The sequence below is a fragment of the Psittacula echo genome (genome assembly GCF_963264785.1).
Source record: "Psittacula echo genome assembly, chromosome: 3".
Taxonomy (NCBI): Eukaryota; Metazoa; Chordata; class Aves; order Psittaciformes; family Psittacidae; genus Psittacula; species Psittacula echo.
Window position 1 is genome coordinate 105,932,149 of NC_137736.1, and position 140,237 is coordinate 106,072,385.

At 42.7% G+C, this 140,237-nt stretch overlaps 1 protein-coding gene across 1 annotated transcript; it reads left to right on the top strand.

The window, feature by feature from the left end:
• Positions 1–43,236: 43,236 nt before the first annotated feature.
• On the top strand, positions 43,237–101,101 carry UBL3 (ubiquitin like 3). The gene is made up of 5 exons (XM_080612371.1): positions 43,237–44,205; positions 91,724–91,832; positions 95,382–95,468; positions 98,843–98,920; positions 99,327–101,101. Exons 1-5 carry the CDS (start codon positions 44,179–44,181, stop codon positions 99,377–99,379), a joined length of 354 nt encoding a protein of 117 aa, XP_080468497.1. The 5' UTR covers positions 43,237–44,178; the 3' UTR covers positions 99,380–101,101.
• Positions 101,102–140,237: the final 39,136 nt, after the last annotated feature.

Consider the following 140,237-nt stretch of genomic DNA (forward strand, 5'->3'; position numbering starts at 1 on the left):
GGAGAGATGTAAGTTGTGTTCCCTTGGTCCTGGCTTTGTTCTTATGAAACCGTATAAAAGAAAGAAAGAGAGCATGCGGGAACAGCCTCCTTTTCACAGCACATCCCTCTCAGCACAGAGGCTGGAGTCAAAGCCCCACCATTCTGAAGAGCCCAGGACCAGGGGTCACTTCTGAGGTGAGCCTTTTCCCACAAGGCGCTGGCATGGAGGATGTTCTAGGGTCTTGGAGCTGAAGGCAGTGGTGCCTCACATGCCTCCCACCAACCAGGGTTGTCGGGTGAGGAGCAGAAACACTTCGCTCCCCAGTAACTCATGGGGTGTCTTCTCTGTCTGAGCTTTCTTGACACACACTGCTGTCTCACCCATTCCTCAGGCAGGCATCCCCTTGGTAGGTCTCTGGTGCTCCACCGTCCCTTGCAGAGTGCCCTGCCCAGCATGGAACAGCCGCATGTGGACCACTGCAATGCTCCTTCTAATGCCCTGTAAAAGCCTTGACCTGAGCTCCATGAGGATGCTCTCTGGCTGGCTGTGAGAGCTGGCACCACTGATGCAGCACAGAAACAGAGCAAGGGTGTTGCAGAGATACCTCCTTAACTGCCCTGAAAACTACCCACAAATACATGACCATTCACAATGCTATTTTTGCCTTAACTGTGCTGCAGGATGTCATATGAATATGGCTTGTCACTGTGATAACGCTCTTCCTTCCTAATCTCTCATCACCGTTGATGGTCACATGCAAAAGAGTGACTCTCTTCCTGTGACAGAGAAGTACCATACCTAAAGGATTAATTTCAGGCAATCCACGGGAGATTCATCCTGACAGTGAGTTATTCCCTGTTACACTCTGGTCTGGAAACCCACTGTTTTGGCTCTCTGATCACACAGAAGAGACTTCCAGGCTCTTCCTTAGCTTTCTCTGCTACCATTCATTTTCTCTTCTACCATTCAGAAGGTTTGGTGCCCAAAATCACATGGGAGTTTGCAGGAGATGAGCACTGCTTTGGAGAAACAGAGGGAAGCTCCTGGCAGTGGATACCAGTCACGGGGAACCACCATGAGAGCTGTTCAGGCTTTCACAGGAATTGTAGGAGCCAAGAAGAGTGTATCTGAGTGTCCATGGCTTCAGCTGCTACCTAAGGTGGTCTCTGGGCTGCCATAAAGAGAGAGCATTATCAGCCTTAAACCAGGCAGCTCCAGCTCTCTGCTTTCACATGGCAAAGCAAACCTATATTTGCTACGTGTGCACTCAGGGGGCAGAAGTGTCCTGTGTGAATGTGAAAGCTCATAAGTGGAGAAAACAAGAGGAAAATCCTGTGTTAGGTTTAGAATAAGCAGTGTTTAGCTGTATTTTGCAGTTTGTGTTATTCTTGGGCACAACCAGAGGCAGACGCATCAGACTGAATAATTTCAGAGCTGTGCTCAAGACTGCTGCTTTCTTTTGTTGTTTATTGCCATCTGATTTAAAACAGAAACAGCACATTTACTCTTCCTCTTACATTTTTTCATACTTTTTTAATGTGAAAAATAGAATTTCAGAGTCACAGAACAACTACAGTGGGAAGGAGCTCAACGCAGGGGTAGCTCCCAAGCTGGACCAGGTCCTCAGGCCTTCGGTTCTGAGTTTCTCCAGGGATGGAGATCCCACCTCCTCTCTGGGCAGCCTGTGCCGGTGTTTGACCACCTTCATGATGAAACACTTTCCTGATATCAAACCAGAATGTTCCTTGTTGAGGTTTGTGACCACTGCCCTGGTCATTTCAGTGTGCATCTCTGGGGAAAGCCTGCCTCTGTCCTCCCTGTAATCCCCTTTAGGCAATGGACGACAGCACTAGGTGCCCCCACAGGCAGCACTAGAAGCCCCTCCTTTTTCCCCCACTCCTCAAATATCTGTGACTCTGTCATACTGGGGAGCCAAAAACTTGACACAGCACCCCAGATGCAGCCTTATGGGTACCAAGTAGATGGGAACTATCATTTCTCTCAATGTGCTGGGTATGCTCTTGCTGATGTGGCCCCATGGGTGGCCAGCCCTCACCCCCTACTTAGCAGAGTGCTAAACAAGCAATGTTGTGCTAGTCACAGAGTTTGGAGGGAAAATGCCATCACTGACACTGTTCCTTAAATATCTGGCTTCTCAAGAAGCCTAAAAACTGTATTTGCTTAGAATAAGTCTTAGAATAAGAGGATGGGTTAAGAAATGAGAAAGAAAGAACGGGACATAATCTGGTAAATCTATTCAGCCTCAGTGAAAAGTATAGACAAATATTCATTGCAGGTATTAAACAAGTTTAGTTTCTTTCAAGCCAAGGATTACCTAAGGCTGTAGTGGGAAAAAACTAGCCAAGCCATCAGGATGGGCAATGTTAGACCTGTATGCTTTTGTCTCAAAGTCCAGCTGCTGCCCACCAGAGCATCAGAGGATCCAGCCTGGGAGGTGGTGAAGCTCATGTGCCTTCCCTTCCCCTCCTGCCTTTACAAGCAGTTGGTGGATATCCCGACCAGCCAGTTTTGAAACATGTCCTTTGCTTCTTTCTCAATCTACAACAAGCCCATGACCACCCATGTGGCTTCCTGGGGATAGCTGATGCCCCATGCACGCTCCTCTTCCATCACAGCTTGGACCAAAACTGAGGAGAGGGAGTCAGAGGAGGTCGGGCATATTTTGATACTGCTTGGTTACATGAAAGCATCAGCACCTTCCCTTCCTCACTGGATCCTCCATATCACCCCAAAGCTGCTGCATGCTCCCCGACTGCTTCCTAAGTCACTTGAAAGCCTTCTGACAACATATGCTCATTCACCTAATGGAGGATGTGGCTGTCTTGCTGTGTGTGCTGTGGGCTGCACATGGTGGCTCATGCCTGGCTGCTCTCTAGTAAAGGCATCAAAATGCCTTGGGTGGGGGTTCTGTGCGGACCCTCTATGCCCATGCCTTGCTCTTGGGGTGTCTGGGCAGATTTCCAGCATTGTTTGCACGCTGCTGGTTCAAGGTGGATGTTGTTAAGAGGGTGTCTGGATGTACCAGTGTTTTTGCTGAACTGTATACGGTTGCCATAGAAATCTAGGATACATAAACCTGACTGATAATCATCTTTTTCCCTTTCTTTTTGCATTAAGTGAAGTTAAAAAGGAAACTGCACAGCTAGACCTGCTTTTCTGAGGAGCTGGACTGGGAAATCTTGGCTGTCAAGTGGTGGTTTCAGATGACGCTGCAAGTAGCCATGTGTGTGCTGACAGATGAGGATAATGCTCAGGGAACAGACCTGCTCCAGAATGGGTACGGACAGAAGCTGAAGAAAGCTTCTGCTCAGCTGTGACCTTATACTGCTGCTGTTGACACAAGGTGGAAGTGACCCCGGTTTTCTGTTCATCATCTCTCCACCCCCAAAATCACAGAATCACAGAATGGTTTGCGTTGGAAAGTACCTTAAGATCATCTAGTTCCAAACCCCTGCCATGAGCAGGGACACCTCACACTAAATCAGATCACCCAAGGCTCTGTCCAACCTGGTCTTGAATGCTGCCAGAGATGGGGCGTTTACAACTTCCTTGGGCAACCCATTCCAAGTGCCTCACCACCCTCACAGTAAAGAACTTCTTCCTCATATCTAACCTGAACTTCCCCTGTTTCAGTTTCAACCCATTACCCTTTGTCCTACCACTACAGTCCCTGATGGAGAGTCCCTCTCCAGCATCCTGGTCTCATATGTGATCTCATAAGAGAACAAGTATTCTTTCCCAATTGATGATCCATCTTGGTGTTCACGAAGTTCTGCCAGGTATTTCACAACAAATACTGTTTGCAATTTATAGCATGCTATGATATGATCTTTATATAAATTTGATTTCCTCCTCTAGATCCTGGATAAAAGCAATATAAGGCCTCATTCACCTTCAGAAAAAGCATCTGTGTGGCTGTGCCCTGGCGCTACTGATTTTTAAGCAATCACTCTAGTATTACTCTGGTTGCAGTTGTGTTTATAACATGCCTTCTTGTTTTGCTTTGAAAGAGCAAAATCAGGGCACAAATAACTATACATCAAAGAAATAACTGTTCAAACATTTTACCAAAGACCAGAATGCAAGCACTTAAGTAAGTATTGAAGTGTTAAGAGTTAAAAGAAATGGTACTTCCTGTGCCTTTTTGTTGCATGATGTCCTCCCAAAGCGGAGCCCTGACCAGACTTGGTGGTGGCTGCAATGTGAGCTGCAGCCAAAACATCCAAGACAAGGGAGCCCTTTGCTTTTCTGAAACCTTTGGTTTTTCTCACACTAGCTCAGAAGCCGCCCTCTGCTCACTTTAGCAAGTCCTCCCTCATGTGAGCACTGATATTAATGTCAGAGGAAATGAGTACATGCCCAGCAGCGTGGGAAAGCCTTGCACAACCAGGCTCAAATACAAACTGAACATGAGAGATAAAATAAATATAATTGTGATAGCTCGGGGGCCCAGCCAGCTAGTGTTGATGTCAGGGGGTGCTGGCTCCCTGGCCATCTCCTGGCTTCCCCTCAAATCAAGCAGCAGCATCAAATTCAGCCCATGGCTCAACACTAGGGTTTTCCTGAATTAAAAGCATTCTTAAGATAGGCCCTATTAATGGTGTTTCAAAAGTGCCATGTCATAAGATGATGAGCAGTGTGGCTCCTCCTTGTACTCTGCAGCCAGAGCTGCTCCTCCCTCCATAGCATTTAGGACTTCCGTAGCAGCAGCCCACGGTGCTGGCCTGCCTGATGTCTGCCAGCTGCAGTGGGATGCTCATGGACACCAGAGCTTGTACCCATGTCACGTACACCCAGTGTGCCGGGACCCATCAGAGGGAGGAAATTCGGGTAATTGCCTCCCTGAAAGCCAGACTTCCAGAGCGTATAATTGAGCTCAAATTAAATTGCTCATCAACAGGTAATCAGCCAGGCCACTTGATTTGCTAAGAGTCATAGCTGACGCTTTCCTGCACCTGTGTTTTGTTCTTCGACACGTTCCAGAATTTAAGGTCAAGGCGGGGAGCAATGATCAGTCTGTGTTGCATGACAAAGCCTGGCTTCAGACTCCAGCCTCATAATATTTTTAAAGGGCTTTGAGCTAGAGGGTTCAAGTGCACACCATGGGTAAGATTGCTGTGGCACATCCTATTTCTGTGTTGTGGTTTAACTCCAACTGGCAACTAAGCCCCACACAGTCACTCATTTCCCCAGCTTAAGGTGGGGGAGAGAGTCAGAAGAGTAAAAGTGAGAAAACTCATGGGTTGAGATAAAGATAGTTTAACAGGCAAAGCAGAAGCAATGCTCAAGCAAAGCAAACTAGGGAATTCATTCCCCGCTTCACATGGTCAGGCAGGTGTTCAGCCATCTCCAGGACAGCAGGGCTCCATCACACATAATGGTTACTTAGGAAGAAAAACGCCAACATTCCAAATGTCCCTCCTTTCCTTCTTCACAGTTTCACATGTTGAGCATGACACCATATAGTCTGGGATATCCCTTTGATCAGTTGGGGTCAGCTCTCCTGGCTGTGTCCCCTTCCAACACCTTGTGCACTCCAGCTCACTCACTGGTGGCGAAGTGTGAGGAGCAGAAAAGGCATTGGCTCTGTGTAAGCACTGCTCAGCAATGCTGAAAACAGCCCTGAATTATCAACACTGTTTCCAGCACAAACCTAAAACATAGCCTGTACCAGCTATTGTGAAGGAAATTAACTATGACAGCCAAACCCAGCACATTCTTACACTCCTCCAGTAGGAAACATTGCTTCCCAGACAGCTTTCTGGGCAACCCAGCTGGTGATCACAGCAATATGCTGAAATGTCTGCAGTGATGATGCTTTCTTGCATGGGACTTGAAGGGTATAAACCTACAGCAGCAACAGATGGGTCTAATTCTGTGATATGCTATGGGCCTCTGTGGATGTGCTGATGCTCTCACTTGCTGCAGGTGACTTCAGGAGATGCTCCACACCTTGTGAGACATAGGTAGGATCTTAAAAATAACCCAAACAACAAAACAAACATTAAAACAGTACATCAGTTCGTGGGCTGAATTTTAGAGGGTTTATAAGACCTTTTGCACCAGTTCCAGATAGAGAAACATCATCCCACACGGTGGTAGTTTGCAGGAGAAGCAGCATGGCTTGTCTGTGCATCCAGGCAGAGTTTCAAAAGCAATAGAGATCAAAGGAAAAGGCTTCAGATAAAGCCACAGCACCGGGCGCTGGCCACGTTAATAATTCAGAAACAGCCAAATGTGAGAACAGTCAAATGCAGGCGCTGGAGGAGTCACAGGGCTTTCGAGGTCAGCACACCCCAGGGCAGGAGATGGGCATCGGCGCAGGGTGAAGGGCTCTCGCTGCCTGGCTTTCCCTGCCCACTTGTCAAGGCAGCCGACTGATGGTCCTCCCTCTCTGAAAGGGCCTGGAAGCATGACACATATGGATGAGCATGTCTTTGGGAATAAAACCCTCTGATTTTTGCTGGGTGTGTATGCAGAGCCTTTGGAAATCATGAGTGCATAGACTACAGCCTGCTACCATTCATTTTGTGCATGCGTGTGACCTGACACTGAGTGCGCTGAGCATGCCCAGCTAATAAAAACCGTTTTTTTGGGTGATGGTTAAAGATTGCTAATAAGTATTATTAGAGGGCTGAAAGGTTTCTTGGGAAATAAAGGATTTTTAATTGAGCTTTAATTACCGTGTGCCACCTATCTTCCTTAAACCGAAAATAATGAATTTCAGTGCGAATTGCGTTCTTAGGTGACTAATGGAATATTGGAAAAACTCACTTGGTGGTTTTTAGGGATGAGTGAGAGAGGGTGTAAACAAAGAGCCTGTCAGAAAAGTGCTTATAATCAGCACTGGCTGCATGAAGAGATGAAAATGGGAATCTGAAATGGACTTCTTTCATAAACCCCTCTCACACTATTAAGGTATAAATTCTAGAGGCAGCCCACATAATAGCTGTAAGTTTTGAGTCACATATATGATATATTTTTAATGGTTCTATTTTTGCTGTGGCACTTTTGACAAATGGTCAGAGAAATATCAGTCTCGACAGTCCATAAAATTAGCAAAACCCCCCTAATAAAGCTAGAAACAGGAGTCACTTTCCAAATCTGCAAGGACCAGAGCAGCCCTGGGTGTGCAACAGGGCTCAGGCTCCCCAGTGCTGTGGCGATGGCTCTCAGTGGCACCAGGAGAGGGTCTCCAGGTCCTTGTGCCACAGCCCTTGCTCTTCCCAGGTGTGTACATCCACAGGTTCTCTGGGCAATCTGTGTCAGTGTCTCACCACTCACATTGTAAAGAATTTCTTCCTCATGTCCGATCTAGAACAACACCATTTCAGTTTAAAACCATTACTCCTCGTCTTGTCCCTGGTAAAAAGGCTCCCTCTTTCTTGCAGGCCCTCTTTAGGCACTGGAAGCTGCTCTAAGGTCTCCCAGGAGCCTTCTCTTCTCAAGGCTGAAAAAGCCCAACTCTTTCAGCCTGTCTGCTTAGCAGAGGTGCTCAAGCCCTCTGATCGTTCTTCACGGCCCTCGTCTGGACCCACTCAAATAAGACCATGTATTTGTTATGTTGAGGACACCAGAACTGCACACAATACTCCAAGTGAGGTCTCACGAGAGCAGAGTAGAGGGGCAGGATCACCTCCTTCGACCTGCTGGTCATGCTCCTTTTGATGCAGCCCAGGACATGGTTGGTTTCCGGGCTGCGAGCGCACACTGAAGCCAGCTCATGTTCAGTTTTTGTCCACCAGTATCCCCAAGTCCTTCTTCTCAGGGGTACTCTCGTTCCCCCCATACCCCAGCCTGTGTTGATACTGGGGGTTGCCCCAACCCAGGAGCAGGACCTTGCACTTGACCTTGTTGAATCTTATGAGATTCATATGACCCACTTCTTAATCCTGTCAAGGTCCCTCTGGATGGCACCCCGCTCCTCAGGTGTGTCAACCACACCACTCAGCCTATCATAAAATCATAGATCTATGATACGGTTTGGGTTGGAAGGGACCTTCAAAGGTCATCTAGTACCAACCCCCCTGCAATGAGCAGCTTCTTATCTGTAAATTCACTGAGGGTGCATTCAATCCTATTGTCTATGTCACTGATGAAGATAGTATTGATCCCAGGACAGACCTTGGAGGGACACTACTCATTACTGGTTTCCATTCAGACATTCAGCCATTGACTGTAATTCACTGGACAGGGCCATCCAGCAAATTCCTTATCCATTTAACAGTCGATTCATCAAACCTGTATCTTTCCAATACAGTGCAAAGAATGTTGTGGGGGACTGTATCAAAGGCCTTACAGAATTCTAGGTAGATGACATGTATAGCTCTTCCCTTGACCACTGATGCAGCCACTCCAGAAGGCCACCAGGTTTGCCAGACATGGTTTGCTCTTGGTGAAGCCACAGAAGGTGTTTGGGCCCACAGTGCCTGGTCAGTGCTTTTGAGGTGAGGGTTTTCCTTAGAATAGCTGGGAAGGGCACACAATGGCTGGGGGTGAGGTGTTGAAGAGTCTCAGAGCTGGTGGATCAGTGAGGCAGTGAATGTTGCAGATTTCTGATGCAACTTGGCTGCTCCAGGCCACGGAGGTCCCTCATGGCCTCCTTGGACATGGGCTGAGACTCACTTTGCCCATGCAGTCTTGTAACCCCTGAGTTCCTAATTTTTCTCTCAAGCACCAAGAGGATGCAGCATCTCTGAAACATCCTGGTTGCCCTTGCTGCAAGGTGTGCACAGTGGAAACGTGCCATTGAGCCTGCACAAGGTGATGTGCATTGCCATGCTGTGTCCAGAGTCAGACCCTGGGGAGGAGGACCACACTGGGGGCTATGGAGAGAAGTGCTTACTCAGCATGTAGCTTTAGTTTACGAGTTCCTCAAGATACATGCCTACACCCACACTTTCTTATATATAGACATAAAGATTTCAAATGTGATGTGCAAAGGCTTTTGAAAGCTTTAAAGGTTTTACAGACTCCCAGTAGAAGCAATGCTGATGTGGAAGGAAAATAAAGGTTTGCTGTGGCTGGGGAAGCAAAAATGCAGAATGTCCGTCATGGAGAAACCTGGTGTCAGCTTCTTGTCCTTTCCCAGACTTCCTGTCTGCACACCAGTCGTGATCAGTGTCTGTGCAATGGTGCACAGCACAATGGCAATCCTGCTGCCTCATGCTGTTGCAATAAAAACAACATGAAATAACAGGAAATGAAGCTTGGGTCAATAGCTACTGATTAGAAGTGGATGGAAGGGGAGCCAGTTCGGAGAGGGCTGGTATTGGTAATACAGCCAAGAGCTGATGCTTCAGGAAGTATTCACCAAGAAATGTGGTATTTTTACTCTCTTCTTTTCTTTTTCTCTACATCTTTTTTATTGATTTGTGAGAAGAGAATGCTCTGTAGCTGTGACATCTGAGAGCTGGTGGTATCTCATGTCTTTACCTGCAGCCCCTGTCTCTAATTGTTTCTGGCTTCCTACATACTGCATCTTTGGCTTTTGTGGGAGGCCTTTCACCTGCTTGGAATTAAAGGTTCTTCTCCATCAGCCTCACTCAAGCTCCTTGCTTCCACTACTAACCAGCACTTTCTCAGCATCCTAAATCGATTCAGTATTTCCATTGGAGGTCAGGTGTTTCAGACGGAAAAAGCTGCTGGTGGTGAAGACATCCATCTCTTTCTTTGGCCCCAGCCCTCCTCCGCCTCACTCAGCACATGGGAGCCTGGTTCAGTTCTCCCATGTCCTCCACCAGCACAAGGAGCTGGAGCAATGCTACAGCCTGCATTTCGTTCATTTCAGTGGTGGTTTAGAGCCAGGAAAGCAGCTCAGTCTCCTTATATTTTCATTTTTCTGGGAAGTGGGTGGGTGTTTCCATGTAAGTATCTGTGTGCTTAGAACCAAAGGATGTGAAAGTGTTACCCTGCTCCTCGCACCTTCTCCCCTCCTCTCTGACCTTCATGTCTGGCCAGTATGGGCCTGTGACAGATGGCTGCTCAGTTTGTGTCAGCGTTCAAGCCCAGACACACCGGTATTTCCCAGGCAGAGCAGTAACTGGACACAGAGATTAGCTCTGGCACACCTCCATGTTCAAATGAACTTCCCTAGTTAGGGAAATTCCCTGTGATAACCCTTCAGACAGATCCATCCTGGAAATATATTCATAAACTTCTCATGCACTGCATCACAAATGGAGCCACGAGTTCAGTGTGAGGTGATGCTCACCCCTGAGCCCCTGCCTGCTCCCACCTCTGCTGTGGTGGCCGTGACGGTGCCCAGGGTTTACATCCTTTCACCCTGTCTTTGCACACCGGATGATGCTCACCTTTTTGGCTGGAGATGTGCAGGTTCCTCTTCCCCCCACTTCCAGTGGTTACCCTAATGCCATCAGAACCATGGCCACACAACCTCAACACCACCCCCTGCTCAAATCCCACTGAAATCTCTACCATGTTAACTCACATTGAAACTTTTCCTACCTCCCTTTGCTAAACGTGCATGATTTTGAGGAGACCCTAATGGAAGAACAAAAGGTGGTTGTGGTACATATTATATTGCCACATTTTTGCTCAAAACAGACTCTTCTGGGATATGGTGAAGACTGTGTTCCCTGAGATGAATAAAGCCTGGGAAAAACAGGAAGGAAACCAATCAAATTAAGCTGGCTAAGTTTTACAGTAAAGCGCTGCAAGTCTGAGGCATGACCTAAAAGCTGGGGCTTTCCCTGAGGGAAGGAGACCTGGGGCTGACACTGAATTTAGTTTGCTCTATGGTGAAAGAGGCAGCTTTGGAGAAATGCCCACATTCATGCTGATCCCTCAAACAGCCCTTTTACCAGGTTTAGCACAAATTATGTGCTCCAGAGTGTCCAGGGTGTCCTCACGCTGGATGAAAAGCAGCACCCAGAGAAGGGATCTCTCCACCGTGGTGCATGGTGGGGACTCCATAAGCACCACAGCTTATCTTCTAATAGAGGTATCGCTTTCTCTCAGGAGATAGAATAGGAATTTCTCAGCGTATGAAGACAAGAGAAAACATTTTCAGAACAGAACCCTCCACCCAACACTCAACAAATTGCAGATGAAATCTTCTTAAGAACAGGAAATGAATTTTCTGTTAATAATCCTTAAGGTTAAAACAGCCAAGAGCCAGAGGGTGAGAACGCTGCCCAGCTCTGACATCTGCCCTCCAAACGGCTTTCTATTTTATGCAATATTTAATTGAATGGATTTCTCTTCCTCTGTTCTTTGAATTGCGGGTGATGCTTTGGATGGCATGAAGAGGCATGGAGCTAAAGGGAGCTGGAATTGAAAGAGAACTGAGAGAAAAGCAGAGCTTTCCTGCCTTGAGAATATTTCTTTTTAATGTGGGAAGAGGCAAACCAAATGGGCGGAGCTCCCTCCAAAGGGAAAAACACCAAAATGTAATTGAAGCCCTGGCTTCAAAGCCTGGTTCCTTATCTAAGTGGCAGGATTTGTCATCGCAAGTACAGTCACACAGAGAGTAATAGAATAATAAGAGTGAAAATGTATTTAGTGCTTTTAATACAATATCATCCATCTGAATTATTTCAACTTGAATTCCAGTGTCTGAAGCTTTTGTTAAGGACCAAGATGCTGCAGTGGTACAGCTTTAGCAGCACTGCAATTTTTCATTCCAGCTTCTTCTTTGTCTCCTAGGTGTGAGAGAAGGAATCTTGAAACCCTAAGTCCTGGAGAGCCGGCTCCAAAAAGCTTGTGAAAGATCTCTAACTGCTGTGGTTTTAGATCCTCTGTGTTTTCCAGCAGGATGAAGATTTTGGTGAGCATCTGGAGCTGGCCATCATGTGACATGAAGCAGCATCCAGGAGAGGTGAAGCATTTTATTCCCCCTTAGAATGGAGGAGAGACAGAGCAGCCACACAGACATGCTGCAGCTTGGATACCACAGTGCTGTCCTCAGGGTGCATGTCCTCCCTTATGGCCTTGCTGGCTCCATCTGCAGCAGCCACTGCCTGTTTTCTCTGCCTTTGAGGAGCAAAGCCAGCACCGTCCCTTCTCCAGGGATTTCACCCTAGGTTCCTGCCCGAGTGTTGGGGCAGGGCAGGGAGGGCATGCATACTGCAGCAAGGGGATGCAGGGCTGGGGAGGGCGCCCAGACTGCCTGTGTCTAAAGAAATCTGGAGTTTTGTATTGGCACATTAGAAAAGCCAATGTGTTGTCACAGTGTGCTGGAGCTCAGAAGGTGAGCCAGTGAGCCTGGCCTGGCTTTGGGTTTTGCTGTGCCTCCACACAGGTCCCTTGCCCAGAGACCAGCCAAGCATCTCAGTTTCACTCCAGCTTTTGACTTCTTGGTTTCAAGAAAGGAGTGGGATCATGCACTGCAATCAGAAAGCAAAATAAAGAGACTGCCATGTACATGAGGTTTTTTTTCGAATAGCAGGATTTTCTGTCAGTTTCATGAGGGGAAGGAAATGGCTGGATGTTGGCAGTTGGCAATCCTGCCTTTACTTAGATTTGTCCCAAAAGCAGGAAGACATGAATGTGCTGGAGGGAACTCTTAAACCACGCAGGAAGGGAAGGAATAGGGTATCTGTCCTGCCTCGGGCAGACAGACATCCAGATGCTGTTTTGGCGGCTGTGTACCAATGACAGTGTTTCTGTCAGGTAGTGATGTCTCTCCGCAACCAGGCAGGGCTGGTGAGATGTCACACAAGGTCCTTGTCTCCTCCTGAGTGCTTTTGCCTGGATTTGCTTTGTGATTAGATCTTTGATTGGTAGCAGAACTTAATTTCATTCTAAATTTGCCTGGAAATCAATCCGGTTCCTCTGAGCACCAGCTATTCTGCAAAAAAAGTGACGATGTCCTGGGTTAGAGTCACTCTGGGACCAGGCAGAGATTAGATGACCAGCCCTACCTCTTGCTTTGCATGACACAGAATGAACACAGCATTATAATGTCAATAGGCTCAGTACACTTTTCAAACCCACTGAGTAAACACTCACTGAGAGAGTGTTGCAGGTAGGCTTGCTTGCCAAGGGCTGTTGCCTCTTTCCTTAGCTGTGTTTAGTGAGTACATGGTTTTGTTTAAACAGGAAAACACATTAAGAAGCACTTCATCTTCGAGTGCTCCTCACTATGCTGCCTGCATTCCTGGCTAGGGTGTTTAATATACATCAAGTGCAATGTGCTCATGGGACCCCCTGGTTAAAACACCAGCAGGTCAACAGCTCTGCATTGGAGTTATTGTGGTGACTACTTAAGTAAGACGAGGGCAGCTAGGTCTAGGTTTTTATCACATTTCTTTTTGCTTAGGTTTCATGTCCATTGACAGTCCCTACAATTCCTATATAGCCTCCGGTGGCCACAGCAAACGAACCTGGGTTAAAAGACACAGTCCTGATTTTTAAGTGTGACTTCTAGGACTGGGGTTTGGTTCTTTTAGTATGTGAAAGCTTACTTTAGCCTCAGCTGAACATTTGGGTTCTTCGTGCAGCCAGGGTCAGTGCCTGGTCAGTGAGCCAATGCCCTCCCTGTACCCATTTTAATGTGCTGACCATGGACAGACACAGGATGGCTTACTGAGGAGGGATGATTCTGCATGCTGCTCTGTTCTCAGATGCTGAAGCTGAGAAGGGCCAAGGTGCCCAGGCCTTGCAGGAGAGCTCAGCACCAAACCTGGTGCCCTTAAGGTATGTTGAGTTGAGCAAAGATTCAGTGGGGTGATACAGATTTACAGCAGTGTAAAACTTGCCCAAATGTGAAAATTTATAGATGCAGCATTCCACAGGTATTACAGCAAAACCAGTCTTGACTACAACTCCAAACCCAAAACCGCATTCCTCCATGATGTCCTGAAACAGACATTGTGAATGTAAGAAGCCGTCTCCTTGCATTATTGAATTTGAGTTCCCAACCTTCATATCCACAGCCCCACAAACACCTTGGTTAAGAAAGGTGACAGCAGAGCTGGTTTCTTTCACTTGCTGAGCATGTCCTGGAAAGGGTGTCTGTCTGTGCCATCTTCACCCCCAGCAGATCCCCTGCCCTGGGCCTAGTGATCACTGATGGTCCTGGACTCACTTGGCACCACTGTGAAAGGTATGGAAAAGGTCTTACACAATTCCCTCTGAGTTTAGCTATTGGGGATGAGATGCAGATCATACCTATAAAAAAAAAACACCCCAAAACCCAATAATAAAACCAGAAAAAAGAAATCACAGCCACTGATTCCTTTCCTGTTATTCTTATGAGTGTATCCTGGGATAATTCTCTCAATCAGCTTTTCCCATCTCCATCCGATGTTATTCCACTCAGTCCAAGACACTTCTCACCTGCAATCATGTTTTCTTTCAATAATGAAAAAAAAAAAATCCCTACAGTACAAAAGGGAGGTTATTTTGCCTCCTTCTCAGCAGATGAGGTTGTCAAAGTGGGTTTCCATTAGAGGAACTGTACCTAGAGCTAAAATTAACAACTGCTGTTCTTGATCCTGTAGCTGCTTCCCAGCAGGCTGGGTTGCAGGTGCCAGCAACCTCCTCTCTCAGTCCAAGGCTGACCTGGTTCCTCATGGGACACCAGGGACACAGCAATTTAAGAGACTTGCCAGGAATCTAAGCTGTTCCTCAGTACTTTCTGTAAATGATCGCCATTAGGGTGACTAAACTAGTGGGAGGAAAGGGCACCAGACCCAAAGATAAGCATGCCTGTATTTATACCAAGATAAATGCTTCAAGTAAGAATGCCAGGTACGTTTCCAGGAGGAGACAAACCAGGCCTACAAAACCATTCTTACATGTTTTTAGAAGTGTAAGGAAATACTTTGGAAAAGAGGAAAGATCTATTTACTTGTCCTGGAAAGATTTTGGGGTTAGTGGTTGTAAGCACCTCACCTGAAAGACTGCACAAGGACCTATTTGCCAATAATAATGATCAAGTTACAGGATTATGAGTCCCTACTCATGAGAAAACCAAGCGAGGAAGGCAATACTGTACAGAAGCTGCCTATGTGCCTGCACAGATCCAGGCAGTGCTCTAATGCTACACAAACGTTATTGTTAGTTAGAAAAGCAAAGCGCCCCAAGAAGAACCAGTACTGGCCAAACCAGTTGACCAAGGAAATGGAGGCTATTGAAAGGAGAAACTTGGAGTTTGTGGTGTACCCAAAGGAAAGCCAAGAGGAGCAGTCACTGCCCTCTGCGAATGCCTGAGAGAGGAGGAAAAGATTCTTAAGGTAAATGCTGGCATTAGAAAAACAATTATAATCTGTCTCCACAGCAGCTCATACTGCAGAGTGAAGATCTCTTACTATCAGAGTGTGATGTCTTGTGAAACCTCTTGTGAGGCAGTCGTGGAGGCTGGGAACCCTTCAGTGAGCATAAGCCTGGAGATGCTGGTACATGACGGTCACTGCTGGGCGGAGACCGGAGTGTTATCACAGTGCTCCCTCCAATGCAGGAATTGTGGAGCAGAGCAATGTCTCCTTACAGCATCGGACAATCATCCATTGTTCTGGGGCTGGCAGCCTGCAGGGATCCCCGAGATAAGCGGCTGGCTGAAATCAGATCCTGGACACTGATGGCGCTCACAGCAACCATCAGACAATAAAATCAATTGACCTCCTTATCATGGAGGGGAGCAAACCAGGAGGATTAGGCCTGGGAACTGCACCCCAGTCACATCAGAAGACAGTCTCATGAATGCAAATAATGTAGTACAGCCAGGGCTGGCCACTTTGTGATGCTGGAAGCCATGCTGGTCTTATTAACAAGGAGGAGCAAGTGGGGACAAGGCCCAGAAGAAGCAGTGACCAGAGACATTGCATCTGGCAAACCCCAATGAGCCATGCAACTGCTGGAGGAGCTGAAGGATGGAGAAACATCTGTGGGTGATGCAGCATGGGTCACCCCCAGAGACCATCACGTGCCCCATGGCAGCCCTGTCTGGGGCTGGTCACCACCTCCTGGCCAGCAGCCTTCTGGGGAGAGGAGACCCCTGCCCACCCACAGCATCTTCCCTCAGGGTAAATCTGGTTTTATACTGACAACTGCTATGAACAGGTCTGGTAGCCAGCAGTCAGACCCTGGCCCTAGGATTTCTGGTGGCCCAGATACAGCTGCCAGAGGAGATTGCAGTGACCCTGTTTATTCCCTGGTTAGCAGTAGCAAGAGTGGTATGTCCATGTTAGCTCAGCTATATCCATCTCTGCTGATAATTCTCTCTGGAGGAATCTAAATATCCATCTCCCCTTCCCACTCATGAGGGGTTGCTCAGAGCTGGGATAGCCTCACTGACACCCATGGAGTGATTGATGGGTTACAAAGGAGAGTCACACCAGGTTGGAGATTGGACACACCAGGGTTTTCCACATCCTCCACCTGGTTTGCATGACAGGGTTTGGGGCTCTTTCTGATTGTACAGCAGTGCTGGGTTTTGTTCAGGCCTTTGAGGGCTGCTCTGTCAGACAGGGAACATGGCAGCACCAGCTACAAGACAGGCAGAGCTTTGCTGGGAAAGATCCCACCAGAGCTGCAGAAGCTCATCTGCTGCAGCCCACCAGGCTCTGCCCAGTGGAAGAAGCTGCCATATCCTCCTCCAAGCCAGTGTCAGTACACCAGGGCCTGGGTTAGGCTGGGTAATACCTTTTAAGCACTAGCAGAGATGCTTCACCAGTCCACAAAGTGCCCAATGCATTTTCTGTCCACTCACCCTCACACCAATATTGTATAGCCCAAGAGGGAGGGAGGCAGGATCATTCCTATAGTCACAGTCAAGGGCCTGAATGGGGATTGAACATGTTCAAAAAAGTGATGTAAAAGTCCTAATTTGCATCCAGAGTGACTGTATACAGAACCAATAGATATGTTTATGAACTGATGGGTTGGGTTTGCACGGCAAGGCTTTGCTAGCAGGGGGCTACAGGAGTGGCTTCTGCGAGAAGCTGCTGGAAGCTTCCCCTATATCTGACAGAGCCAATGTCAGCCAGCTCCAAGATGGATCCACCACTGGCCAAGGCCATGACCACCAGTGACAATGCTAGAGCCTCTGGGATAACATAGTTAAGAAGGGGGAAAAATCTGTGCAGTAGAAACTGCAGAAGTGAGAACATGTGAGAGCAGCAGCTCTGCAGACAGCAAGGTCACTGCAGAAGGAGAGGAGGAGGTGCTCCAGGCACTGGAGCGGAGATTCATTCCCCTGCAGCCCTTGGTGCAGCCCACAGTGAGGCAGCTTTGCCCCTGCAGCACACGGAGGTCCATGGTGGAGCAGATTCCCATTCACGGAGGATCCCATGCTAGAGCAGGGAATGCCTGAAGGAGGCTGTGACCCTATGGGAAGACTGTGCTGGAGCAGGCTCCCGGCAGGACCTATGGCCCCATGGAGAGTGGAGCCCGAACTGGAGCAGGTTTGCAGCAGGACTTGTTACCCCAGGGAGGACCCTCACTGGAGCAGTCTGTTCCTTAAGGACTGCACTGATGGAGGGGCCTCAAACTGGAGCAGACCATGGAGGACTGAATCCTGTTGGAGGGACTCCACTCTGGAGCAGGGGCAGAGTGTGAGGAGTCCTCCCCTGAGAAGGAAGAAGCAGCAGAAGCAACGTGTGATGAACTGTCCACAATCACCATTCCCTATCTCCTATGGGATATCTATGGGAGGAGGTAGAGAAATTGGCAGTAAAGTTAAGCCTGGGAAGAAGGGAGGGATGGGGGGGAAAGTGTTACAAGATTTGGCTTTTATTTCTCATTACCTTACTCTGATTTGATTGATAATAAATCAAACTGATTTCCCCAGATTGTGTCTGTTTGCAGTCATGACAGTAATTGCTGGGTGATCTCTCCCTATCCCTTTCTCAATCCAGGAGCTGTTCGTTATATTTTCTCTCCCCTGTCCAGCTGAGGAGGGCAGTGATAGAGCACTTTGGTGGGCACCTGGCATCCAGCCAGGGTCAAGCCAGCACGGCTGAGTGAGATATTGTATTTTCTTATAAATTAACTCAGACGTGGTTAGAGAGTGGGAGGGATGGGGGGTAGTTAACATTAATAAAAAGGGAGCAAGAGTCTTTCCAGACATTCATTTAAACACACTAAGAGGAGGATGATGAAGGAGACAGTAACTGATAAAACACTGGGGAACTGAATTAGTGGGAGCTAAATAATAACAGATCTTTTTTCAACAGCCAACTTCCCTCTAGCAAAGAAGCATGGCCTGGCCTCCCAGCCATGCTGAAGTGGATCATCAGGATTTGAGGGATTGTGTTTCTGGTGCTCCTGAATTCAGAGTCAGATTTTCTAGGTCTCTGATGCCACAATGAGGAGTTACTTGACAGAAGGAGCTGTACAAACCAAGACAGTTCAAGGAGAGAGAGGTTATAAGGGGCTTGCCTTGCTCAGTTGGGGCTGATGGACATTGCAAAAGACCTTACCACCAGTTTATCAATGGGACAGCAGCAGTCCAGCGCCATGTCAAATGCTTGGGGAGAGCCTGGGGGTTTTCAAATCTGAGCAGGCCAATGTGAAGCACAGAGGTGAAGGGATTTGCCAAGTGTCAGAGTGCGGGTTAGAAGGGAACTTTGGCAATGAGCTGAGATCCCCTCGGCACTGCATGTTCCTGTTGTGTGTACAGTCAGGCAGGGCTGCTTGAAGGCTTTTACATACTGTGTACCTCGTTGGCCTGGTTACCACCGACTTCAGCTTTGACTTCTAACAGCACCATGTCTCCCAAGCAGGAGGTTCTTCCTTTCACTTCTTCTTTCCCTGGCTGCACACAGCCCTGCACACAGCAAACTGCCAAGAACGGCAAGTTCTTCTTTGCAGCTTCCTCAGCTGAGTTATGCAAGCAATTAAATGGTTTATGGCCCCCCTCCTGCCCCCATTTGCTATCTCTTTGCAGGGTATCCTTCCATCAAATTAACAGCAGCTATATTGATAGCTGTCTCTGAAGCTGCTGACCTGCCCTCCTAGCTGCAGTGCTGCACACACTGCTGGGGCAGCCTGGCTGTCTACCCTCCAGCCCTCAGCATAGCTCTTCACACAAGTCCCAGCTGAGGTGCCTGTGTTTCACGGAAAGCTGAAGTGGTTGCTTCACTGAGCGCACAGACCATCCAGCAGCCCTGGAGGAAGCTGTCTCTGCCGGACACACTCTCTGTTTCGAGCAGCTATTCCAGTTGCCAGGCAGGAGCCTGTTGTCATTAATCAAAGCCATACACCTAAGAAAGGGCAGTAAGAAATTGTTCAAAGATATTTTAAGCCAGAAACTATTTTTTATGCTTCCTTTTGAGATCAGCCAGTCTCTGCTCAGGCACAAAGCATTTCTGTTCTCTTGCCTTTCCCCTCTGCCACCCTGGTCCCAGGAGAGTGCTGGTGAGAGCAGAGCCAGGGACTCAACTCCCAGGGCTTCAGGAGCTCAGGATACTCAGCTCTTTCAACACCCCTGTGAATAGCATCAGGGTGGTGGGCAAGGGCACCCACCATCCTGCTGTGAGTGTTCAGGCACAGTATGTGGGAGTCACTCTGAGGGTGCCTGCCCTCCCTCCCATGCCCCTGTCCTGTGGTGATGCCCTGTGCTCCCTGCATTACATGAAGCTGGTTTACAACCGACTGGGAGACCATGCAGCCACCAGCTGCACAGAGTGTCTCCTCCCCTGGCTCTGCTGCCCCTCTCTCTTCCTCCCTCCGTTTCGTGCAGCTCTGTGGATTCAACCCAAACTACCCCTTCAAACTGAAGATCATTTCCAAAAAGCCTGGAAGAATGACCCAGGATTCTTTCAGCATCCACCATAGATGAAGGCCTCTGTATAACCCTCTTGAGACTTCCTAACCTTGCTGACAGCTTGGATACAGGAGATTTCCTGTATGCATTTTACCATCTAATATTTTTTCAGAACTGTTTGCTCTGAATAAGAAGCTTCAATGTGTTTACTGTGCCAGAGTGTGCCTCCCTGACCAGCTACAGCTCACAGTGCACCACATAGTCTTTGGGAAGGTTGTAGGTGCTAAGGTGCATTGCAAATTTGGTAGGGTCAAACCTTCCCTAACTCTGGAATTACTGTATTTGCCTCTCCAAGCCCACCTTGTCCACCTCCTCCCTGATTTTAGCAACATCATCTCAGCAAAGCATTTGGGAGGGAGTTGCAACCAAGCCCTCCAAGGGCAAGATGAGAGAATATGCAGGCGAACATTCAGTCCCAGCTCTGCCCCTGACTCCATGTGTGGGTTTGGGCAAGTCAAACACAGGTAGATAGATATACATGAAGTCCTACGCAGCACTTGTTGCCTCTGGCCAAAAGGATCTGGTGGCCAGAAGTGCATTGTGTGGTCACTGGGTGTCTGGAGGAGGAGGTGTGCCCATCATGTCTGTGGGACAGAAGTGACTCCAGCATCCCCTTCTCTTCCCAGCCAGGCTGGTGCATCTGGGAAAAGAGGGTTTACAGCTCTTGGGAGCATCTCAAAGACATTCCCCATCTGCTCAGACATGTCCTGCAAGGCATAAGTGAGCCTGGAAGGGACTGTGTGGCTGCTGAAATTGCTTCTCTCTGCTGAGACAGCCAGACACAGGAGGGAGAAGTGGAGCCTGGCTGTGCTGCTGGGCAGGCAGCGGACCTGGCAAGGCAGGAGGACCACAATTTCCAGTCCCTGCTTCTGGGCTTGTTTCTGAGTTTCATTTTGTATCGTTCTTTGTGAGCTCCTGTGTTACCAAAAGGGACCTCAGCTACGATGGATGTGAAGCCGTGTGTTAGGGGCTCACAGAGCACCTGTGGCAGAGGGAGAAACTGGAAACAGGTCCCCAGAGTGCCGGTGGAGCCCTCTGAGCAGAGAGAGCATCCTCCCACCTAGCATTCCCGCCTTCCTACCCCAATCCCTATGACAGGAAGTGTACGGATCTCTGCTTCCCAAAGGTTTAGTCATTCCCATAGGGATTACCCATGACACAGTCGGCTGCGCCTCAGCTCCCACCCTCACAACCCACTCAGGGCACCGTCCGCGCACCTCCGTGTTAAAAACTGTGCTAGTGAAACCAAGCGTGTGCGGGGCAGGGCGCGCAGGATGGAGGCAGGGAGGGGACCCGGCTGCTGTCGCCAGCAGGTGGCATCGCCACTCACAGCCCCGGCCGCGACATCGAGCGCAACTTCTCCTTTTCCGTTCCTTATTGTTTAATACATCTTTTCGCCAAGTGCAGGTGGGCCAGAGCTGCAAATCATTTCATGAATAAATTCATCAAATACGTTTATAAAACGCGATTTTCTCTGAATGGTCAGTTCATGCAGAACCTAATGAAGGAATGCTGCCCTATTTATTCCCAGAAAACAAAGGGCTGGGTGTGCAGTGTGCCAAGCATCCTGACACCCTCCTCCCAGAGGAGCTGAGGGTACTAGGTGCCTTGGGTGCCCAAGAGGAGCAGCACCACACCTCTCATGCAGCATCTCTGCGTGCTTGTGAGATGACAGAGCTGGATGCTGCTCGCGGGCTCACCTGCCAGCTCCTGCATTTCACCCTGTGCTGCGCCAGCCTTGCCTGAGCAAAGCACTGCCCAGGGAAGACAAGCTGTGCCTCCAAAAGCAAAGGCAGTGAATCAGCAAAATAAGGATGACTAGGCACTTCCCTGCTACATGCTGGCCATCAAGAACAGAGCACCAATGACTTTGCATTTATTAGGCAGAGTTACTGAAGCGACTACAAGCTAGCAGCCTTAAAGTACCAAATTATCCTCTTTCAAATGCATCACCCTTACTAAGCTCAGGCGATAAAGACTTTAATTCCTCACTTCCCACAGTGAGGCAAATTTGTCCGGGAGACACGTAAGCCAATATATCCTGCTATCTCCACTTACATGCTTCTTCCACCACTTCAAAGGGTCAAGTATGTTATGTTTTGCACATACCATTAATGATTAACTGTAGACTGTAGAAGAATTAGTTTTTTGCTTGGCTTTTAAAAAAAAGATCTTGAAAGATGAAATGGAAAACCAGCCTGAGGTTGGCTCCAGTGGGTATTTATGACTATTGATGGTACAGAAGATTAGAAAGCATTTGGAATCTGAGGCATTCATTTCAATTTTTGCTGATCTGTTCCTTGTAGGTTTAAAATGGTTAGAAAAATATGAGAGAAGAAACAAGGCTTGAAGACGGGACACATAATTTCCTGGTGTGGTTGCCAACTCGGTGTGACCTTGAATAGGTCACTTGGAGAGGAGAGTGAGAACAGAGTATCCATCACTTTTGTTTCTAGGCTTTTACCAGTCCAAGTCCTAGTGAAAGTAAACACTGAGTCAGGGTTATCCCCTGAGCTTTGGGCCAGGCCCCCCAAATACCACAGACGTCCCTGAAGATAGTTGTGTAGGCTCTCCTTACAGCTGATGGAGGGCAAATTGTCCTGCCTATTTTGGGGGGGAATGAAGTGGTCTCTGACAGAACCTACTAAAAAGAATATTTTAAAAGAAAGGTTGTTGCTTTGGTTTTACTGCCTAAGTCTGAGATGGCTGAATATGGCTAGGACTCATCCTAGCGTTAACCTCCTCAGGACCTTGCCTTTGAATTGGGAGTAACTACCTTTATCCCTTTCTATGTTAAGATATTCATGGAAAGGAACAGTTCCTACAGCACAGTATCAGGGACCTTGTTTTCAGGTAGATGCCAGATCAGGGAGGACCAGCCTGACCCAGGGGAGCTGGAGGAGCTCCTGACACTGGGATATCGTGGTGCTCAGACATACTCCAGCACATCTGTGTGCCCACTCATGCACACACATGAAGAGTTCCCCAGCATCTCTGGTGGCTCTTGGCTGTGTGAAGCCTTTCAGATGTACCTTGTGGGCTTGCAAAGGTTTGGCCAACCCAGCTTCAGGAACTGCATGAATGTGATAACAGGTCATTATATTGCAGGTAGGAGAGCAGCTACACTGGCTTGTAGGTATGTACCTCAGCTGGATGAGATCAGATAGCTTATCGTTGACTTCTATCTCGGTGGCAAGGGTTAGGCAGTATGTTCAGCAGCAGCCCATGAGCTCTGTGATAAGGCTGAGGTGCCTGTGCAGGAGGCTGGCTGCTGTGCACAGCTCTGCCATGGCCATGGAAGCCCCCTCCCAATGGACACCGAAAGGACCACAGAGATAACCACTTCCCAAGAGAATCATAGAATAGTTTGAGGTGGAAGGGTCCTTTCAAGGTCGTCTACTCTGAACCCCTGCAATCAGCAGGCATATCCTCCACTTTATCTCATTGCTCATATAATTTACCACATTTCTGGGCAAAAGGTCCCACCTCTCCACAGCTCAGCTTTCAAATAGTAAGTATCCCCTGATGATCATAGAATCACTGAATCAGCTAAGTTGGAAAAGATCATCAAGTCCAACCTTTAGAAAAGGAGGAAAATAAAACTAGTTATGACCAAATTATTCTTTCAAAGATACTGTGGTGATTGCGGGAGAGATGGAAGCACAAATACAGAGTCACAGATCAGTCAGTTGCTGCACACAGAGACTGTATTGATGGACAAGTTAAAAATACCCAGATGACTGTAAGCCAGAAACCATTTTATATCTAAAACAGGATTTCATTTCCTTTTCCTTTCTTTTGTTTTTGTTCCACTTTTTCTGAAGGACTCTTTCCATGATTCACTACATTGGCATTTACGATTCAGCTGTTGTGAGGCAGGGAGGAGTTTTTATCCGCTAAGGTGCTTATAGCAATGTTTTTCATGGCACTATACGGACAGACTCACAGGTGCAATTCTTGTTCACTGCTGCAGAAAGAGCAGAAATCTCAGTGCAACACTTCTCCCTCCATCTCTGCAGGGAGCTGGTCTATCCTGGGAAAGAACAAAGGGTTGAAAATCATATCATCCTAGAAAGGTCAGGTTGGAATGAGCTGCTGGAAATTACCTGGTGTGACTTCCCCTTTGAAGCAGGGCCTTATACTGAGTTTTCCAACTTGTTAAGCATCACGGTAAGCATCCACAGAATGGTCTCCCATTTTCCAATGTCTCTTTTGATCTGGGGACACCAAAACTGGATGAGGCCCATGAACTGTGTAGAAGAGTGCAAGAACCCATTCCCTGCTCTGCCAGCTGTGCCCTCACTGTTCCAGCCCAGGAAAGGACTTGCTTTTCCTGCTGCAGGAGCACACTGCTGACTCAAATTTGGGAAGCTGCATTTTTGCTGCTCAAAGACAGTTTGGGAGGCTAATTTGAGGGACAGGTACATAGTAATACGCATGGATCTGCTTAGGAGCAAACATGTACTGAATCATAGACATATACCCAGTACAGCACTATAGTATAATCTATACTGATGCAACAACAGTATTGCAAAAGAAGCAGAGGAATATAGAGGCCTTTTGTGCAGCAGCTACAAGTATTTAAAATCATCATCCAGTGAGTTAAAGCCTTCCCTCAAAGCAGCCAGTTGTATTTCAGCCTATAAATACACTGCATTCCTCAAAATGAATATAATAATTGGAAAGCTTTTACCAAAGGTCCTCAACTAGCTTTTGGATATAATTTGACATTGTGGAATTTCATGACTTGGTGTGCAGAGAGCAGGTAGCTCTTCCCTGGCATGATGGTGGTCCTGTGAGAGACATGACAGCTGACTCCCTAATTAATCTTTGAAATGTCAGAGCCTGCTGGCAGTAATTGGGCCTGACAGTTCAAGGGCTAATTAACTTTAAACCTTATATTTTCTCTTGCTTCCTCCACAGTTCTAGGTCACTTATTTACTTTATTTTTACATGATTTTCAATGTTCTGGACTGTGTCTGTTCATATCTGCTTTTCTGGACATGTAGGGCAAGACTGAAGGCATTAACTTGGGCGTGTTGCACCTTGTGAATCAGCCTGGAGTACCTTGACTTCACAGGAGAAGAAAGCTGTTGTAAGCAGAGGGCTGGTCCATGGGGAGCAGCTTTTCTGTGGGGGGTGCTGGCTGCAGCCTCCCAGGGTCTCCTGTTTGCTAGGAAGTACCAGCAATATCCCGGAGCAGGGAGCAGGTGGTGTTCCTGAGGCTGGGTATCCTGCAGAGTGGACTCAGTGTCATTCATCATCATCACCATCCCAGTGAGGCAGCAGGGAGCAGTTTTATGGGCCCCATAGCACTGCAGTTTCAACTGCTCAGCCTTATGTGAGCAGTGTTACATGTGCTACAACCTGCTGCCTCAGCAAACCTCTGCTGACATCCTGTTTCAGGTCTTCTGGGGCTCGTGTCCCATTTGTCTTTCTCTCTCTGCAGCCTTGTTTGACCCTTGGCTGAAAAAAGATGAAGGACTTCTGCAGCAGAGGCTCCAAGTCCCATCCCCTTCTGCCTGTACCCACGTTGAATGACCTTGTGGCTATTACTAGAAATGCATTAAAAGCCTTTTCTCTGGTTGACAGGCTCAGTCTCTGGTCATGCATGGATATACAGCACATCTTTGTGAGAGCAGTGTGCATGTACACTCCTGAGCTGACCCCTGCGTCTCTTTGGTTTCCACATGGCCAATTTACAAGGATGAGTGAGGCAAAGCGCTATTTGGGAGGCACTCCCCGCAGGCACACCTGCACCAGGAGCCACAGGGCTGCCTGCAGGCTCTCTAGCAGCAGGAGCCTGGTGATGTGAGCACGGTCCTGTACCAGCCCCTGACCTCTGTCAGCACTGAACAAGACCCCACAGGCACAAGGATAGGGCAGCAGCATCTCTCCTCTAACTCCCGCTGCTGGTGATGGAAGTCACAAGTGCCAAATCATTTCAGTTTCTTTCTGCCTCAGGCATAGCTGTGCTGATTACATTTGTGTAAGAGAGTATAAAGAATGGAAAGGTAAACCTATTAAATTGCAAACTATTTTGGGGGAAGAAAGGGTTTCCATCTGCTCAGGTCTGTGCACAACAAAGCTGTGATTCTGGGTGACTGAAATTAAACCACAGCAGCAGCCATCTCCCATTCAGCCATTAGCTTCAGACACACATAGCTCATACCTGAGCAGAAGGATCATCTGCGCCAGAGACCAAGGTCTGGAAAAGCTGAATCTGATTTCTTTGCTCTGTTTTTCTAATCCTCATTTCCTCTCAGCTAGAGCTTTCTTACAGCTGCCATGTAACCCTCTCCAGACAATATCTAATCTGTCTGTCACAGACGTATCAAGATGTCCCTTGAGTATGGTACCTAGTGATAACTGACAACTGTCATTAAGCGCTGCTCCTCAAACGACAAGGCTCATTTTGTTAACCCGATTGCATAGATTCAGCCTGCAATCTCAGAAGGGGAAAAAAAATGCCATATGTTCACACAGGATTTATATAATGTCTTCTTCTATGATCCCTGTCATTTAGTAGCCCAGCAAAATAAAGACCATATGATGATACTAACCATGTATTTCTCATATTTTTTGTTGGCTTTCTTTTAAGTGTCTGTGAAAGAAAAGAATGTTTGATCTTATTCAGCTTGTCTTCTTTGTCTAAATGTTATCCAAGTCACTTGTTGTCTGAGTGAGTGAAATAGGTGTGGAATATAAATGAAGAGGTTTATGAAAAGTTACTATCTTACAGTAAAGGGGGGTGGTGGTGGAAAGCAAATATAATGAACTAGAGAGTAAATGGACGCATGAATCCTTTCCATACAGACACTGCAGTATTTCCTCTGCAGTTATGCCTCTCTTTGTTCACACTCTTCTATGAAAGCCATATGAAAGCACTATTAATTTCTGGTTTCCCTGGTCACCTTCCTATCCTGTGCTGACTGACTCCATGCTGACAACACTTCAACACCACCAACTGAAATCAGCTCTGCTATGAATTAAACTACTTATTCAAGTTGGAGAAGTCAGGGGTTCATCAGACACAGGAATTCAATGTCAGAAGTAATAAGTCTTTTGTTCAGGCTAGAAAGGTTCCAGAAGCGTAAGGAAATCACCTCCACCAGCTTTCCTTCCTCAGTGTTGCAAAGAAGGTGCATGGTGACATGAGAAGACATCAATACTGAAGGAGGGGGAATACCTTTGATCAAAGAGCCTAGAGTTTCTTGCCTTTATTTGCATTGCTGAAGCTTACATTTGTCCTTGCTTCATTCCCCATTGCCCTGGCTACCTGGCCAGCTCTGGCAGTCAGGACAGCCTTTTGTGAGTAATGGAGTAACCTCACACTGAATGCTCTTATGCAGCGCCTCCGTAGGCTGATGTTCTTCTGCCTTATGGCTTTATTCTTTCCCTCTGTGAACACGTTGTACCACACACAAAGATGAAAATCAAGTGAGGACCATTTCTCTGTGAAGATGTTGGTATTGGGGCAGGATGCTTCTGTGGCAAAGAAGTAATATATTTTCCTTCCTTCCTGCTCTGAAAAAGGCAGAGAGTCACTCCAAAACATGTACACATGGACACTCCAAAACATGTACACTCCAAAACATGGACACATTCCTGTGTAACCTCATCTAGGTGTTCCTACTCCAGCAGGGGGATTGGACTAGATGATCTTTTGAGGTCCCTTCCAATCTCTAGCATACTGTGATACTGTGATGTAGGTGCTTCCAGCAGCTGATACTACTGCCCCAGGAATTTTGCAGGCTTTTCGAATTGTTTTCTTCCTGACTCTGTGTGAAATACTTCTCACATTAAACCAGCATTCACCTTTGGGTTTAGCCCAACTCCTTTTCTGAAAGCAGTTTGTCTCCTCCCTGTCACTGATGTACTGTGACAAATTAGGAGGAAGATGAGGGTACTGGGGCTCTCGGCTACAAGTGTGAAGCCTGGCGTATCAGTAAGTCCATTCAGAAACAGATAACCTTGGTTTGTACTGACTGTCAACAAATCAAACAAACCAGTGGCATTTTCACATGAAAAAAAGTTCATGTGCTCTGGAAATAACCAGGAAGGGGAGCAGCTACTTGAGTCACATCTCTAGCAAGCATTGTGCCTGCAGGGATCTGTATCTGGGTACTGCTACTTTTTCTTTCTTCACTCTCCATCAAATTCGTGACTTTTGTTGCATCTGCAAGCAGAACCAGACAATTTTCATTGTGCTTTAAAAGCTAGAGCAGTAGCATGCAGCACTGAGCAGGACTGTTAATATTTACTCTGACTGCTGCTGTCTTCTCTGTTTTATAGAGCACCTCTGAAGGAGCATAGGAATAGCAATGGACCTTCTGCTGCTGTCTCCAGAGAGCAAATGGTTTTGCAGGCACTTACATTTTGGTAAATGGAAACCCTAGCATCACCTGTAGTGCTGTGAGCTCACTTTCTAGCAAGGAGCTCAGACACTGGTCTTTTCCTGATGCTGATGCGGATTTGTCCTTTCCCTATCCTCCTGCACTCCAAGGACAAGCCTGAAGGTAACCAGAGAAGGCTTTCTCCTCTCCAAGCCGGAAGGCATTCAGGGATGGTGCTGGGAGCCAAAGCCAGTGTGTAGTTTCTCTGGGTGTGAAATGTGGAGTTGAACATGGGGGAGAAAATCCTCGTGGGTTCTTGCTTCTGGGTCTCATTACAGAATTAACTAATTAAATTTTCTGCTTTGCGTATGCTTAGATTTTTAAAAGGCAGAAGCACTTTCAGGTATCAAAGTGAGAACCAGTAAATACACTGGCACCAGAAGTGGCTTTCAACTGTTTTTTATTGTCTTTATTTTTGAGCAGAGTATTTTAGCTCCTGTAAAAGGAGACACTGCCAGCTTTCACTATACAGCATACACAAGCTACCCAGGGCTCTGTGCCATTGCCTTTCCCCTAACTTCATGTGTATAGATGAGACCATTATTTCCATAACGTACAAGTAAAAGCACATTGGTGGCGTGGGTGTTTCCAGTGATTAATGCTGGAAAGGTTAGGCATGGATCCCTTGTTGAGATACCACTGCATTCTAGCGAGGATTACTTTGCTACTATGCATAAAGTGGTTTGTTCTAAGAGCAGTAAAGTGTTTTGTTGTTCTAATATTACGAAGGTTATTTTATTCAGATGTACTAGCCAAAATCACTTGAGCATTCTGTTGTTCTCAGCCTGAGGCTTCTCACTGCTCAGCATGCAGCTGAGGAGGTATTTTTCTGTGTATCAGCAGAGCAGGAATGCTCTGGCAGCAGGAATACTCCAGTGCTACATCTCAGCTGAGAGGCAACCACTTCTAAAATTCATCTGGCATAAAGTGCTTGTTTTCTTGGAAAAGGGACAATAGTCTGTGTTGGCAGACCCAGAGGCACACAGTTTGTCTTAAGATTAAAATGTTAAGGTTGGGATTCCTATTACCTAATTTTAGCTTTTCAGGAGTCCAGCATCTAATCTAATCTAAGCTAGCCATGTTGGCTGCCTGTCTGGTCAGAGAAGAGGTGGGTTGCCAAAATGGGGTTCATCAATCCAAAGACAGCTGCCAGAGTAGATGAAATGACTTGACCTCTGCTCTTGCCTTTCTTTGTAGTTCATTTGAATTTTAAGGTAAACACCAACCTTTCAGGTGGCTTCTGAGGGGAATCCACTTCTAAGTGTTCAAAGCTGCTGTAGAAGACTTCTCTCTGAATTGAGGAACTGATACTTTCTACATGAGATTATGTTGTTGGGTAGGTTTTTTCAATCATCATGCTTGCAACAAATGTGAAACCTGTTAAGAAATTAACAGATGGGTTTTTCTTCTGGCTTGGTTTATTGGTTTGGTTTTGTTTTGTTTTTAATACATGTCAGTATTTTCCAAGGGAGGTGTTTGGTCTGCAACAGTCTCTTATCTCATAAAATGTTTATAAATGACCCCTCAGAAAAAGAATTCTGGTTCCCCTTTTGGGGAGAGAGGTTGGTCACAGAGCTGAGAGCAGGAGGGTAAAAGAACACGGCTCTCGGATTCTCATCTCCCATTTGGTAATGAAACAAGTCTACCCAATATTTAATTTGGTAGATTAACAAAAGAAGCTATCCCTGCAGAATTGGAAGCAAGCCTCATTTTGCCACGTCTTTAAAATTGCCAACAAGTCTCTACAGGACCTAATTTAACACATTCATTTGCTCACAAAAGTGCTTGAACAACAACAAACCCGTTCTGTACAAGGACAAAGAAACTCTCTATTCTATTCTGAACCAATCATAAAAGCAACTGTATCCTTCTCTTTTATTTGGACACATATCTGATTCTGTACAGCAAGTGAGAGTACCCATAAAAATTCTCTGAGGCCTCAAAGTGTTTTGGACTCTTAACTAAAACACCCCAAATGCCCTTCACTACAAGATCCCACCAAACAAGCCAATTACTTCTCCAACAACCTGAACTGCATAGAGGGCCAGGCACCAGGCAGGGAAATTGGGGAAAAAGAAACAACTGCCTTTACTCATGTACACACACACATATGGTTTTATAAATATAATTTTGATATCTATATTTTTTTTCTATGTTCATCTGTCTGATCAGCCCTTTTCTTTGGCCTCTCTAGGAGATGCTGCTCCCCAGTAGAGAAAAGTGGAAGCCCAGACTGCTGTAAGCATAATCTGATCAATATGAGACAAGAGCATCCATCACACATTGCTCCACCTTACACAAACTCTGTGACAATGAGAAAAGGTTACAAGCAGTAAGAGACTGTCCCCATGGGACTTCTGACTTCTGGTCATCTACTGTGTGAGAACAGGGCAAGGAGTAATTCAGAGTCCCTGATATCCACAGCTTCAAAGCCAGGACTCAGTAAAAATGCGAGAGAAACAAACGCTGCCCCAGACTGCCACATTAGGGATCTTACAAGCAGAAACTATGCTGAAACATCTGAGATGGACTTAAGCCAACCACTTGAGCTTGACATTTATATCAGACCACCTGAATAGCTCACTGATCTCTGGAATTTAGTTGCCAGAGCAGGTGCTTAAGCCTGGTCTCCAAGGTCACGGCATGCACAACCTGAGGGCTGCCCCATGCTCACAGGGAAGGAATGTCTTCTCCCCATCCTTGGGCAGTGGAATTCATTCCCATGCACAATGCATATGGTATTACTTTCCCAGGAGACAATGGATCATCTCATCATCTCAGCACAGGCCGATAAAGCACTGCAGGCTGGGCTTAGTTTCCACACATAAACAGCCCAGGATTAGTGATGTTCGTGGGATTAAGCATGTGAAAAAATACTTTGCCAGAAGAAGAAAAGAAAGAGTATGAGAATGGATGCTGGTGATGAGGAGACAGACACACACTCTGCTAGTTGTTTAACGCAAACAAAAATGTTCAGGACCGGATTAAACACATGCTGTCCAAACTATTCAGCTACTTGTTCATCAACCTGTAAAACATCACATCAAATCCTATTAAACTAATTGGAAATATTTTTGAAGTGGGAAAACCAGTCTCATCTTATTCATTTTTTCGATTAATTTCTGAGTCTATAGAGATCTTGTCTCTGCCATCAGTTAAGTGCTTGTTCATATTATCTAGCATGTAAACCCTTTTTGAGAAATCACCTGTCTCTAGATTAGAGGGTTGAATGAAATGCCTAAATGCTGCAGAAATCAGCACATTCATTTATTTGTCAACATTGCCTGATACAGAGATCCTGTGATGCATCACTCAGATGCTCATTACCGAGAAGGAATGGCACTGCAGTCAGTGAAATGAAACTGAACCTAATGATGCATGCCAGCAGCAAAATTAATTGCTTTGCAAGAATTTATAAGCAAACTGTTTAAGTTGTTTCCCCAAATGAGTACAGTGTCCAGTGTAACTCACCTTTCCTTCTTGTTACTCTTGATACAAGTTGCTACAGGCTGTTGTTTAAGGGTTCATCTGCAAAAAAGGACAAAAAACATGTAAAGGAAAAAAATTACCTCTTTGCATAGAAAAATTCAAATGCTACAAAATATTGCCAATGGCTTAGAAAATACAAAAAATGCAATGGTTGCTCTCATGGGTTCTTCTGTAATCTCAGGAGGGCGCACACTGCTGTCACAGCTCACCAGGCAGGGAAGGAATGGTTCAGAGCTTGTCAGACTACAGTGAACACAAGATGCTCAGCTCTGCACTCATCTTGCAACTCTGTACCTGTATTAGTACCTGGACAGTGCATGAGGACTATGCCAAAACGAGATGTAAGAATGGGCAGGGTAGTGTTGGTAAATGGCTGTGGTTTAACGAGAATCCTGAATTAGTCCCTGAGTTTAGAAATTGCTTAGCTATGTGTTCCTCTTTATTGTTCTTCTCCATCCTACAGGCAGCAAGATACACTAACTTAATAGTCTTGCATTTGCTTGCTCACACTATTTTTCTCATGTCTTTTTTAACCTGACTCATATTTGCAACATTTTAGGCTCATATGTGATTAGGAGTCACTGGATGGTACTACTGGAGATGGTTTTGCTGATCTTATTTAGACTGACTTACTTAAGACCAATTCCTTCCTGAATAAATGTTTATGGCCAAACACGACAGATTGCCAGTCCCTGTTGTGGAGAGGCTAATGAGTAAAATCTATTTTTCTAAATGAGGTGTTTTTTCAAGACTGATGTGTGGATATGGCCTGTAGGTTACATCTATGCAAGCAAGCAGCCAGGAGCCTTGTAAATCCAAAATCAATCTATGGAGAAGTCTGCCTATATGATTAAGTTTGCTGGGATCCTAGAAAGAATTGTAAAGGCCTGATACACTAGGGAGCTGGAAAAGTCAAAGCAGCGTGAGAGCTCTGCTGGATCACTGAGAGCCTACAGAAATGTGCTGCTTTGAAAATCAGTTCTTCGTCAAAAGGTTTGAGAGCATATATTGCCTGCGAAAGCTAAAATGGAAATGTATTTTTTATTTCATCATGCTACACACAGCAATCAGGGATAGAACAATTCAGTCTGATGACAGTTTTCATTCCTTTTCTTTTAGAGGAGAAAAAAATACTGAACAGCTTTTTGTTTTTCAGTACTTGCCTTGTTCTTTCACTCTAATATGCAGCCTTTGCCTGCTTTTTCAACTGCCACTTGAACACTTTCTAAAGCAGAGGAAAATCAGTTTTTCATACAAAAGGGAAGAGGTGTTTCATAAATAAAGAAAAGCAGGAGTTCACTTTTACTGCAGTCATTTGTCACAGAAAGGGCAGGAAAAGTGAACAAGATCTTTGGTGGCATTTTTAATATTCTTGAAAATACCCTCTAATATTCTGTGTAACCAGTCTCTGTTTAAGAACTACCTCTTGCTGCATCTACAGAGAAATCTGCAACAGTAATCTAGAAAGAACAGTCATTTTACGTGCCATACTAAAGCTATGAAGAAAGAGATCTAGATGTGTTTTCTCCAAGCTTTCATGTGCTTTTCTCGTTCTTTTCTGTAGAATCACAGAATGATAGAAAGGTTAGGGTTTGAAAGGACCTTAAGATCACCTAGTTCAAACCCCCCCCTGCCATAGGCAGGGACATCTCATACTAGACCAGGTTTCTAAAGTCCCTGTCCAAACTGGTCTTAAGCACCTCCAGGGATGGAGCATTTGCCACTTCTTTGGGCAACCCATTCCAGTGCCTCACCACCCTCATGGTAAAGAACTTCTTCCTTATATCCAACCTAAATCTCCCCTGTTTAAGTTTTAACCCATTAACCCTTGCTCTATCACTACAATTCCTGATGAAGAGTCCCCCTCCAGCATCCTTGTAGACCCTCTTCAGATACTGGAAAGGCTGCTATGAGGTCTCCACGCAGCCTTCTCTTCTCCAGGCTGAACAGCCCCAACTTTCTCAGCCTGTCTTCATACGGGAGGCGCTCCAGTTCCCTGATCATCCTCGTGGCCCTCCTCTGGACTTGTTCCAACAGTTCCATGTCCTTTTTATGTTGAGGACACCAGAACTGCACACAGTACTCCAAGTGAGGTCTAATGAGAGCAGAGTAGAAGGGGGAGAACAAGCAATTCAACAAGCCTTTAACGATCAGCTCCCTCATGCATCCTTGATATAAGGATCCTTCTGGAAATATGAAAGGTTTTCAGACCTGATGCAACTCTATGTCGCATCGTAGGACTCTGCCTATATAGTTTAATAGCAGTCATGCTGCGTTCCAATGACCTGACATTGCAGACTCTGGAGCACATGCTGTGATCACTGAGTAGCCCCATTCAGCAGAACAGGCAGCCCATAACCTTCTCACCTCTCTCAAGAGAGCACTGAGGTGTTTTATGTGATGCCATGATTGTAACGCTTCCAAAGTTACTTCATCATTCATCAGTTTGAAAACCGAGTTAATTAAGTGACAATAGCAAGTTTTGTGTTGCAAAGGAAACAAAAGAAGAACATTTTCTTGCCTCAAGGTGATTATTATTTAAGTCTTGATCCTGCCAAAGTTTATGCACCTGCTTAAGTATGTAACTAGTTCTGCTTGCTGTTAAGTAACTCGTTCAGCTTGTGCCCACTGGCTCCAGCCATAGCAGTACTGATTTGATGCTGAAGGTCCTGCATAAATGTTTGCAGAAGCCATGGCATTTGATCTCAGCACTGTGGTGTGAGATCTGTGCAAAAAAATGCCAGTGTCTGGGTGCGTTGGTGCAGAACATCCCTGAGCAACAAATCATGGTTAGCTTTCCTATTAAGCAGTGTGTGGAGCTGAAAACACTGCCTTGACGGGGAGAAGTAGAAGAAATCAGAGGGAGATTCACCATGGTTATCTTCAGCTGTATGAAAAGTAAGCATCTAAACTAATTGTACAGGCTTTTTTAATAGTCAATAGAGTGAAGTTAAGAGTCTCATCTAAGAGGTCAAGATGGAGGACATAGCTTGCTCCAGTATGTGGAGGGCAGATGGAAGCTGGACAAGTAGCTTAGATAGGATGTCAAATATCTTTAGAAGACTAAATTTAGGTCAGTTGAATCCCACCCTTAGAGTCTGATAAAGGGAATCTGAAAATGTGGCATGAGTTTTTGCACATGGGACAAACATTAATGCTATTGCTTCTCATTCGCTTGTTGTGCCCACAGCTGGCACCCAAGACACCAGCCCATTGGCAGTGATGAATGACTCGTAACATAAGTGAGTAGTGAAACAATTGTCTGACAAATTCTCCTTTCATTTACCTTTCAACTAAAATAATTTTAATAAATCAATAAAACTAAAATTAATAAAAGCTAATAAAGCTCTTTAACAGCAACTACACATACATAGAACAAACTCAGACATGGTAAAACTTGTCCAGGCTTTCAGACTCTATTGCTCTCTTGCTGACAGTAAACCACTTAGACAATTTTTAATGCTGTCTATTTTGGGAGCAGTCACCTATACTACACAAACACCTATTACTGTCCACATAGACCCTGGGACTGGAATGAGAAAGGGAGGCTAGAATTAAATAAGGCCCTCTTGGGTTTTGAGGTCATGATGAGCAAAAGTGAAAATAGAGAAAAAAATCAATCCGAACACTGGCAGCATTCAGGACCCAGGTGACTGAGCTTGGAAGTAACATGGAATTCAGGCTCCTATTAATTTGCCCAGTCCCTCTCTCACTGTATTGTAAACCAGGAATTATTCAGATTATATCAATGGAGTCAAACTCGTATAAAATTAGTGTAAGATCTCAATGCAGCCTGAAGTCCCTCTGCTAAAAATCTCCTGCATGCAAGACTCCATTCCCCAGAGCTACTTTTTTCTCTATTTTCCCTTTTAAAACTAAAAGAAAGAGGACCATTCAGCAAAACAAAAAGCAGTTATTCAGTGTTTCATATACTGACAACATTCATCCTCAGGAAGTCTTTGTCGATTGTGCCTCACATGTATAGCAATAAAGTAAAAGAAACAGAAAATTCTGGTGTCTCCATATCCTATAGATGACATGAGACTATTGTCCCACTATGTTTAAACAATGTGCCACCACTCATAGAGAGTCTCCCCAACAACAGTAACCAGCTACCAGAGGTCAAGCAACCTCTTTAGCCAATTAAAAATAGCATTTCTAAACACTGCTTCATTCAGACATTGTTTCTGGTTTGGAGACTAATGAATGATAGAAAATAAGGCAGATGAAATGTTATATTATATTGACATAATGTATGTAAACAACAATTATATCAGCGCAAATTCTGAGATGGGTTTTTGTTTCAGTTCAAGTGGCATACAATCAGATTTGAGTGTAATCTGTCTGAGTGCTACAGACAATTTAAAAATGTTCAGAGAATTAATAAGCATGTGGGCATATAGACTTAGAGCTTATATAAACATATATTTATGAATATAAACCCATCCATATAAATAACTGCCTTAAATAAGACATATGAACATCCTTAAATATAAAAACCTAAAGAGTTCTAATGTACTGTAGATAACAGACACAAATATCAAACAAGTCAAGAATGATTTCTTACTTCAATTTACTATTTTTAGTACTAATTTTATAAATGGTAAACATGAGCTATAATGGGAGACCACTTATGTTTAGCTGCCCACTGGAGACCTTTACAGTAAAAAACCATAAAAATAAATTAACCTAGCTGCCTGATAATGTAAAAAACCATCCTGCTTAGTCAGCAGGACAGAGCGATGATAAACTGCAGTCCGTGCTCCAGGGTTCCCACTGAGTTTGGCTCTACACAGATAGTAGGCTACACTAAGCCTTGGGCTGCAGCGGCTCCTCTAAAGCATAAATGAAGGCTGGGATCCTGGTGGCACCAACAAGCAATATAAGCTTTAGCTCTCATGTTTAACAGTTCTACAAAGCCATTTTCCTTCTACATCCTTGGTTGGACTGAGAGTAATTTCTGGTGCTCTTTTTCTGTCCTTGAACATTCACTATGCATTTTTTCTTTAATTATTTTCTAGACAATTTCATTGGCAATGTTGAGTTTTGTAGCAGACATTCCCCAAAGTCACAGATTCTTGTTCCTTTTTCTGCAGAGCTGTCATTTAATTTGATATGGCTCTTCTGGCAGTCTTTGACTTCCCTCTTCTCTGCAAATTTTAACAATTTGTACCACCACAAGCCTTATGACCTTACGATAAATTACAGGAATAATAACTCTTATGTTACATTATAGGAATAATAATGCTTACGATAAATTATAGGCATTTATAATTTCCACATATTTGATGTCATTATATTAAAGAGCATTTTACTGCTTTGTTTTGTAAATCCTTCGCTAAATCCAAGTTTCAAGTTCAGAGCTTGAGCATTATTTCATAGAATCATAGAATCATAGAATGGTTAGGGTTGGAAAGGACCTTAAGATCATCTAGTTCCAACCCCCCTGCCATGGGCACGGACACCTCCCACTAAACCATGCCACCCAAGGCTCTGTCCAACCTGGCCTTGAACACCGCCAGGGATGGAGCATTCACAACTTCCCTGGGCAATCCATTCCAGTGCCTCACTACCCTCATAGTAAAGAATTTCTTCCATATATCCAATCTAAACTTCCCCTGTTTAAGTTTAATATTTAAGTAATATTTCCTTTAGTTACTCCTTATTGTCAGGAAGCTGATCCAGGTTGGATGCTTCTGTGCTAAAAGTTCTCCCTCCTGTTTCTCATCTATTATACAGTAAAGAACTTCTTCCAATTGTTTTCAAAGTTATTTTTCAGTATGGATTGGACAGATGTATCTGTTAATTCCCAGACTTAAGCCGCCTCAAGAACAGTGGTGATTTGAGCCCTCTCCAAAACAGGCCTGAGGACTTCTTGTTCTTACTCATGTTATTCTTTCCTTCTCCTTATTCCACCTTTGTACCCTCCTCTATCAGTTTTCACCCCTGCTCTTAGGAGTTCCCTGACATAATTAATGACATCAGTAACTGTAACACCACTACACGTATCTCTGCTACACCCGTTAGACTGGCAGAGTTCCTGCCTCATTCAGCTTTAACAAGAAGGTAAGGAATAACCTCTGGTACTCAGTAACACCTTGTTGTTTCCTGTGGTCTTTTATTTGTACAAGGGTATCGCAAATGTGAGAGGGGGTAATAAACCCTTAAATCATATTAGGGCATTCAGGTGCATGATGCGAGTTGTTTTAAATAGGTTTGCATTTTTATTTTCCAGCAAGATTGGTCTGATGAACAACTTAAAAAGTAAATAAATAAACCATGATTCTGGCGAGCGGTGTGTATTATAAACTCTACAAAACCTCAGAGGTCCTTTTGTTGCCTTCCTGCTGGCTCTGAGGCAGGTGAGAACTGCTAAACGCTGTTCCTAGAAGCCTGCTGGCATCAACAGAGAGGCTGGTAGGACCTGCATGCTGGTTTGACTTGACACAGAAGCAGCAAACAGGCAAAAATCAATGTTCTTCCAAAGGGAAAGAAAGTAGTTTAATATGAAAAAAAAATCTGAAAACACAAAATACGAGGTTTCTCCAAAGGCCAGCACAAGAAACCATCAGTGCACAGGAGCAGACTACTGGTGGCAAGCACGCTGCAGGATCCAGCCCTCATTTTTAGTGCGACTTTTTGCCTGAACACTCCCTTGTAAGGGGCCTGATTTCAACAAGACTGAGTCATACCAGGTAAATTAAATGCAAAGTTGGCTCTGTAAGACTTTATAAAAAATGCCCATGTATTTCTACAAAGGCATTAAAAGTATCCTGTTGACTAACCTGGTGTGTTCCTTGCTGCCCTGGATATCGTGCTCTGTGGCTGTCAGAGAAGGAAAGAATCCTGATCTATCCCATGGCCAAACCCCAGAGAATTAAACCCTTTGTCTCAGGAGCCTTTCACCTTCTCAGGCTGCTTTGAAAATCTGGAAAGAAATCAGAAACAATGGACGCTCTTGCCTTAAAAGAAATTTCACTGTGGTGTGTTCCTTCTCCTGAAGATGCTCCTGTTCACAGACTGCCTCAAAGGGAAAACACTGGAACACAGGAGAGGGCTGAAAGTTTTAATGTTGGTCTTGGAGTGTAGGTTTGACATGATCTCCAACCCCAATAGTAACAGCTGTTGGGAGAGAGTGCTGCTCTTTTAAAAAATGGCAATTCTGCCATTAAGGCTATAAAAGACATAGGAGATGAAGTTTTGTGCTTCAGGGCATAAACCAGCCTCTTTAGCAGCCTTGGCAGCAGTGGAAACTTAGCAAATAAGAAGATTATAACACAATTGTCTGTTGTGGGGGGTTTGTGTGTCTTTCTCTGAAGCATTTGATGCTAGCCACTGCTGGAGACAGGATATCACATTGGCTGGACTACTAATCCGATTTATAATAACAGACCTTTTATTCCTATTAAGCACGTCTCAGTATAGAGTCAGGTTTCAACTAGTACTGATGGCTATGAAACATTAAAGCCGCAGCCCAATCTGCTCATAGATACCTGGCACAATTCTTCTCAAAGGGAATAGAGCATGGCAAAATTCTACTTACTTACTCATGCCCTGTCATATTTTTCAAATGAGGAGCAAAATATCTGTTGTATACTTCATCATTTTTCCTCAAAAATTGCCAAAGTAATGATGATGAATGATTCTGTACCTGGACAGCTAAATTCATGTAACAATTCTGCAAGGAAGACTTAATGGAAATGAGATTTGTATATCTGAGTACAGGATTATGTCCCAGAAAACAGAATAGCCTTCTTGGCTCTCTATGTTGCTAGCACTCCTCTCGAACAGCACTTCCTTTTTTTGGTTGCTCCTTGGATGTGGGAAAGATTTGTTTTCAGATGTGTATGCCTGTAGCACTTGCCTGGGGGTTACCTGCAAGCTGATCCCAGACTCAGCAGTTCTTTTTTGTTCCTGCTGACTACTGCTGACCACAACTCATTTCCCCTCTGTGCGAACGTGAAATTAATACGATCATAACAGCCTTTCTTAATACATCCCAAAGAGAAAAGATCATTTTTGGTCTGATGTTTGACCATGCTGAATTTCAAATACATGACCTCACCTCTACAAAACTGGTGGGATTTACCGTATCATCACATCTAGTACAACTTCTACTGTGATCACTGTGCAGCACCTCTTTTTATTAATTTGCCCGGCACACCATCAACCTAAAATGATCCCCAGCACACACCAGCCATGCTGAACCCTTAATTTGTGTTGGGTCATCATAGCTGACAGACAGGTGAAAAAAATTATGTCAACTGTTGAGTAAACCCAGCACTATGAACCTTCCAGGACAGAAACTAATGTATGCTTGTACTGTGCTATGCCTAATACAGTGGCATTCTGGCCTGCAGTCATAATGGTAGATTCAAATATGTAATGATAATTAATAAAGATAAAGATTAATAAAGATATCAAATACGTAATGACAATTAATAAAGATAACTCTTCATGACATCTCTTGGACAGCACAACTACACATCATAGAGAGGAGCTGATCCTCATTTATACAACACTTGTCAGAAAAGTTTACCAACTCGCATGCAAACCAAGTAGCAAGGACAATCCCCTCTCTATTCCTGTACCCTACTGCTCCATCAACACAAGATGCATGATCCTTCCTTTTAACGGACTGTTAACTAGAGGCAAAGAAGCAAAACCTATACAATCATGCTGGTTTAGGCTCTATGTCTTCTGTATTCTTTCCTATGGTTATGTCATATGGATGTGCTTATCTTTGTGTGCCATAGATGAGCTCATCCTCCTAAATAATTTAGAAGAGCCATCTCCAATGCAGCGGATGTGCCCTGCTGCTGCCTGCTTGCCCTTTTGGCCCCTCATCCAGTTTGCCTGTGCTTGCTGATATCCTTACTTGTCTGACTTGCTTGGGCACATGGACTTCTTAATGATCAATCAAAGGGTATTTCCATACAACCTTTGGCAAGTCACACTGTGAACTGTAAATGATTACAAAGCCCTGCTGTCTGCCCTGCCTCCTTGTAGCAGAGGCCTTTGGGAAGGGCTATGCACCTCAGCAGTCACATCGCAGCCAAGGACACAATTCTGAGTTGCCACCAATTTCATAGAATCATAGAATGGTTTGGGTTGGAAAGGACCTAAAGGTCATCTAGTTCCAATCCCCCTGCCATGGGCAGGGACACCTCACACTAAATCATGTCACCTAAGGCTCTGCCCAACCTGACCTTGAACACCACCATGGATGGAGCATTCACAGCTTTCTCGGGCAACCCATTCCAGTGTCTCACCACCCTTACAGTAAATAACTTCCTCCTTATATCCAATCTAATCTTCGCCTGTTTAAGTTTTAACCCCCTACTGCTTGTCCTGCCACTACAGTCCCTAATGAAGAGTCCCTCCCCAGCATCCTTATAGGGCCCCTTCAGATACTGGAAGACTGCTATGAAGTCTCCATGCAGCCTTTCAGTTTACATGAGGAGACAGCTGTGAGCTGCAGTGCCTGAAAAGCAGTTCTAGTGCTATTCTCTTGTCCCTGTTGCACGTCTGCTAGAGGGAAGGGCATGGGCAGGGGAACTCCTAAATTACCCTGAGATCATCTCAAGGTACCTGTACAGGGCTGCTGTCTGCATGGAGTGAAAGGCTGGTCTGCAAGGTGGCCATGAGCAGATCTCAAGAGCCTGTTTAAACTTAAGCTGTTGTATGTAAGGGTTTTTAATTTTGGTGGGGTTTTTTGCTTTGGTTTGGTTTGGGCTTTTTTTGGACAAAAGTCATCATTAATAATATTCTAAGTATAAACCCTATTCAGGGAGATCTATTTATAATTCTTCAGTCTATCACTAATTTAACCAGAAAGTCATATGTGCCCAGGAATGTGTATTATTTGAGATAGAGATATTCTTCAGGGCTTATCCTTTGGGCCGTCATCTATGAGCATTTCTATTTAGATGCTTTATAAAAGTAAAAAACAAAACTAAATAACCAAGAAGGGGGAAGCCCTGCACTTGATTTGTCCCTCAGGGACACCCAGTTGGAGAAGAACTAAGCAATTTTTCAACATTTTGCTATTACTCCTACAAACACAAGCTTTTTTATCCTAGTGGTGGCTAGAAGACCTGAATGGGATTGGAGATGATGATATAAAGAACCATAAAAACATTTTTCAGGGGAGACTCATGGTTACAGCATCACTGGGCTTGGAAGGGACTGCTGGAGGCCATCTACACCAACCTCTTGCTCGAGCAGGGTTAGCCAGTGCAGGTTGCCCACGTCCAGTTCAGTTTTGAGTATTGCCACAGTTACAGGTTCCACAGCCTGTCTGGGAAACCTATGTCAACGTTCAGTCACGCTCCCAGTGAAACAAGTCTTTTCCCATGTTCGGATTGAATTTACTGGTTTTTATCTTGTCTCCATTGCCTTGTTCTGTCAGTAGGCACTACTGAGGAGAGCCTGGCTTCCTTGCCTTCATTCTCTGCCACCAGGCACTTACACTGATGAGGTCCCTCTGAGACCTCTCTTCCCGGGACCCAACAGTCCCAGCTCTCATCCGCTCCTCCTGTGAGAGATGGCTCAGTCACGGCCTCCCAGAAATGTACTGCCTAAGCAAACTAGGCTGACAAGAGAGAGGATGACACAATGTGTGACCCTCACAGAGGCCTGCACGTAGAGTCACTTCTGCTGGCCTCCAGCTCTTCTCTCAGGCATTGAACATGGCTGCTTGTGGTAAATCCGTCTGCTGCAGTCAGTTGCTTTGCGTTATTTTGGAGCAAAGTATAAAAAACGGGCTTACAGCCTCAGCAAGGGACAGAATCTTGCCAGAGTCCCAAAGAGGAAAGGCAATCTCAAACTTTTAGCATTAAAAGGAACAACTTGGTCTTAATTCCCTGTGGTTTTACATGAGATCTGTCCCAGAAGGAACTGGGCTGCCTCTGTCACATGCTCCATCTACTTGATTTTCCTGATTTTCACTTTTTCTCTTGGACAGCTTTACAGTCACCAGGAGCAGTCTGGAATGAGAAGTAAAACACTCATTATACACAGCATTTCAGATAACGTGTGGGAATCTCACAGGAGCTTTATATGTTAATAAAACTAAGCAGTTTGGGAGGGAAAAGAAAGACAAAATCAAGAGCCTCGGTATTTCAAACTCTAAAAATAATGTGAGAAATGAGAAATACAAAAAATGTAGGGCCACACTTGCAGATCTGGGGTGCGAAAAATTAAACCACTAACATAAGCATCTATTTTGTTTATTGGAAGCCGTACAAGAGCAGAGCTCGGGCCCACATGCTGGGGAGGGGATCCCTGGAGGAAGGTCTGCAAGGGCAGCCCCAAAAACCCCGAGGAGGTCTCAGCCGCCACGGTTACAGGCGGGTTGATGTGGTACGTGGCCGGGTGGCGCGGTCTGGTCTCTGCTGCCAGGCCCCGGCCGGGGCCCGCCGGGCCGAGAGGACCCCACAGCACCCTAGAAACAGAGAGCGCGGAGCGCGGGCGTGGCCATGCCGACAGCCTACAACCCCCATGATGCCGCGCGGTGCCGGTGCCTGCTGCGGCGGAGCGGGAAGGGGGGGGAGGTGGAGACGGAGGGGGTGTCGGTTCGTCTCTCCCTGCCGTGTCCCCTTCCTCCGCTTGGCAGACGCCATGTTGGCTTGAGCCGAAGATGACAGGGGGCCGCTGCGGGCGAGGATAGCGCTGAGGAGCGGCACCTCCAGCTCGCAGCGGGGCCACCGCGGCGCACGGGGGACGAGGGGGGAGCCCGGAGCCGCCGGAGGACCAGACACGGGAGAGGGAGGGCGGGCGGGCTGAGGAGGCGGCGGCGGCGATGCGAGCGGAGACCTGAGGCTGCGGGAGGCGGCCGCCGTTGAACGCCCCCCGGCCCCCGCCGAGTGCTGTCGCCGCCGGAGCGCCGCGGGGGAGGGTTTTCACCTCCGGCCGCCCCTCAGGCAGCCCTCCCCGGCCGACGCTGTTGAATGCCGCACACCGCCTAGAGGGGGGCTAAAGCCCGGCGTCTTCCCCAGCGGCCGCGGGCCCACCCCGGCCCTCCCGCAGCCCTGCCCCGCCGAGGGCAGACCGAGGTCTTGCCAGCCCGCCTGCCTGCGCGCACGAGTCGCCTGCGCCGGCTGAGGAGGTGACTTGGACGCACCATTATCCCGTGAATCATCCCGTCGTCACTTGTCAAGGCTGGGAGAGAAGGAAGAGGGAGCGAGGGGGGAAAAGCCCGCACGCAGCTCATGTGGCGGTGTAGTCCTGCCTGGTCTACCTGGCACCGCTGCTGCCTCCGCCGCTGACAGGGATCTGCTGCCATCTCTGGTCTCCCGCTGGCTCCTCCGGTACAGCCCCGGCACCGCTTGCCCCTGGATATTTCTCCTTAGCCGGCCGCGTTCTCCGCTGCACATCGGGCACCTTTGTTTCGTAGGGGACGTGGAAGTTGCTGCCTCGGAAACCGACCCCCGTTTTGCCGTTTTGCTTCTTGAAAATCTCCGGCAGCAGGCCGTTCTTGGTGCCTTTTTTTTTTTTCTTTCCCTTTTTTTTTTTTTTTTTTTTAGTTGTTTTTACGCCATTTAGGGTAATATCAAGATGTCCAGCAGCGTTCCAGCTGATATGGTAAGTCTCGCACTCCTTATATAATAATATTATTATGGAACAACGTTTATTTCGGCCTTTTTTTGCAGGGAAAATGGAAAGAAGAGGGGTGTGGGAAGAAAGAAAAAAAACCCGTCTCAGTTACGTATTTAAGGAACAAAAAGTTCCAAGTTAATAAACCCCTTTCCAGCTCCAGATGCTTTGCTTTTTGATAGCGGAGTGGGAAATCTGTAGCGTTGCCTTCTGTGTAGCAAGGCAAGGGGGGATGTCTGCTTTCTCGTACCTATGGCAGCAAATATCTGACTGCCCGTGCTTATTTCGTGTAGCACTGCTGCTCACCTGTGTTGAGCATTTTTTTGGGGAAGGTAAATATGAAGTAAGAGCGTTCAGAATTATTTACTCGAGCTATTTATTTATTTTATTTATTGTTTTATCTGCTGTCTAAACCAGCTGAAATTTGGTCTCAGCCTTCTTCCTTTTCCCCTCTCAAACTTGGCTTGTTTCTTACCGACGCTTTGTCTTCCGATGTTGATGGGCAGTTAATCTCTTCACTTGCTGCCAGGTCAAGAGCGGGAGAGAAATTCTCGTACACTGATTACATGGCGAGGTTCTTTGTGCGCTAGCTGCAATCTGGGCATTTTTCAAGGGCACTCCTCGTACTTGTATGGCGGACTGTACTTCAACCTGGGTTGGACACTCGGGTGATTTAAAGTAGGAAGGTAGAGCAGGGCATGAGGAGGGAGGGTGAATCAGGTCTGATAAGTAATCCTCCGTTCAGTACGACTTTCCCGTTTTGTATGTATTTCCATAAATCACTTAATCTGGAAAAAAAAAAAGCTGTGGCTGCAGTTTGATATGTTCGTTATTCTTACGGCACAGTATTTTCACGTATTTCTCCACTACTGTTCACATTTAAAGGTACTGTTTTTTCCAAAGCAGCAGGCTTGTCCATGCTTTTTTTTCTTTCAGGATGAAGTTCCATTTTGCGAGTAAAACCTGCCCTGTAGTGATAACAATAACCCCGAGTAGCCCTTGTTTCAGCCGTCGATATACAATTAATGATACATATGTATGACAAATGGGCTGGTGAAACAATGGTATCCTTTAGTTGCTTACTTTCAGTGTTTTCTTCACAGCTTTTGTACTGCAGTCAAAATGAGTGAATTCTGCCAAAAAAAGCAAGCAGAAGCAGTAGGAGATAGAGGATGATCAAACATGGTTTTAAGCTCACCTTTTTTTTTTTTTTTTTTTTTTTTCCCCTTTCTTTTCTTTCTTCCTCCCTCTCTGTCTTTCCCAAATACTATAGATAACTTCCACCCCCTGGATGGAAAAGGTAGAGAGGAGACTGTTGCCTCAGACTTTAAACCCTTTCAAACTGTCATTTTAATATATTTCATTTTAGGGTCGTCTGGCAGTTAAGAGTACTCTGAAGCCTCTTCTTGCTTTCACGTGTCTGTCTAGCATAATATCACAGAAATCCTCTTCGTAGCTGTGGAGGGTTAGATGCAAATCTCTTAGTGCCGCGTTTTACATTGCCTGGAGGAGTCCCTTGACTGTGACACGAAGCAGTCCTCTTCCCTCTCACCTGGGCTGAACATGCTGCCACCTCCACAATACTTCTAGGTCTTGCCTGCATGGGAATCCTGATGCTGCCACTAGGCTTGTAGTGTTTGACACGTTAGACAAAATAGACACATTTTAGGGTAGGTGAAGTACTATTTTGGTCCTATGAAAACAATTTCCTTATGTTGTTATGATGTCATAGGAATACCACTGACAGAGATAGCTAGGCCTAGCAATGCTCTGTGTCTTCAAATGAGGAAGAGGCTTGTTATATATACAGTGATGTTTAAATACTGAGTCATTACAAAAACATTTGAATGAAGATGTTACCAATGTCGGTAGAAGGAGTTGTTCAGGAAAGAAAATGGGATTGTTATTTGATTGCTCTTTAAAGAGGAGCACTTACCAGGCTGTCACTTTGTTCATGTATGTTTTTATTTAGTGCAGGATTTTTGCAGTTTGCATTTCTCTTATCCACCCACTGTGTAATCTGAATATTCAAAAAAATTGTTTCCCATTTCTGTAGGAGTTGGCATCAGTGTGATGGAGTGTCTATGAAGACTCCCATCACACTTAGTAAATCTGCTATGAATTACTGGAACATTATAATGGTTATGTTTTCAAACTGTTTATGTCAAGTTCATGAACTCACCCTCATAATAATAATAGTAAAAAACCTATAATTGCTGATTCCTAAAAATGTGTTTGTCTTCCTGTCCCACCTTTGAGAAGAATCTGCTACACAGAAATTCATAGTAAATTATCAAATCTTCAGTAAGCTTTCTACTTGTATGTAGGCATAATTTGATCCAGCCTCCTTTTGTCTGACATTTAGTTGACTTCTTTGCAAAACTACAGCAGATTTTGCCAGCTAACCATTTCAACATCACTTCTTAAATAATTAATGCAGTACTTTATGATCTGCATTCCACTAATAAATTGGATAGTGACACACCACATTCCAGGTATTATAAGTTTGTGGTGCATTATTCCTTAGCAACGCGTGCTACTTACAGGTTAAAACTCCACTCCTCGAATGAAATGTGCTAATATATCTATTTAATTCATTAACTGAATTGAGACTAGACATGTATGAGGCAGTGCTTGAAGACTACACTGCCTATCTAGAACCTAATTTTGTTTGATTTCTCACGTAAGTACTGGTGTTCATAGTGGCAACAAGGCATCTCTGAATAATGTCATCTCTGAATAGTCTCTTTCAATAATTTCATCAGGTAATTCGTCAGTTTTACTGTTTGGTAGCAGCTAGAGTTTGACTGTGAATAACATCAGGACTGTTCGGAAGTTGTATTTCTTTTGTAATAATAGACATGAGGTGGTTTATGGACTTGTTAATCGCACTTGGGTGTTTTGGGTCTTTTTGAGTGGACCAAGTGAAAATGGTTTGGCATTTGTTTAAATGCTGTAGCTGACTATTTTAAAACAAGCTATGAAAAACCTATGCTCGGACCAAGAATTATTACTCAGTTGAATAATCTTCTTTATTTTCGTAGTTACCGCCAGAATCTGAGAAGCTGTGTCTCTGTATTCTATGTGCCTATGGTACTTCTTACAGGTACAATGTTAGAAGTTCACAGTAAGGGGCCGGTATGTTTGAAAAGTGTTATGGTCTCTATTGTTGCCTGTATCGGTGTGTTTTATATAGGTATGAAAAACCTCTTCCTGGGCAGTTCTGTGCATGCCCTGTAGGACATCAAATTATTTTTCTGTTGGAGCAGTAGCTGAGCGTGATGCTGTAGGCTCATGGTGGGGTTTTTTGTTTGTTTTGGTTGATTTTGGTTTTTTTTTATACTTGATAAACAGCAAAATACTGAAATCTATCAAACAGGTTTTTCAGTTTTATCATGTACAGCTATTGAATCCATATGCTATACTTAGGAGATATAGGTGTTATGGGAGAGATTATTTCTAGTAAAACAATGGTGTGAGACATTTGCAGACATGCAAGGAGATGGAGTCTATGGTCTCAAACACATATATGGACAATGTTAAAAGGGGGCAGTAGGTGGAAGAAGAATAATAAATAAAAACCCTGCTCAGTTCACCCTATGTTAGTGTCAGCATCTTTAGTGGAAATACCTGTGTGCATTCTTCTTTAGGAAATCTAGTATAGGATGGTGTTGAATAGCTTAAGGTATATGAGGGTTTCCTTTTTAATGCATATTAATGGCAGCTAGCAGGAAAAGAATGGATGTGTAACTGATACTACCTCAGTGGGGGAATCCTGCCATCCAGGAATAAGGTTCAAACAGGAGGGACTCAAAAGAGTAGCTGGTTGCATGGCAGCTGAATTTTGTTGTTCATCATTCAGTCTAAACAATTCTTTCATTTAAGAATAATAAGTGTGGCATCATTATAATACTCTTGAAACACTGAAAGAAAATACTTTGTTCGCTCATAGCATTTTAATGTATCAGAACAAAATGTACTCTGTTCGTCTGTTTTAACTGCTTTTCCTTTTCCCTTCAGTAGATCCTTTTCCCTGGTTTTAAAAATTACTGTATTCCTAGTAGCCTTTGTGCATAGTAGACATGAGTCCTGTAAGTTGTTTGTTTTGTTTGTTTTGGTTTTTTCCTAATAAAGATCTAATTATTTGTCTGTATTTTTGTACATCCCATGTTGAAAGTTCTAATTCATTACATTCCAAGATAGAAATAGCTTAACAGGTTTTTATGTACAGAATTTTTTTCCTTCTTTTTTTTTATTTTTTCACTGTTATTTGCTGATTGTAACTGATACTCCTATCTTATCCTTTATCATTCTCAGTGTTTTGTTTTGTGATTGTTGCCTCCTTTTGGAGAACGAAGAGCTTCTTCCTGACTCCTTGTATATTGAGCTAGCCTTCGTAGCATATTGCAGTGTTTCTTGTAACCAGGTAAAGAACATCGTCATCTGTTACCTGTAGCAGCGGCTATGGGTAAACTTGCCAAAGCTGATGTTGGATGTCTATATTTGGCTGTACTTCAGTATAATTTACTGTTTCCCATACCCACCCGTTGTTTTTCTTCCACAGATTAAAAAATGTCTTACCTATTTATATAATGACCAAAAAGAAGTATCTTAGTAATGTCTGGCATTTTATGTATGACACTGTAGTGGAAGTTCCACAGCATCCTAACACATTAGACATACTCTGAAGTGATGTTTGCATGTTCTTCATCTTATTTGGGGATGAACTGCTGTAACCTGTGGATGAGATAATAATTGATATTTATGCTGGGCCTTGGTGCAGCACTTCAGAGGGAAGTGTAGGCTGGCAGTGTAAACGGTTTCTTCCTTCCTGCCACCCACCCTTCTTGTTGTTGTTACCTGAATTGGTTTCTCTCTACTTCTGTTGTCTAACTCGATGAAATACTGGAGGGGATGTGCACTGAGGGACATTTAACTCCTTCCTTGTTGGGAATGCTGGGAAGCCAGTGGCTGACTAGTTGCTGAAGGGCTGAGATAAAACCCAAATGTTAAGTTTCTAAGTGTAGCAAAATCATCACCTCTACAACAGGAACATTGAATTCTGCATTTTAAAAATGGGCAGATATCACCAGTGGGAACTGGAAAGCTCAGTGGGGATCTGAATAGGGATAAGTTGTACCTCTCAGGTGTAGAATTAGGGACAACTTCAGGTACTGGGAATTTGTATTTCACCTTGGAGCTTGTGAATGCTGTTTGCATGTATCTAAACTGAAAGTTTAGATCATTCAAGGCACATAACTCTTCATTGGCTTGGCTTAAGGCAGTAGTAGGAAATTAGGCTGTCTGAATGTGGTTCTTGCAGCAGACTTTGTAAGCAGTACTTTTATGGCATTGTAAACAAAATGACTAAAGGCATGGCATGCTTTTCTGTTTTTAACTGAGTTCTTCCTAAGCACAACTTCTGTGAATGTTGAAAGCCATGGTCATGGTGTATGATGTACCTGGGATTTACTTGTTTTATATTCCTGGTAAGGCAGCTTTGTTTCTCAGTAAAAGTTAGAATGTAGACTTTTGGTGATGTCTGTATGCTTATGCAATACTGAGCAGAATGGAGAGCTCCATTCTGACTCAGCGTGTGAGTGCTACTCTAGCTTGTAGGAATCCAGAAATATCTGGAATGTGACTAATCATTATTGTGGTTTTATGTAAAAGAGATAGTACAGTTTATTTTTAGTCTTTTCCTTGTACAGTATTAGATCCACTAACTCGGTTATTTCTCAGTCTGACTATGGTGAAAGGCAGAGCTGATCAATACCTTTTTCCATGCTGACTGTTTTTGCAGCAACTGATTGAGCCTATTGAAGTAGCAAACCTTCCCTGCCACAAATCTGCATGTGTAAACTTTAGCTCACCATAATTATTAAAGGGATATGCCTGAGCTTTCGTTTTAGAAGCTGTAGAAAATAAGCAGAAAGTCAGTGAGAAATTTTAATGTATGAACTCTGAGACTCCAGGTCTTCCTCAGTTCTAACATAATTTAGAGGTCTTTCTTTTGAAATTCAGTTTTTGCTAAAATGTAATTCTTCGAATTCTTCTAGAAGGACAGTCTTGAATTTTTGACAGCCTCTGTTATACATATGTTGCTGAACATCTTAAAGCAATGACTGGAACATTTTTACTTTGTAAGTCTCCAGACAAAACAGATTCACAGATGTTCTGTTAAGTGTTGCAAGCAATGATAGCGGGGAAATGTTGAGGGAAGAAAAGAAAGAAAAATCAAAACCTTGCAAGAGTTGTTAAAAAAAGAAGTTTGCTGAGGCATCAGTTGAGGTTCTGCAAATAGCATTATGCACTTCAATGCTATAGTTTTCTGTATCTGAAAGAAACGTGAAGGGGGAGAAAACTTGCTCAACAGGCTTTCTGGGAATGTAGGGAGAATTATTTAAGAGGTTTGTTTACATTTGAGAGCAACACTTAAAGAAAAAGTTAGGGCCTACTTACTGGTAGGTCTGATGGGCCTTAAAAGTATTGCTCTGCGGAAATACTTAAATGTTGTTGCAGGCAAGTACTCTTACAGACTTGTGGAAATCTGGTGTATTTTGCGGTCACAAGCTGGGATTGAGTTTAGCTCCTTGACAGAGGATAAATTTGTTGCTGCTTGTAAATCACCCACAGTGAAGGCTCTCTTTCGATTTGTAGTAAGACTCTGCAAGTATATTGAAACTTGATTTAAAAAACTGTTGTGTATATTTTCCACAAATAGAAACTTTGCGTAAAAATGCAGATTTGGCAGATCACGCACTGTGCCACTGCGACCAGCATCTTGTAGGTTTTTTTCTGCTTTCTGTAAAGAAACTTGAAATTATCTTGCCAGTGACAGGATTACATTTGTGGGTTTGTTTTGGTTTGGTTTTCTGTTTAAAATTATTTGGCAGATTCAGTTTAGAGTTAAATGGAATGCTTGTGGCAAAGTTTAGCTGGGACTTTATTTCATGGTACTGTTATTATGGAGATAGAAACAAACAAGAAATTCCTTGAGTTTTATGTATCCCATATAAATCAACCAAATAAAACCAGAGGTTTTGCCTAGGAGTTTGGTAGGTTGGTTCCACTACCACAAAATGAATCTCTGCCTTAGTGGGACAAAGGTACCAAAATGGTACTTGGTATTCAATGGCTCAGGAGTGCAACTGGAAAATGTTTGTGTTGGTGTCTACCTACTGTGACGGCTTCTGTCTCTCCTGAGAGCTAGCACAGATTACAAGTTAATCTAATTTATGTCAATAGCTTGGACCACTGCTGAGGAATGAAGGTGGTCTTACCCTGGAGTGCTTTTTAGTGCAGCTGAGGAACTGGATGTTAATCTGAATATTGGCAATTTTGCCCCATTCACAGTATCATGTTGCATAAGAAATTCTCTCAAACATTTGATATAAGTGTAGTACTAATTTCAAAATAAGCACAAAGAAACTAAACGTGTTTTTCTTTAAGAGATTGAAAAAACTAATGTGTTTCATCTCTAAAATTCTGGTACTTCAAAGTCATACTGTAGCATTGGCTGGAAACTCCTCAGTGGAGTTACGATATGGTAATACTTCTTGGTCTGGCAGAGATCCACATCACTGTAATCTGTTTCTGATACTTAACGTACATTCTAGTTAGTACTACTTAATCTGTCTCTGGAGCCTGACATACGTTTTTAATATAGGGAAATAATGAATAGTGATAAAACAGTGAAGTGCAGTGTTAGTCAAAAATCTTTCATAGTTGATGGTGTAAATTTAGGATTCTCTTCTTAAAGGTAGATTAGTGTCAATCTAGATGTGAATATATGTGGCAAATGCTAGTAAGCCTCAGGAAAGGTATTATAAATCATATTACTGTAAAAGTAATTCTTCTAAATAGCAGTCTGTTTCAGGATTTTTTTTAAGATTAAATACTGTCTAACATTTTTCAGACATGCTTACCATTTATATATTGTAAGGAACTAAGTATAGGCCTTTGTATGCTTTTAAAGCCTGAAATACCTAATTGTAGTAATTTATGTTATCCTTTTTTTTTTTATTTATAGAATTAATATTTGTATGGGCAGTAACATGAACACTGAAATAGTTCTAATTTTTGGAATAGTGTTCTGTGGTTGTATTTCATGCACAACATGTTACTTAGGACATATTAAATCTGAATATTTATGTTATTTTGCTTGTGAATGAATATACTTTTAATCTGTGCAAGCAAGTTGTGCATCATAACAGCTGTGTGGTGTGACTGAAAGTTTAGGGCTCACTTCTTAATCCAGGTTGTTGATCTGTGGTGGAAACCAACTTTAATTGGGCTTGCATGTTTTAGTGATTTATGCTTTGTACACTTGTGTAGCTATTTTTGGCAATAAGCCCCAAACTTGCAGAAAACTTTATTAAAAATATTTTAAGTGAAGGGAATAAATCCCTATTTACTAACTCCGTAAGATTTGGTAATAATAAAATTAACATGAAATCACATACAAAACTATTAATTTCCAATACCCATATCACAGCATGTAAATGGTGGTGAGAATGTATTACTATATGCTAATAAGAAGGATTAAAAAGGTGTTGTTTGTTTGTTTTTTTTTTTTCTTAGAATTGTGTGGTCTCACAAGGACTTACTAAGTTTTTACTTGTGTTAAAATTTCCTGGATTTGAACTGTTTAGTTGCAGTGTCTTGTATTAAGCTGGACTAATAGTGGTGGAGCACTGTGTGCATGCTGTGTCTGCCCCCTCCTCCAAGCTGCTCGGTATGGGTAGTGTTGCAGGTAAATCCCAGCCTGAGGTCTGGTTAGTGTGGTTGGGACACTGGAATTCATGGTTTAGCTGTTGTTGTGGATACCTAAGTAGCTGCATTGCTTTCTCTCTTACACAAAGGTTTCGGCAGTATTTCTTGGAGTTATTCTAGTTTGACTGTATCTCCAATCAGGAACTCCATGTTTGTAAGGTGGGGTTTCTCCAGCACATTACCTTTGGCCATAAAAAAGTATAGGGATTGATTTGAATAATCAAAGATTTGGTATCAGAATGTGCTGTAACATGTATTTTTCATGCCACGGATTTCCAAGGAAGATATTTTAAATACCACCTTTATAATTTAAAGACATGGTAAATATTTTCCATGAGGTCAGTGCTGTGCTAGTTCACTTCAAGCTCAAGTATGAACGAAGGGAAGCTTTTATCTCAAAAAGAAATTTAAAAAATGCTAGTGAGTGTTTCTAGTAATCTAGATGCAAGAGCAGGGGTTTAAAGGTACACTGTGTCAGATCTGGCAACAAGAGAACAGCTTGTTACTGAGAAATTTCACTTTGTCTTGAGGAGCTCCTTTGTATAACTAATGGCAAGAAGTCTGGGAGCTCTTATTGAAAAGAAACTGCAACTGTGTTTTATTTCTGTGTACTTACTGCCTCTGGCCAGTCTAGTTCCATACAAATCGGGATTTCTAGAAATGGGTAAGTTTTTTTTTTTTTTTTTTCCAAATTATGTATATTTAGAATCCTTTGGAGGTTTAAGATCCCAACTATTGTGGATGGAATGCTGAGTAAACTGTAAGCAGGGTTGTGATGAGGGCTCCAGTGAAGGGGGTAGTGGGTATTTGCAAAATTGTTTTAGCTTGGAGAGGGTTGCCTTTGAATTGTGTTTCTTCTCACTAAGAAGGGAATCCTGTAGAGGATGGCTTGTGGGAAGAATGTAGGTGCTTGGAATAGGTTAGCAGAGGAGCCTAGTGATGGACTTTAATGCTTCCTCATTATCAATGATCTCAAAAATGCAAATTTTTCAAATTTATTGTAAAAAGGGGGGGTTGAAGCTTGTGGTTTTGTAATGAATGAAATGTCATCGCTCACCTCAGCTGGGGTGATGGGACTTAATAACTTCTTCTGCATATGATGGTTTATGGGAATGACAATGGGCCCTGCATGCCCATTCCTTACACTTTGGGAATAACAAGGGAAATCCCTATGGAGGGCTAGGGTGCAGTTGCAGAATGCTTCTTGTTCCAGCACTCTTGTGCAGGCACTTGATGATGCTGGCATATGTGCTCGTTTTGCTTACTGCAGGAGGTAAGGAGGACTTGGAAACATTTTAATGGCACTAATCTATAAAGTTTTGGTGGTGATTTGACTACAGAGGGTGGAAAAACTCCGTAGAAAGTGCCTGGTACTTATAACCTAAGGTTGTCTTCTTCAGTTCAGATTTGTGGCTTTTAAGCAAATACAGTTTATCTTGGACTTTTTTGCCACTTTGAATATGGTGTATGCACCACAGCACTATTTGTCATACATGGAAATCACGGTAAGAGAGAACTCTTCCACTTGTAAAATGAAGCACAAACCCAGTCATAAATATCTGTTCAACAATATTTATCCATCCTGTCAAATAAGTACATAATTGTCTCTTCTTCCAGGACCATGTGCTGAATAAGGAGGGGGAAAAGCACCTCATCATTGTTCAGAGAAAGGATGGTGCTTTATCTTCCTGTGCTGCTCAAACTTTTCCTGGAAGATAAGTCTTAATTAATCTTGAGCCTTCCTGTAATAGTAGACTCCTTGACAAGTACTTCATAAAAATCCATTTATCTGTGGAAGATCAGTGAGAGAAGAGGTTATTAATTCTCAAAGATTATGGATATTGTGGAATGTAATTTCACTTAAATATACTCTTATAGCAGATAGCACTGCACCAGAGTTTCAGGGAATGAAATCTTAGTTTGTACTGCAGTCAGAAACAAAATTCAAAGATGAGCCAAAATTATGTTTTTTGGTTGTTTTTTGTTTTGTTTTGTTGTTTTTTTTAATGACATTGTCTGTTTTAGCCAAACTTAGTTGAAATGTCTCTGGCCAGCTCTGCTCTGCTGCATTGTCAGTGCCCGTCAGTCTTGGTTGTTCGCAGTAGTCATATTGCATGACTGAACCGACATTAAAGTGAAGCTGGTGTGCTCTTTGCTGATGTGAAGATTTTATTGCAGAGACTTCCTGTAAGACTGACAGTGAGTTAATTAAAATTATGCAAAAGTCAATATAATGTTTATACATGGATAGATGCTCCCAAGAACATTCTGAGAAATGTTGTAAACTTATTTGTTAGTGAGCTGTAAAAAGCAAGTTTTGAGGCTAATGCTTTAGGGGAAGCTGATTTTCATACCAGTTTTGTTGTAGGTCTGTGTTAGTATTTCCTTCAACTGTTATTATTGATTGAGAATCACATGATTTTGCTGAAGTGTTCTTTGTTGGTCTTTCAAAGGAACTGAAATTTTGAGCACTTTATGAACAAGCATTGCCTTAATAAAGCTGTCAATTTTCACGTTCCTTCTTTTCAAAGAGCATGCTATCAGTTTAAATCTGAAGCAATCTGAGGAGAAGGAAGCAAATCCACGTCAATTTCCAATATCCAAGAATGTGGGGATTTAGTTTTATTTTCAAATTACCACCCTCAAATTCTATATTTATTTATTTAGGAAATTAAATGTAGGAAAGACAGCTTGCCTTATGGATAGAGCACAGAATGATTAGCAGTCAGTGCCTTTATCTGCAAATGTGCTGCTTGGCAAATTTCAAACTTGGTTTAATAAAAAAAAAAGGCAAGCACCAAAGTGAACAATTCGGAGTGCTGACTAATGCCAGATAAGGCGGAGTAAAGGTAAATAGTTTCCTGCCTTTTATAGTTGATTCTGCTGCTGCATATCAGCCCTGACTTTGATGCTTAATCCTAGTTTATGAATTTTATTTATAATGGACATGCGGTTAGGAGGTCATTTTGTTCCCCTTTGTTCTCTTCTGAAAAAACAACCAACCAACTAAAAACCTTCTTGCTTTATCTTGTAGATTTTAGCATATAGAAATGAAGACCAGAGGGAAACAAAATCGGTGATTAGTGCCTCTATTAGTAGCTTTGATTTTATTTTTTTTTCCCCTTTTACTAGATGTTGCTTTGCAGAAGATGGAAGATGGAGAATTATACTTGAATAAACACAGCATTTTCTGTAGTCTTTTGTATTTGATAGTTTTTCTTGTAAAATCAGATTGCAACATGTTCTAAAAAATAGGATAGAGTATTTAGGAAGAACCATAGATCTTTGTTGTGGGAATTTGAAATTTCCCGTACAAGAATTAATTATTCAGAATCTTAAAATCTAGTAGTCCTGTGTTTTTGTTCAGTCTTTAACTCTGGGGTTAAGCCAAGAGTCATTTTGTGTTGCTCTTCTGGAAGCTGCATTTGCTAACTCTAGCGTGTCTGTGGAGCTATTGGGGTAGTGAAGGGAGATTTTTGGAATTGTTTCAAAATAATTGTTTCTGAGTTGCTGAGAAAGATGGTATTCACTTTCTGTTGTAGGCATCTTGGACTGCTGTTGCAGTCTGTAGGATGGGTGGTGGTAGCAGCAGCTGAAAGGAGTACAGGGAGAAGCCAAATCATGATTACACAAACATGGGTACAGGCACTGATTGTAGTAGTGTCAAAGCCTTCAGGCTTGCTTATGGACAACAATTTGTGGTACAAGCACAATGGGCAGCAAGGAACAATCAAGGAGTTGTCATAATTTTCTCTTACCATTTACAGGTTTTGTACTCTTAGTGATTAAATTCCATTTCATGAAGTTTTTAATGTGTCAGGTGATTGTGATGAAGGACATCCTCTGCCTGCCAGGTTTAAATGTATCTGAATCCATCCATTTTCAGAGTTGGTGTTGAATGGAGATAGAAAAGCAGCGTGTGTTACTTCAATGGGTGAGAAAGTGAGATGTGTCCATGTAAACATTATCTCACCTTCTGGCAAAAGTAAATGTACATTACCAAATATAGGCTCTAAAGCAATAAGGCTTCAAAGACTTTATTCAATTGCCTAAGTGTGGCATTTAGTGCCAGTTCCCATGTACCGGTGTGTCCAGGATGGCCAGAGAGAGCAGGCACTGATGGCCCATGGGTTAAATATGATAGACCCATGCCCTTTAGGAAGAGCAGCTGTGGTGTATGGGGGAGATACACAATGCCTAAGAATAGCACTAGATTTATATGGTTAAATAATTCTTTTGAGCTGTTTGGGCTCTGTAAAAACTCATCTGCTACACTTCCATATTGTTAGGTTGCATTTACCTAGCTTAAATTCATTAAGTAGTGCTTCGGAATCATTACATGTTTTAATTTACCGTAAATCACAGTTCTGCCACCTTTATTTCCTATAGAAAATGTTCAGGTCTACAGTTGTGAAAGATAAACACATTTTTTTTCCTTTTACTATATCAGATCTTCCCCTAATTACAACTATATGGAAGCTTGAATAGTTGTAGGTGTGCTACTGCTTGTTGTGGTGAAGTAGATACAGTGTGATTGCAGATCTTTGCCAAGCGTGATCCAGTCTAAACTGTTGCACACAACTTGTTTAAAAAGAAGAAAATAGAAGTTTATACATGTCCTTACAATAAATTTAAAAGTCTTTGAAGTTACCAAACATGAAAATTTCTTCACAACTGGGTTAATTTTGAAAATTATCTGAAGTCCTTGAAAGGGCGTTATCAATCCTCTAAATTTGCTGTCTAAAGTTGGACTTGAATGGTCTATTCTAAACAGCACGGCAGAAATGTGGTGTGTTTTTGCCTATGTATTTAATCACGCTTGTGGAGCAGTAGAGAAAGAATATTGTCTATGTAAATGCTGTGTTGTTTTTATGATGCTGAATTTTTTATAATAGTCTTGCAAAGTAAGTCTGATATGGGGGCTTTTTATGTTAGATAAAAAGAAATAGCTTACTACTTGAAGCTTGACAGGTCTGTCTTGACATTTGGCCTGAAATGTTTGCAAGATAATTCATATCCTCAGAGCAGAAATGAAAATGAGTGGGTTGAAAATTTATGCTTACATAATTAAATAATGCAGATTCTTTGGAATTACAGAAGATATGAATGCAGGGAAGCTTGTTATCGTTGCCCTAGCAAGGTTTCTGTTGTATGATGGATAAATTTCATGCCTGTAATTTGATGAATACATTTTACATCTATATTTTGTAGGATGGCTTTTAATACTTTCCTGTTGCCTAAGGTTGAGTTATGGACCGAATAAAACCTTTATGACATGTTCCATATTAGTGCTTTTGTCTCAGTTTAAGTTTTGAAAGGTTAGTGTTGTTTGTGTGGTGGGCTTTGGTTTTTTTTGTTGTTGTTGGTTTGTTAGGTCTTTTTAAGTTCGAAGTAGAAATCTAATGATTGTAAATGAAACCTTTCAAGCATAAATTGTTGTAGTATCTGGAAAGAGGAAACAATATCCAAGCTACATCATGCCTATGTTGAAAGTAAACTTTTTTGTCTCTGCATACTTAAAGGCTATGTTTTACTTTGCTTAAACGCTTCATGTTTTGAGGAATTACAGGTAGAGGAATCTGTATATGTTAACTGTGTAAATAAATGTATATCTAAATATAGTCTTCATTCCTTTGACTGGACTAATATTTGCATTGGTGCTTCTAGCAGACCTCTTTTGGATGCCTAGATTGCATTGCTGAGGGATCAGTCAAAACTTTACAAAGTAGAATTGATAAATTGGGGACCCTGGAAATAAAATTTGACCTGAAGAGTTAGACTTTTTATTTTTATTGCTTTTTATTTTTAAATATAAAGAAGCAGAGAACCAGCAGCCCACAAGTATATTTATTCAACTCCAGCCATTTTCTGCTGCAGATACATGGGCTTCTATTTGTGGCTGAGTGTATCATGATTGTTGAATGCAGGCAGTTTATTCAAAAGACTTTTATTGTTCAAACTAAGCTGAAAATGATCTGCAGGATAAAGCTGTGACCTAGTTCTGGATTTCCACGCTTTGGACAGTATTATATTGCCAAATCTGTGCACGTGTATGTCTTTTGTTTAATTCTCTTTCCTCCTTTTTGAAGATTTATGAATAATAAATTACTTTTAATAGTTATGTATCTATGAATAGAATGTGCAAAATATTCTATTCAATGTTAAATTTGTGGATTTAATATTTGTGGGAAGAGAATTTTTCACCCATGTATTAGAGTGAAGGTCAGCCTACCTAACTCATGCTGGCTCTGAAGTAAATATTGTGCCCATTTGTAGCACCAGCATGCTATGTATGTAGGGAGAATTGACTGCCCAATCTGTAATGTTAGGTATTTGAATTTAATAGTGTTCACATTCCTTTTTAGGAATGGTCAAGTCTCTGTAAATGAGCAAGTTTATTATTAAGACATGTACCAATATTACAGATTTTTACAGTTAGAATGAAGACTTGCAGTTAAGCAGTTACATTCTGTGTAACTGCTGTGCTACTTTTAGTAATAGCTTGACCCCATACTGAGGTTGATTTTTGTGGCATTGGACTTCCTAGTTAAGAGTTCACATGACTGACAAGTTTACTTGCAAGTGTAAGAAAAATCTCTAATATAAACGAATTTTTCTGAGAAGATACCTTCACTCTTCCCTATGCCATATAAAAAGGTTAAGACTTTGATTTATAAAGAAATAGAAGAGAATTATACTTGTAATTTAAAACAAACAAGTCTTTCCCCCCCAAACCCTGTGATGTAAAACGAAGGTGATGGAATTACTTTTTTCTCTGTGAAGACTGAGTAGAGTTGTATGGTATTACATGCTGAAGGAGTATATATAGAAAGTAGCTTTGTGGATATATGAACAAGAGGAAGGTTTTTTTTTCTTAGCAAGGACTGTAATATTCAGTCATGCCCCCAGCTTTTTTCTTGTCATGCCTGTAACTTTTTTTGCTTGAGGTTATTTTGCAAGAAGATAATCTGAAAACTCCTCAGTTTTCTAAGCATGAAGTCTTTTTCTCAACAGAAATGTGGAATAGAATAAAATCTATAAACATTTTTTGTTCTAAACATAAGTGTGTATACTACAATGAATGCTTAGTTTTGTTTCATTTGGGAAATATTTTAAGGCTGTTTAAATATTGTATCTCAGTTATGTTAAAAAATTCTATTTGGAGACTGAAGCACCAATTTCATAACCTGTGCCACCATCTGTTAAATACAGCAGCAGCTTATTTTTTTTTCTGGATGAGTTTAACCAGCTGTCCATTTTGCACTGTTGCTTGGATGGAGGCGTGCATTTAAGAATAACACAGTCGGCTTTCTGTGAGTTGACAAAAAAGCGTTTTTATTTTGGTTTGAGACTACTTTAGCTTGTCTGACGCTTCCTCATATTTAGTCTCTGGCCGAGGAATGTATTTGAAACCTTTCCCTTGTTGCACTCCCCTAGTCTGTGCTTTCATCTTCTCCCACTTAGGCCTGGAGCTGCTACAGAGGGCAAGACATGCGCCTTCTCAGCGAGCTCTCTGCGGGGCATGTGAATGTATTTGCTAGCAGCAACTCAAAGTCCATTCTAATCCTATTGACATCTAACCCAAGTGGCATTTAGTTAATATGTCTGCCACTCTCCTTTCTTTATCTGACCCTGTGAGATGACACAGCTTTTTGTAACGTTATTTTTGAGTGTTTCAGGATGGTAATACAGACCAGTAGAGTTTACTGAAATAGTTTTCCCTTTTAAAATGTTGTCTTCCTGATAAAGAAGACCTATTCAATAATGGTGTCAGAGCATCCTGGCAGATTTTAGTGTTATGTTGTTACTATGCTTAGTTATGATTTATATGAGGGCTGATAAGACAAGATAAAAAAATGGTATTTACAAAAGTCTGGAAAGATAAATGGCATGGGTTGGTTAATTTTATTCTGCTATTCAGTTTGCAGCAAAGCAACCTGTATTTAGAGAAAAATACTAAAATTACAGAAAATGGCTTAGGTTTAGAAACTAGCTCTTTGCTGACTGCAGTTTGGAGCTGGCATTAACGCCAGAATATAGCTTTAGAAATTCAATTTCTGACTTCCACAGGACTTTTGCCCAAGTAAAACCTAGCAGAAGTCAGTTGAAGTTACCTGAGGCAATGCACTGTGTTTCATGATTTGGATTTGCATAAAATACATTGTGTGCTGAGTCTGATCGCTCACACTTAGAATGGCAAAGCTCCTTTTGTTGGCTGACTCTCTTCTGTCAGGTTGAGACACTTCAGTTGGGAGAGGATTTGGATTCACTTCATGTGGAAATACTTGTTTGTTTATTCTTCATCAACACCTTAGCTAGAGGTGTTTGCACCACGTAAAAGCATGAAACCCCTGAATGCAGTGTTGTGTATGAATACCCCAGTATATTCTTGTCCTGCCCAGCTTTGTTTTCTGATCTTCTGAGAACAGCAGCGCTCTGTTTTGATGCAGCTTGATGGATTAGCATTTTCCTATGTCTCTAGAGTCTAGATAAGCATATGAAATGGGAACAAGAATTTGTTGCTATTGTATGGAGGACATCTGTGCTACTAATCAAGCTATGATATCAAATATTTGAAATGCTTTCTTTTCTTATATGCATGTGTCAGTTGAATAAACTGAACTGGAGAATTGATTGCATCCAGTCTCTGTTGTTTGTACATGTTTTGCTTTGGCTTAACTTTAGTGGTCCAGCTCATCAGAGGCTTATTTTATGAAGATTGAGGACCTCAAATCTACGCTTTTAAAATCTTCTTTGCCCCAGCCCTTGTCTTCAAAATCTCACTGGAAGCTTTGTAGCTAAAACCAGGGTATATAAGGTGATTGCAAAACAGTCTATTTATCTGTGTTTCTTCCAAGTGGACAGCCAAACCAGGTACTTAATGCCTTCATTCAAATGTTTTGATGAACCAGTTGGCAAAATTGTGCTGAACTCTGTCCTGGTAATTCAGTTTCTCCCTCTACTTTGCCATCTAGTCATTATGTCTATACATGGCTAGCCATATAACACTTGCCCTCCCCTGGCCATGTTTTCACCATGTTCTTACAGTGAGATTGAGTCAGTGGTCATGAAGCTGAAAGAGGAATTGGCCACTGAGTGATTTGATGGAGGAGTAATCTACCAGAAATTCCCCCAAAGCTTTTCCATGCATCCAGCTTAAATTCATTCATCTAATGATATTAGGTTTGCGAGATCTGACCCCATGAAAGGGCAGAAAGTGGGAGCATCCCTTCCATCAATAGCCTGCATTGACACAAGTTCAGATATAACAGAAAATGCACTTTATGAAAAGACAAGCTAGCTGAATGTTAACAATCCAAATGTGCTTACATTTCTGTAACCGCCATGAACTGAGACAACGCCAATCTCCAAGTAGGATCATAGCAGTGAGCATAGCTTAAAAGATTAGTTGCTTGTCAGGCAAAGCAGAAGCAGTCTTTTAATTGGTTTGGGTTTTTTATTTTGTGAATTGAGTATTAACAGCAAAAGGCACATGAATACCTAAATACCCATCATTTTAATAGTTATTACTGTTGTAAACTTCAGATGGAATTGAATAACCAAGGAGAATTAAGGAAATTACTTTCACTTTAATACCTTTCTGGTGCAATCTTTACTCCTTTTTCTTGTTGCTGGTGCCATATTTATCAGACATTAATTTCCCGACTGGTGCTGCTTTGTGCATATGTGGAAATAAATCAGAGGAACAATGAGAAATCTATAGCAATAAAAATCCTTTGGCCTGACAGAGGCCAGGATATAATGTGTAAGTGTGTGGGAGGTGTTGGAGGTGTTCACCTATTCCTGTAAAATCTGTTTTGTCCTGGTTTTGTGTAGCCCTTCAGCTATCAGTTGTAGTAATGAGATAATGGTATAAAGTGTTAAGGTAAAAGAGAAGATTTCTTCTTTTTCTCTTTTTAACTCTTGGAGGCTCAGAAAATGTGCGAGTCAGAGGCAGTTATACAGAGATATAGTTTTATACCCATCATAAATTATTCTTCCACAGTTTATTAATTGGACTTAAATGTGTTGGTGGGGCTGCCAAATGTGGTCTTTGAAGCTATCTCAGTAGGCAGTGCCTTGATGTATGGAATGTGTTTCACAGTATCACAGTATCACAGTATGTTAGAGATTGGAAGGGACCTCAAAAGATCATCTAGTCCAATCCCCCTGCCAGAGCAGGAACACCTAGATAAGGTTACATAGGAATGTGTCCAGGCGAACAAAACTCAAAAGTAAGAAAATCCACATTTATAAGATCATGGAGTCCTAACGTTAGAAGAAAAACCTCTGAAGGCTGTGTAGTCCGAAGAAGAGCATGCTGTGATGGTGGCTCAAAGCAGGGCTAACCTCAAACTTCAGTCACGTTGCTCAAGCCTCTTCTGCTTGAGTTGTGACTGTGTCCCAAGATGCTGATTGCACTGCCTCTCAGGCCTGGAGCTTAAACTACTTTCACTGTGAGGGTTTACCTGCATGTGCAGTGAGAATTTGCCTTCCTGCTGTTTGAGACCATCAGGATGCTACAAAATGCTGTTTGATACTTCAGCTCTTTGAATAAAAACTTGCAATCAAACTACACCAGAATCTCTTGATTTTGAAGTCTGTGACCGACTCATTTGAAATTTGTAGCAAATGAGGAGTTTGCCTTTACATAGGAGTTTGAAGAGAAATCTGTGAGGTTCTTTCAAAATGACCTGTCATTCTGCATTCCTGATACCCCTTCATCAGGGTATTTACCCTCATCTGTAGTTGGAATGGTTGTGGTTGTATAGATTTCTGTTGAAAAAATGGGCTTAGGTAAAATAAAAAAAAAAAAAAAAAAAGAAAAAAATCCATCTCTGTTACTTAGGTGAAAGTAGGAGAGAGAATTTATTTGGGGGTTTTTGTGATGTTGAGGCACTTGAAAATAGCAAGACACTTCAATTAAAATTAGGTAACTAAATAGGAATAAAGAAAAGAATTCTTCCTAAATGCAAACCAGGCTCTTGTATGTGTGAAGCTTTGGAGAGGAGCAGTTGATAAGAATTTTTTGTAAGGCAAACCCCAGAAACAAGGAAAAATTTGCCCTCTTATTGTTGTTTGTAACAGGAAAAAGTACTTAAATATATGCACATGTTCCTTGCATGTATAGTAATCTGTGTTTTGTTCACTCAGCTACTCTGTTTAATATTTTGGGGTTTTTTTTTGTTTTTAACTTTAAGTATTCAGGCTATTGAAAGAAACAAGCAGAAAAAGGGGGAAAAGACACTATCAAATTATCTTATTTAATCTGAATCTTAGAATCACAGAATGGTTTGGGTTGGAAGAGACCTTGAAGATCATCTAGGTCCAACCCCCTGCCATGGGCAGGGATGCCTTGCTCTAGACCATGTCACCCAAGGCTCTGTCCAACCCAGCCTTGAACACTGCCAGGATAGAGCATTTATGACTTCTTTGGGCAACCTGTTCCAATGCCTCACCACCCTCAGTAAAGAACTTCTTCCTTATATCTACTAACCTGAACTTTCTCTATTTATCAATATCAAGGGATTGTGACTGACTGCTTATACCCAGTGACTTTTTTGATCCTTTCAGATTTACAGGAAAAAATTATCCATCCCTATTGCTCAGAGAAAGAATATCAACACTGGAAATAAAGTTGTGACAAAAGAAAACACCCAAACCACCTTTAAAGTGTGTAGGCTCAGCAAAGGGTTTGGGTAATCCTCCAGGGAAGTAAAGTTTCAGAAGATCTTTATTTTAATGAAAATGAGACTACTTTTTTCCCCTTCCTTCAGATATAAGCCATGAAGAGAAAAGTTCATGCTGTTTTAATGAATGTTAAAAAGGACCTTTTTGTAATCTTAGTAGTTACAGGAAGAAATAATAAAAAAGCACAAAAAATACTTTCAAATCCCTAGTGCCTTTCTGAACAGATTTTATTGCCTGCAATATGTTTGTATTTCTAAACAGATCCAAGAGTTGGTTTATTTAATGTACATTTAATTCTCTGTGCCAAGAGAAGATGAGTAAAATGAGAATAATTTTTAAGTAGGTTTATATACCAACAATTGAAGATGTTCTGATAAGAAATGCCTTTCCTCCCTGGGCTTTTGCCTGGCTTAGAAGTCCTAAAACACTTGGTCTGGCTGTGGGAAAACCTGTGTTAATTCAGGTATTATGTAGACAGCCATATGGTAGGAGAAGAACCAGAAGGATTTTTTTTTTTTTTTTTAATTAGATAATGGTGGAGATACTGGAGACTGCAGCATCCCACAGTGCCAGCTGGAAACTGTGCCGTGCCCCTTGCCAAACTGCTGAAGCGTCCGTTTTCTGAGCTTTCTTCATCAGGGCTTTTTACAAGTTCCACTTCCTCTAAACACAGGGATAGTCTGTGCCAGTAATTGGGAGAACAAGTCAGTGAGGAAGTTGACAGGCTTGGTTAAACAGGGAACTCATGGCTGGATCATTAAGCTCAAGAGGTGTAGTGCTCAGTGGTTGGTGCCCTACCTGCAGGGTGGTTACAAGCAGACCTGCAGGGGTCTGTTGGTACCTAGGTTGTTTTATGTCTTTATTGGTGACCTATAAGAGGTGACAAACTCATTAAGTTTGTGAACACCAAAATGTGGGTGCAGTTGACCTGCTTTGGGGTGCTGAGGGACCTAGGCAGGCTAGGGACTGGACCAGCAGGAACTTCATAAGGTTCAGCAAGAACAAATGTCTTGCATCTGGGATGGACTGACCTCCAGAAGTTATGTGGTTTGTGGAGCACAGTGTGCCAGGCACTCTTGCCAGCATGTCTTGGCAAGGAGTGAAGGCAAGCAGCATCCCAGATGATATCAGAAGGAGCATAAACCAGGGAATTAAGAGAAGTGATTGTTTCCTTTTACTTGGCATTCAATAGACTGCATCAGGAATAGAGTGTCCAGCTTTAGATGATTTTTCCTCTACCACAGTGGAAGAAGAAACATGTTGATCAGCTGCAGCATGTTCAGCAGAGTCCACTGAGATGGTCTGGGCTGGAGCACTTCTGTGAGGAGAGGCTGAGGGAATGGGACTTCTTCAGCCTGGAGGAGAGCTGGCAAGCACCAGCTTCCTAGTGCTCACAGGAGGTTATTTAAAAGATGCAGTCAGGCTCTTCACTGAAGTAAAAAGATGGGAGAATGAAGGGCAGTGGTCATACATAGGAGCAGGAGAGGTTTTGAATTAAGGGAGGGGAAATACTGTAAGAATAACTGATGGCATTATGTTTATTTGCTCTTGCATTCATCTATATAAAATTTTTTTGACTCATTCATAAACTTGTTGCACATCTCTGCCATGCAGGTTTACTTTCCTTTATCTTATTGCTTGCTGGAGAAGTCTTCTGGTATAACAGTTAGTAAAAGAGCTTTCCGTCTTTTCCTGATCCGTGGTGAACCAAACCACCCTGTGCAGCTTCTGAGGTTATATATTTTATCTTTATTGGATAGTCAGCAGAATATGCTGGGAAGTGAAGATGTGTGGCCAAATCCTTGGGTTGAATAACTGCTTTGTTGTTAATAAATTGCCTTGAAAAATTTTTTAATTAAATCTAGGTTAAGGTAAAATTAAGAGAACATTATTTATAATATTTCAAGTAGAAGACGTGAATGATATAATGAACACAAATACAGAAATGGAAGAGAAGGTTATAGCTAATGGATTTACATTAAGATTGAATCTGGAAGACCTCCCTCTTGTCTCCAGATGGTTTGCCATATTTTATTTCTGGAAACACACCTTGACAGGTTGCTGTCTTTTTGTGTTGTGTTCCATACGTAGTTCCTTCTCTTGGAAGCTCTTTAATTTTTTATTTGATTTTTTTTTTTTTTAGATCCCTGGCTTTTTAAAAATCCTGAAAGGCTGTGAAAATATTTAATCTCTCCCTTGAATCATTTCAATTTATACTTCAGATAATGTCTTCTGCTGTACTCACACAAGTACTGACTTGCTTTCTTAAAGATGAAACTACAGTTTTGTTTTATCAGGTGTCATTTTCAATTGGTTTTGTCCTGCTGATAATGACTAAAGAAGACTTAAAACTTCTTTTTCTTCCCTCTGTGCCTGCTCCACTGCCTATATCACAGTATCACAGTAGGTTAGAGATTGGAAGGGACCTCAAAAGATCATCTAGTCCAATCCCCCTGCCAGAGCAGGAACACCTAGATAAGGTTACATAGGAATGTGTCCAGGCGGGTTTTGAATGTCTCCAGAGAAGGAGACTCCACAACCTCCCTGGGCAGCCTGTTCCAGTGTTCTGTCACCCTCACTGAGAAGAAGTTTCTTCTCAAGTTTAAGTGGAACCTCTTGTGTTCCAGTTTATACCCATTACCCCTTGTCCTATCATTGTTTGCCATTGAGAAGAGCCTGGCTCCATCCTCATGACACTCCCCCTTTATATATTTATATACACTAATAAGGTCCCCCCGCAGTCTCCTCTTCTCCAAACTATAGAGACCCAGCTCCCTCAGTCTTTCCTCATAAGGGAGATGCTCCACTCCCTCAGTCATCTTTGTCGCCCTGCGCTGGACTCTCTCCAGCAGGTCCCTGTCCTTCTTGAACTGAGGGGCCCAGAACTGGACACAATATTCCAGATGCGGTCTCACCAGGGCAGAGTAGAGGGGAAGGAGGACCTCTCTTGACCTACTGACCACCCCCCTTCTAATACACCCCAGGATGCCATTGGCCTTCTTGGCCACAAGGGCACAGTGTTGGCTCATGGTCATCCTGCCATCCACTAGGACCCCCAGGTCCCTCTCCCCTACACTACTCTCTAACAGGTCGTTCCCCAACCTATATTGGAACCTGGGGTTGTTCCTGCCCAGATGCAGGACTCTTCACTTTCCCTTGTTATATTTCATCAAGTTTCTCCCTGCCCAACTCTCCAGCCTGTCCAGGTCCCGCTGGATGGCAGCACAGCCTTCTGGCGTGTCAGCCACTCCTCCCAGCTTAGTGTCATCAGCAAACTTGCTGACAGTACACTCAATTCCCTCATCTAAATCATTGATGAATATATTAAATAATACTGGTCCCAAAAAATCTGTATGAGAAAGGTAATCTTCAACTACATCATCTGTGTCAAACATTCATTAAATAACACACTTATTACTAACATCTAAATGAGATAAATGTATGAATCTCACTACTGGTTGTAGATTTGGGATGAGGCATGGCAATAAATGACAGCTTTGGAGTGGTAGTGGATTTGAGGTAGTCCTTCAAGGTTGCTATAACATAATTTTATCTTTTTTTCTTTTTTTTTTCCTTTTTTTTCCCCTGCACTGTTTTTATTGCACCCTTTTCAGATGACTCTGTAACTCTTACTCCAAACTTTCCTGTAGAGATTTCACAACACTCTGTCCTTGTTACTTTGCTCAGTTGCATTTGTGCATCCATCTCTCCCTGCTATGACTTTACCAAACACTCCCTTGTCCACAGACAGAACCATCTGCTTCAGGCTTTGTATGAATACCTCTAGTCCAGACTTGTCTCCTGGTCCAGGTAAAATCTTTCTATCCCTCTGACACATCTTTGATTAGCTCAAGCAGAACTGGGCCTAAAGCCTTGCCTGTGTTCTATGTGGGCGTTATGATCTTTCTGATCATCACTTGGGCCTGGAATCTGGGCGTCATTTTTGAATGGGTGTGATTGAAAGGCCTTAATGAAATCTTTACCTACATTTTTCAGATTCTTGTTTTATAGCAGCTCTAAGTAACTTACATTCTCTTTACTTGTCCCTACAGCTAGAACTCTCCAGGTTCTTCTCATCTCTTCTTTTTTTTTATTTTTTCAGTTATGGCAGCATTCTTTTCTCTGACCCCTTTTATGTGCTTCCAGAATGATCTGCAAAGATATAAATGTAATGTTTGCATTCTGAATGCATCCATCCATTATCTCTTCCCTAGTTCATGAAAAATGGATTGTTCATCTTTGTATCATACACTTCTGTTTTCTGTTGGGTCATTTGGTTCTCAATGGTAACTGCTCCTGCACATGCACTTAGTGACCCAGTGAGTACCTCTTGACCTTTATCCCATGCAGCTCATTCTGTTTGGAGGAAATATTGTGTATGTCTCCTGCAAAGTTAACATTTTCCATGGGTTTTTTTTTCCCTGATTTTCTGTGTGAATTTCTGCAACAATTTTTACAACGTATATGTGATGTTCTAAGATCCCTGACCATAATGATACTCACCAGTGCTGTCTTTGTGATATGTCTGTAGGGTGTTTGTATTTCCTTGCCAACCTTGAGTTACAAGAAGCAGCTGCTTTATTCTGCTCTCTGTTAACTGTGTTAGACTTTGGTTTCTCAGCAATACTGTGATACAGATAAGTAGAGAAGAGGTGGATAGTGTCTGTCTATGGGGACATAGACAGTAAGTGGGGGGAAAATGAGAATATTCAAGGCAGTCTGAAAACTGTAACGTGCAGCTGAGTGATAGAAGTCATGGTCAGCAGCTACTCACAGCAGTCAGAAAAATGGAACAATTTTTTGTTCTTGTGCTTGCAGGTACAAGTGGGACAAGACTTGGAGGGTAAAACATAAGCTTACTGAAACTGAGGTACTTGCAGATGAAATTTATTGTCACATATGAAGGAGACTAAATTGAGGAAAAATGGTTTAACGTATAATGTCAGATAAATGTGTGAACACAAGTGAGTCACCTTGGGCTGGGTGCTGGCAAGTAAAAAACACTGCTGAAAGGTGGAAAAGTTAGGAAAATAGATAAGAAAATTGATAGGAAGCTGAAGTGTAAGAGGCAGGGAGAGCAAAGAGCACAGGATCACAGCAGTTCACAGGAGGCTAGGGATTAAACAAAGTCATCAGAGTGTTTTATTGCAGTTCTTGTTCACCTTCTGGAAATAAATGGGTTTTTGGCTTCCTGACAAGTCACAGTCAAACAGGAAGGGTGACGCAATATGTGTTTTCTAGTGATTTGTGTTGGTTTTGTCCCAGGGAGCAAGAACTTACCCACCTAGAAAAAGTCAAGTTGGTTGTATAGGATGACTCATGAGGGAAGCAGAATATGATACATAATGCTTATACAAGAATTTCCTCAGTGTTGTATACTTGCCTGTATTGCTGTGGATGGTTGATTTCTTCAGTTGCATTTGCGTTTTCATGTATTTGCATCTAATTCATTGTGAATTGAAGTAGGAAACAAACCTTATCTACAGACAATAACATGGGCCAGGGAATTAACAGAAAGCTGTCAACTGAAATGACACCTGCAAATAACAACCTGTTGTGAAGCTTCCCTTTAAAATGGTAACTTTTTCGGGAAAGAGTATGTGGTCTGTTCTGGTATGGTTTCAGAGGTAACTCTAAATAGCTGAATTTTCTTCTCTCGAAGGTAGCTATGTTAACATTAGTTAATGTTGAACATACAGTACATCACTCAAGCCTGGACCTTTACCACTGGACTTTCAAATTTATTTCCATTTCTTTTGACACAATTGTTTCAAACTCATAACAAAGTTGCTTTTTAAAAAATGGGTGGAAGTGCTTCTCCTTTTCCTTGATAATTTCATTCTGGTCCTTGTTTTGTACAACTGAGCAAGCCCTATCTAAAGATTTTCTACCTGTGTAGAAAATCTCAGCCTCACAGTTGGAAATCTTGAAATATTGTGTGTGATCAGTGGCAGAAGGCTTCATTAGAAAAGCTTGATCAGTATTAACCATCTCCTTCCTTCGAATGCTTTATGTATTACTAATGCAATGAATGTGAGTCTGTCTGTCTCTCAAAATGTTTTTCTGGGTGAGTCTTAGGTGGATGCGCAACCTGCAGTTTTATAGCTCAAAAATGTAATCTTACTGTTTCAAGAGCAATTAAAATAATTGTGACTGTTTAAAACCCCAAACAACTCTACTAACCCTTTATTATACATAAAAAGATCTAATCTGTTGAAAGTTATTAATTATTTATAGTTCATGAACATTTAATGCTTGCTTTTATGGTAAGGGAAGTAATTATGTTTATTTCAAGAAATTAAATATTTGTTCTGTGTTTTGTACTGCTGTTAGGCTTGAACGTGTGCAACGGGAAAAACATTTTCATTAGTAATACAATTTCTATGTTACAGCACACTTCAAATGTTAACGAAATTAAAAGAAGCTAAAATAAAAACACATTAATATTATTGAATAACTGAAGGTAGTTCTCCTTACTAAGCACTGTTGATAAGAAGTTGTAAGGTCTTTGGCTGTGCTTGAACACAGCGTGCTTATTATAGTTCTGTTTTGGTTAGTGCTTAACATCAGTTAAAGGAAAATCTGTTCATTTTGGAAGCTGACAGTTCAGTATTGTTACTCTCTGTGGAACATACTGGTGAAAAATATTCATTTTTTTAATATCTTTTTTCCACTTAAGCTCAAACTAAGAGCTTGTACTTAGAGCTGCTTTCCAGAGGTACAGCACAGCTTTCAAAATGGAAATGGGAGGTATTCTTAGGTTGAGGCTTATGCCTTTAAGCCAGTTGTCATAAACTGCTTCCAACTGTTAATCTTGCTGCTTTGTAATCTTGCTGTATGTGTTTCTTAGTATTTTGATCTGCATTAGCTTGTGTGCAGGTGAAAAATCTTACGGCAGCATGTGTGTGTTTTTGGTGAGACAAGAAGGGATAGAAGGGGGTCCATTTAACAGCTTGTCATCATTAATATTTCCTCTGGTTTTCTTTTTAATGCTTTTCTACAAAGCAGAAACAATTCTTTATGAGACTTTGCTTGGCTTCAGGCTGTTGTTACAAGGCAGCAGAAGCAGCAGCCTGGGAACCTGCAAGTCAAACCTCCCAATCCTGTCCCAAGCACATAGAAATGATGCAGAGGTCTCTCTTGTAATCTGCTATTGAATTGATGTTAGTTGAACACTCAGTATCCATTCAGAGGACTGCTTAGTTGATTGAGAGAGGAGGGAAAAAAATTTAATTGCTATGACTTGGTCTCTTCTGGTTTGCAGTGTAGGTTCTACTTCCTTCCTAGATGAAATAAACTTGTATAATAACAAGGGAGTATTAATTAGCATTGTGTTTTTCTTTGGAAAGTTTGGAAGTCTGTAACTGAGGAGCATCTGTGAATGTAGCTTGTGAAGCAGAGAAGTAAGGTGAAGTACTCTTGATTCATGTCCCTCTACTCATTTAGCTCACCACAAGTACTGTCCCTCCATGTGAGTGCTGTTACCAAGCCACAAAAGAAATAGTTAGTAGGCAAGAAACATTGTGTTGGTCGATGAGAAAATGAACATGAGCCAGCAATGTGCTCTCGCAGCCCAGAAAGCCAACCGTATCCTGGTCTACATCAAAAGGAACGTGACCAGCAGGTCAAAGGAGGTGATCCTGCCCCTCTACTCTGCTCTCCTGAGACCACACTTGGAGTATTGTGTGCAGTTTTGGTGTCCTCAACAGAAAAAGGACATGGAACTGTTGGAACAAGTCCAGAGAAGGGCCATGAGGATGATCAGGGGACTGGAGCACCTCCCATATGAAGATAGGCTGAGAACGTTGGGGCTGTTCAGCCTGGAGAAGAGAAGGCTGGAGACCTCATAGCAGCCTTCCAGTATCTGAAGGGGGCCTACAAGGATGCTGGGGATGGACTATTCATCAGGGACTGTAGTGACAGGACAAGGGGTAACGGGTTCGAACTTAAACAGGGGAAGTTTAGATTGGATATAAGGAAGAAATTCTTTACTGAGAGGGTGGTGAGGCACTGGAATGGATTTCCCAGGGAGGTTGTGAAAGTTCCATCCTTGGCAGTGTTCAAGGCCAGGTTGGATGAGGCCTTGGGTGACATGGTTTAGTGTGGGGTGTCGCTGCCCATGGCAGAGGGGTTGGAACTAGATGATCTTAAGGTCCTTTCCAACCCTAATTATTTTATGATTTGGGTTTGTGTTGCAATTTGCAGAGTTCTGAAGAAATGTTTTCTCTATATGTATGTGCATATGTTTTGTGGTAATAATTAGCAGTATTTAAAGAGAGGTCAAAGTTGTGGGTTTTTTTAAATCTTCCCATGCAACTTAGACTTAGTGCGGTTGTGCTTGACTTCAGCTTTATCAATACATGGAAATACCACATTGTGAATTACGTTCACTATTAAACATTAACTTAGAAAATGATGTGTTCTGAGTAGTTACGAATTGTTATTAGCCCTTGAATTCAAGGAGAAACATGAAATTCAGGTATATGCAAGGATAAAAATGCTGTTTTGGGGAGTAAAAGGACACTTTTCTTGATTAAATACAGTCTTTCAAAATAGACCAAGCTTGAGTGGGCCACATGATCAGTTACTTTTTTTGGACATGAAAAATACATTTAATCATTTGAGGTAAGAAAAAGGATGGGAAAGCACTGTAGGGGTTTATATGAATTGTCTTTGGACAGTGAGGCAGATGAATTACAAGATTTCAAGAGCGCAAAGGTTGTGTGAGGTAAGCGTTCAGTAGAATTTACTAGTTTGTTTTAATGAGGCAGAAGATGTAATTTAATAAGAATCACTGTGAAAATGATTGTTGTGACTTCTGTCAGGCACAGCTGTTAATTTTCAAAAGCCAGAATCAGTCGTTGAGTGTAGGAAAACATCCTTCAGATGTGGCACTGTGGAGCTAAGACTCCCCATAAAGACTTTACTCCTTTTTCTGAGATATCCAGTGTAGGTCTGTGTCAGAATAAGACTCTGGCTATATTAGATATGCTTGGCTTGATCTTTGATATTTTTTTTTCCGTTTTGTTTTGGTTGTTTTTTTTTTTATTTCTTTGTTTAATCACAAGAGGCAAAAAAAGTTCTAAAGAACTTTTTAACCTTGCACCCAGTTTTGTTGCTCTATAACTTCATCTTGTATTGCAAAGTGACAAAGTATTCTTTATATCTCATTTCACTTTAATTTCAACTTCTGCATTAATTGAAAAGTTTGGAAACTTCTCAAATTGAGGTAGGTTTAGTTGGCTTCACTTTGAGATTCTTATGTTGTAATGTAATAACTGATTACCTAGGACAGTTTGGCTGTGCACTGAAGTACACTGTGCAGACATCCATCTGAAAGTTAGTGTTGGACTAGATGATCTCCAGAGGTCCTTTCCAACCCTAACAATTTTGTATGTGTGTGTGTGATTCTCCGTAGGTAGTTTTTATACTGAGAAGTAATACTGTAATAATTATGGAAGTGTTTGCTGTTATATGGACTTAATTCTTTTGTTTGTTGAGCAGAAGCTTTAACAGGGAAAGGTGGAGGTGTTGCAATAGGAAGTATCTGAGAAGTTTAAGAAAAGTTTAAGCTTGTGAGCTGACATGCGTCCTAGAATGTATGATTGAAACACTCTCTAGGTGTTTTTATCATTATGAAAGCACAAATTATTGTATGTAGACTCATACTGTTAATAGAACTGAATTAATACGGGTAATGTATCTTAATTTTTCACAGCGGCATTGAATGTGAGCTCAGTGCAACCAGATTGACTCAGTATTCCAGAGAAGACTTAAACCACCAGTGTTTTTTAACAGCACTAGTAACTTTTTCACTACTTAATCTATTTTCTTCCATGCACTTGTGTTTGATCTCTGATTTGAAGTTTCAGATAATTTTCCCTTCTCTTGCACTGCTTATTATAAAGTTTCTTTATGAAGCCTTATGTGTGTTTTGATATTTAGTGTCTTGAAAATTGTTCTATTGTGTTAATCTGTGATATTGTAGTATAAGTAAGTGTTGTTATGTACAATACAGTGTACGTAAATGTTCATAATGTAAGTAATATTATATTTCTTACTGTAAAGATTTTAGTTTATTATGAATGAAGTCCACTCTCTTCACATTTAAAGAAAGGAAAATGGATTATGGAGAATGGATGTGTTGTCAGTTCCGGAGTTTAGATGAGTGTAAGACTGTGAGGTCCATGCTGCCTAACATGGGAGCACAGATGCAGTCTTTCCTATGTTGTTTTAAGAACATGACATGGAGGCTTTTGAGATTTGACTGTTAGCAGGTAATCACAATAATGATTTCTTCTTCAGAGAGCAAAGAGTACCCTGATGATTTTACTGACGCACTTGGGGCGGAAGGTGGATATGATCAGCTAGTTCAGTACTTGCATGAAAAGCTAATTAAACTTCTTAGTCCTACCTTTGAGGCATGTATTGGAAAGGCCCAAAATACCATGGGTTTTGAAGAGCGTTTTGCTTACCGTCTGTTACAGTTTTGTGCTGCAGTTTTTAAAATGGGAAACTAGTTTTTGCCAGGATAGATTATAATCTTTGCTATTTGATTGAAAGAATCAAACAAACCCTTTGGCTCAGAGCTGCTTGGGTAAGCTTTTATTTGGGGCAAAGCATGTTAGATGTATCAAACTGGTATTTCTGTGAATGGTTAGCACTTGAGAGGTTCAGACCATTAGTGCCTATGGTTTTACTTATTTTTAGCTGCTTGGCCATGAATATTTGTGGCCAGTTTCTTTTCATCACTTAGAGCCTCAAAAGCTTCACATAGTTTTGCAAAGATCATAGCTGACAGCCATCAATCTTACTCCCTGTCATGTTGATCACCACTGTTCTTGATTTTCTTCCTTTTGCTGCTGTTCTGTCCTTGCTGATGTTATTTATGTGTGCGTTGCAGTCTGGAACTGGGTTGGGCTTGGGTTTTGCCTTTTCTCTGTTGTTTCCTCCTCCCTCCCCGCCATGCCTCTAGGGAGAGAGTTTCCAGGTTTTACAAGTTTTCGTAGCTGGTCACCATGTCATACTTCTACCAGTTTCCTTGTCACTCTTCTCTGTGCTGCCTTGTTCAGTTGCTTTGTAGAGGCTTCAAATTTTTCATAAGGTCTTAAATTAAAAAAGGAAAAAAATAAAATTTGAGCATCATTTACACTTTTTAGGTCTAAATCAGAACCAAACTCTTCCAGGTGGTACTCATGTCAGTTAGCTGACACACTAACAAATACATTTCCAAGATGACAAGAATGAACTAACCTGTAACATGGTGATATGTAGATCCTAGACAGCGTATCTGGCACTTACCCAGCTACTCAGATCCTGGATTTGTAGTGTAAACACCAGGCAGTGTTCATGCAACACTTAGTTTGTATAATTTGATAGGCTGTTTATTATAAGTAAACAGTCTTGCCTGCTGAAGTAATCAATGAAATAGTTATATGCACATGAGAATTCATTATGTTCTTTGAAAACTAATTTCTGAGTGGGAATGTTAATATGAAAAGCAGATGATGCCATAGTTGTGTCTGGCACCACTAGGCGACAGTATCACTAGCTGTAGATTGATGCTGATTGACTCTCAGCTGAATAGTCACCCAAGCCGTGGGTCACTTAAGACAATAGTTTTCTTGATAGCTGTTTTGAATGGCAAATGCACTTTTCTTTCTAAATACCAGATCCTCCTTTCAGCTTTGTGTAATGATTTGTCTCCCAAACTACTGGGGAGAATGAAATAGTTCTGATTATGTGGACTTTCATTCTCTTCCTGTAGAGCAGCTGTGTTTTCTGTACTGTCTTGTTGAGTGTATGCTAGATCCTTTGTAAGAAATAGTTGTAGCTACAGTTCTACTACTGTGCTGTATTTGTGTTTTAGCAATTACCTAGAAAATCATTTGGCTGATAACTAAACTTTTGAACTACATCACTGTTAAAATCATGTTGTATACACACAACTGTCATTCACTTGATTCATACACATTTCCCCCTCAAATAAAAATTCATAGTAATGGATGTTGTGGCTCCTGATGGAGAGCATGGTAGATTCTATTCTCATACTTTTCTCTCCAAAAGCCTAGTTGCTTTAACTTCTATCATGTCATGACAGCAAGTGCAAAGATACGGCATATTTCTTTCCTGTAATGAAAAGGTGTTTTATTTTTTAATACTTATTTTTGTTAAAGATTGGTGATCCTTGCTGACATGGATGTGTGTTGAACATGTTGAATCCCCAGTAAGAAAGACCTGGCTTGTTTGTTTTTGGGAGAGAGTGTTTGCTGTTTCTTGTAAAATCAAAGTAATGCTTCAATTGAGATAATTACAAAAGTTTCATAATTGTCTGGGAAATAATTCTCCATTAACTACAGTTAGTCATAACCAGTGGTACCAGTAAGATTTTTCATAACATGGTCAGTCATTGATGCTATCTCTCTAGAGTATCATGCCTTTTGCCTTAATGAAAGAGGGGATGAAAGGATTTTTAAACCATTATAGAGTATGTGGAACTATTAATAAAACACTCCTAGTTTTTAAACATCTGCTCTGTAAGTGATCTATAGCCTAGAAGTTTGTATATAAAGGAAACCAAACAACTATCCTAAAAAGCTAACATCTGAGTACATGAGAAATAAAAGGGAAAGAGAGAGCTAGGTCATCTCTTCATCTTAGGGAACTTGGATGTGTGAAGGTGGTGAGTAGTATGCGACAGCTGTATTGACCACATGTGCTAAAAACATGAGGACAGGAAAGTTTAGTATTTCAAATATGACTTAAATCTAAAATGATTTTATTCTAGCAAAAGCCCATGGCAGGGGGGGTTGGAACTAGACAAACCATAACCATTATTAAAATCACAATCTGTGAGGAGGGAAGCATGTTAGATTGTTTATTCTTCTGAGAATATACAAGAGAGAGATTCAAAAAAATTAGTTCAGGCAAGTAATACTAATTCTTTTCTGTTCTAAAGGTAAGAATTATAGATACTTTGGGGAGCTTTCAGTAACATACCTCTGTAGTTATCCATACATAGTGATTTGTAAACCGTAATTAAGATGCAAGCTAGAACACATGTTGGCTTCTGTGAATCTGGGGCAAACTTACTCACTATGACACAGAGCAGATGGCTTGTGAAAATGTAGTTGTTGATGCAGTAAGAAGTGAGAGCCATGACTGGTGTTGCCTATAATCACTACCGATTAAAAGACTGTAATGCCTTCAAGAAGACATCATTATTCTCCCCTCCTGCTAAGTGTTTGGTGAGATCCTAGATCAAAATGATACTTATGCTTAGAAGATGCCTGAATATCGATTGGGTATTAAATTTGTGCTTTTTATATTTGTATGTAGATAGATTTTTCTGGAGGGCTGGGCTGAAACATTTGTATGTAAGTTAATGCTTTTTGTGTATACTCTGGACCTGCAAGACAAATGAAGAAAGGAAAAAGGTATTAAATGTGGTAAATGTGTGCTCTCTGAAAAGCTTGCCTCCCACCTCTCTGATAAAATCTATTTTCTTTGAAGAGAGCACTTTTTCGTGGATGAAAATGGTGAAGGTGCCTTGTCAGGCAGATGCAGGCTGCTTTGGAGGCGCTGCTTGACTACTGTTGTGGCAAGTGCTTGACAAAACCGTGTGGTATACATACGGGGATCAGGAACTGGATCATCTGAGGAAGTTGAGCTGTAAGCTAATAACTGGTAAATTGTATGTTTCTGACTCTGCAGAAGGCTTAACAATACCGGACAAGCTATTGTTAAGAGGCCAAAATGAAAGGGCAGCTTTAACTGTTTTGATCATTAGTAGACAGCCTGGACACACTAGTGCTTTTCATGATGGAAATAGGATGAGAATTACTCTTAGACTGCCAGCTGGTTGGGAGAACACAAGCACCTGACGAGCATGCAGTGACAGAAAGGTGGATAAGTTGTGCCTTTTAGTATTCAACAGTGATTGCAGAACACAATAAATAACTGGATCAGACCTTACCTGCAATATCACTCCATTAACTTCAGTCAGTTAACTTCAGCAGGCTTAGCTTGAGGATGAATTAACGCCATAATGTTTAAATAGAACAAACCCATGTAAGCTTTCTATCAACATGTCTTACATTTTTGTTGAACATTAAGGGAAACTCATTGAGGAAAGGAAAAATGGAAGGTAAAGAGTGTTCACTATTCTGTTCCGAGAAGTACAGGCACAGGTCAAGGTCAAGCTGTTTGCTCTTGAAAAGTTGCATTCTGAATAAATTGGCATTCACATCACAGCCCTTGATCTCATCACGTAATTCAGTGTTTTCTCTGAGCTATTTTAGGAGGAAAACAATTAGAAAAGGTTGTGTTCTCATTCATATTCAAGCCGTTTGCTTTTGCTGGAGTAAACGAGGTCTGTGGTTATTGAAACATCCATTTTGATTAAAATTTGAGCTATCTTTTGCATCAGAGACAAAAATATATAATGCCCCATCTCTTGCCTTTAATTATCACAGCTCAGTGATTTAGATAGTACTTTGAAATGGCAAAATTTTGGCTGCCTGCCATGGTACACAGTAAGTGGGGAGAAGCTAGGAATCAGTAGCTAATGATAAAACATTAATTTTGTGGCGTTTCCACCCAAGTGAACTGAAATACATCTCTAAGGCAGGGTGCAGCTCTTTGCCTCTTTCATGTTTTAAAAGATATTTAAGACTTTTTCCATTTTGTTTTTGACACCCTCTCTCAAAGGTTGAAAAAATGTAGGCCAAGATACAGAATCATACAAGGTAAAGGGCCTGTCAGCAGAGTACCCAAATGACTCTAGAGTGAGAAGATGCAAACTTGCTGCCTATTGCTGAAGTTCCCAGTGGGATGTAGGTCCTGAAAATCTTGAAGTGTTTTTTTAATCATACTATGTTCTTATTAATAGCTTAAAGCTGATATGAGGGGACATTTAGGGCACCACATCCCACTTTGTTTGTCTTTAGGTATACTTAGAATTTTTCAAGCTGTGTCTAGTTTAAATGGCAAATAGTATTTATATTAGCAATAATCCTCTACTTAGTCACAGTGTGTTTTTTGTACTGCTAAGTAAGCTGTATTAAAACAATGTAATGCAGCACTTACTGCAAGAGAAAATAGAATAGGAGACAAAGTTATATTCAGAAGGTTGTTTCCTTGTTCTTCCTTTATTTCTTTTCTGCTCCAAGTGAAGCTATTTTTGTACTTTGTCACTGTCCCTTTTTGAGGACTGAGGAGTAGTAGCACATTTTTTAAATAGGCCTTGTGCTGGAGATTAATTTGTTCCTGAGAAGTGTCATCTCGTGAATCTTTATGCTCTCATAAGGAACTAAAGGATGGAACTTTCCAAGAAAGTGGTGAGGGCTTGGGGTTTGTTTTGGGTTTTTTTACTTTTAAGATAAATGCATTTTTTCCTTACTTAAAGATTTTCCAAGGTATTTTCTAAATTGGTTACTTGTGCCATTTTGGTGGGAACTGAAAAATGAATATATACACTAGCTTTGAAGTGCTCCTTAATTGCTTTTCTGTCTCGCATCATAGAAAGTTGGAGCAGGGGGAAGAGCAATTGGACTTCTCCAATAAAGAGTAACTCGGGAATGCAGAGAGGCCGATAAAGATTTCTTGTGTTTAAATAACTCAAAATGAGAAGTCACTTTTTAAAACTCCATTTCCATTGTTTCATCGCCCATACAGTAAAGAATTTCTTCCTTACATCTAACCTGAACTTCCCCTGTTTAAGTTTAAAGCCATTACCCTTTGTCCTACTGCTGCAGCCCCTGATGAAGAGTCCCTCTTGGCATCCTTGTAGGCCCCCTTCCGTTGTTGCCCAAAGAAGTGGTAAATGCTCTATTCCTGGCTGTGCTCAAGGTCAGGCTGGACAGAGCCTTGGGTGACATGGTCTAGTGTCATGTAATCCCCCATGGCAGAGGGATTGGAACTAGATGATCTTAAGGTCCTTTACAACTCTTAACCATTCTATGATTTCAAAATGGAAGAAGAATAATTAAAAAACCCAAACAAAACAACCAACCAAACAAACAAACCAACCAAAACCCAAAACTGAACCCCCCCCAAAACCCTGACTTGTTTCTCTGGAAAACTAGCATGTGGAGCTAAATGATATCCATGACCATGTGCTGCTTGCCCCAAGTTAATAGCAGCTCACTTGAAATGTCAATTTTTTCCTGTATTTTTAATGTGTCTTCATTTGTTCTTTTTTTTTTTTTTTTTTTTCAATCTCTAAATGTTATTTCTGGTCAAGTTGAAGCTGATGTTTGTTTTCATCCAGGCTATAACTGAAAGATCACTTTCAGCTTTGTCTATGTTCTCACTGGCCTGCTGTGGTTAAAAAACTGTAATACTTCCCAGTCTTAGGTATAGTGTGTGCAGGTTTTGAAATATCTGTTAATGCAGCAGGATACTCAGGTTTCTGCCTCTGTTTTCTCATAGTGCACAAATAGAGTATTCAATATACTCTTCCATGCCTATCATTAGTTTATTCTTTGTAACCATGGAACAGCAGCATCTGAAACTTCTAGGAATGTGGGTTAAATCAAATTGGGTCCCACAAAATTGGTTAAAGATAGGAAAAAATTATTGATTGGGGACTAAGAAGGGGTGGAGAGTGTCTGCTGCTTGGACTTTGAAAAAGTAGCTGTGTGTGAAACCAGTTCCTTGGAATTGTATTTTCTCTATTAGAAGCAGTAGTATTCATTTTCAAATCTGAGATATTAGGCAGCTCACAAAATGAGCATTCACAGACCTGCAGGTGTTGCAGCTCCCTTTTTAAAGATTCTATAGAGCTGTACTAAATAAAATTTTAAAATATTATGTAAATATGCTCTCTATAGAATACATTAGAATAAATGCTGAGTTATATCAGAATTAAATCCGCATTCAAATAAGTGCATAGCATTATCATTATTCATGTCTATGTAGTGGATTTCTAAGCTTTAACTACCACCTTGCTGTGACTGTACTCACCAGAGCTAACCTGTTCAGTCCTCAAGCATGAGCCTCTCATGTCTGCATTGATACTTGATGCAGTTTTATTATTATTTCCACTCTTGTGCTTTGAAATGGCTGGTTCAGCATGGTATACTGATGGCTAAGTGATCTCTGCCAAAATTTTGTCTTAACTGGAGTGTATCAGTTTCTCTGTTTTGTATTTTAGTCACTTTATTTCAAAGTAAAAAATGCACTTACTCCAACACTGGGTTGAAAGGATCAGCTTCAAAAGTAAGAAGCTTGAATGCCATGTGGTTAACTCTTTCTGCCATTTTAGCTACCTGTTTATTTTAAAGCTCAGTTCCAAACATGGTCTACTGTATGTTGTAGTTTACGCATCGCAGTTATGATGGACTTAGTCAACTCTATCATAATGTAAGAGAAATGTATTTTGCATGTGCAGGGTGAGTAGGTCTTTCTCTGAATTTTCCTGTCTGAGTGGATTCACTTGGGTGCTAGTAGTAGGTTAATTCTGTACCCTGTGATTAAAGCAAGCATCTGGGATACAGTACACAAAATGGCATTTGAGCTGGGAAGACCAGATACTTGAGTGCTCCCATTATTTCAGGTGATGGAGTGCCTCAATTATCTTGTCCTGCTGGGAGAGAAATTATTCCTGGGTGGGTATTTGTGTCTCTTATTTCGTCAGATTATAGAAAAATCTGCTATGGATGGGATCTGTATGTTTCAAGAAAAGGTTTCTTTACTTTTACATTAAAATTGCTTTTCAGTGAAGATCCTTCACTAGCTCCAGCTGATGCTTTGATGTGTTGTGTTCACCTTACCCTCTCCCCTTGCAGCCTTGCCCCAGGATAGTAAAGGAAATAGTGTGTAAACTCCACTGAAATCCATTGTGATCTACTTGTACTTTATGATAGTGTCTGCATTAATTTATTTTGAAGAACAGTGGGTCATAGATATTTCTTCTTAAAAGATAACCCTGGAACTCGTAAGAGGATAGTGAAGAATATATTGCCATTATTCCTGTGTTATTTGAACTGGCATGAGGGAATGGATGAAGTGTGACCAGTCAATATTATTTTAAGCTAAAGAATGTCATGGTTTCCACAGAGACAGCTAGGTCTAGTATAGCTATCGAGTTAAATACTTATAGGACTTTGCTTTTTCTTCCTCTAAATAAAATTTGATAACACTTCCTGTTGGTTTTCTCTCTCCTGTCACTTCAAACTTCTCTGAAATTTGGTAACTTATTTTTTAGCAGTGCAAAGCATCCTTAGCCATTCCTGTTTGAGAAAGCAGATGTGCTGTGGTATGGAATACCCCTTTGGTTAGTTTGGGTCAGATATTTAGCAACAACTAAAAACATTAGTATGTTATCAGTGTTGTTCTCAGACTGAAGCCAAAACACAGTACTTCACCAGCTACTAAGAAGAAAATCAACTCTATCCCAGCCAAAGCCAGGATGCAGGGTGTCATGTGGGATTGCCCTACTTCCACAAGTGGTGTGCCTTTGACTAAATGACACGGGTCTTTTAGCCAGCTGGTAATGAAGCCAGAGCTTTGTTCAGTCATGCTGACAATTTATGCAACTTCATGTTCAATGTCCATTTTTTTTTCCTGATAGGAACTAAATTTATTATAGGTGCAAGGGATTGTAAGGGTAGAGCAAAGCCTTTTTGTGCACCTAAAGCTAAATTCAGTGGGTTTGAGTATAGCCAAATGTAAATTTTAGGTGTTCACTTGAGAAGAGTGCAGTTACGTTACCTGTATTTGCCATAAAGTATCTGGTGACAGCACATGTCTCAAGTGTGATTCCTAAGGTTTGTTTTATTTCACTAGGTGACTCTTGAACACAAGTCCAGAATCAAGGATCTCTTCTCTCTCATGAGAATGCTTGCATGGTTGGGCTACGGATTCATACTTCTTGCTCACGTTCTTTCTGAACTGCATCTCAGTCCCTCTACCAGCTAGTTTCTTGGCCAGGAAGGTGCTATTATTATTACTCTGGCTGTGTCTCAAAATCACAGAAAGCTCTGGAAATCTTCAGAAGGCTGCTTGAGAAAATGACATTGAATCCAATAATCACAAGCTGATACAGTTGAAAAATGGAAAAACAAACAAAATAAGCGTGTACATAAGGGCTTTGGATTTCAAGGGGGCAGATGCTGATTAAACTAAATGTACTGGGTTAGTATAAGGAGCTTATCTGAAGAATTTGCATCTTGGTGTTTCTTCAGGTTGAAGACATTAAAGGTATAAAACGCATGATAGATGAGTGAAAGGTTGTAGAGAGAGACTTTGTATTTGACATTTATAAACACCTCAAGAAGGATGTTGAGAAGGAGCAGAATAATAGTGGAATAAAATTCACAAGTTAGATTATGATAGATTAGCTGCCCAATTTTCTTTGGAAGGAAAGTGTTTTTCAAATGAGGGAAATGCAGAAGAGGCGTAATCGGTCTGAACTTCAGTAAGTAGTTGGTGTTGAGTAGGACAGCCTTGGTTTTGGAAGGCAGGGTTTGATGATGTGTGACTTGGGTGGGGAGGATGATGAGATACAGCATTTAATGTGGAAGTGTCAGGATGGCAGTCATGCTTAGTGTAATTTTTTTAAGATTAATTTTGGGACTGTCTTTCTGATGTTTCTGATGTGACACAAGGAAAATCAGTATGTTGATGAAATCTGACGATGAAAATTTGGAGCACAAATAGTACAGAAGATCATGGTGTTGTATGGAAAAGATTGGATTATCTCAGAGACTGAATTAATAGGAGCAAAATTTATGGCATTATTATAAAAATATCCTGTACAACATGGTTAAAAGCAGTATTTTGTAATGCAAGCTTGAAGGCTTTAAGTCATGGAAATGACTGGACTAAAGAAGAGCATTGCAAGATTACAGCATTACGAGTGTGATACAGTTGTATTATTTGCATGGAAAATGGAGAGGCATTTGCAGTCAATTTAAGGAGGCTCTAGTGTAATTTTATAAATCCCTGAAACATGATTGTAATTCTACTCATGCATAGTTAAGAAGAATGAATCAAAACTAAAGCCGATGCACATTAAAGTGAATTGTAGGATCATTCACTTTGGAAAGGAGCTTGAGAAATTTTCTAGTCCAGTTACCTGCTAGAAGCAGGTTCACCACTGAACTAGGGCTATGGAGATGCTCTGAGGGCTGGAGCACCACTCTCATGAAGACTGTCTGAAGTGAGTTTTGCTTGTTCAGCCTGGAGAAGAGAAGGCTCAGGGAAGATCTTAAAACAGGTTTCCAATACCTAAAGGGGACCTACAAGAGATCTGGAGAGGGACTTTTTACAAGGGCATGGAGTGACAGAAGGGGGAATGGCTTTAAACTGACAGAAAGTAGATTTAGATTAGCTATAAGGAAAAGTTCTTCACTGTGAGGGTGGTGAGACACTGGCACAGGTTGCCCAGACAAGTTGTGGCTGCCCAATCCCTGGCAGTGGTCATGGCCAGGTTGGATGGAGCTCAGAGCAACCTGGTCTAGTGTGAAGTGTCTGTGCCCATGGCAGGGGGTTGGAACTAGATGATCTTTAAGGTTTCTTTCAACCCAACCATTCTATGAATTCAAGCTTTCGGTTGGGTCTCAAAAACACCCAAGGACTGAGCTTCCAAAGCATCTCTGGGTGACCTCTTCCACTGCTTTGATGTCATTTGAGGTGAAAATTTTCTTCCTTTTCTTCCTTACCACAGTTCAAAGTATCTTGTTTCTATTTATGACTTGTGTCTCTTGTTCTTCTGTTTTGAATCTCAGTAAAGAGGTCATTATCTTGCTATTTCAGGCAGAGGAAGGCTGCTAATAGATGCCCACCAGGCTTCTAGGCTATACAGGTCCAGTTTCCTTAACCTCTGTTGATGTGCTTCAGAGCTTTGAAGACAGTGATTGCACCAAGGAGCAGCCTGTTGATGAGGAAAACCTTTGCTTATGTATTTTAGCAAAGTGTGTCCTTGTCTGCAGATCTAGAAGAAAACCTTCAAAACCCCAAGAGGGGAAAAAGCCTATTACAGGTAGAGCCCAAAGTTGGCCTGGCATCAGGGAAGGTAACCTGTCCAGTAATGAACTTACACTGGGAATTAGAAGAAAGCTCCACTCAATGGGACAATATGCCAGGGGGTGTCAGAACCAAAGTTTGGTGGATACATTTCCAGAATGGATTACATGGGATTGTGTATCTACTTTAGGAGTGAACTGGACTCTAGAACCTGCAGGTCCCTGCTGTATTGCCTGTGTAATGTTTCACTTACGTTATTCAGACTTGGTTCAACCACCTATGTGAATTTGGTGGAATTGAGTTGGTAAAATGTACTGCATGGTGCTGTGAGGTTCTCTTTGGCCTGGAATAGTTAGAAAGCTTTGCATCTTTGGAAAACAAACTTAATTCTCAGGCTTAAGAACTTGAGCTAAATGTACTGCATCTTGAGAAGTGAAACTTTAGTTTGCGTTTCTGAATGCACTTATCACTTTCCCTTCTGGTCCATTGTTAGTTTTTAATTCAGTTTCACATCTGTTAAGAAAAGGGATGGGGGTGGAAATAGGCTTGTATATGTGTTTTAGTCTTAAATAGCTGAAGAAAAGCAGTTAGTTTAAACTTGGGGTAGAATAATGTGATGATATGACACTTTCATCCTCTGCATTTTAATTGTAAGATGGAAGCTGCTACCAGAATATAAAATTGATAACGAAGTAACTTGTTTAGCTGAATAGATAGGAAGTCACCTAAACATCAAGAAACATCATGTAGGTTGTAAATGTCTCCTTTCTTGCATTTTTAAGTGACCTCTCACTTATTTAACTTCAGCTGTGAAATTAGAAGCACTGTGGCACCAAGACAGTTTGTAGTTACACCTTAAAGAATGAACAAACTCTGTTGCAGATACGTATAGCAAAACACACTTTATTCTACATCTGCATATACATCATCCAGATTTCTCTTCCAAAAGTTGTGGTCACAGTTGTTACAGCAATTTTTGCATAGATATATATTTTTAATTTATGTAGGGTTTTTGTTTTACAGTGTTTAATTACACTGACATTCTTTATTGTGTATGCAGTGCACTGATGGGGTAGTTAGTGGAGCTGTAATGATGAGATTGGTGTTGGTTGAGGGGGGCAAGGGTGAGTTTTGCATGCTTGAGAGCACAAGCAGAGCATGCTATTATGCAACTCTGCAGAGGGGATGTGGTCCACACATTGTGTTCAGTCCTGCTGCTGATGCTGAGGCTGTTCACTGCTTTCATCAGTAACCTTGCAGTTGCTGTGATAATGCATAAACGTGAGGATGTATTTATTCCTTATCAGTTTGCTGTAGCAAAAGGCTGGAATTCCCTTTGGTAGTCTGGAAAAAAAAAATCAGGATGGTCATTGTTATGACCTCTGTGGAAGAACAAACTTGTCAGGGCCATGGGAATCACAATAGTGTCACAGCACCAAGGCTCTTCTGATGAGCATGAATGGAGGGGCTTTAGGCATACAGGGGAAACAGATATGACTGCCTTGCTGACTTTTAACATAAGAAATGGGATACAGGGTAGCTAAGACTACTAGGAATCCTTTTGTAACTTGAAAAAATAAAATTTGATGCTTTTGTGTCAAAACTTCCCTATCTAAACAAGTTTTTTGGGTTTTTCTCCTGCACTTTTCTTTGAGTAAATGTGTATGCACATATGCACTCTCCCCCCCCCACCCTTTTCTTTTAGATATAATCTTTAAACAGAGGCATTTTGCCAGAAAGGTTTGTTTCAGATCCCCTGTAGTCTGTTTGAAGTGGTATTCTCAGGCTTGCAGAATAAGTCTTACAGCAGTTGCAAGCCATTAAATTTCCCAGTGCTCTTGAGGGAATGAGATTAGACCCTAAATTTAAAGGCAAGTTTTAAGATTCTTTGCTTCAAACCGTTTGAGGTAGTGCAATGTGCAACTCAAGACTAAGATTCATTCAAGCCAAAATTAAGAAATATAAAGAGATATATATCTTTTATATACGTATGCACACACATATATACGTGCATATATATAGACAAACATGCAAACGAAATGTCAGTGGCATGCTGTACTATAAATAAGAAAATGCTTTAACCTTTCATTAGAGCAGCTGTTTCCTTGCACTTGAAGCAACATCTGCTTGACTGATTTAAGGATTTATTTTGAGCTTCTGCTTGTATTTGGTGATTCAGTTTATTATTTTTAAAATGAAAATATTCCTCCTGCATTTTACACATACTTTGTCATATACCCATAAAATTATTAGTTTATCTTGATGTGCCTTTTATGTATCATAGTAGGACTATAAGAAATGCTCCGCAACAAGAAAAAAACATAGAACTATGAAGTTATCTGTCTTGGGGAGTTGGAGAGGGGGAAGAAGGAACTGACACTTTTAACTTTTTATTTTTTCCTGTTGCTTATACTGTACATTAACTGCAGAAGTATAACTTAATCAAATTTTACAAGAAGCTGAGTTAGTTTTGATTATTTCTCTGTGATATTCTTCTTTCTGTATTCACTGGTAATCTCAAAACTCAGTAGTGAGGATAAAAAGAAATGTGTCTCCTTAATATTATGCTATCTGAAGAATGACTTCAGTTCTATATTAATGCTGTGCCATAATCATATTTTAAATGCTGAGCAGGACTAATTTTCTGGGGTTTTTTTTAATCATCTCCTTGTAGGATCCAGATCAAACAGTTCTAGGGAGCTGATGTTTGGTGTTCTGTCTGCTACCTAGGAAAGTGTTAACAATCTTCAAAAGAGATAATCCCAACCATGGATAAGCTACACACAGATGAAGGATAAGAAATCCTTAGGTAGCCTGCATAAAATCAGAGTTGGGGTGACTACTTGGCCAGAGGGAGCAAGGTGAGGGGGCCAGTTAAGAGTAGAGGAAGTGAATGCAGGGGGATTGGAGTGAGAGGCAGGATGGCTGCTGGTGATGAAGCTTCCCACCGCTACTGCCTACAGCAGGCACTGCTGCTGAGTATTTGGGGTTGTTTGGTTTGTTTGTTTCTTAAACAGGCTGCCCATTCCCAAGTACAACAACAGTTTGTGGTGCAGTCTGAACCTCTTGAATTTTTGGCACTGCGCTGGTTTTGTAATGAGATGCATTAATGCTTAAAGGATAATTAAAGATAATGAGGTATAGAGAAAGTGGAATGCAGTGCGGCCTCTGAAAGGCAGAGCTTGGCAAGCTGACTTTTGATGAAAAAACCCTTATTTTCTACATAGACATTTTTATAGTTTCATCTGAATATGTGCACAGTAAGTGATGTGGTGCTGTATTGCAAACTGCTGGCTAAATAGGAGAAATTAGGGTCTAGTAGAGAAATTGTTTGGAAGGGCCTAAGATAAAGGACCTAGCTGAGGGGAGGGAAACAAGCTCAGAGCTGCTTAGTGGAATTGTTATGGATCAGTTGTCAGATCAGTCTTGTATTTCCTGATTCATCTAATGACAAAGGTATATGTAAAGGGATCTTGCTGCTAGAATTTGATGACATGAAGATGAAAAAGTACTCAACATAAAAAAAAGGGTTACATTGAAATTCTGGGGTATTTCATAGGGCATTGGCCCAGACATGGGGTGATCTGAAACGTCTGTGGTACAGAATACTTCTTTCCACCTCACCTCTTTTCCCTGGGAGGGATGGAACAATAGGAGTGGTATGAAATTTGGAGCCTTGTGCTTCAGGGCATTACAGCCAAAATGTCGGTTATAAGAATGCAGGCTGAATTATTGAAAGGATCAAAGTAGAGAAGGGTACGAAGTAACTGAGCGAAAAGCATGGTGCATTTATGAAGCTATATGTGCTCTTAGGACATAGGCACAGAAGGTATTTCCAGTAGACAGAGGAAATTACTGGTGGCATTATACAACCATCTGGTGACACATAGAATTGCCAAATGAACTAGGTTGGAGAAGAGCTTTTAAGATCGTCAAGTCCAGTTGTTACCACAGGACTGCCAAGTCCACCACTAAACCATGTCAGAAATAGTAATCTGTTTTGAGGAGAAGAGAGAAGAAATTGAAGTATGCAGAGACAGGCTTCTGGGATGAATGGGGAAATGGGTATCACACTGGAGAAAGATTGAAGAGATTGTCTGGGGCAGTCCAGCTGGAGAAACCGCGTATGTAAGTGCTGTCCATACATGTACAAGTGGAGACAACTAAAAGGGAGGGAACTACTTAAACTGAAAGACGGTATAAGCAAAACAATAAGTAGACATGGTCTGGCCATTGCTGAACTTGGGCATAACATTTTGAAGTTGTAATTCAGTTACAGTAGCCAGGTTTTTGGAGTAAACAGGAATAGTGGAACTTGGTTTGCCTTTTGTGCTAAATCTTGTTGAGATTTGAAAATAATTCTTTAATCATTCCGGAAATATCAGGGAACACAGAACTTTAATGCTTGTAGCCAGGTGTGTTCTGAATTTTATCAGTAATTGTCTAAACAGCATTTCTGCAGCTTCTCCTCTTTAAGTTGTTTCATGATTTCATGGTATGCAGTGATTTGGAGTTGATGATCTTAAAGATATTTTCCAGCCTAGTTGATTCTATGATTCTGTGTACAATAGTTGTGGTGCTTTCTCAGAGGCAGCTACCTCTTGGCTTTTGAAGGGCATTAGTGGGGAAAAAGGAGGGGAACCTGGCCCTTTTACATTAACTGTTTGAATCCTTGCTACGCTTTGAAATAGACTGAATTGCTTTTTGGAGGGGTTATTTTATTCATTGACCTTAAAGTGTGCAGGATGATAGAGACTGTAATTTGGATACCTACCTCCACTAGATGCTTAAAGATGGGTAGGATGAATCCAAGCTAAAGCATTCAAGAGAGAATAAACAATCTTTCTGGAGAGCTTTTGAAATAAGTAGTGGCAGGTAACTGAGGCAGGGCTGTCGTGTTCACTGGGCATGATTTGCTGAGATTCTTGAAGAAGTCTTGAAAATTTGGGCATCACTGTAAATCTTTCTTTTTGTGTTTGATCTAGAAAAAAAACAGTTTACTCAATTCCAACAAGGAAAGGTTTGTTGCAGCTTCAAATGAGAGCCACAATTTGTGTATGATTTGGAAGAAAGTATCCAAGCAGTTAGGATGCTGAAGTCTTGCTAATAGTTGATGCCATTTAGGCTTGTAGGCCAAGCCACAGAAGCAGCTAGACTTCTACTTGCCATGGGCATTGGTAGGTGCTAGTTACCCAAACACATTTTGTGACCTTGCTAGCAGTTGCTTGAGGAGCCAGAGTTTAATCTCTTTTACATTGTGAGTCACTATTGTCATAGTGAGGTCTTTGTACAGGATATTTTAATGCTATATAGAAAATGCATTATACTCAGTAACTTGCAAATAAAAGAGGAAAATTATAGCTGAAGATGCTGATGGTTAGATAAAGGAAATCAATGATAGAAACACTGTGATACGGTGTTATTACTGTATTGCGTGTGGATGTCAACTAATTTGCTTGGAGTGAAAGACAGTGGTGGAACAAAGTTTTGGGTTCAGAAGACTGGCAGAGGGATTCAAGTTCTGTGGCAGCTAGGAGCAAGGAAGGATGCTGTCTGACTCCGTGGTGGTTTGTAGGCAATGCGGTGGGTGAGGTCAGGGCTGACAAGTATCATGCTGGAGGGAGGGTGCTGGGGCTTTTACTGGGGCTCACAGCCTACGCGAGTGCAGGTTTTGATATTTTCAGTGCTGTTTGGGTTATTTTTTCAGGCTTATATTTTCCCCCTTCATTCAAGAAGATATGTTGTCACTGTGTCTTGGCTGGAATTCTTTTACACTCTGCTGAAAGCTTGTTTTAATGGCACAGCTGATTCAGTCACTAGCTATCACAATCTTCTGGCATTTATCATCAAAAATGCCAGCTGTTAGAATTTAATCTTTCTAGATTATGTGTAAGCAACAACATTTTATTGACCTCTTTTGACACTATTTTCAACACAATCTTAAACTGTTTTCTTGCATCACTTTGGATCAGTCTTATTCTAAAACCAGTGGCACCTTTTTGTAAGTTTAACTACTTTGTCTTCCCTGCATACTTCCCTAATAGTGCGTTTTTATTTATTCTTTTTACAGATAAATTTGCGCCTCATCTTGGTAAGTGGGAAAACAAAAGAGTTCCTATTTTCACCAAATGACTCTGCTGCAGATATTGCAAAACATGTGTATGACAACTGGCCGATGGGTGAGTAGCTGCATGGCTTTGGCTTTTTAAGTTGTGAGCTAGAAGCTTCCCTGTATTGTCAGATTAAAGTGCCAGTAAACTGATCTCTGTTCGCAACATTCAAATTAAGTATGTTTATTGTGTATCAGAGCACAGATTTCTATAGAAATACAGTTGTTCTTACATGGCATGTCACAGGAGCACGTTAGTGAAATTGAGACTGAATTACTTTTTCCTTACTGCCTTATCTTGGAAAAGATCTGTAATAACAGTATTCTTCCAGGAAAAAAAAAAAAAAAAAAAAAAAAAAAAACAAACCACACACACACAAAAAAACAAATACAAAAGAAAATTTAAGGGACATTAAAAAACTGAGGGAAACTGAGGTTGTCTTGTCTGAATATATTTGGTATTAAGAAGGAATACTGGCTTCAGAAAATGGAATTGAAAACTTAAGATGTGTATTCACTCATGTGAATAGTTCGACTAAAAACAGAGTGCTTCTGTTCTCCCTGACTATGATTTCATGGGAAAATAGCCAAAACACAGACATAGCATTACATATGATGAAAGAAAATGCTTCTTTTGGAACAGGACTTCATCTGGGTTACTGTTTTATGTTAAAAAAGACTACTGTTTACACAAACTAAAACATTGCAATATATGTTTCTATGGTGCCTTTGTCAAATATGCATGGTAGATGATAATTCCTGCCAAAAAAGTTAGTGCTGATTATCCGTATTTTAGGCCTTAAATAGGTCTTTGAGGTCAGGAAGAACAGGGTTTCAGTGGACTTGTTTGCTGTTTGTTTTGGTAGCATTATGTATTTAAAAAAATATGGAATAAAGGGGAAGGTTTTTAGTCCTCTGAAGTATTAGATATACATGTAAAGCACTTCTACGCTAAGAAATCCGGTTGATGTATCATAAAATCGTAGAATGGTTTGGGTTGGAAGGGACCTTAAAGCTTATCTACTTCCAACCCCCTGGCATGGGCAGGGATGCCTTCCACTAGACTAGGTTGCTCAAAGACCCATCCAACCTGGCTTTGAAATGCATCTGTGTAGCTACTGAACATATTTTAATGTGTGCCTACAGCATAGTTGTCATGATCTCTGTGTACTTTCATCTAAATTAGTAAAGGCAGACCTGTTGTTATTCTTACTCAAATTTATTCCTGAACACGTGGTCTCATGTTCCTAGTCTTGTGAAGAGCTTGAAGGTTGCAGATTCTGAGTTAAGAAGAAACCCAGACTTTAAAGTCTCTTTTTAAGAAAAAGAAAAGTAGAACCGGATATGGAAGCCTCAGTTCAAATAGCTGCTGCCCTGAGGGAGTTCTCTAAATCTTGGTGAATGTTTAATTGCCTGTGTAAAAAAGAATAATGTCAATTTCAAAGACTGAGGAAAAAATCTACTTCAAAATAGTGACTAGGTTTTCACAAACATCAGCTCAGTAGCTGTTTTCGGGCTGAGAGTGCTCTTTGCTACAGGCCTGAAAAATCTTGGTGAGGACCAAATTTTCCTTGAAATAAAGATGATATGATTGTTTTTAGCACCATTTGACTTCTCAGGATCTTGTGGGGGAAAGAGGTTATGAAATATTCTCAGTTACATGCTGGCAGGATTAAGGCAAACTTCTCTTTGGGCAAGACAGTTGTTAATTAAGAATCTCTTGACTTGTAGTGGAAAATATCAGATTTATATTAATGTGTATCATCTAAGTAGATTACCTGTTCTTTTCCTGCCCTCCCCATTTTCTTCTAAATAATATTAACATTTTAATTGCACAGCAGTTATCTGCTGAACTTAAAAAAAAAAAGTCCCAGGTAAATATCTTCTCCTTGGTTCATTTAGTCCTCAGTGGAAATGGAAGCCTGAAATCATGTCAGGAAGAAGTGTTTCAAACTGCCAGCCAAGAAGCAAAAATTTAAAAGGATGAGTAAATTGGCAGTGGAACTGAGCAAATACCTGTGCCAAAATGTAGTCTGTCTTCTGTTGGTTGCTGGTTTATGTCATTATGGCATAATAAGCTGGCTGAATTTACCTTGACAGCCATGCTGTGGCTGAGTTCAGACTAAAAAAGTAAAAATAAATAAATAAATTATTTTTTTTATATCTTCCAAAAAGTCATTCACCCCAGTAGTGTGATAATTTAGCTCCTTAACATAGCCGACTTGACAGCATAGCAAAAAGGGCATGCACTTGAATTGCAAGACAGTTGAATCAGACCCTGAGTGGAAATACTTGAAATTCAAATAGCTTTGGTTGCCTGATTTGATCTAATCTTATAAACCAGGCACATGGCAGCACTCGGGGATGCTGCAGCCACTGCTGTTGATACCAGCCCTGCTGCCACCATGTTCTGAGGCCGCGATGGCTCCTGCTGCCTATCTCTGCCTGCTTGCTTTTTCCACACCAGGTGTCTCTCCATACACTCCCTGCAGCCATGGTTTTTGTTTTAAATGCTTCCACTTTTCCCCTTTTCAATTCTTCTCCTTTTGTGGTGCCCGTTGCTGCTGCCTGTATGTTAATTGTATGTTCCCAGTGAACAGGTTGGTTTCTGTTGCTTGTCGTGGTCCTGTGCCGAATATTCATTTTGGCATATAAACACTACAAAAGCAGAGAGAGAGAGAACATTTGTGAACAGCTGTTGCCAGAGATCTGGTCAGCTAAGAAACAGAGGACACTGTATTCCCAGAGAACCCATTTAAATTCAGCGTTTCAAGGTTTTATGATACTTGTTCTGAAAGCAAAGTGCATATTTATTTGTTGTTCACATTGTGACAGGGAATACTGAAAGATTAGGAAAAGATCATTTAAGCTTGTAAATTATTTATGGTGGCTTAAGCGTTATAGGAAATGCATTACAGGAAAATGCATGCTTGCTTTCTCGAGTCACTGTTTGCCACAGAAAAACACCCACAGATTATCCTTTGAGAAGTTCCTCACAGTGTGTCAGTCGGCATCAGCTCTGAGAGAGGCCTCTGTTCAGGCTCTCTGCAGTGACTGCTGGGGGATGCTCAGGTCACTGCCCCCTCTGGACATTTAACTGGTTGGAACTGGCCATTGTGGAACGCTGCTGAGCAGCCTGCTGAGCCAATTCACGGCTGTCATCTCAGAATCCCATTTCAAATGACCCATCACATGTGCTTTCAATCTGTGTGACTGCAGAGCAGCTCCAGTTAGTCGGCTAGTGAGGAGGTGATGGCTTCTGAATGGGAAGAAATTAAAGGCAATTTTATGCAAGTGAATATTCAACCTCAGGAAGCAACTTGCATTTATGAACTATTTAGTGTAGGACTTGTGTATGTGCGAAGTATCTCATGCAGTCTGTAGAGTTAGTAATATTTATACTTGTAGGCATAAAATTATGTGTTTCAATGCCCAATGTCGAATAATAGATTTCAGGAGTGCTAGCCTTGAATTATCTTTCTGTATCGTTGCCTGTGCTCTCTTTTCAGTGTTTCCTGCAGGAGCCCTATTCGTAGTTTTCTTCCTGGGTAAAGGTGAGAGAAATAACAAAAGGTATTTTTATTACAGTGTAACTGAAAATTCTCTCTCTCCTTTTCAGATTGGGAAGAAGAACAAGTCAGCAGTCCAAATATCTTGCGGCTTATTTATCAAGGGAGGTTTCTTCATGGCAATGTGACATTAGGAGGTATGAAAATAATTTTCATTATGCATTTTACAGCCAAGCAAAGGTGATATTTATTTACAGTGCAGCAAATGCCACTTTATTATTCAAGATCACAGTATGGCTTGCTATACAGTATTTTTCCTGTATAGAGTAATATGTATCTTATTGTGTGTTTTTCCATCTTGTTACTGCTAGTTGTTAAACTTTGGGGGGTACCACCTGCTAAGTCAAATTTCCTCTTGCATAAAGAAACAGTAATGCTGCTTTTGTTTCTTCTTTCTAAAATGGAATGTTTTGTTCCGCCTCTCTTACACTGCACTTGTCGTGTAATGTCTGAAGTATCTTAAAATGTTTGATAAACACTATGATAATTGGTTAAACAATACTTTAAATCTTAGTGCAGTGAAGGAAGGCACTCTATGAATGAGAATGAGGGGAAGCATTCTTGCTGTCCAGTGCTTTCTCAGGGATACAATTGCATAGTTATGTGAAAACAGAAGTAAATGGCTTCACTTCATATGCTAAGGAAATGCAATTCAACTGTGCCCCCTTGTGGCAAGTTTTCCCCCGTAATTATGTATAGTTGATGGGTATCTTTGATGGAGATATGACATAAAGTTGTAACAATAATCTTTCTTTTTGTAGAGAAAAGTTGCCAGTGTGAATATCAACTATGTCAATGACTAAACAAAATGAGATTCTCTTCTTTGTGCCAGTCTAGAAATAAATTAATACTTCCACTTTGTTCAGGTTTTTCAGGCATTTGGTACTTGAGTGCAATACAGAGAGGAAAAAAGAATACATAATGAAATTTCACCAATTCTGAAGTTAAGATGAACTTGAATATTTCTGAACTGCTTATCGTGATCTTTCCATGAAGTGATTGGAATGATATAGTCATTGATTCGCTTTCTATTGTTACTGATGTTGGCTAGTGATGTATATTTAGAATAGATTTACTCTCCATATAAATCAATTTTTAACGCTGCTATACATACAGACAAGATCAATGTCAACTCAACTGTGAGAACTCTGAAATTTTTATTCACCCTTTAATTTGTGTGTTTACCAGGTGCCAGCTAGTAGCAGTTCGAGTAGGGTTGAAAGTCAGATGTGTTAAGTCTTGGATCATCTCTGCCATTACAGTTGCGCTTCTTACCCTACCTTTTCCAGGCAAGGAGATAGCTAAATGGGATTTTTTTTTGCCATTCATCTCTCTCTAGGTGTTGCTCTTGACCACCAGTGCTTGTTCCCTTTGGTAACATTTGTCTAAATCTGAAAGAACTTTGATCATTTATTTAATATATTTAATACATTGTTTAATGAGTTAAGCTGAAAAATAACAGCTGTGTGCTGTTGACTCTTGCATTAACCCAGGTCTATGGATTCTGAACACTTGGGTTCAGGGCATTTTAGTTCATGCATGCAATTTAATCGCTATGGTTTTACCCTAAGGACCTTACATGTATATTAGTGTTCTTCAAAGATTTTTTCGTTGCTATATTGTTCTAAGGAAAAAAAAACAAAAAACAAAAAAAAAAAATCCCTAAAACACTGGCTTACTTCAGTGCTAATGAAGTTGTCTTAGAGCCAGATTATGCATCTGAAAGGGAAGCAGCAGTTTACGAAGCAGCCTGGAAAGACTGCTACTTCAGGTTGCAGTGTTCATTAGATGTAACCCTAAGTGAACTGGTTATCTTTGAAAGAGAAAGGGCGAGTGAAGGCGGGGTGGAATTTCTTGCTAAATACAATATTTAGTTTCTTAAGCTGTTATAATACAGTTCGTTAAGCTGCTCTAGCTGCAGCTCTCTATAACTGAGTTAGAGCACTTAGTGTTTTATTTGCTTTAGGTGATTAAGAAATATTGACCTGGAATTTGTACCTACTGTGTACTGAAAGTCACTTTATCAACCACTGAAACAAAAGTTTCCAAGGAAACAGTCTGGTGTTTTCTTTAACAGGAGCCTGGTTTTGTTCACATTTGAAAGTGACGTTGTAATATTCCAGTTGTAACCTCATATAGCTCTATCATCTCCTGAATTTGAGACTCCTAGATACTCAGAAGCCTCAAAAAAGGGTGAATTGATAGGAAAAACTGGCTTTTGAGAGAAAAGTTTTATTTTTAAGAAACCATCTCTTTTGCCAGCTCCTCTGAATGGGCTGTCACTACAAAACCAGTAGAGCGGATGGCATTGGAAGTGGTAAAAGAAAACAAACCCCCTTTGTAAAACTGCTTGTGCCACTCTTGCCTGCCATTGAGCCACACTGTTTCATTGTGTGCTTGCCTGTGTGAAGGGTTGGGGAGATAGCTAGTGAGATAGAGTCTGTTCAGCTTCCAACAGGAAACTTCATCCTTTGGCTAAATATTTGGTCTGTACTTTGCTTTCGAAATAATACTAATTAGGGAGGTTCTCAGTTTCTTGTTAGATAATGGTAATCAGTGACTTTTACTTCCTTATTTATTGGGGAGGGGGGGGAAGGGAAGCCAACCCACCCTTGTGCCATACACATACTGGGGGGGGGGGGGGTGGGCAGTAAATTCTGACGATAGAAAATCTGTAATAAAAGTGTAATTTAACAGATGGGAAAGGAATTAAATAAAAGTTTAGCTTAGGTGAGAGAAAGGAGTGAGAGAATGAAGATGAGCAAGAAGAGGTTAGGGTGCTCAGGTTCGGTCATGGTGCTCTAAGCAAGAAGCTGGAAATTGCTAATAAGAACTTGTGTGAGGTATGCAAACTACTGCTGAAATCAGTTAATCAGAATATTAGTATACTTGTACTAGTTTGCTGTAAATAATTAACCTTCACAGCTCACTAATCAAGTCTCTTTATCTGTCTTGATATTGTGAGAGATGTCCCTAATGTGATTAGTTTGTAATATTTTGCCCTTTCTGTAATGGCTTCTTAAGCTGCTGATGTTACAGTTCAATATTAAAAGGCAAGATGCAGATATTTCTTATTTTGGAAAATCTTTGCCATGGATCAAAGTATGTTGTAGGAAAATCTGTTTTGCAGTAGTGGTTCCGTGTTTTGATGTCTCAGGAGCAACAATTTAGTGGCTGAATTAGATGCTTTTATGCATCCATATCAATAAAGAATGCTTATCACCTGGGTCTTGGCCTGAATGCTCACTTCTGGTTTTACTCACAAGAGGAAGGGTAAGTTTCCTAACAGGAATATAATGTTTGTAAGAACACAGTGTTTTAAGTGATTATTATCAGGTTCCAAGACCTGATCTATAAAATTTTAGCCAGAAATGCCTTTATATGTTTAGTAAGTAGTTCAAACCTCACAGTATGAGCTTTTGAACAGATGCTTATCCAGTAATAGCTCAGTTCAGTTGGGTTTTTGAAGAAAAAAGGCTGTGTTAATAAATCTCCCTTTCTCCTTCTGCAGCGTTAAAACTTCCTTTTGGCAAAACAACAGTGATGCATTTGGTGGCTAGAGAGACATTGCCAGAGCCAAACTCTCAAGGTAAGTTGTGCACTAGAGATATTTCTTACTCAAGTATATGGCAAAGCAGTCAGATATTTTACAGGATTTTGGGGTATTTCATAGCAGAGAAAAGTAGAGTCCTTGTGGTCTTTTGTGAAGCAAGTAATGGAATGCTTTTGTACATGTTGTTTATAGAAAACTGAGAAATTAACTTTCTGGTTTAGCATTATTCTGAATTGCAGAAATTTACTCAAACCTTAACAGCTTTTATTTTTATTATTAAAAACTACTCCTGACTTATTTTTCACTTACGTATGCATGTCTATAATAATATATTTTTACTAAAAATAATCAAAGGCAAACGTGTATCAAGCATCCTGACTCACAAAACAACCAGATTGCTGTAGAAATGACACGTAAGCAAAACTTTCTTCTTTCTCCACAGGTCAAAGGAACCGTGAAAAAACTGGAGAAAGCAATTGCTGTGTAATTCTGTAAACCCTGTTAGCTTTATCTGCTAAGTGTGATGTAATATAGTCTTTGTCTTTCATGCTGCTGGAATAGAAGAGGCCCTACCTTGCTTCAGAGACCTGTAGGAAGAGCCTGTCTGTAAATCCATGGAACTGAAATATTACACGAACACTGTCTCATTAGTCTTTTTTGGTTTTTAAGAGAAAAATCTATGAACACTTTCATTGTTTGTTTTCTTTTTTAAATTCCTGCTTTTTGTTTGTTGAATAATCTTACAGTACATCGGTTCTTGAAAGAATTGAATCTCCAGAAAAGTTAAAGTGTTCTTTTCCATAGCAGGAATCATTTTGCTGCCACAAAAATTTCCATTAACCAAATCTAACCAGTCAAGCTTTCTAGATGCAATTTGCACTAAATATGGTTGACAGTATATTTCTCATCAACAACCTCTAACAATATTGGAGACACCTAGTGATAACCCACAATGTATAAAGCAACACTGGAAAGTAGTATATCTATAATTAAAACAAATCTCACTTATGGCCAAATCAAAGGAAAAACTCTTAAGTCAATTCTAGCTAAGTCAACCCTGGTGGCCTAACTGGCACAGAATACTAACTAAAGCAAGTCTAACTCTATATATTTTCACTGCAACAAACAAACAAACTATGTGCCTGTAATTTAAAAGCACTCTGTAGAGGGCTGATGAAACTGAATTTTTCGTTACTGCGTGCACTCTGATCTCGTACGTCAGTTGAGTGCTTATTCAGACAGCACAAACCAGTGCAGAGAGTGCATTTCCTAGCCTTAATATGGGAGGGGTAATTTCCTGTAGTTCATAGGCTTTTATTATTGTGCATAAATGTTAGAAAACATAATTTACTAATCAATTTTATGTATTTGAATATTGGCAATTGGTGTTTTTTCAGTCATTTTCTCATCTGTACCTTAGTGTCCAGTGTCATGCTTACTCATTAGAGACTTCAAAAGAATTATTAAAGTTTAAAAAAAGCAAAAAGAAAAACCTCTGCCATAGTACTAGTTTTGTTTCTTTAAGTAATCTGCATTTGGTATTAGTGCTTGCAATGGTATTAAAATCAGAAGCTGATTTTTGAAGGCATACATAATTAAAAAGGATGCCATTCTTTTATTTCATATCAATAATTTAAACGTTGATATGCTAAAGAAATTTGCACAGCACTAAAGCATGAGCTAGTTTCATCTTAAACCTGTAAAAACAATAAAAATAAATAAAAATGAAAAAAAAATATAAAAGATTTTATATTTTTTTCACTGGGGAGGAATTTCTTCCTGAGTGAAATTACAAATATGTGTAGAATATATTTAATAAAAATCTTATAAAATACTTAACTATAGAAGTTAAATATAGATTGGCGTGTAGTATAATAGAACAATATTCCATATAAATAGCTTTAGCCTTTAAAAGAAATGAGTCACAGGTTGACATTGTGTTCTGTACTTAAGTGTCCACAACTCTTACAGATGTTCTGTGTAATTGTTTTTTGAATGATTTGGCATCATTCAGATGTAATCAGGTTATTTTATTCATTGTTCCTGCTTTGATGAAATGCTTTATATGCAGTAGATTTACAAAAATATTGTTCATACTGATCAGAATTAAATTTGTATAGAGCAGAGTTTTAAAACAAATTGTAAATAGCACTAAACATTTTCTTTCTGCAACCTGTACTGATAGACTCTTCTGTAAACTAAATAAAAGACTATTGTAGTGCATTTTGGTGGTGTTTTAAGGGCTGTAGTTGGGTCTGTAACTACTTTTAGTAATACTTCATAATCTGGAAACTAAGTAAGGACTCCATTTTGTTTATTAAAAAAAGGGGGGAGGATGCAAAACCTGCTGAAAACTGCTAATGGGATTTATCACTTCAGTTTTTGTTTTCCTTTGGTGTCAAAAGAAGTAGCCAAGAGTGTTTTTTTAATGTTGGAGGAGAATGCAGGCATGGGCAGTCACAGTTGCAGATGCACTGCAGTTACGTACTCATAGTGTAAGGCTTCGTAGCTTTCATTTACTTACAGGAAAGAACGCACAGATCTCTTTGGGTGTTGGGAGCTGAGGTGACAGCATTGTGTGCTCATTGCCTAAATAAATCTTGGGGGGGGGGATTTCTTTGTACTCTGCAGTGTAGTTACTAAATAAGTAACTATGGGGACACAAATCTTCTTATTCAAGAAAATAAGAAAGTTTGATAAACATCAGCTTGAGAAAGCTACTTGGAGCGTGTTATCTTCAACTATAAAATGAAGCTAACCTTTCCCAAAATTCTGATCACCGAAGTAACGCAGACTCAGATGGGAAATGGCTATGACAGTACAAAAAGAAAGGGGCTGAGGCAGGACATGTTTTATTTATTACACAAGTCTTTCAGATGCATTGATTTTGAAAACTTAATGTTTGAAATGTAATCTTGGTTTGAAAAACCAAGAGAGGTACTTAATGCAGTGTAAATACATGAAAAACCAGTAGCCTCTAGTTAAAATATTTGGCGACCTCAAATAACAAAGTATGTGGAGTTCTCTTTTGTTGAGATGAGTAAGATGCATATATGCACATGTCCAAGCACATCCTTGAATGCTGCTTGGCATTTAAAGCATGAGGTTTCCAAAATAAACTCCTGCAGAAAGCAGAACCATTGCCTTTATTTTCTTGCAAATGCCCATTGCAGAGCATTTGTCTTGTGGTGTGAGGCGGGTGGAAAACTTGGGGTGAGAACTGCCAAAAGGTTTGTGTTCTTTTTTTCCTTGGATGCTTTCTATTGTGGATGGTGCCAGAACAAAAGCAGTAGCTGCTCATCCAGATTCCCCAGCCTTGCTGAAGTTCACGCACATGCTTCTCTTTCTAAGTTGATTGGAGTCTATAGAGAGTACTTGCAGCCCCAAAAGATTAAAGCTAAGTCTTTACAGGGTCAGGGTGAAGAGTCTGACATTTGATTTTCACTGTTTGGTAGAAATTATATTTTCCACATGGATGAGTTAATAGATGTCATGAAGAAAGGGAAGGAGAGAATGAATTTGAGCCCTTCATACTATGAAATGTCCTGAAGGGACTGTATCTGTCTCCCATACCATTGCATGTGTTACCAATCATAAATCAATATTCACACCTGAGGTATAAATATCTGATGGCAGTGAATGTACTCTGTAACATGTACTCTGTTTGTATTCTGTTTTCTTAAATGATACCAAAAATATGACTGTTGAAACAGTCTTAGGGATTAGCTCTGTTGCTGGAGGAAGAAAATATGTCCAGGGTAGTGTTAAAGGCTTTGCTAAAGTGCTGTGTTGATAGGAACCCAGTGCAGATCTCTGATTATCGCTGAATACCTTTCCTTAGTACACTGTGCTTACAACAGGAGGAACAGATTTAATTTAGAAGGGAAATATACGGTGCTCTGAAAAAGCTTCCTCCTTCTCATACAGGCAAGAAGGAAGGTGGCTGATTTTGGTCTGGCTGAAAGCTGGGAGTTTCTGCAGCTGCTCTTTGGGAAAATCATGCCTGTGGTTCTGTGTGTGTTCTGATGGTTTGTAACACAAATCTTGCCTCAAGAAGCAAGTAACAATCTGGATATATTTCATCTCAAACTCTCACTATATGCTGATTAAATACATAGGCAGATTTGGAGTTCTGTGTCCTGTGCAAATGGGCATTTAGATCATTAACAGCATTTGCACCATTGAAACCTGTTGGAATTCAGTGCTTAAATCGGGAAATAGCAAGATCTGTTCAGATTCTTAAAGGAGAGTTCCCACCCCTTTTATTTATTTTTAGATTCTTCCTAGATTCTGGAACTTGCCTGTAACTTGTCAGGATGAAGCTTATTTTCAAAGCAAAATAAAAGGCATTTATTGTTATTTCAAGAGGCTGACAGCATGAAACATGGTTCATGATAGTAAGTTGTTTACAAGCCTCATAAGGCGGTGGCATGTGCACATTATGCCACATGTACATACCTGTGAGGAGGTTTCCAATGTAATTGCTAATTTGCTTAACAATTTATTCTACTGGACTGTAGAATTACAAACCCCTCTTTATGCTCTGGGGTTTTCCAGTGGTTTTGATTGGTTTCTGCTTCTTTTATTTCTTAATTGTTAAGGTTTTTTTCTTAATCTGGAAAAGGAATGACAGTGAAATAGAAAATGGTGAAGGTTATTAAAGTCAAGCTCACGGAAAATAATGAACACTTGATGAAACCTCATCAAGCTCATGGAATGGATCACAGTGACAAATAAAGTTCAGTTTTTAATGTGAAGGACAGCATAGAGAAAGCAAAGTACTTGCACGACTCTTAGTTTTAAAATGGCTTGAGTCCACCCAGGACTGAGTTCTGGGCATCATGGGCAAACACTTTATATTGCAAGTTCCTTAGGGTTTTGACAATAACAATGAGACATCAGGAATGGTATAGAGAGATTGAAGAGAATTAAAAGTTAAATTAGCTACAGTTGGAACTAACTCGTAGAAAATGAATGGAGAACTCCTGGTTTTGGCTTGTAGCTTTATTGGCCCAGTTTTTACATTTGTCTCTAAAGTGAAGGTGACAAATTCAAATCCAATAGAGACATGTTTTTGTGAAATTAATGGCAATCACTTCCACCAGAAGTAATGTGAGGAAAAAGGCTGAGCAGGACATAAAGGGAAAATCAATCATTGCATTGATGAAATGTGATGGAGTTTCCAGAGGCGTTATAATCAGTGATGATGAACTTGTTCTCAACAAATTGAGAAGTAATTGTTGTCCTTCAGACGTTACCTTAACTTCCAGTGAAGACCCCAGCTCTCAGGGGAGAAGTACTTCTGACACATTCCCACCTCCATGATGTACAAGCAGCTGCAGAGCATGAGCCCCAGCCTGTGCAGGACAAGTGTATCCTGTGCTGTGGTAGGAGTTTGTCTCTACACACCTGCTGCATCCCAAGAACAGCTTCTGGTCAGACTCAGGGTGATGTCTGTGCTTTCCTGCAGCAGGCTTGAGGGAGTAACTTACTGTGTTTTAGCTGTGGAGAACATGAACTGCAGTTGCTTAGGGCAGAAGTTAATGCCTCTTGAGCAGTGCCAGGGGAAAGCACCCTGCTTTTATCAGTTCAGAGGATGCTGAATTTACAGGTAGTAAATGTTTTGACTCTTCTAGCAGAAAATACTCCTCAGCTGTTATTTTGTTTGGATAGGGGAAGGTAATGGGATGAAACAAAAAATTTTGTTCTTTTATCTATTCTTTGAACTAAAGATCAGGAAGGAATAACAGGAGTAGTTTGAGGCACCTACGATAGGATCAACCATCAAATGGCTGGTCAAAATTCAGTTGCCAGCAGCTATCCATAGCACAAAGAGCAGCCATGAGAAAGAGGTGACCACTGCCCACAGCATGGCAACTGCCTGCCAGGGTGAAGTACCTCAGGTTGTGAATGAGGAGTAGATGGGGGTGATGCTTGGTCACTTTGTGAGACTTTCAGTTGTTGCCTGGCAAAAAGGGGGTTGGGATCTTGCACCAGTTTTGGGGGGGCACAGTAACAAAGAACTGCCTGCAGAGGTTAGATCTGAAGACTCATAGTATTTAGAAACATCCGTGATACCAAAAGTCAGCTCTTTGCTGGATGGATGATGTTGGACTTCAGACCACAACAGGGAGATAAGTAGCGGTGTCTGTGTTACCCTCATCTGCCTGTTACCTGCACTGGCTAAATTAAAGACTGGACTTCAGTTCTTTAACTGGTGCAGCTCATACGTGTCCCTCAGTGAGCAGGGTTAATCCCTGGTGCTGCCAAGGTTACAGCTCTGCTGTGGCAGGCAGCGGAGCTGGCAGAGAGCTGGCACCCCGCAGCCTCGCCAAGGGAAAAGTCAGCACCACGACCGTGCACACTGGTGTGAGATGAAGAACACAGGGTCTGAGGTGGGATGAAATGTCAGTGTGGAGAGTCAGCAAGTGCCCAGCCAAGGGGACTGTACCAAATCCACCCCACTGCACAAGCCCTGTCTTCCAGTGAAGTGAATTCAGTGGGTATTCTTCTGGAAAGCAGATATGCAGGAGTCTTCTCTGGCATTCACTAAGCAACGTCAGTGAAATCTTCTGGTTCTGGTCATGCTGGCTGCCAGCATCCCAGGGAGGGGCCTCTCTTAACCAGCAGATACGAAGGCTGCCTCAGATTGTTTTTCTTGTCCTCTAAGAAATTACGGTCTCTGGCTTCAACACCAAAGTCTTCAAGTCTTCATGGTTCTGATTCTCAGCCTGGTGCTTCCGGCTGCAGACAGCAGTGATCCCACTGGACATCTGCTTTACTGGACAGATCCCATGGCAAGGACTGGAAAAAGACATGGCCAATGTGGATGCAGTGCACTTCTGCGGCTGTCTGCTGAGCTGGGACAGGACTCCTCCATGGCTCTGGTGTTGCTGGGTAGCCTCAGCTGCCTGGAGGAGTGGAACACACTTTGAGCTTCCCAGCAAAGGGCAAACCCACTGCTCATTGTGGCCAGGCCACAGCTGCGTCTGCCCCTTTCAAGCTGGACAAAACTAAGTCTTGCAACAAAGAACCTCACTGGTGACCAAACTGGTAAGAGCTACTGCCCCTTCTGAGCAGGGAGGCCATAACCCCTGGGTGGACATGAGAGCAGACATGAGTCAGGATATCCATAAGACCAGCACTCGTGCCTGAGCTGGTAGCAACTCTGGAGCAAGATGCTTCTGTGAGCTTCCCAGAGGTGTTCTCCCACCAGTGGGATGGGGGGACTTGAGCTTTCAGAAGGACTTAATGAGGACCAGGTCTAAGCTCATGGCTTTCGTTTGCCTCAGTGGCTGCTGCCAGCCAGTGAAGGCATTAGCCTCCCCTGGGGTTTATCTAGGTGGGGGTGACACAGCTTGGTTGGTTGGATCACTCTTCAAAGATGTCGTTTCTTCTTCCTGGTGCTTTAAAGCTCCAAAGAGGTTTCTGTTCATGTTAAATACCATGTGTACACTTCTGTTCCTGGCTGTTTTAATCAGCTGAGCACTCATGGTTAAGCCCCAGAGACTGTGGCTAGGCTCATTACCTCTGGTGATGAAGGCAGCTGGAAGGGGTGGTGACTTGTTGCCTGCGTAGGTGCCAAAAGCCCATGCTGCCTCTGAGCAGGGCTGTCTGGTCAGTGAGGTATGGTTGTGCTCCCTGCTTGGACAGAAGGATCCTGCTGTGGTGAGGCTTGTGTGCGCAAGGTCATGGGCTAAGGAAATGTGGCCTTAAAGATGCTGGGTCGGTGTGGTGGTACCTGAGTCTTTACCTCCCCTCTGATTTAGCAATGAACTCTCCCCCTGTTTCCCGGAGAGGGGAGCCGGTTTGTGCAGAAGTTACTCAACTTTTAGTCAGACAACAGCTCTGACAGAAGCAGTTACCTGGAGGGCAGGTGTAGGTGTTCCCCTGTGCTGCAGCAGGAAGAGTTTGCCAGCAGATAGCTTCTTCACATCCTCCTTAGGGTACTGCTAGGGGAAACCTGAACGGTTCCTCTGATCCCTGCAGGCTGATCCCAAAACCCAGGGAGACACCTCTCCTTCCTAGGGTGGAGAAACGGAGAAGGTTGGTGGGTCAGAACAAACACAAGAGCCTGGAGATAAGAAAACTCCCAAGAGCATGACATAATTGGTGTCCAATGCACAAATCACCTTTTCAACTGCTGAGAGGTGTTTAGATGTGAGTGGTTCAGTCCCTGCAGGTCTGGGATGAACACCCCTCACTCACCAGACCTTTCCTTGAGGAAAGCCAGTGGGATCTGTGAAATCCCAGACTGAAGCTTATTATCTGCTGGGTGAGAAGATGAGGAAACAGGATAGCCCTCCAGTGCCCTGCTTCGTGTTGGGCAGCACTGGGTAGGGGAGGAGCAGAGGGCTCGGTGGTGGAGCTCTCTGCAGCCACGCTGGCCTGCGTGAGGTTTAAATTAGAGGTCTGAGGCTCTCTAATTGCACTGTGGGGCCCAAGGTGTCGAAAGGGTTTTCAGTCACACTAAAGGGGGTATTTGTGGAACAGTGAAAAGAGCACACGTTCAATGCCCCTGAAGCACTGCTGCAGTCAGGCACGCTGTTTCCAAGGCAAAAGGTAGCACTGTTAATGGAGGAGGAGGAGGAAGAAGGGCTGAGTACGGTTTGGCTGGGGAAGAAAGCAGGGTACCGCAGTGTCTGCGTGTCAGCATCAGCAGGGAAGGGCTGGCTGTAAATAACACTGCTCCTGGCACCTCGGGATTTTGCAGGCTGTCATCCTGAGGCTGTATTGATCCCTAGGTGCAGATGCTGAGTTTCTGCATCTGATAGTCCTTTACGACTGCAGCTCTTGAGCCTGTTTCTTTATAGAAATACACTTTCTACTGGGGAAAAGAGCTTTGTGTGAAGAAACACTCCGAGGGGAAACGGCTGGTTTTGTTGGGAAAGGCAAAGTGACTGGGGTGGGGAGCAGAAGCCATGGCTTTTCATCTGGTGTCTTTTCTGGGTCCTGACAAGGTGCTCACAGCAAAGATCAGGATTTGTCCTTCTGTACCTGCTGCCATTCCTGCACTGGGATATTTGTGCTTACTGTGATCTTAAATGTGAAAATAAGGTCTCACCAAATGATAAATGCCAAAGCAGGCACTTCCAGTCAGCTTCACAGTGCTGCAGGAGTAGCTTGGCTTTTTGTCCTAGTTTTGTCATTAGAACAGTGTTTTTCTAATGAAAACTGGACAAAAACCCCATCCTGTATGATACAGTAAAGATGCAGAAGCGTAGATGCTGTTAGTTGTTTCTAGACTGAAAATCCAGCCACATTTGACCCTGATTCAGCAAGAATTTACTTTTCCCCAGGTGATGTCCCTTCTTTGTGCCTCTTCTAAGAACTGAATTCACTTCATCAACATGAAAATCACATTTCTGTGTAGCGGAGGCTCTTGGTAACGCTGCACCATCAGTCCTGCCATGCCTGGAAGAGGAGCTCTATCCTTCTCTACGTCTGCTGCCTTTTGGGACTGCTGGCCCAAGCGAGGACAGAGGCTGGTGACCCCTGCCTACTCTTCTGGGTCTGGATCAGAGCAGGTTTTCAGGTGCTATCAGGTAACTATGAATGAACAGGTCTCTGAACTTCTTTAGGAAGACCCTACAATAATCTCATTTTGTATCTCTGCATGGATCCTCTCCCACTGCTCTGTGTATTTATATGCTCCTTTTTTATATAGAATACAGAATTTGGTTAGCCAGGCTGCAGCAGCAGGAATCAATCTCCTCACGAGAGATGCATCTTCTGGGACGTAGCTGTGTGGGGGGTAAATAGCTGCTAGCTCTAATGCAGTCATTACTAAGCAATCACAGGAAAGGTTGAGAGAGAAGAGCTGAGAACCACATCCCGTGAGTCACGTGGGGAAGGAGGAAATGAGACTGCTGTTCCCCAAGCCAGTTCAGATTATGGATGGGAAGGTGGGCTGATGTGCAGGTACATCATGTGATGACTGAGTTGGGGCTGGTGTAAATGAACACCTTGGAACACCGGGGACCCAACTGGAGGGCTGTTGTCTGCTCTCACCAGCAGCCATCTCACAGCCTTGCTCTTAGTTTCCTCTTCCAATGCATCGTCTCTTTTGGTCCTTCTGCTTTGAGTTATGCCAAGCTGCAGGATAACGTTCACACACAATGAGAAGGGGGAAGAGCAATACAAGTTTAAGCTGATATAATGTCCCCCTTAGGAAAAGGGCAGATGGGAAAGGAGGTTGCACTGATTTTGCTCTATTCAGCTTCATCCCTCAGTTCTTTTTCTTACATCTGTCTTAAAAGCTGAGGATCCACCTTGTATACGTCCATGAGGCTCATGTGCTACACGCTGCTGTTGTGCAAGCTGGTTTGTTAAATCTTTCAAACCTAACAGGCCTGAGGAGCTGTTTGGGTGCTATGGCAGCCTGATAGGTTTTGCTAGGTCTGCCCAGCCCAGCCTACCCTGGGGTTTATCAGCACAGTGGAAATTGCTGTATAATTCCCTTTATTTCCTTTCAAGAGCTGCAAGTTGTGACTGGGCTGCCTTAGTCAGCTGTTGGGAACCATTTGGCAACGTGTGCTGTCTCTGAGCAGGCATGTGCAAACACTTTGGAAATCAGAATGGCTGATTCCCGTTTCTGGAAAGCACCACATGTGCCATGAGGGGAGGTTTCAGCCTTAGCAGATGTGACATTTGCATGTGGATGGAGCCTCCCAGTGCCTTTGTGTTTACAGTGATGCAAAGGGCTCCCAGCCCACCGAATGTAGATGACACTTGCCTCATTCATATCCAAGTGATTCCTATTAATGGATGGGGTATGGAGCATCCTGTCAGTAGCAACTGCAAAAGGACAGATCAAGGACCCAAGACCTTTTGGAGTCTCCTCCAGAAGAAGCTGTATGAAACAGCCTACAGAGTGCTGGAGACCCAGCAGCAATGCAGCTGTTCTTACAGTCTTTAATTGGCTGAAACTTCATTTTATCAAGCTATCCCTCTTGCAATGATAATGCACGAACAGATGTAGCCAGTGCAAAGCTATTGATTTTTAGGTGCATGCTGATAAATGAGGAGTACAGGAAGCAGACTTGGCTGGTCTCCAGGGGTTGCTGATAGATAGGAGTAGCAGAAAGGAAAAGGTACTGAGAAACGTGGCCGCATTGATTCCCACAGGAACTCATGGAAAGCTTCCTGTTGACTCCAGTGATGTACTTTCTTTTCCCCTGCACTTTGCCCATACCAAGCATGGTGAGAGCTCTGATGGAAGTTTCCCACTGAAAGATTTTGTACCTCTTCTGAATTTGGAGAGCCTTTCTGAGACCAGAGTAGGCACAGACCCAGAGGCACCTCCACACTGGGGAGCAGGGCAAATGGGCCATATAGCTCAGCCCTAGCCCTTCCCCAGCCATGGACCATGTGTATGGACATGGGTTTGTCTTGGCACATCTCTCATACGGGTGAATTTCAGCCTTCATGCAGAAGGTTTCCTGAACTATAGGGAGGCAAATGGTCCTTTTTCCCCTCATGGATGTGCTCTCTGAACTCAGGGCATCAAGGGCTTGTGGGCTTCAAGGGGCAGGAGGATGATGTGGTGCAGTGAGGAAGGGGTTTCCCATTTGGACATAATATTTTGAATAGCGAATAGTGACTGCCGCCTCATTTATCCTCTTTTCTGTCTTCTGATCCTTTAAACATGTAGATTTGTTTTTTTAAAATAAAACTTCATAAGATTTTACCCTGAAATAACTCCAAATTTCATAAATTCAAGCTCACTGTGTATTCTATTTCCAAGCATCATAAGCCCCACGGTGAGGCTGTAGGGGGAAGAGCACCTAGGTATTACCAGGGCTTGCTTTACCACATCACTGGTTTTAAGGGGATAACACTGTGCTGCAGACTGGGCTCCAAGAGCCCATGCGGTAATACCTTTCACTTGCTCTACACTGTTATAATAACCTTTTTAACAGATCCCAGGTGAAAAGTAACCTTCCCCGGCTCATAGATGCCATTTTGCTGTATCCAAACATCTAGCCAATATTTAGATCCTTGCAAGCTATTTTCATCTGAAGGGAAAACAACCCTGGTATTTCGAGGGCGTCTTTTGCTGTCGCTTAGCATTTGTGTCTGTTGCCTGTTGGTCTTTTTAGCTCCATTTTTAGCCTCATGCCTGTTTCCACTTGTGAATATCCCAGGTTAACCTGCTCCTATGGTTTGTTGTCTGCCTGGGCTTTGCAATGATATTGCAAGAAGGGAGCTGCATACATCTTACATCTGTGTGGAGTGGTGGCTTTCATGTCAGTTGCCACCAGTGGGACCTCCGGGCTCCCATGTGCCAATATACAGGGGAAGCTTTTCAAGGACAAAAGATGACTGGACTGTAGGTTGGTCACCTCCTGTGAACCTGTTGTGGTTTAAGCCCAGCCATGCAGCTCGCTCTCTCACTTCCCCCCTTCCTCCTCCCACTGCTCCCGGAGGGATGGGGAGGAGAATTGAAAGAATGTAACTCCCACGGGTGGAGATAAGAGCAGTGCAGTAACTAAGGTATAACACAAATCACTGCTGCTGCCTCCAGTAACACTGATGATAAGGGAAATAACAAGGGAAGAGAATACAACTGCTCACCACCCGCCGACCGATACCCAGCCTGACCGAACAGTGGTCTCGCCCTTCCGGGTAACTGCCCCCAGTTTATATACTGGGCATGACGTGCTGTGTCTTTGGCTAGTTCGGGTCAGGTGTCCTGTCTCTGTTTCCTCCAGGCTTCCCCTCCTCCCTGGCAGAGGATGAGACTCACAAAGTCCTTGGTCAGACTAAACATTATTTGACAACTAAAAACATTGGTGTTATCACCGCTGTTCCCAGGCTGAAAGTCAAAAACACAGCACTGCACCAGCTACTAAGAAGGAGAAAAATGACTGCTACTGCTGAACCCAGGACAGAACCAGATGAGGATACGCTAAAAAATGCAGGTTTGCAGCCCTGGAACACCCTTTAATGCCAACAGATGTGATCAACCATGCACACATCTGGCTGTATGATGTGACTGGGCAATGGGGTCCTCAGAGGAGCAGCCTCCCTTTGCCAGGACTTGCTCTTTCAGGGGCCTTTTTCCCTTTCTGTGCCTTTCCACTTCAATGAGCTGTGGGTGAACCCTACCACATCCAAAGGGTTTAGGTACCCAGTTGCACCCATGCCAGGGCCTGCACGGCCTCCTACACCGGTGTTCATCACAATGATGATTTCTGAGAGTAATTTGGAGTGCCCTTACGTACCCGTAGTTCCATAGGAAGCAATGTCACTATATGCTGGGGTCAAAGCATGTGGAGATGGGTATGCAGAGGTGGGGTGACCTGAGCCTGCCAGGGTCTGCAGAAGGGGCTCCCAGAGACACCCCCTTCTTCCCACCTTCCCAGCACAAAGTGGTTTCCAAGCAGCAGCCCTGGTACAGACCAGCCTCTCACTGGGCTGCGGTAGGAAGGATGTAGCAAAATCAACAGGCAGCGTCCACTTACTGTAATGGGCTTTGGTTTGGGTCAATGGGTTTCTTCCTCCTATTAATCATCCTTGTGCAAAGGCAGTGCTGGGAGCCAAAGGGAAATAATCCCATCCCTGCAGGGAGCAAAGACAACCCATTAGCCATGCATGTGATGCTCTCTCGCTTGCATTTGCTCTGTCTATCTGTCTTTTAATTGTGATTGGGGTTACAAGTGGACGAAGGGCTGGGCTCAGCTTATATATCCATTTTTCATTTAAAAGGATTACTGGGGAAGAGGTGTCCTGTGCACAGGTTTCCCTGATTAACCCCTGACATTTCTGAGCATCAGAGGCCTCCCTGTGCTATTCAGCTTCCTGACAACCTTTTCTGCCTTAACTAGTGCTGAAATTGGATTTTAAAATTACCTGCTAGTCCATGCAGCTCCTTATGGAGAAGTCAAAGCAGGGGTTTGCCCTGTGATGGGAGCTGGGCGAAGGCTCCCAGCTTTGTGCCATGAGCAGCCCTTTTCCCCCGGGTCCCCTCAGAATCCCCATGGCAGCTGGCCATGCTCACCTAGCCCAGCCTCATTGCTGTTTGTGCTCAGTGATGGCGAATGGATTCTCAGCCCCCAGGGGAGGGTACCACCAGTGCCGGGCTTGGGTACAAGCCGCAGGTACTGGTGGGACGGGGGGCTTGTTGAGATCCATGCTGGACATCCACAGGGCTTGGCTTCTCAAGGCTTATGAGCCTGTAAGTGAATGATGAATCTCTTGGAGATTAATAGACTTTTAAACTGGGGTTAGGGCTTGAAGGCAGTCCAGGAAACACAAGCTGCTCACAGCTATGCCATGGCACACAAAGGAGCCGCGCTCATCAGAGAAATTATTCATTGCCATTTCCCCAGCTCGGCTCTCTGTTGACCTGGTGTCACTGATGAAAGAAAGTCTGCAGAGAATAACTAGTGAGGTGGGACCGAAAGAGCAAAAGTTTGGACTGAGGCTCAGTGTGCAGGTAAACATCCTGTCAAATGGAAAACAACGGGAAGAGGCAATGACAGAATTGGGAAGTGAAAAATGAGGACAAGGTGAGAACCTGGTGAAGAACTAATGGCAGTGATGAGGGCTGTGAAACTGGTACTAGGGAGAAGCATGAGGCTAGAAACTCTGCAAGGACTGGAGTGTGCTCCCATCATTTTGCCAAAGCCAGGAATGAGCACGTCTAAGACAGCTCCACTGAATGGTTCAGGGTAGTGGAGTATGAGAAACAGCAGCAACCCAGGGATGGGGACTGCGGAAACGAGCCTGCTGGAAAGCAGGCTGCCAGGGCCAGAGCCGCAGAAAATAGAAGATGATGTAATAAGGGAAACAGCCAACGTGAGAAGCTGCCCTGCTACTGAAAAGTCAGGAAAGACAGCTGTGATGACTTGGATGCATGTCAGGAATGGCCCCTGAAAGATACCCTACATGGCAACGCGATGGGAGTGGGAGGCAATAGAAATAGAAGAATACTGAGCATGGGGCAGACAGAGCGAGGAGCAAAACTGAGGGAAGCTGCTCCAAGATAACAGGGTAGAAAGAAACCTCTTTATTGAGCTGATGGACTGGGAAATAAAATGGGAATCCATTGCCATTTTCTTGGTTCAGGTAAATCATAGAAGGGTTTAAACCTCGATTTGACTTATTCAAAGACCACCTCTTGCCCAGGGGTAGAAGCTCCTGGGGGGAGGGCTGGGAGGGAGCTGGAAGAAGCCATTGCACACTGGAGAGTATGTTAGGATCCAGTGCTCTCCTCCAGCTTCAACTCACAGCCAAGCTACCACTCATGGTCCCTTGTGCGTTTGAGGGTTACACAATTCATGGGCAGGCCTGGATATTTCATTGAAACCCATGCAATAACAGTCTTCAGACCACCTAGGCACCTGCACCCCATTGTAATCCTTGGAGTAGGGGTTGGCAATGGAAGAAACCCATCCTTCCTTAGTTTTTTCTTACCAGGGAGGAACCATAGGGCATCTTGGCTGGGAACAGGGATGGTTTAGGAAGCTTTTCCACACAGCTCTTTGATGGCTTTCTGAAATTCCTCTTTGCTTTGATTTACATTGAAATTTATATGTGCCTCACTCATGTTTTGGAGCTTTGAAGTGTACTTCAGGTAGCAGCAAAGGGGTGGCGGATATGAAATGAATAATTAAATGGAGAGAAGCAGGTAGTAGAGACACAAACCAGAAAGCTATATGAAAAAATGATCCCATCGCTCTTCTCATAAAGACAAAACACATTCTTTATGCAGATCAGGATATTTGGCTTTCGGGAATTCAGATGGGATTAACTTAACTGAAATAACAAATAAGGCCAAGAAAGAAGGCAAGAGCTTTGATTTACATTAAGGGAGTGCGTCGTCAGGATGGCTTGCGCTGCAGTGGCTCTTGTGCCCACCAAAACTGGAGGGGGTCCGTGCCTCTGGGCACAGGTACCAGGAAAAAACAGAGTGGGAATCAGTGCATCAAGTGAGAAAGCGGCTGCCCAAAACTCAATAAATGAAAGCAGCAGTTTGCAAGCAGTGGTGCAGGCTGAGCATCTCATGCTACCAATTGCCTTCGGGGAGATACCTGAAAATCGTGACCTTCCTCCCTTCCTACCACTAGTGAGGTGCAACCTGCAGTGTTAGCACTGGGGTTCACAGGATCTCCCCACTACAGGAGGATCGTGATCTATGGAAAATGGACAACTTGGATAAAGCATTTCTATCTTCTTATTACTGATGAAAACCTGTAGCCACAAATACATGTGCAGAGCTGGCCTGGCTGACAGACCCATTGGGGTTTGGTCTTCTCCAGGATTTAGCTGCCAGCCCATCAAAGGCAGCTGCTCAGAGGCTGAGCTTTGTTTCTGCTCCCACAGGCATCAAGTTTTCAGTCAATCCCAGCCTGGATGGCGGCTGGAATCTTTCACCACACCAGATGCGCCACCCTCTTTCCTGTTGGTGGGGGCCCTGGGATGGGAGGAGAGCTCAGGTGGGTTCCAGTCCTGCCACCAGGCCTTACCTCCAGCACCTCCTGGCACTGGCGGCACTCAAGAAAACATGGGAGAAAGGAAAAAGTGACCTTTTTATTTCCATAAGGCTGTTTTCAAGCATTCAGGAAGTGCTGGAGGTGGACTTGTGGCTGCAAAAGCAATAAGCTTGCTTTGCTTTGCTTGCAGTAGCAATGTAGGAGAAAGCATCACTTCAAGGGAACAGCTAGAGAAAAAGATTAAATAAAGTCCTGGAAGCAAGGAAGAAAGCATTGGACTGAAGTAATAAAATTACTTTGCCTCAACCCTTCCATGGTGAAATATTTGGCTTATTCTTTTGGGAGGCAAAGTGTTGTTCCAAGATCCATTTAATGTAAAAAAAACCCCTGTCAGTTGTTGAAATGACAACAAACGCTTTGACAGGCATCAAAGGATCTGCTCTTCTTTCTCAAGCTTAGTTTCATAGGAAATTCCAACACTCGCTGGTTTCAATCCAGCAGGGAATAAAAGCCCGTTGCAAAACCAGGGAATTCCCCACAAAAATGGAAATTCCAGCTCCCACGCAGTGCTATTTACTCTCATTAGCTTTAGTTTCTCGCTTGCACACTCTCAGGTCTGCTTCCCGGGCCTCCCTAACGTAAATGCACAAAGGTGCAGAGTGCTGCCCTTTGTGCCACATGTGCCGCTCTCCTTCCCTGCTGCAGCCAGGTCCCCTAGGAACAGCACCAGCTCAGAAGAGCAAGGAGGGACTGGGAGCTCACTCAGCATGGAATAAGGTGCCCCATTTCTTTGTGGTTTTCCACCAAAAGCAGAATGGGGCTGGCAGCTTGGTTGAACGTGGTCATGAAGGCTGGGAGTGTGCACACACCATGGGCAGGGGACAGCTTGCTAGGAGGCAAAAGCTCTCCTCTAAATTTGCAGGCAAACAATTGTCTGCACAAGGGGAAATTCAAAGCTCTGCAGGAGCTGCAGCATGGATCAAGCCTGGCTCCTCCTGGGCTTGTCCCTGGCAGGACTGTGCCCACATGGATCCCCTACCCAGGCAGGAAGGAATTCTTCTTCCCTACTTAGACACCTTTATCTACCAAATGAATAGAATTACCACAACTACAGCTTATATCTCTGCTCTGTAGTTAGGTTATGTGTTGAGGGATGGACAGATGGATGTGGCAGCACTTGTGGGAAAACTGCCTTTCTCTTTCTCCAGCATGACTGTGGCAGCTCATTCCCTTGAAAACCTGGCCAGAAGGGGTTTGAATGTAAAATGATTTAGCACTGGATAAAACAATCGTGGGAAACTTTTCCCCACCCCTAGTGTTTTCTCTCTCTTTCTGGTTTCCACACTTCAGCATCACACAGGGAATTGCTTCCCATGGAAAAAGCATACTCACCACCAGGAAAACCACCTTTCTGCTCTTACAAGCAGCAGAGCTGCTTGCCCGGGCCAAGAGTTTGCCATCCCAGATGTGCATTTGTATGGGCTCACCCTGGCTGGATCCGGACATGCAGCCACAGGGAGACATGTGGCCACAGACCCTCAGCAAAGCAGGTCCTGTGTGCACCTCAGTGTGCCTGTGCATTCATACTTGATTCGTTGGCAAATTCTGGGCCTTTTCAGCAAAGCATTTGGCATGAGAAGAGGTTTAGCAGGAGCTCTGACCAGGGCTCCCCACTGCAGTTCTTCAAAACAAGCTTGAATTGTGCATGTAACTTTTACAGTCCTGGCAAACACTGCTGGGCACTGCTGCTGCATGCACAAAAGCAAAAAGTATCACAGCCTTCAGGAGCATCCTCACTGGTCCCACATGCAGGTCACACCACTGAGTCCCATCACCCAGTGATGAGTGGAACACATGGGCACATAGAGCTGGGGCAGGATGTGCCTTCAGTCAGGGACAAGTAAGCGGCTATTACAAAGAAGAAAAGAAATGGGTTAGGGGAAGGAAGGGAAAAAGTAATGAACTGAAAGAATAAATTCATTTGATATGACAGAGAAATAGCTCTTTAGTGTTAAGGAACAGAGTATGGTCTAGTATGATTGAATCTCTGGTGATTCACAAACTGATCATATCAAAGCATTGCCAGTTATATAAAAAGGATAGACTCTTGAAGATACGTGGTGGCCTGAAATTTTCATAATGAACAAAATTCAGACTGGGGCCTCCATCATTACATCACTCTGGCAGTGACATACTGTGGAACGAAGCAAGAACCGGCTGAAATCACACAAACCTGTTCTTAAAAGTTAGTAACTCACAAAGTTTGTCCCCTGCAAGATACACTCAAAGCACTTGGACACTGGCAGCTAGGCAACTAGTTAGGATTCAGAGGGGTATAAATAACATTGGGCCTAATAAGCCCTATTTCTGATTCCTAATGGAAATGCCCAGGGAGATGGAGGGCTGTAGGACTGAGGATTCTTCTGGCTCATCAAACTGAATGTTCTTTTGCCCCCAGCACCTCACCACCTAGTGCTGCTTATAAAGTTACTGTGCTTTAGACCCAGGTGGATGTGGGGCTCCATGTGTCTGGTCAGAGGCTGCTCTGAACCCAGCGGGACCCTTGGTGAATGCCCAGCTCAAGTGTACACGTAGCACACTGCTATCAGTTTGCTCTTGTAACGGTGCTGGTTTGCAGTTCGGAAAGCTTCTTCAGCCTTCCCATGCTTGCCCTTGAGGGGCTCTCACAGCCCCTCTGAGCTCCTCTCATCAGGCTGGAAATGCCTGCTCCATTAGTGTCCTCTCCAGGCAGTGACAGGAGGAGTCACTCCCCCAGACATCCAGCATCCACCTCTGCTGACTCCAAATGGCTTTGTTTGCCTTGGGCATGGCTGAGCAGAGCAGGAAAGGGTTCATCAGGGCTTCAGTTGAGGTTTTCCATGCCCAACATCAAATGTGGGGCATGCAGACCTGCCCCATGCTAGCATCACAGCAGAGACACATGGAGCTGTGAGGGTACCCCTTGCACACTGTGCTGTTGCAGTGCATCCCATTTCTTCTTCTGCTGTGGTCCTCAAGGTGAAATGATCAGGGCTTCGGCAGAAGATAAGCTTCTGAAGGGGCTACATCAGCAAACTTTGCAAGTTGTTAGTGTTTCACACACAGGAATGGATATTCTCCACTGGTTGTGGACAGCCCAGCTCCAGTCCTGTGAAGCTTGGAAGCAAATGGACCCTCAAAGCCCTCATCCTGAGACATGGGGTTTCTCAGGAAAGATCAGGGCACAAGCAGGACCAAAGGGCCTGTGGACTGATGAAACCTTAGTGCTAGACAAATACATCTAATTTGTAACGTCTTACACTGATGCTACAGCTTGCTGTATGCTTGATGTGGCTTGCTGCTATGATCTGTTTTTCATATTTAGGTTGTTTTTAATTATAAGAGCAGTTGCTTCATCTATTTTTTTTCCATTTCATGCTTCCATTTGTAAGGCACAACTATTGTCAGCACCTGGGATACTTAAAGCAAGCAATTAGGATAATTATTTTGATTAAGGTAACATCAGAAAGCCCCCAGTGAGGGTGATTTGAGAGTCCTATGATTTTATGTGTTATTCCAAGATAAGGCAGAGACTGTTTCTGCTCTGCCTTGTAGTCTGTCACTTGTTTGTTATTTATTAAGTTAAATAGAAGTCAATCTCCTAAATAAGCCCAGAACAGAGATTGAGCAACAGTTGAGGATTTATCCTGCTGATGTTGCTGCATAGTCCAAGCCAATGCCATGGCGAGTTGTCCCCAGGAATGCAGCTTCCTTCCAAATGAAAAGCCTAGGGAGAGCTGGTGGGCTGTGTGGTGTCCCTCAGAGATTGCTGGGGAGCTGCCTTCTCTGGCTGCGAAAGTGTTATGTCCAGCATCACCATAGTGGGATCCACTAAGTGGATTCATACGGACTGAGCAGTGCCAAGTAGGACGCTGAGGTCCCGCCACCTCATGACAATGAAGAGCTATCTTGGGCACCAACAGAGTGGGGTTTCCTCTGTGGAGAGGGTTGTGCCACTGCACTCCCGCTCTACATAGGCAGTAAAATTGAAACAACCTGCAATAAAGGCAACCTGGCTTGTTAATTATGAATAAACTTGCCCTATAAACAGTGATATTAGGAGCTAAGCCTTCATATAACACAGTTGAGCCTTTCAGTGTCCTGCTCAAATGCCTCCTATGACATTGATATCCAAGAGAGTGGTTTAGACCTCTGACTTCCCAGTGTTGGCTCCATAAAACCTGGCTGAGCAGCAGGGCCTGTATTCAAACCATAATCTATAGGTACCTCCCTAGTGTGTTTTGATGGCTTCTCTTTTTTGACCACTGTCCTGGGTTCAGCAGCAGCAGTCAGTTTTTCTCCTCTTAGTAGCTGGTGCAGCGCTGTGGTTTTGACTTTCAGCCTGGGAATAATACTGATAAAGCCGATGTTTCCAGTTTCTGGTCAGAATGTTTACCCTGAGCAAGGACTTTGTGAGTCTCATGCTCTGCCAGGGAGGAGGAGAAGCCGGGAGGAAGCAGGGACAGGACACCTGACCCAAACTAGCCAAAGAGGTATTCCATACCACAGCACGTCATGCCTGGGAGGTAGAACTGAGAGTTCCCGGAAGGGCTGGATCACGGCAGGGTGGGAGTGAGGTACCGGTTGGTGAGCGGTTGTATTCTCTTCCCTTGTTATTTCTCTTATCATTATTATTATTGGTGGTAGCAGTAGTGATTTGTGTTATACCTTAGTTATTAAACTGTTCTTATCTCAACCCGTGGGAGTTGCATTCTTTTGATTCTCCTCCCCGTCCCTCCAGGAGCAGTGGGAAGAAAGGTGTGTGTGTGGGGGGAGTAGACTGCGTGGTTCTGATTTACGGCCTGGGCTTAAACCACGACAACCACATAAGCAGGCAGGGTCTGGGAATGCTGGATAATTGCAGTTTGAATTGCTCACTACTTTCTCAAACACAGACTCCACAGGAGGCACCAATTGTCGGTGTCATAGAAAATGCCCCGCATATCATCATGGTTTCTTTTGAGACATCTTTCTAACCCAAGACACCATTGATCTGGAGAGAGGTTCTTAAATAATGATTTTCCCCAAATAGAACTTGTAATAAAATTCCATTAATTTTATTTTTATTTTATTTTTATTTTAAAATATTTAATTTAAAATTAAATATTTTAATTATATTTATTTTACAAAATCTTAATTATTGCCTAAACAACTTCAGCTTAATTGCCAGCTCCAGCTGAACAGACCATTGGGACGCTAGGGAATAATAGCTAATGCAAAGAGTGCTCTGATGAATTTCTTTACAATACCGCGTGAAGTGCAATTCCTGAATAGTTCCAGTGTTTAAAGAGCTGTATGTGACAAGTCAACTTCGTTACATGCTCTGTGTGAAAAATTGCCAAATATCCCACAGGGAAAACATGAAAAGGCAGCGGAGAAGACATTCCAAAGAAATGAGACTTTACTGATGTTCTTGTCCCACCTTCAAAGGTCATTGATCAAATACTGTTGCAGGCTGTGATTTCACAATTTCGTTGTGATTCCAGAGGGTGGGGAGTAAAGTGAACCTCATGTTGGTGTAGCATTCATCACGTGGATTTTCTTTTTCAAACCAAAAAAGAAACAAGCCAGGAGAGGGAACAGTGATGGAGAGCGAGGAAACAATGAGTCCTTGATTCAGTCACTTCTGGTATCAATGACAGCTGGTCTCGTCTCTCACAAGGACAGGACTCATACAGAAGAGGAATAAGTTGGGAAAGCAACATTCATCATCAGGGAGATGACATCTGAGCAGATCAAGAAAATCTGGATCCCATATTTGGGTTGGTTTGGGTTTTTTTATAAGCAGAGAAATAATAAGTAGTGACACAGGTATCTATTTAGTCTACAGCACATTTTTCTTGATCTTTTCTCTTTTGTGGTTGCCAAATACCGCTGTTCCAGCAGATCAAAACTGAAGGAGGCCTTTTACTCTGTACCATATCATGTTTCTGTTTTGCAAGTGGTATGTCTTGAATAGAAACCCCAGCATATGATAAATCTATTAACTCAGGGAGGACCACCTACTGTCACAGCTGAAGTTCAGCAGTAAAGCTCCCAGCTATGAGTCAGTGCACATGAGCACAGCTGTCCTTCATGGGCCCCCACTCGTGCAGAGCTGCACCAGCTTTCTCCATCTATGTAACCATGAAGGTTTAAGGTCTGCTCTACCATTGTTTCTGCACTCCTCTCTGAACCTTTCAAAGGCACAAATCACACACTCTATTACCAGGGACCACCTTTTATTATTCTCTTAGCCATATGTCTCATACTTCAAGGGCCAGAAGTTTTCTTTTTCTTCCTAGTGGATTACACTCTATATAGACTAACATCTTTTTGCCTATTTATATCTATTTTTACCTATAGTGTAGTAGGTATTTCAAATGTATAGTACCTATCTCAAAGAACTTATACAATGCGCTTAAACACAGAGATCCATATCCTCCAGTGCCTGGAGCTATTAATTTTCAAAACTCCTATGAATGACACCAGGTGAGGTTCAGACACTTGTAATTTACAGAAGCAATACATTTTTAAAGGCATTCTCCTAAGTGAGTTTGTGATGTGAGCATCAACAGAAGAGGAAGAAGCTGCATGTTGAGGAAGCAACAAGAGATGCCAAGGATGAGCAAACCTGCACGGGGAAGGGTAAAACTGAGGAGGGGCAGGGCAATAAATAATGAAGTAGCTTGTGCTAAATTATGGCACTCAGCTGTGGGCGAATTGCTTCCATGAAGTGCTGTCACAGGTGAACTCAAAATGTGCATGGGCCTGTAGGAGTTTTCCTGGGATCCTGTTTCCAGATGTTGCTTCTCAGGGTTTGGGTCCAACTGGAGATGGGACAACATGAATTCAAATGCTGCCAGTCTTTGATGTTTCTTCCTGGAAGGCTGTGAAGAGCTGTTTTTCTTAACACGTCAAATGAAACGCCCTTGAAATGTCGGTAAGCGCGACAGTGTGATGAAAAGGATTTACAGCAGAGCTGCCTGGCATGTGTATGAGGGGACAATGACAAGCAAGTAAAGGGGAAAAAATCAAGCAAAGCTGTAAGTCAGTGAAAATACAGCATTTCTTCATTAACACAAATTTTCGCATGTCAGTAACAATCCAGTTGTTCGCTGTTACACCAGAATATGTGTTATGTATCAGTGTCTCCTGCAAGGCTGTTTCTCTTAGCAGTGGGAGCCTTTCTTTCCTGCTAGACTTTGCATCTGATTTCCAGATTATCTTAATTACTTTCCAACTGAGTCAAGACACTGGCATGTTTCTTTTGGAATTGTCCAAAATGAGCTTTCTCTTCTTTTCTTGGAGATTCACTTCTATTTCGGTATAGAGTTCATGAAGTGCCCAGTCTTAAACTCTTCTAGAGCTGACTAGCTTCAGTGGCAGCTTTGCACACAAAAAGCTTTGTCCAAACATACCCCTGGCACTGCTGCAGATGAAATGCATGAAATATCTATGTGAAACTGCCCATTTAGACCAGTATTTTCCAGTAAACTTAAAGGGAGGAGAGTATCAAAATTCCCTGGACAACTCTGATTTGGAGCTATTTCTGCAGTGTCAGTAGCTGACAAGAAAGGAAGTGAACAATGGGGTGATGCATTGAGCTGCTTATTTCTGTCATGTCTTGACTGATACAACTGAAAGGCAGAAGCTGTAACTGAACATGGGGTCTCATAGTGAAGTTACTAACAAACACATGCTTTGATGGTAGGAGAGCAGGCAGGCCAAGCTGTACTTGGTATCAGAATATTGCCAAGTATTACATTATGTTTACCAAGTGTTAAGAAGAAAAAAAAAAAAAAGAAAAGAAAAAGAGGCTCTTCTCTGGGTTTCAAATATTAATCAGAGGCTAAATGATTGTTTGGGAGCTCTGAAAAGCCGGCTTACATGAATCACTGACAAAGTGAAGACATAAACCTTATTTAATGTATCAGCTTCTGCAATGGGACTTCAGGCTTTTTACTACACAAAAATATTCCCTGAGAGTAACTGCTTTATCAGTAGGATTAATACCACTCAGAGTAACTCCTTACTGGTCACTCATGAGAGGTCCAGGAGAGTACTCGGCTCTTGTAAGTGGTTGTCCTTCCTTCCCTTAAAACAGGGAGAATGTAGCTGGGTGACATAGCTGTAGTTCATGGGACTGGATTTATCTGTATGCTGGGGAATGAGCTGATTGCTCTCCTTTTGCACAAGCTGATTTATTTTGCGTTCTTATTACGAATGCAACTCCTTCAGAGGAAAGACTTCCTGACTGCAGTTATATTTGTTCTTATTACAGAGCCATCTCCCATCTCGTTGTGCTTAATTTACTTTCCTAATGTTGTCAGGTTGCTCTCAAAATTAGAATCCAAGTTTTGATTTACCAAAAATATCAAGCAGGTCTCTCCAAAGTACAAGTAGTCTGAAGCCTGTGTAGAATCACCACCCTGGAGACTAGTGCACTGCTGGAGAATATGTTTTAGAAAAAGATAAGGAATAATAGAGCTATTTTTGGATGTTCTTTTAAAATAAGAAGCTGTTTAAGAATGGTAGCTTCTAGCACAGGCTGCACTGTAACTGGAAAATGGATCCATCCTTGGAGCTCAATCATGTATCTATTACACACGCTGACAACTCACGTTCTATTACCTTTAGTGCTGCATTTCTAAGTGATAATTATTTTAATGAGCAATTATTCCAGTTTCGAGCAGTTAAAGGAATTTCTGATATGGGTAAGCATGTGTAACTGAAAAACCTTTGCTTCATATAAATTTGCCCTATAATTGATCTTATAAGTCTCTATGATACAATCCCTAGAAAATTATCTGAGTAAGATCCACCATTTTCTCCCTTTTGAGATACTTAGATCCATCAGACAAGGTTCTCCCTTCAGTCTTTAATTAGTTCTTTTCTGGCAATAAAACCTTTGGTGGCTGTTTAAGAAATAAACCTGGAGTTCAAAAATTCCCAGTAGGAACTGCGGTGAATATAATTTCATTATACATAGCATAGAAAACATATTATTCTATTTGCTGAACCCTTTGTGGTCTACTGGGAGAGTCCTGGAACAGAGAGAGGAAAATGCCTTCTTCTACAGGTTGCCAATTGGATCATATCTAAGTTTTAATTTTGAGCTCTGAGACTCCAGTGCCAAAGGAGTCACTGGCCAGATGAAGAAACACAACAGGCTCCAGTTTTCTCTTCTGTTTGTCAGTCTTGCCCTGGCCCTGTTTTGGATACAGGACAGACAGATGCTTGTATAAACCTCCTCCATTCTGCAGGGAACCACAGAAAGCAACTGCATGGGCACAGGAGCTCCTAATTTGGTGGTCACTGGACGAGAAAGAAAGGCATAACCTTGGAAGCTGTTTACACCATGTCTGTAAGAGAGAGAGTCTTGTAATGGGAAATGTTCCTGCTAAGCAAACTGTAGCAAGTGAATACCCAAAGGAGAACATCTGCTTTTCAAGAACCACCATTGCATGGGAAGGCTCTGGGGCTACTGATGCCTCTGCTATTAGTGGCGAAGATTGGGGCAGAGGTGGATATATCTGTGTTGGGTGTTTTCCCACTTACTGTCATTACAAGGTAGGGGATTACCCAAGGATTTTCCCTGTTCTGAATGGTCATGGAGGCAGGTGTGCTAGTCAGTGATAAACACACTGAGAAAGGGGAGCTGCTGCAAATCACTGCGTTGCAGCCCTATGGTCATGGAGGAGGGGGGCAGATGAATAAGGATCTGGTCTTGCCGCATTTCTTACAAGACAGAAATGGTGGCCAGGAGAAGGCAAGGCCAGGTGTGGCAAGGAGATGAATATATGATTTTCAGGTATAAAATGAGACATATGGGATTTTGACATTTTCTTGACTTGTCTCTGAATGTACATATCAATCCCAAAGATTAAATTGTCCTATCTGGTATTCAACAGGCCTGTGTATCCATAATAGCTATATTTTTTTCAAATTCTGGTTACTTTCTTTTCCTTGATGAATATATATATACATATATTTACCACAAATTTGTGATACACTGGAATAAATGTATAAGAGAGGACAGCCTTCCCTGTCACAGCAGGACATAATAATTCAATATACCTTGTACGTGTTACTAGCTCCTGCTAGACAGACCCTCACGGTCTTCGTTACTGTTTCAATGTGCTTTGCAAACATGGAGGTCTCCAAGTGATGTGGCTAAAGCTGCGGCCTTTGTGAAAAGTCAGCTCTCCTCTGGCATGCTGTGTCTTGCAAAGATTGACATAATGTGATTAAAAACAGTATTAGGAAAAACCTCACCAAGTGTGGGAGGATAAGGGAAGAGCAACTGATGTCATCTATGGGGACAGTGGAAACATGCTTTGCATTTGACACTGTCCCACACAGCATCCTTTTCTGTAAACTGGAGAGACACGGTTTTGATAGATGGACCACTTGGTGGGTAAGGAATTGGCTGGAGGTTTGCATTCAAAGAGTTGTGGGCAATGGCTCCATGTCCAAGTAGAGACCAGTGACGAGTGGCATTCCTCAGGGGTGAGTATTGGAACTGGTGCTGTTTAACAACTTTGTTGGTGACATAGACAGTGGGATTGATGCACCTTCAGCAAGTTTTCTGACAACAAAAGCTGTATGGTGTGGTCGATGTGCTGGAGGGAATGGATGCCATCCAGAGGGACTTTGAGAGGCTCGAGCAGCGGGCTGGTACAAACCTCATCAAGTTCAACAGGCCAAGTGCAAGGTCCTGCACATGGATCGGAGCAATCCTAACACAAAAATCTGGATACAGCTCAGAGAAAACATCTGGCCCTAACACAGTGTGTGGTTACAGATCAATCACTCTGCAGTGCCTGGATGTCCCCCATGCAGCCCTGGGAATGTTTCAGCCTGTGTGGTTCTTGGATGAGCAAGAATTATGTCTTTGTCAGCTCTCCAGAAGGATGGGTGATCTTTTGACTGCATTCCTAGCTAAGACTCTTTCTGTGTCCTGAAGGGCAGAGTTCCTTTGATCATGTTTCATCAGCTTGCTTTGCCAAGCAGGTTTCAGCCAACTTCTGATCTGTGGCTGGTAATGCAGTCCTAATTAGCCAGCAGCCAATTCTGCAATCAGCCTCAGGCAATGGGCTTCTTGAGAGGGCACCTGCTGTGGCTGCCAGGATCACAACCTACTGCCTCATCATGCATACCTAGATTCAATACACAGACAGTGTGAGCAAGTTGGGACACCCAGACAGGAAGATCTGTTTGTGGTCAGCCGTGACAGCTACGCAGAAGCCTGTGGTGAACTCTCAAAAGCAGCTAAAACATCCAGTCAAATGCCATAATTGCTTTTCTCACTAGCAGATGTATTTTCTCTCTGTGGAATAGCATTCCTGAGGCACATGCCATCAGCCCACTCTCATCATGTCTTTTTTTCTCAATAGAAGATTTCCTCTTCCACGTCATGACAACAGCACATTTGTGCTGGCAGAAAATTGGGGACCTCTAAGCAGAGCTAATGATCATCTTGTAGCATAATTCCTCCGCTGCCCACTCTCACATCCATTTCTGCATTTGAGTCAGAGCACAGCAATTCAAAGATTGCAAGGTGCCAAACATTCTGAGATACCTTTTTTCCCAGTAAGTTGGTCACACACCGATAATTGTTCAGCTCCATGGTGCTGACAGATCCACCTGCTCTGCAGATGGCCTCAAACGGCTCTTGCCAGGGGAGTACTGGACATAGAAATGAGTGCCTTCTGTTGTAAACCCACATCTGCTCATGTTTGGGTGAGTTCAGTTTCTTGAAACAGCTATGGCATTTTGATCTAATGATCACAAAGCATCTAGGCAATAAAGCCATGGACTAGGATGCAGTGAAGGCCACACCTGAAGATTACAGTGGGTAGTTAATTGTCTTTCTAAAGGCCTTGTATGCAAAAGAAATTTCAGAGAATAAATGTCTGAGTCCTGCACCTTTGAATGCAGCTAGTAAGTGTGAACAGCTCAGGCATGAGAGTGACACCCACAGACTCATAGAATGACAGAATGATTGGGTTGGAAGGGATCTTAAAAATCATCCAGTTCCAACCTCCCACTAGACCACATTGCTTAAGGTCGCGTCCAACCTGGCCTTGAACACTGCCAGGGATGGGGCAGCCACAGCTTCTCTGGGCAACCTGTGCCAGTGCGTCACCATCGTCAGAGTGAAGAATTTCTCCTTCATATTTAATCTAAATCTACCCTCTTTCAGTTTAAAGCCATTCCTCTTGTCCAATCACTACCTGCCCTGCCATTTAGTTTAGCATCTTCTTTAGCATCTTCAGTCTTTCAATATCTGAAGGAGGCCTACAAGGCCAGAAGGAGACTTCATTAGGGACTGTAGCAATAGGACAAAGGGTAATGGGTTTAAACTTAAATGGGGGAAGTTCAGGCTAGATGTAAGGAAGAAGTTCTTTACTGTGGGGGTGGTGAGGCACTGGAACAGGTTGCCCAAAGAAGTGGTAAATGCTCCATCCCTGGAAGTGTTCAAGGCCAGGTTGGACAGAGCCTTGGGTGACATGGTTTAGTGTGAGGTGTCCCTGCCCACAGCAGGTGGGTTGGAACAAGATGATCTTAAGGTCCTTTCCAACCCAAACCATTCTGTGATTCTACGATTCTTGCCACTGAATTTTCCAGGCCAAGTGCATGTCTGGCAGCTAGCCTGAGCTAGAGGTTGTGTTCCAGCTTTTCCTGGTCTCCATGTTGTCAGACATATCCAGAGGGCTCTGCCAGCGGGATAAGAGCACCAACCAGCCAAGAGGCACACAGCCAATTCACCAGCTGGGATCATGCCATGGACCTGTCTCCTTGGCTGAGCTTTATAGTGCAGGTTTCATTTTGAGGAGTATCAAATAGGCTTTCGTAGCAAATAGCCTACAAAGAAAGAGGATAATTTTCCCAATTGTTACAAAATCTCCTGGGTAGGAAGTGGGGGAAGGTGCAGAGAGGAGAATCTGGGTGTCACTGAGCCTGTCAGGCGTGGCTGTTTGCATTGGTATCACTGTTTCAAGTCTTGTGACAACAAAACATCATGTTATAGTTCTGAATGGGGCTCTGTGCTGTAAGGCAGCTCTTCTGCATGAACTGAAGCTGTGTGGGGCCTGATGGCCAGCCATGGCTTGTTTTTAGCCTCTCAGCCTGAGCTGGGATTCTCATTAAGCCTCTGTCATGCCTAGTTCTTCACTTAAATTACAGTTCAGCAGTGGTATTTAAAAGGTTTTAACCCAACAGATGTCTTCCCATGTAGACAACATCTCAAACCATGCTGGATACTGATCCTGGCTGCAGGGACCTCTTTGATACACGTAATTGCCCCAATAGGGCAGGGCTTGTATAGAGCCAGAAGAGATTTGTACATCTTTTCAGGAATATCTGTCCCTGTCTGCATTCTGCAGACTGTCCTGTCTCAGCATGAAATCCCCCTGTTCCACTGATTTATCCCCTCTTCTAAGAGGCAGATGTGTGTCTAAAGGTCTGTGTGTCCTTTATCACCTGAGCCATTGGAATAAGGCAGCTACCACTGCCCCAGATGCATACAGAAGTAATTTCGTTTTGCCTTACCATTGGTGCAGACTGCTTTTAGCTTGTTTAAAAAAGCTGCTGCAGATGCAGGTTAATGCTGACATTTCTTTAACTGTTGGCATCAAGTAATAATATGGTTGATGTTGCCTAGGGGATTAGCTGGACTCTGCAATGTCTCCTGCTGCTTCTTGGTGCTCTTGGCTTGTGTATCTGCTGTAATTGCTTTCCCTGGCATCAAATCAGTGTCAAGCTACAGCCTCTCTGACACCCGCATCTCTCTCACAGCAAAAAATACAAATAATTCCTGCAACGTTTAATCATGAGACCTGCTGGTGAGTTCTCCATTCCGTGCTGGGGTGCACGGGGCCCTGAAATCTTCTTCAATAGCATCAACCTTGCACCAGGGAAAACAAATAAAATCCTGTCTCTCACGAAATATTAATCCGAGTTGCCAGCATCAGCATTCTAGGGTTTTGCTTTTTCAAAGTCCTCATGTTGAAGGAAAACATATTTTCAGCCCTTGGCCCACCAAACAGAGGACAGAGTTATTCTGAGAGTTATTTGTCAGTCTATCCTTGCCTAAGCTGCTTGAATCTTATTTTCCATTTGGTCTAATCATCCCCAGCCTTGAAATGAATTGTTCTGGAGCCAGTATCTGGCAGTCGGAGCACCCAGAACTCACAGCATTGTTAGAGCTGGATTCCTAAGGAGACCATTCAGAGACCTCTCTCATTCTCTTCCCAAGTTTGTTTCCCCACTGTCACCATATAACATTTTCTTCAAACAAAAGCTGCCCATCTGGTCTGAGCTCCTCAGTGTGCTTCTGGTCAGCTTTTAGCAAACCAGCCTGAGGAAATGCAGCATTTTCTGGGAAAAATCCCAGCAATTCCCTCCCTCTCCACTAGCCAATAAGTCAAAGCTCACACTCCAGCACCCTCTGGCAGGAGGGTGCAAAAATGGTATTACTGCAAAGACAGAAGGAATCCCAGGAACACAGAGAGAATAACAATAAGAGGAGACTCGTGATTAAGCATTCCTCAGCAATAACAGTGTTTTAGAGGATCTTGCCAGAGCTACTTAGGTCATGCTGCGGTGCCGTGCAGAGGCTCCTGCTACTCACTGCTAAAAATCTAATGATCATCTAACACTGAAGGGAGCAGCCTCTGTCAGCAGTCATAGCTCTGTGTGGTTACCGAGCACCACGTGGTACCACTTGTGAGATGAAATGGAAAATATCCCCAGTGAAAGAAGGAAGCCATTCAAGGAAAAGACACAGCACAAGGAGCTGCAGGCTTCGCGGTAGACACTACAGAGGCGACACTTGTCATTTGTAAGGAGATGCAAAATCTGCCGCAGCTTCACTGCTTTGCAGCATTGACAGAGGTTGCCAACGGCTCCAGAGCACCCGTGGGTGATCAGCTCCAAACAAAACTGGGTATTTGTTTATTTCAAATTGGATAAAACTGCCCAAATCAGCATGGTGGCAGAAACAGTATTATCAACACTGAAAGAGACACTGGGATAGCACAAGACACGCCATGAACCCTGGAGACTACATAAACTAATCCTTACCAAGGAAGGGTGTGAAACACAAGCTCAGATAAGAACCAAGGCGAATGTAAACTGGTTACATTCAGGAATGTGTATGTGCAGGAAACTGAATCTCTGTTATTTCAGAAATCTTAGATGCTGGATTTTGACAGAAAGGATGGGCACCAAAGAGAGGAGACTGTAAGAAGTGAGAGATCAGAACTGGGGAACATACAAACCCCTCTGCTGGTGGAGAGATCTCAAAAGATCCCTGTGAACATGTTGGAAGGGAGTGATTTCATTGCATGCAAACGAAATGTCTTCTTAAGGGTGTACTTGATGCCAGACATTTTTCTACACTTGACACTCCAACATCAGCAGGTCTCTGGCAAGGCAGTGAAAAACCAGCGTGTTTGTTCACATTCAGCACTCTGGGAGATATTCTTTTCTCCAACCACTGCTGAATTTGCATTCAGCAGCCCAGATGTTTCATCAGGCAAACCATCCATCTTTTGTTTCTCTTACTGCAGGGAGGGATGGGGATTGCCCTCACAGGTCTTTTAAAGAGCACATCAAGCAAACATCTATCTGGTGTAATATTTGGGCTAAGAACTTGACACAAGTCCCCTTCACTCTGCATTTTTTCCTATACTAAGACCTGGGAAAACACAGCAGAAGAGATCGTGCCAATACACCAAGCTGCTCTGACACCAGCTGGAGCACTTAGGCTAATGCAAAGTGTTGGTAATGGCAGATAGCTGCAATATGCTTGTCCTACCAGCTAGAAAGATTTATGGAAAAATGTGTGTCTCATCTTCCTCAAGCAACACCTGGACCTGCACAATGCAGAGACTGAAAAAAATGGGATGTAAGTCTTATTCAGGTGGAGAAACTGAAGGAATCACTGAAGTCCTGCTGTAAAGGCAACAGTAGTGGTTGAGACAGCTACAAGCAGAGCCAGAGGACAGGTTTGTCCAGGGTGCAGATATTTCAGCCCAAGTGCCAACACATACACCTCAGAAGCTAACAGGACATTTTAAATCAGTGAGGTTGTTAATTTATACTAGAAGCTATGCATTATGATCATCTCAATTGTTACTTGCTATTATATTTGACTTAGGGAAAAAAAAAGGCTTGGAGAGCTGCTTCTTTAAGGGTGCCTGGCAAGAGCCAGGCAGAAAGAGCTGTGTTTGCAGAGATGTGTCAGGCAGCCCAGAGCAGCTTTGAAAGGAAAGTGTCCCCACCAGTGTCCTTTACCAGGACTGACTGCAGACCATGTTTAGCGTTCTACCATTTAACTGTACAAATGACTGCTCTGTGACTCAATTAACAGCTCCAGTGCTCCTGGCCAGGCTCTCTCCCTTGAAGGGCACAAGGCAGCTCTCTGTGACTATTAACACTCCTGCAATGCTGCAGGCTTGTTCTGGGTTTCATGATGTGTCACTCCAGACCCAGAGCTGATGCTGGCCTCCCAGCTGGCTCTCCTGGACCTGCCTACCCACCGTGCTCCCTCTGCCAGGCAGTATGTCATACATCCCCTTCCTCAGGGGCAGATGAAGAGTCAAACTCTTCTCTTTGTTTTGGAGGAAAATTGTTACCATTTATGAGGAAACTGAACCTACTAGGAATCAATTCATTACCTCTGAGAAAAGGCTGTCACAGTAGGCATCCATCTCCTCTCCAGCCAGTGGGACCCACTCTTGAATTCTACGAGCAATTCTCTGCCACCACACACCGAGTGACTTCAGGGAAGGATCGGAGGCAAAAGGATGTTTCTGGATGGTGTGTATGTTTTCTGGGGGAGAAGACAGGCATACATCAGATTTCAAACTCCACGTGTCCTCCGGTATAATTAAGCAGCTTCAAGTAAAAGATGCAATACTGGCTTCTTTTGCAGGCAATACGTCGTTACTTGGGAACTTTTGATAAGGAGGAGGATGGTCTTCACTCAGGATCCATCCAGAGGCCACATCCAGAGAAGCTGCTCTCATGACACCAAGATCCAGCCTTGGGACAGTTTGATTTCAGCAGATGTCCCACTGTGTGGTTCACACGGGAGGAGTGAGGAGGACCCCACTGCTCAGCATCTGACCTGGCCAAGACCTGGGAGACCGCATTAGCCCCCCAGTACCTTTCAAACTGTGTCTTGTTTAAGCCAACCAGAACACCTAGTCTCACCAGAGCACAGGCTTCGGGTGGGAATGGTTTCCCCCTTACCTGTATACTGCATTGTGCCATGGGTGTGATATGATTTCTGGTCGAGAAATACAACTACCACCTCTAAAGGATGCAAATGCTCAACAGCTGTTGGGGTTGGGTTTTTCTCCTTGCTTTATTTTCATGTCAATAAAAGGGAATTTGTAGGGGGTTTACTGGGGAGTTTCTCCATCAGCCCAATGGGGAATTCTACTTGGCTGGAGAATGTGGAAAGAAATTAAGACCTACAAAGATATTTAGGTATCAACATCCCACTGATATAATGGGATTTAGGTGTCCAAATGCCTTTGAGGGTTGGTTTCTCCCTGAGGAGATGAAAATTTGGGGGTGGAAGGTCAAGCCATGGAACGAGGGGCTGCCCTTAAAGACAGCAGTCATCCCTGTTAGAGGAGTCCTCCATAACCCCTAGAGGTCTCAGGAGAGCGGACACCTTGGGTCTGGGACAGGCTCTGAGAACAATGTGAGGCCCCAGCAGCACGATTGACAGCCAAAGCCTGACCCCCCCACGAGCAGTCGCGCTTCCCGGGGCCAGGCAGGAGCTGCCCGCGTGTGTCCGGTCCCTCCCTGCCCCGCCCGGCCCGCTGGCGCGGGCAGGCGGGAGGCCGCGGGGACAAGGCAGCTCCGCGGGCCCACCCTCGCCGGAGAGAGGCGGCAAGGCCTCGGTGGGTCGCACGGGGGCGCCGCAGGCCGGGGCTGTGGCCGCAGGCGCTTCTGCAGGCCCTGCCGGTGCCCGCTGCCCGGGCGGGGAGCCGTTGCGGCCGGGCTGGAGCTGCGGGGAGCTGCCGCCGGCTCCCGCCTCAGCCGTTCCGGGGGGCTCAGGAAGGAAACACGGCCGTGGTCGCTACATGGTCCAGTCGGGACCCAGTTCAGGGGTTTTTAATGGCACTGTGCTTGGCACAGCAGCGGTGGTCGCAGGCAGTCTACTTGCCTGGCTTTTCTTCATAGGCCTTGGTCACATACCCATCATATAGATCATATAGAAACCATCATATAGATCAGTCGCACAGGGACAGTAGGAATTTGGCTTCTCACAGGCTGCCTGGGTTACTAGGAGAGATGAGGAAATTAAGCAAGGCTGCTAATTCCTCCCATGTAGAAAATGCACGTAGGGCATCAAAGTGTGATCCTGCTAAAGAAAAGACTGAATTTCATTCAGGTGGGAAGGCAGAAATAACAAAATCTATGTATTACTGCAAGGATTGAGCTGGGGAAAATAGTGAAGCAGCAGAAGAGGGTACAGGGACATGTATGAGTAAGCCAACAGGACCATGGAAACAAGAATATGCCACATAAAAGCATCATGGTGTGCTGGGTGGAGAACTGGCAGGAGGGCAGAGCTCAAAGGATTGTAGTGCTTGGGGCAACATCTGGCTGGCAACTGGTCAGCAGCTCCATTCCAGGGCCAGTTCTGTTCAATGTATTTATCAACAATCTGGATGCAGACATGACACCAAACTGGAAGGCACTGTTGACCCTCTTGAGCGACAACAGGCCTTGCAGAAAGGATGTAGATAGATAGGAGCATGGCCAACGATTGATGGGATGAAATGCAGCAAGTCCAAACTCCTGCACCTAGGACACAGTAACCAGGCACAAGTATGAACTGGGAGAGGAGTGGCTGGAGGGCAGCACAGCAGAAAGGGATCTGGGGGTGCTGGTTGACAGCAGACTCAACAGGAGTTAGCAGCGTGCCCTGGCAGCCAAAGGGTAAACCCCATCCTGGGGTGCATCAAACATGGTATAACCAGCCAGTCAAGAGAGGTGATTATCCAGCTGTATCCAGTGTTGATGCAGCCTCACCTGTGCTCAGCTCTGGGACCCACAAACTAAGAAGGTTGTGAAGACACTCAAATGTGTCCAGAGGAGGGCACCTAAGCTGGTGAAAGGACTGGAAGGGTCTAGTTTGGAGAAAAGGAGGCTGAGGAACCAGTTCATCGCTCTCTACAGCTTCCTGAGGAGGGGAGGTGGAGAGGGAGGTGCTGAGCTCTTCTTGCTGGCCTCCGGTGGAAGGATACATGGGAATAATTCAAAGCTGCCCCAGGGGAGGTTCAGACTGGACATTAGGAAGCATTTCTTTACTGAAAGGGCAGTCAAGCACTGGAACAGGCTTCCTAGAGAGATAGTTCATGTTCCAAGCCTGTCAGTGTTTAAGAGACATTTGGACTATACCCTTAGCAACATGTTTTAACTTTTAGTCATCCCTGAACTGGCCAGGCAATTGGACTAGGTAATCATTGCAGGTCCCTTCCAACTCAAAATAGTCTATTTTGTTCTGTTCCGTTCTCTTCCATTCTGTTCCATTCCATTCCATTCTGTTCTGTCCTATTCTACTCTATTATGTTCTGAGGATTTGTCTTCTGAAGTACTGTGCTTCCAGCAGCAGTTATGAGGAGGTGCACAGTGAAAAATAGAAGCAGTGCAAGTGTATATATAAACATTTACTGTACTCTCAGAACACTCTCCCAATCTCTGTCTCTTTTCAGCTCAGGGGATTTCCCGAGCCCAACGCAGTTTATCTGTAGCTCTAATGGGTCCCTCTGCCAAGCACTTCTCCAGTGACCCTGCACGTTTTGCATCTCAAACACCGTTTACATTTGACATCTCCTAGCTCTTGTCCTGGAAGAGAAGTGAACACCCTCTCTTTTGACTCACAGGATCCACCTTTCCCACCCATTATTTAACATCTTTGCTAGCATATCTTCTGTCAGTCATCTCTTTTTGAAGTTGAACAATTCAAGCCTACTCAGACACTCCCTAATGTAAATCATTCTATACCTTTAATGTTCATCTGACTCTTCTCTGAATCTTTCAGGTTCTGGTACATTCTTTTAGAGATGTGATACAATGACAGGTAATAAAGGAAACTGAGACAAAGCAAGAAGAAAACAAAATTAGTTGAGTCAAAATCTTCTGGGAAAGGATGGTGAAGAGGAAAACCAAGAGGGTGTTAGAGCCTCTTCTATAAAACCTTAGACCTTTAATGTCTCTTTACTATGAAGTATAAATATTGCTGTGAATTGTCAATATGCAAGTGTTTAATGCTCCAGCTGCAAACTCAAGAATAAAGTGATGTGATATTACACCTGTTCATCCCCACAAGCAAAAGGGGATGAATTTTGGATGTAGTTTCGGTACCGAACATATTATAGAAAAACTAGTTAGAGGTGCTTATGAGGAAATGACAAAGCCACCTGTCCAAAACTCTGTCTTGTCTCGTTCCAGATCTGTAACAAAGATGCTTTGGCTACACTTACATTAGTAAGTAAAGCATGGCCAGGATGCTGTTCCAGTCCTGACTGCCCATGGTGTTTAATAGTTCCTGCTATAGGTACAATCTGTGCAAAACAGCCCTCTCCCTGACAATGCCTGGGCACACTTCACGGGACAACATGGGATTGCTGTTTCCAGTGAGCACTTTGGAGGTGGCCCCCTTGCTACGGACTTGTTTTGGAAAAGAGGGTTTTGCTTTGTGGATGCAAGCTGTGCTGTTCAAGCTGCCTTCAAGGACAGAGAACAGGATGCAGCCCATTTGAGTAATGTAAGTCTAGCCTCTGAGATCAGGGTGACCTAAATGACTGAGGTGTTATCAAGAGACCTTGGATAAACTCAGTCATGTAGCGCCAGGAGTCATCAACAACTGTATAACTATTTTTTTCTTAAATTGGTAGGCATCTCCTGCGCAATATATTCCTCCACAATATTATGTATATAACCTAATCTTAGATCCTTCTTAGCTTAACATGCTCTTGTCTGACTTGCTGGGAAGGATAGCAGGGTGCATGGCACTTTATACCTACCCGTTTAAGCAAAGCCTTAGGTTCAGAGGAGTGCAAGATTCCTGTATGAAAAAGAAGAGCAAGAGGGAGGCAACGTGGCACTTGATCTGTGACAAGGGCAGTGAGATAGGCAGAGGGATTCTTGCGGTTCAGTTGCTGCTTTGAAAAGCCCAGCCAGCACCATCAGAATTCAGCGCTCACATATTTAGTTCTCTGAGTGCTCCTGGTACTGGGTACTAATGGGAAAGTGGGGGTCACTTGATCAGATGGTGTCTTAGATAATGAGCCTCCCTTACCATCTTTGTGGCCCTCCTCTGGACTTGCTCCAACAATGTCCTTCTTATGTTGAGGACACCAGAACTGCATACACTGCTCCAAGTGGGGTCTCACGAGAGCAGAGCAGAGGGGCAGGATCACCTCCTTCGACCTGCTGGTCACGCTCCTCTTGATGCAGCCCAGGATACAGTTGGTTTCTGGGCTGTGAGCACACACTGCCAGCTCATGTTAAGTTTCTGATCGACCAACAGCCCCAAGTCCTTCTCCGCAGGGCCGCTCTGAATCTTTCCTCCACCCAACCTGTAGCTGTGCCTGGGATTGCCCTGACCCAGGTGTAGGACCTTGCACTTGGCTTGGTTGAACTTCATGAGGTTGGCATTGGCTCATCTCTCAAGCCTGTCAAGGTCCTTCTGGATGGCATCCCTTCCTTCCAGAGTGTTGACCACACCACACAGGTTGGTGTCATCAGCAAACTAGGAAATAAAGATTTTTGTTACCTTTTTGGTTTTTCTTTAAATTAGAGATGTTACTGCACAACTGGATGAGTAGCGGCCATGAGGCTCTGACTGCAGTAGTACACAACATATTAAGACCCATTTTGAAGTAAAGCTATACAAAGGTATGGATTTAAATAAAAAATGGAACACAAAGGCAGAAAGTGAGCAGTTTGAAGTTTCTGATGACAGTTCTATTTATCTGACTGGGATCCTTCAATTCTACTGATTTGATATCCTCCTATGAAGAAAAGGACTTACTAGCTGGAATAGTGGTGGTTATTTTTATTGCTACAGCACCAAGAGACTTAGCCAGAGTTTGTGACATTGTGATGGATTTGAGGTGGAAATCAATCTGTAAATACTAAAGGGGGTATAAGGCCTGCAAAGTCTTCTGCAGGATAGACCAGCAGATGCTGTTTGCTACAATTTACAAAAAGAGGTAGTGAAGGACTGCAAAGAGAGAATTGTGAGGTCAACAGACCAGGCTAGAAGGTGGATGTTTCTGAAGCATTTTTGTTGGATGTGAACAGCGCATGCTGGAGTTTGTCAAGGCACCAGAAAAGGTGTTACAACAATTGAGGAACTAGATAGGAAACTGAAAGTGTAAAAAATCATGTGACACCGGCTTCAGTCCCTTCCAGTCACAAGAGCACCCAGCCAACACCTCCCGCCTTCACACACACACTCACTGTTAAACACTGATGCATACTGTAAACCACAAAGCACCCCTTCCCGCTGCTTCTGGTTTCCCAGATGAGAGTTTTGCCCGTGGAGAGGGAGTGGGAAAACTGCAGGACTTGGGTGTAGCCTGTGAGCTGAGAGCAAGGGAATTGTACTGGTTTTTCTCCAAATTCAGTTGAAGTTTATCAGGTTACCACTGTAGGTGAGGAGGCAAACTGGAGCTTGAGGGACTTTCTGTGATTTGAATAATTTAGTTCATCCTAAACCACAGTTCTGGCCAACTTAAAATGCTTTCCTGTGCATAATCCTGGGCTGAAATTGATGTACAGATATACAGAAGCAAACAAACAAACAAATTACTATCTCCTTTTCACCTGTAATTCATTCATTAATATATTTTTCTTTTTAGATACAGAAGATCCATAGATATATGTGAGGGTGACTTGAATCTCAAGGTTTAACCCTCACTGGAGAAATGCTTTATCTCTGAGGTTGAAGTTTGGGACGCTTCTTGTCTGGCCCTACTAATATTTACAACAAATAAACAAACAAAACCCTCCCAAAAACTGACAGCTTTTGGCTCCCTTTGAATACTGACTTTAAAGAAATCATAGGAATTACATCTGCTCTTGTTTGCTTAGGAAATGATACTATAGGATTTAATTCTTCCCCACCCGTGGAGGAAGATGGTTTCTGCTAACAAGGAGCAGGACAAAGGCCTGGCCAAATGGAATGAAGAAATCCCCCAGGATATAATTTAATACTGAAATTCAGGTTGAAAACCACTCAATGGGTACTTTACATTGAGTTCAGCAGTGTCAGAGGTGTCTCTTCAGGTGGTAAAACAAATGTTTTATCCACTTACCCATAAATTAGGACTCTGACATGTTCCCAGGAGAGGTCATATGGCTCTTCTCAGTTATCTTTGTCTCCAGTACACAGAAGAAGAGTGTGATAAGGCAAGTACAGCAGCAGATTGCAGTGAGGGTCCTCCTGGGGTTAGGCTCCTTCTCCCATGACGCATGGCTTGTCAGGAAGCAGCTATACTTGATGCAGGGGAAGAAAAACCTGGTCCTGTCCTGCCAATGAGTGAGCTACATACAGGTTCAGATCTAGAAGAACAGGGCCCAAGAGGTGATCAGCTGGAGCTTCTTGCTGTGTGTATGAGATGTGATTAATCTGCTAAGTGTAACATGATTTATAGGATGTCAACAGTAGGACTGTGATCAACCATGGTAAGACTATATAGGTTGTAGGTCTCAAATACTTTATTTCTGAGGATTTATTTTTTCAGGTGTTAAATATGCAATTCAAATGTCACTAAAAAATCCACCAAAATTCCCTGAAAATTACAACTAAATCACCTATCTTGTAACACATAGAAAATCCATTTGCATCCAGCCTATTCCTCGATGTTTTAATAAATGTAGAAAGCCAAAAGGACAACATATGTCACAAACACCGTGGTTTTGCCTAGAAAATTGTCTTAGCATTTCTCAGTATTCTGGATGTAGCCTTTTCCGTGCTTCGCCTGTGAGTGATATCATTTCACAGCCTGGAAAATGCTAAATGTCTTTGCCAGAAACAATGATATTTCAAGAGCAGAAAGTACAAAGTGAAAAAGTCTTTTTCATCTCTGGCACTTTCAGAGAGCACAATCCACATGAATTATACTAATAATTTCCAATAAAATCATGGTCTGCTTCCCCCCAGATAAACACAAGATCCTGAAGGAAGTCCGCTACACCCATTAAATCCTAGTGGGAAAAAGGAAAAAAAAGAAAAGGAGGGAGAAGATGAATGAGAAAACTAGTACAAGCATATTAGCAGGTGAAAGGACAACTTTCTTAAGAATGGGACTAGCTCAAAGTGGTAACAGGATGTTAGCTCTGGTTATTTTAAGAAAAGATTACAGAGAAAAGGGTGGGATTGAGGGTGGCGGTTTCAGATAAAAATCATCTGTAAATGAGTACAAAAAGTCTTGCATTACACCACCACCTCCCATGGCTTTGACCAAGCATGTCCCAAGGCATCTCTTTAGATTTATAATGAATTATGTAAACGCATAGAGCGCACTTCTCCTGCCATTTCACTGTCGTAAGTCTGGAGCCACCCCATTCTTGGCAGCTACGTCTCTCCTTGTTTTCAGCTTTGCAGGAATAAAATTTAGCTGAGAGGACTTTAAAATCCACCAGCCAATTCAAAGGTGACCTCTTCGCCTAGCCCTTGTTGCATCCGTTTTGTGTGATGCATCTCCTTTGATTCCTGGGTCCCTGAACTACTACTGAATTCCTCAATGCACAAGCATTGAACATGGAAGAAACCAGAAAAAATGAAACATGAGAGCATCCATGTGGCTAAAGTAGGAAAGAAGATCCTTCCACTGAAGTGGAGATACCTG

Coding starts and splice junctions, on each gene's coding strand:
- UBL3 (XM_080612371.1), top strand. CDS start 44,179: ATGTCCAGCAGCGTTCCAGCTGATATG. Junction 44,206..91,723: donor GCAGCGTTCCAGCTGATATG/GTAAGTCTCGCA, acceptor TTCTTTTTACAG/ATAAATTTGCGCCTCATCTT. Junction 98,921..99,326: donor GCCAGAGCCAAACTCTCAAG/GTAAGTTGTGCA, acceptor CTTTCTCCACAG/GTCAAAGGAACCGTGAAAAA.